General features: G+C 44.4%; 2 long non-coding RNA genes across 3 annotated transcripts; one reads left to right on the forward strand and one right to left on the reverse strand.

Annotated features, from left to right (window-relative positions):
• Positions 1-23,400: 23,400 nt before the first annotated feature.
• LOC137147044 (uncharacterized) lies at positions 23,401-54,693 on the reverse strand. 2 transcript variants are annotated; one of them, XR_010918136.1, is made up of 3 exons: positions 54,595-54,693; positions 27,740-27,890; positions 23,401-23,454 (listed from the first exon to the last, which is right to left on the reverse strand). It is a non-coding gene; the product is annotated as an uncharacterized lncRNA (long non-coding RNA). The 2 variants fall into 2 exon arrangements; XR_010918135.1 differs by lacking the exon at positions 23,401-23,454 and adding an exon at positions 24,335-26,649.
• Positions 48,803-107,127, forward strand: LOC137146961 (uncharacterized). Its single transcript, XR_010918108.1, has 3 exons — positions 48,803-48,920; positions 83,568-83,673; positions 106,795-107,127. It is a non-coding gene; the product is annotated as an uncharacterized lncRNA (long non-coding RNA).
• The last annotated feature ends 37,052 nt before the right edge of the window (positions 107,128-144,179 follow it).

The following is a 144,179-nucleotide window of genomic DNA, read 5'->3' on the forward strand; positions in this document are numbered from 1 at the left end:
AAAGGGCATTCTGGGTACTTTTTATTTGCCTCTTGGTGTTGGAGCATCCAGGGTTCACATGATCCAGTTCTTTTCAACTGCTATGAAGATGCTAAACTTACTTTTTAAAAAAAAATGAATATTGAGAAGTACCTATTCCTGTGGCTGGGGCTTCAAGAAAAACATCACCCAGCGCAAGACTCATGATAAAATTGCTGGAGTTGGCAACACATTTTATGAACCCAACTATGGAACAGATTCTGAGAGTGGGGAGAAGAGGCATGGTCCAGAAGTTATGACACTAGTTTAGGATTCGGGACACCTGTAGTAAAGTCCGTGCTCTGCTATAGACTTCCTCTGGTGCTCTTCAGAAAACCACTTAGGTGCTGCAGCGACTCACTTCTAGGCACTCTGCTGCCTAGATCAATTCTCTGCCTTGAGTTAGATGCCCAGCTTCCTCATTCAATGGGGAGACTTAGGTGCTTAAGAAGCCAGCAAGCCATAGCTAGTCAGGAGTGAAATGCACAGGAAAGGGGTGGGGCTTAGGATCCAGACCCACAACGGATTTAGGCACTTATCTCTGCTGGAGTCTCAGCCACAGACTCTCTCCTGGACGTATGGCTGAAGCCAGGTTACGCCTTATGAGAGAACAGGACCCACCTTATTATAACCAATAGCCCAGTGGTCAGGGCACTCACCTGGGAAGTGTAAGACCGAGGTTCCCGTCTCCACTCCAAATCAGGCAGAGCAGCCATTCGAAAGTGGTTCTGCCACATCCAAGCGGAGTTCCCTGACCCTGGAGATACTGCTGGGCATTTTACACACACCCACCCACACACTCCTGATCTGCTTACCCCGGGCCGTCTGGTGTGTGGTGCCAATCCAGTAGTCTGAGAATGCCAACAGGTGAGAGTGGCATGGAAATGCCTAGCCTGGGAACCCTGCCACACCTTAGGTGCTGAGCAGTTTGTGAGGCAGTTATGTGCCTAATTTGGGTGCCTCCAGGGTTAAGTGGCAGCCGAGCAGTGATACTAAGCATCTCTGTGGCTCTAGCTCTTAGACTCGCTGTGGCACAGGCCATGTCTACACCACAGAGTTAAATCAATGTAAGTTATGTTGCCAATCCTGTGTCGCTTTAATAGCATTGGTGGAGCACATCCACACACCGCTCCTTCTGTCGGCTGAGCGTGTCCACAGTCGTTGCTCTTGCATCGAAAGAGAGCGTGCTTCATTGTGGGTAGCTATCCCACTGGCAACTCGCCACCCTCTGGCACCTTGTACTGCTAGGAGCTCTGGGAACGGATCGCGGTGCACCCTGGGGACATGCTTGCCGTCCCAAGATGCAGTTCTTTCCATCCCATAATTCCATGGGCTTCTGATGTCGTTTCGTACTGTTTTTCAACAACTGTAAACTGTGTGCCCACCATCTCTGCCTGACAGCATGGATCTTGAGCTGCTGACCATTGTGATGAGGAGTGTTATGAACACAACATGGCTGGTCCTCAAGTATTTTAGGAGCTGCAAGACAGGGAGTAAATCAGTGATGCCTGCTCTGCTGTCTGCCATGGAGACAAGTCATTGAAAATTGTGCATGCCTCAGATAACGAGCACTGTCTGCAGAACTTTCGACTGCCCAAATCCACCACCCTGGAACATGTATGGAGCTTGCCCCAGCCCTGTGATGCAGACAGAGGACGAGAGCTGCCCTCACTGTGGAAAAGTGAGTGGCGATTGCTGCATGGAAGCTGGCAATGCCAGCCTGCTACCGGTCAGTCGCAAATCAGTTTGGAGTTGGAAAATCAACCATGGGGGTTGCCATGATGCAAGTGTGCAGGGCCATTAATCATCTCCTGCCACGAAGGACTGTGACTCTCAGTAATGTGCAGGAAATAATTGATGGCTCTGAGGCAATGGGATTCCCTAACTGCGGCGGGGCAATCGATGGAATGCATATCCCAGTTTTGGCTCCCGATCATCTTGCGACAGAGTCCATCAACTGAAAGAGCTACATCTCCATTGTTTTGCAGGCACTGACATCAATGCGGGATGGTCAGGGAAGGTGCATGACGCATGCCTCTTTTGGAACATTGGATTGTATAGCAAGCTGCAAGCTGGACCTTTCTTTCCAGACCAAAGTTTCCAGTGGGGGATGTGGAAATGCTCGTAGTGATCCTTGAAGATCATGTCTACCCCTTGCTGTCATCGCTCATAGGAACCTGAACATCAGCAAGGAGAGCTTCACCAACAGGGTCAGCAGGTGCCAAATGACCCTTGAATGTGCTTTTGGCCAATTGAAAGGGCGCTGGCGCTGTCTTTTTGGCCAGATAGATCTCAGTGAGGAAAATATTCCCATGGTCATCGCGGCCTGCTGCATTCTCCATAAGAGTTATGAATCAAAGGGGGAAGTTTCCCCGGGGTAGACCACTGAGGCTGATCATCTGGCTGCTTTTAAAAATGGCGATGTTTATTACCGTAGTGCCTGGGGGTTGACCAAGAATGGGCCCTCATTGTGCTAGGCGCTCTACCATTTCAACAACAGTTTTTCACAAGAAAATTTCGTGGGAAATGTGTGCTGTTCTCGGATGACACTTAGCAGTTGTTTTGAGTGACTTATATTAATACAGTTGTGAATTAGACATTGCTTTGCCCTTGATAAAAATTATTTGATTTTTACGCAAGCAAGGGCAAGAATTTGGAGGACCATCACTATTCACTCCCTTGCTCCTGAGTGCTTGTGTTTTGTAAATGATGTGATAGGTACAAGCATTGTCGTCACTCAGCATCCTTAATTGGGGTTTGAAATCAAGATTGTTGTTTTTGGACTAGTGGGTGCTCTCCTCTCAAATTAGCACAACAGAGCCAGAGCATAGAACTGGTTTTTGCATTCCACAGCTGATTAAAGAGTTACTGCTTCCACTGGGATGAGTGCCTTGAATATTAAAGGTTATAACTCACCATGTGATAACATATTGCCCACTTTGATAACGTTTTTAGTAGGTTGGTTCTAGGAACTATTATTGCTCTTAAACTAAGCCGACTTTCATTAAACCTTGATGGGGAAGATTGATTTTCAGTTAAGGGCATGGCTTGCAAAGTAATCACATTATTGAGTAGTTCAAGGAGGAAAAATAAAAGCAGGGTGCTCCTAACTATCTCAACAGAACACAAAAAGGTTTTCTTGATTCTAACTGTCCAGACCTCTGCACCTTCACAGAGCTCCAATCCCTGTGTTAGAGATGGACAAAGGAACAGATGCATGACAAATAATGATTTTCCTTTTATTCTATTAAATATATATTGGAGACAAATCTGCTTCCATACTATATCAGAGATGCAACTACAGCTGGATGATTTAGTGTTATTTTTTTTACAGAAATGCCTACAGGTCTCAATTAAGAGTAAGCCCCTCTTGTGCAGGGTGCTGCACAGACATATAGTAGGAAAGAGTCCCTGCCCCCAAAGAGCTTTCAACCCAAACAGACAAAACAGACATAGGGTGTGAGGGGAAACTGAGACATGTGACTGGCCCAAGGTCACTCAGCAGGTCAGTAGCGGAGATAGGATTAGAACTCAGATCTCCTCTTTTCTAGCTAGTTCTCATTCACTAGTCCACACTGTCACCCCGCTGAAGTTTTTGTTGCAGCTGTTGTTGCATAAAACTTCAAAGACATGAAATCCTGTTGATTTCAGTGGGAGCAGGACTAAGCTTAATTTTGGGTCTTTTTTTAACCTTATTATGTTGCATTTTCACACATTCACCATTGCAATAAATGCCTCTCTCTCTCGCGCTCTCTTTCTGTCATCGGGGAATGAGGAAGGTCAGAACCCACTCTGCAATCTTCAGGGCTTAGAATGTGGTGATCCTCCCTCTATCTGTAAAGGTGCGGGTGTGTGTTTCCGGGCTTGATTCTTTTCAGTGATTTCCATCTTTCTTCAAAAGCAAAAAGATATCCTGCCTTCTCCACAGCTCATGAGACAGCCCTGAGCCCTGGAACAGTTTCCTGGCTTTCTCCCCCACACTCCAGAATAGAAAAGCCACTCTGCTGCCAGGTCGTTATTCCACATGACTCAGTGACAACTTGATCAGGGGGTTGGAGCTATTGGCCCAGCCCTTCTCTGTCCTGTTCCACCCAACCCCAAACCTCTCCAATGGGACAGGTACATGGGGAGGCCTTGTGAAACTGTGCTCTGAAGAATGGGGCATACAACCCCCTGGCTCTGACAGCCTATATTACACCCCCACCCCAAACACAGAATAAAACCTGAGAAATTCCCCCATGGACGGCATCCTCCAGCCTTGTGAGACAGGGATCAGGCAGAAGCATCTCAGAGGGAGGTGTCGGTGGGAGCTTGGAGGGGAGGGGAAATGGTTGGTGCCCGCTCTGGTTTTCCTGTCCTGCAGCAGCTCAGCAGGACCACCAGCATCTTGGGAGCAGGTTTTACAAAACGAGAGACAAGATGCTGGGAGAGTCCAACGTGGCACCTATTATGAGCCCTGAGTGAGGAGAGCAGCCCACGGGACAGGCCTGGTTGCGGGGAGTTGCTGCTCTCCAAGGTGTCTATGCTCTCAGCCAGCCTGCTGTCAGCCTTGCCCACTCAGCTGGCTGGCAGCTCCTTCAGGGGGCTAGTACAAAAATCCCTCAGGCTCCTGCTTCCCTGGGCCACTCCTCCAGGAGACTCCCACCCTCTCCTTAAAATAACAGATGGGATTTTCAGCGGGGTCGTGCGAACGCTGAGCCTTTTGGAAAGCCCAACCCACTAGCTGCACTTCCCAGTCACTTGAATGGTTCCAGAGTGAAATTTGCAGGCTGTCCATGCTGCAGAGCCTCTCTCTTGGGGCAGGCTGTATAGTGATGGCTGCAGGGACACTTATCGGCTCGGGATATCGGATCCTGCCAGTCTCACTATCCTGCAGCAGAACACAGAATACAAGGCCTGTAGCCGACATTGTCTCCTTTAACCCATGCCCCCACCCCTTCATCCGCCAACATAATCAGGCAGCACAGATCACGCATATGGAGCCCTCATCTGTGCACAGTGGTGCTTGCTCACACAGCTGCTATCTTCACCTTTTCCCTACCAATTGCATGGGAGATTTTCAAAAGCACCGACTAAGGGATTTCAGAGCACAAGACCCACTGAAAGCCAATGGGACTTCTTCTCCTAAATTCTTTAGGGCTTTGAAAATCTCACCAGATGAGAACCTCACTTCTCAGATGGTTAAAATCCTTTTCATTTCCAGCCTAAACTTACTCATGGCCAGTTTATCCCCATTTATTTTTGTGTCAACACTGCCTTTGGCTTCAACATTTCTTCTCCCTCCCTGGTGTTTACCCCACTGATGTATCTACAAAGGACAATCATATCTCCTCTCAGCCTTTGTTTTCCAGTCTAACTAAGATACTTCTAGAATCTAGAGCAGTACTTCTTAGACAAATATTTATTAAACATCAGACTGGAAATAAGCAAAATTCTCCACAAGCATGTTCCTCTACATGCAACAATGCAGCTGGCCTTGCTTGGATCATCAGGGGATTTGAACTCAGGACCTACATGAAGCTCTGTTGTTTGAGGTAAAGGACAAGCTACAAGTAGGGCTGGATGGAAAAATAGTTTTCCTATCCTGCAAAAAGTTTTGAGACTTGAAGAAAAGCTCAATTCCAACTCAGGCTGAAACCAACACCTTCTGCCATTTTCCACATAAAAGCAGAGAGAGCTTGCATCTGCCAGTGCTGAATGCCCAACAGTGAGCGCCCTCAGCTGGGGTTTAGGAAATACAGGAAATACTGTTCAGAGCAGGGACTTGAACCTCTGTCTTCCATACTCAAGCTGATTATGGGGTCTCACTCTGATTTTGACCAGAAATTCCATTCTGGAGCTGAGGACCTTTCCTGTGAAAAGTTTTGGTTTCCATAAATGGACATTTTCTGACAAAACAAAAAAATGTCAAAAGTTCCCTACCAGCTCTAACTGTGGTTACCAAAGCAGCCTCTCAAATATCCTGGGACTGACAAAGCTACAACACCACTGCATGAAGCAGCCCAAGAGCATTAGATGCCCTTAGATGCCTTTAGAAATCCTAATGCAAATCCATTAGCTCAAAACAGGAATAGACTCATAAAACTTGATGTGGACCAGACACTAGAGGGGGACAAAGCCACATACACTTTACCAGTGTGGATTACACAAAGCAAACAATAGCACTGCTAATTAGGAATGCAAGAACCAGCACCTTAATAGCAGAACACATACAAAGAACCATGCTAACGCAAAACACTTCGAATTCCACTGCACAAGGTGAATACACCACTTCCCTGAACCAGCGTGAAAATCCCTCCCATTGGCACCCCATGAGTCAGCTTCTTTTCCCACAACATCAATATCTATGCACAGAGCGGGACAATTTGATTTGCAAAATTAAGAAGCACTTCAAAACACTTCTGAAAACCTATGTCTCTCTCTACCAGATTAGGCTCTGAACGATTATGTGTTGACTGTCTGGATTTAAATGCACAGAGGCTGGCAGATCAGTCTGGTCGAGAAAGGGAAGAGATTCTAGAGTTGGATAAGGACTGATATCAAGATGTGGGTTATGAACTCTCAAATGATGAACTGACCTTGGAAAGTCAGGTAGATGGGGGAGCATTTTGGAAAGACAAAAGTGAAAGAAAAATTTTCCTAAAATATCTGCAAGATTTTATGTGTGCATTAATTGGTCCAGGGCATTGTTCCAGTTTGGTTTGTTATATTTAGTCCCTGTTTCCAGAGGCGATTTCTTTAACAGCTGACTGGAGCAGCTGATGGGAAATGCTCTGGGCCTTCTGGGTGCAAATACCCAGCCAAAGGTTTGCTCTGGTCGGTATGACTGCCTAGCTGTTTCAGGCTGCTGGGCCTGCAGTAAAACAATGGATTCAACAGTTTGGCTCAGCAGTTCATTAAACTTTGCGTCTCTATGATAAGATGTTAACCTCCATTGTAAATAAACCCACCGCAGCTGTACAGAAATCACCACTAACGGAACAGTTAATAAAAAACAGGTGTCAGACTAGGCGGACAGAAGGACAATCAATCAGGATGCAGCGCTCCTCTTCATTACAGACCTTAGCGAGATGGGGACTGGGGAGGTAGTGGCAAGTGTCACGTTAATCACTGCACACATGTAACTTAGTGTAATCTCCCCTTTTCCTTCCAGGGTTCCTCAGCAGGCAACACTCACCTATGTGCCTGATGTTGCCCACAGTAAAGGAGATCCTGAGTTTCCCAGGGGTGATGTTGGATAGGTGGGAATCCTCTAGCCATCCCTCTCTGCTGCAGTCCTTTTATTTATAAAGCAAATTAACTTTGACAGTAACCAGAGCTGGGCCTGGCACACACTCCCTGGCCAGCCTTGGGAGCCTTCATAAATTAACCTGAGCTGATCTATAGAATGAGTCTAACTCAAAAGTACCAACAATATACACCTAAGATACACTTAGATTCAGGATTGCTGATGGGGTGGGGGTGGGGATTGCTTAGGGGTCTGGGTATTTTAAAAGAGCCTGGGCCATGGACAGCTGGGAGGCTAGCTCCCCATCCCACCTCTTCTGCCCGTGGCCATGCCCACACTGCACCCCCTCTCTGCCTCAGGCTCCACCCCCTCTCCCACTCACGCCGCATCTGTCCCTCCTCTCTTCCCTGCTTAGCCGCCCCCGACCCAGGTCACCCGTTGCTTGGGGAAGGGGAGTGTGTGTAAGAGAGGATGGGAACCAAGCAGGGTTGGGGAAGGAGGAGACGGGGCCTACAGCAAGGCTGTAAGTGGAAGAGGAGGGAGAGGGAGCTAGCCACTCATGGTCGTAAACCTCAGCCCTCCCTTTTCTAGCGGGGTGGGGGCCATTGACCGCTCTGCCCTGTGGCCTGGAATTGCTGCTGGCAGGCCTGCTTAGATTAGAGTTAACATCCCTGTGCTTAACAACTCAGAGAACCATGATAAGCAACTGAGCTGAATGAATGAGAGTTCTACGGCACCTTAAAAACTAACCAATGTATCTGGGCATAAGCTTTCGTGGGCAGAAACCCACGTCATCAGATGCGAGGAGAGGCGTTAAAATGCCACAGCCAATGGAAATCAGCAGGGGGCACTTCAATCAATTCATAAAGGCCGTTTTCAGTTGTAAACGACGCTTAGCCCACTAGTGCCATTGGGCCTTGGGTGCGCACGCCTCTGACTGCCAGGGTTCTGGATGCTTGCGTGGACACGGCTGAAGATCTTGAAGCTGGGGACAATGCACTGTTGGTCCCATAAAACTGTCCCGCCGAAGCAACCAGGGGCAGAACAATTCTAACTTGGGATCAGGCCAAGTTCCAGAGCCCTGCTGAAGACGGGAGTTGTGAGAACCAGAGGTCAGTAACCCTGCATCTTGGCTGGAGGACAAGACCCCTCCATCTCTCCGCTACCCCCCCTTCCCCTGCAAGCACTTTCTCTAGTAAACAAGGTGGGGCTTACTCACACTGCCTGCCAACTTCAACCCGCTCCACAAAGCAAGATCCTCCCCCCACTACCAGGATCTGAGCTCTCCACCAAGACGAAGCCCACACCACATTCTCCCTCCATCCCCTGGAAGGCTCGCACTCTCTTTTCCAAGGCATAATGGGTGTTGTAGCCTCCCCAGCTGGACTGCAGCACTCAGGATCTTTCCGAGTGGAACACTCACAGTTAAGTTCAGAGATCTCTCTAGTAGATGGTGCCCACATTAGCTTCTATTCCAGGACTGAAAGGAGCCACATGGCTCTCAGAGAGCTCTACAGAGTCCTGTCTAGGTGCCTCGTGGCCTGAAGTTTTAGGTAGACAACTGGTGCGTGGCTTATTACTTCACTGGGATGCTTTTCCCATCCTTCTCTCCTCTTTATGTGTAGAATTAAACCCTGATTGCTGATGGCAGAGAACTAATTGTTCTCATGCCCAATGGGGCTGGCTTCCTCCCTACAGCTTGGCATATCACAGGCACGTTTTTCACATCTAGGGCTCCATGAGCATAATGTATTGACCATTGGCAGTCACTGCTTTCCGGCGGGTGGCCATCTATTGTAGATCACACCATCAACTCATGCCTGGGGCAAGCATATCTTCCACATTCATTATGTAGCACTTAGGGAAGTCAGATTAATCCCGCCCAACATTCGGTAGCGTGGCTATAACAGGAGCCCTGCTTTCACAGCTTGTTGTTTAATAGGGGACCCTATTCCTCCACAATGCAGATTCTTCCACAGTGCGTGAAATTCAACAAAGGATCAGGTGTTTATATGAGTACTGAGACTATCCAGCAATACAAGAAAACAAGAAAAAGAAAATGAGATTTGGAAGGGCTGTAACCCCTCTGCTTCCATGGAGAAGCCAATCCTATCTGGTGGGAGTTAGAAGGAATCTGCCTTTGAAGCGGTTGGTGCTAGCCCCTGTCAAATACAGGATACTGGACTAGATCAACCATGCGTCTGAACCAGTCTGGCAATTCCCATGTTCATAACACTTTGGCCCAGGGTTTTAAAGGCATTTAGACACTGCTGTGTTCAGCATTGCAATGCCTAACTGATTTAAGAGCCTAGATCTCATCTTCAGCGATTTAGGCACTTAAGAGTCTAAATCCCATCAACCATCAATGGGATTTTTGCTCCTAAATCCCTTTTGAAAATGAGACTTAGGTTCCTAAACCAGTTAGGCATTGTAGCACTGAGCAGAGAAATGCCTGGATACCTTTAAAAATATGGGCCTTAATCTTGCTGCGTCTCACATCCTTATCTGAAACATGAGGTTGATAGGATTTTTCTCTTACTCTATTTTACCTAGTAGGTTAAGATCTCTGTGGTGATTACTGTCTCTTACTATGGGATTATACAGTGTCCTAGTATAATATGCCTTCTAGTTATTATTAATTAAGGAAGATCGGAGGCCCAGCAGGAAGAGAGTTGAGTGTTCAAGAAGGCAGGGAGAAAACAGGACTTTGAGACACAAGCAAAGAAGCACATTAAAGACACATTTAGGAATTAAAAAATCCTCCAGAAGAGGATTAAGAGTGAAATGTGCCATCTAGAACTGATGATAACCCAGGATTTATCACACCACAGCATCTTAAGAAACAACATGTTTTGCAAAGTAAGCAATTCCTCCCTTTTGAGCATTGGCAAACCATAGAAAGATCTTGTGTCTGGGAAGAGGAAGATAGCCGTAGGGTCCCAGTAGGAAGCAGCAGATTGGCACTCATTTCAGATGGAAAGGCAGAAGATAAATTGCCACCTTGAATGCAGGATGGAAGATAAAGGGGACCTCACTGAGTGAACAGTGTGGGAGTCCGGCAGTGGCCAGCAGGGAAGGTAATGGGCTGGTGGCCTCAAGTGACTATGGGGATCAGAGGCCCAACCTTTGTGAATTGTAATACTATGTACAAGTACATACATACTGGCACTAGCTGTCCTCTATTGCTGTGGAAAATGTAGGCCCCTTGGGATCTACACTTCACATAGTGGAGCCACTAGGACCCAAGCTTGGATTCTCGGCTGGCATAATTCAATTGCGGGAGGCCAGTTGGACCCCCTTGTCTCAGAGCTGGGCATGTAGGTAATGAACCATCCAGATAGAAATGCCACCGCAACCAAATTAGTTCTCCAGGTCTCCATGGTGTGTGTATATATATTCCCAAAGGCACCGAGAGTTGCTGTTAAACCACATGCGGAGTGCAGGACAGTCACCTAAGCTCTTCTTAGAGCTCCTTGCGGAAGAACTCTCTCTGGAGGAATTTGTTAATTTCTGTGGCTTGCTATGAAGATGAAAAAACTGCAGGAGTGTCAAGGATCCAGACAGTATTCCCTGGTAGGACAGGCTGTTTACGCCACTGATCCCGCCCCCAACACCGTGTGGCACTATGTCACCCTCTAGTGGCCAGACCACAGAGGTGTTTATCAATGTGCCACTGACAGAGAGGTTACAAAGTTGTGCACTCAGCTTCAGAGGTCCCTTGGTCAATCCTTCCTGCTAATAACCCATCCCGGGGTGTCACATGGACCAGAACTGGTCACATGAGTTATGTTAATTTAACCTCTCCTCCTTGCAATGACGTATCGGAAACAAGTGTGACGCACACAGCAAAATTGTACTTTGATTTCCACCTTGTCGGGCCACATTCAGCCACGGCGTCGCTCAGTTATTACCTCTGTACAGCAGAGCCCATTGTGTGCAAGAGGAGTTACAGAAATGCCAGGAGGACACTTCCTGCTCCCTGCAAGCTAAGGACACAGAGTTCAGAGGAAAGGGAATGGAAACAGCAATAGGCAAATTATGTGCAAGATATCAACTTGAGTCACTTTGGGACTTCATTGGAGCTACAGCACAGCTAAATGATTCACATTGACTCCGCTGGGGCTGCACAAGTTGGTGGGTAAGTTAGAGCAGATTTTGTCTCACAACATCAATTATGGGTTTGCATGGTGGACTTTGTCTAGATGTCATTATTACTTTTACTAACTGTAATAGAGCAGTGTTTTTACAGGAGTCAAAATGCTGGCGGCAAAAAGGGAGGGGTATGGAGAGATGGTAGAGCCACTGGCTCTGTTTCAGACGCGTTGCAAGTGGATGACAATCCACTGCTTTAAACAGAGTTGCATCTACTTACACTGGTTCTGAACTTGGCGAGTCTACACAGAGGTCCTGATTGCCCTCCACCTCTGCAGAAGAGGCTGGACGTGCTTCAGGGCAAAATGAAAGGATGGCATGCCCGCTGGCTTGGTTAAAGTCCTGGCCTCACATCATGCACGACACTACAGCCCAGGAAGTGACACACACCACAAAAATATACAGCTCTTCCACCATATTGGGAACACCCATCCTCTAACAGCTGTGAAGAGGGGCACAGCAAGCTCTAGAGTTCTTATCCAACCTCAGATCACTGCAGTTGTTATCCAACTCATCACAAAGGAGGATGGATGAGAAGATCCTAATGGTCTGAAAATCCTTGAGTCCATGAAAGTTCTATTCACCCCCTACTGACTGCTTTTAAGTGGCAGCTCCCTGGGTTTTCCTGTGGGTCTTTGTTCTTCCTGTACCAGGGAGGCAGTAGCCAATCAAGCAGCTCTTTAGCAGCCATCCGGCCTATACCAATACTGCTGATGTCTGGAATGAAAATTAATGACACGTCAGTAGCTGGTTTTACAGGAGGTTCTGCCCATTTGTCTCTAGCTAGACACTCCTGCTCATTGGATGAAGAAATTTCAGAAGCCTTTAGAAACCACTGCTCCCCGTGACCCTTTTTTATCTCATTCCACCCCATCTCTTCCTATAATAAGCACTTTTGTAGCTTTCCATTTCTCTGTCAGTTTAATCAGATCCACAGAGAATTAAGACTGAAGTATAAATGTTTAAAGTGAGATGCTGCCAATTTGGCTTTCCAAGTGAACCCTCATAGGTTTTTGGAAGCAATCTATTGCAGGCTTATCCTGTACATGTCGGATGGCATTAAATCCCAGGGGCTGCTGTTCTCTGAGTGTGTCTGCTGAAATGTCCTTTCTCTCCAGAGCCAGCATTGAGTGAGCAGACGTGCATTGTGTGCACGCATGTGGGCTTCTGTCTGTTGGGTGGGATGGATTAGAATGTAACGGAGAAATTAAAATGAACTAACAAATCTATTCCCGGCAATTCTGATTGTAGCAGGATTCAGGGACGGACTCTCCCGTTTGCAAAGTCCTCTTTGTGCCCCAGAAGCAGCGCAAAGAGGTTTTGAAGCATCCTGATATGGCCAGTGTGGAATCCTCCTTCCTGCCAGGGAACTGTCTCTTGGCACAACTCTACTTGCCTGGTGTCCCACTGGCATATCTGAGAGCTGATTCTTTGCTGCTGTCCCTTGCATGGGGGCTGGGCAACTCAGGCTCACGGGGCACGGGTTCCCTGATAGCCCCCATCTGACTGCTGGGAGTTGAGCATCTGCCTGTCGGTGAGTAGTCTGAGCAGAGCTGGATCTGGAGAAGTAAGGGCAGGTTTTAGGAGAGGCTGGTTTTGGTGTTACACCAGGGGCTCAGCCATACAAGCTGGGGCAAGACCGCTGCCTCACAAATTCTAGAGCCTCAGCATGCAATGCTGGCCTCTCCGCATGCTTAGCTAACTCCACTCGCCTGGTGCATCGCCGACTGCTAACGAAACAGGGGTACATAGAAAGAAGTGGGTAGCAAGAAACAGAGGCTAAAAAGGATTCTTCAAACCAATGCATCTCATCCACAGAGCTGGATGAATAATGAAATAAAATGTATTTGTGAAAGAAACATTTCCAAATCCCCTGGGAAAATCATTCCTAATGGACACTTCAGCCTGCTCTGTTTGTATGTCCCCCTTCTGAGGGCGGTTACCACAGGGAGTGAAATCTGAACCCAACGCCGGATCATTCCCCCAAGGTCCACGCACATCTGTCACCCCCTTGCATGGAAGAGGAAAACAGCTCCACTTGCAGCACAGGCCGTCCCTTGTGGGGACACTGCAGGAAGTTTTGGATAGGATCAAGATCTGTGAGGGCAGAGGGAGCCGTCAGAGGGTGGGAAGGGGGCATGGAGCATCTAGCCCTGCACTAGATCGGGACAGGACTAGGGGAACTGACATTGCCCACTTTTAGCTCCATGGAGCTTATCTTTCCCATACACCCCCATTCATGACACAGATTCCCCCTTTAAGAAGGGAGGGTGCCTTGGAGCAGCCATAACGGGGCTGGGACCAGGGCCTCTTCACAGAAAGCTGCAGCCTCTGGCAGATGCTCTAGGATCTGTGTTGAATGCCGGAGAGCTTGTAGATTTGTGGGCCAGCCTGCTGGCCATAGCCCATTCCAGTGGAATAACAGGGAATGAGCTCTGTGAGGAGGCACTCGTGGATATTTCTTCCTTCTTTGCCCCTTGCTATGGGTCCTACTGCAGGAGGCAATGTCAGCCCCAAGACATCTGCATCTGCTCTTTGCTAGAGTAAGCTGCCACATATTATAAGGGGTGTTTAGCCCACCCCTATAATTAAGGTTGCCCCACAATCCGATTCTGGTTTTAGTTGCTTATAAATTTGCCAAACTTTTAGCCTTTGGATGGAAATTTTCCACGCTGAGTGCCTGCCTCCGGCTGCTTTTTTGTTGTGTACAATTTCAGCGAAAACAGTTCAGCTATATTTGAGAACGAGGCTGGGCAAAACAGGCAGTCTTGCCAATGTTAACCAGTTTTTCCGACTTTTTTTTGTTTTTTTTTGAAGAGGCCTAGAAAATCGGGGGGTTGCAGCAAGGATGTGAAACTTGGCAAGGCGATAGTCCTGAGGTCAGAGAGGTGACTTTGCTGTGGTCGTGAAAATCCACCCAGATTTGATTACGTTATAAGACTTTTGAAATCATCATTTGCACGTGCTGCATTGAGCTTGTTTGAGACTCCTTGAGTTTCAAACATTCCATCTGCAATGGGCGTGCCTCAGTTAGTCTCCTGCATTGTCCTGGAGCAGCCAGACAGATGAAAACATCTGGATGAGACAGACAGAATGGGCCTATCCAACTGAAAAATTCCCTTTGTCATACGGAAAGTGCACTGGGCTGGCAGCCAGGAGAGCAGGAATTTAACTCTCTCACCTCTTGAAACTCACTGTTAATTATTCTGTGCAGTTCACAACCCTTAGTATTCAAGAAGGGCTCAAATCCATACTGTAGGAGGCAGGTAAGCATCACCCTTCCCTCTGTACAGAAATACAAACTGAAATACACAAGCTCACTCCTAGCTGAGGTGAGAGCAGGACCCAAGTCTCTAATATGACAGTTTATGGTTTCAACCACTTAGCTGCTGTGCCGCTCGGGAGGAAACTGCCAAATCTGTGTATTGGGCTATTCTGTCTTTTAATAGAGCTGCTCACCCACCGTCCGAGTGTGTTAAGTGGCTGGTCTGCAGAGGATACCAGCCTGTTGGTCCTGCCAATTTGCCTTATTTCAGTCAGTATCAGCCTGTGCTATAGTGTTCAAGCTCAAACCCAGAAGAGAAATTATACATTTATTTCAGTTGCACATGATAAAATTTGTTTTTATGGGTCCCCCGCCCCCCCCCCCCCATTTTCTTTTAAAAAACACCCAACAACTAGCAAATAATTACTCTCCTCTCTCCCGATAAGAAAATAATTTTGCGAAGTTAGAAAATGCCTGAATAAAGACTGCTTGTGCAACCTTTTCTCAACCCCCTTGTGTGCATACATTATGATACAGTCTTTAATTACATGATCACATACCTTCCCCCCCCAACATTCCTACCCTCAGGAAATCAGGTTATAAAGTCATAAGCGGTGAAGAATGGTTGCCACAATTTTCCTGTATAAAATCACTGAACAGCCACAATCAAGCTCAGTGGTTTGTAAAGTGCTTTCTGATTAGAGCTGGCTGGAAATTTTTCATCAAAATGGCTGTGAGAAAACAAAATGCTGTTTTCATTGAAATTGATGTGTTTAGAAACAGGTGTCAATTCTGATGAAATTTCATTTAGAAGCTAATGAAAATGAAGCCTTTTGAAAATGTGAAAACGTCCCATTTTGAAATTTTTGGAGTAATTTTTCCTTTCAAAATGACTTTTCTAAACCAAAATTCAATGGTTAGTATAACATTTTAAAAAAACGTTTTAAAAAGGTCAAGATCAGATTGCTATGTTTTGATTTTACCTAAAAATAACGTTTTGATCCACCAAAATGCATTTTTTATCCCGAATTTTATTTTGCAAAACATTTAAAAACTTCCTGTTTTTGTTCTGTTTCACAATAGAAAGAAAATTAAAAATTGCAGAATTTCCCATGAAACAGAAAATCCTGTTCCTGCTCTACTTCTGTTACCACTGAATATGCAAGATGTTAAGTCCTATTCTACGTGTATAGCATATATTAACATATTACAATTAACTCCTGTGTGTTTTTTATATCCTGATACTAATTAGTTCACCCACCCTCCCCTTAAAAGCCTACATCATTCCCAGAAAACTTACATCACAGAGCCAATGTCTCACCTAGAAGAAATGCACTGATCTCACTAGGTTTGATCTGGCAAATTTATTTTTTCTTTGCCTGTTAACAATGCTCCCCGTGCAAGCAGCTCACTCCATTTCAGTCCTTTTTTCAGTCTTCTTTTGTCCCCGTCACTAATTAAGTTGATGGAAAGTGAGGAGTAATTGCATTTGTAGGTGACAGGGTTGGAAGTGCACTGACTGGGAAAAACACACTTGGCAAAGGTTGCCTGTTTGGAGGTGAGTACGGTCAGCCAGCTGTGAAAGGCCTGGCAAAATTATCCTGTCAAACCAGCTTTGTTTTGTTCAGGGCAGGTGCACAAAACACATCAGAAAAAATATAGAGCAAAGTGTGCTTCCCAGGTAAGCACTTGACTAGGAGATCTGGCTCCTATTCCCACATTGTCCATGACCCTCCGTATCACCTTAAACAACCACTTGACCGCTCTATGCCTCCAGTTTCTCTGTGTATAAAATGGGGTATAACCAGGTTTACCTTCCTGACTAGAACCCTTGGGGATCTATGGATGAACAGCATTATATAAAGAGCTAAGTATTATTAACTAGCTGCATCTTTGTGGAATTATCACAAAGACATAGGGAAGCGGCTCACCAAAAAAATCACACAGCCAGTCAGTGTGGAGCTGGGAATAGGATACCAGTGCCCTGATTCCCAATCCAGTACCCTAGCCATTGGCTTATTCTTCATGCAAGCATTTTTACAATGCGTCTGTATTGTCGCCCCTTTGGCCTGAGCAGTGAGTCAATTCTAGGGACTTTGCAGAGCTGTTTTGTTAGGAGTTCAAAATCAATTATATGAGTCAGGTCTATGCTTTGGTGTCAACTTATTTACAAATAATGTACGCAGAGTCCTGTTTCTCTGAACTCAGTAGAAATAAACAACAGCAGGCAAGTTTCCTTGTTCAAAAATCCCCAAGTACGGCATTTCAGCAAGCTCTGTGCCCAAGAAGTTCTGTTTCTCTGCTTCCTCTGAGGGTTACACTCACAACGAGAACTAGCTAGAACTCCAAATTTCCAGTTCACAGGAAATTTCAACATTTGGTCTGATTCAGAATAATCTTTCCCATGATCCAGAGATTCCAACAGAAACCTGCCTGTGATTCAACTAAAGTTTGTTGGTGCTTTCTGCCTCTTACACAGATGCTGCAAAACTAATCTCCTAGCTCCTGTGTTTACAAGCAGGAAAACGCCTAAACCCACAGGGCTTCCCTCTGACCTGGCAAGTGCTTTGGACAGTCTATCCACTCTTTGTAGCTCTCTCAACTACATCAAAAGGCTTCATTGCTTCTTACATTGAGTCTGAAAGACAGCTTGTGTTCCCCATCAACTTTAGACTGTCTTTAGATCAAAAACACACCTGACGGCAGCCATCAGCTCCTTTCAACATAAGAGCATTAAATACACTAAGGACAAAATTTTCCAACCAAAGTCAGGCTCCTAAATCTATATTCAGGCTCTGAAATGGAAGGGCCTTTATTTTCTGATGTTCTGAGAGCCCACCGCTCTCATGGATGTCTGTGAGAGGAACACTAAAAATAAGGCCCCTTTTATTTAGAAACCTACACGTAGATTTAGGATCATAACTTCAGGCATTCAGGCTGTAAAATATTGGCTCAGTTTGCAGTTCACTGTGCATGAAAAATAACATCACTGTTGCTATATCACAGAGAGAGGGACAAGCTCTGCTCTCGGATGTAGTTGTGCAACATTATTAATTTGTATAGGACTTCACGAGTATGTAACAGAGCCTGGAGTTTAGCCCACACATTACAGTACAGCACATGTTCTTTTCACACAATTACATTACTGAAAGAAGACCAGTACCCACCCCTGAGATATTCACTGTAGAAGGTGTTTCATAGCAAGAGCTGTGCAAATAATGGGGAGACATATTCACACTGTTTCAATGAATTAAAAATCAAAGTTTGATTCAGGAGGTTTGTATCTTGTTTGCATTCACTTTTCATTACCATTTTTAGGAGCAAAGTTTGCTTGTATAAATGTTCGTGCAAATCAAATTTGGCAGAAACTGACCTGGGGTCCAGGACACCTCCAAAGGGTCATACTGGGGGCTAAGGTCTGACCGATGTTTTCCTTTGTGGGTTACAAATAATGTTCACCAAGCTGACCTTCAGCAGTTGTATTGGGATGCACAGATCTTTTCCTCAGGATGGTATGTGACTCTGTACTGAGAGCTCTTGGGACAGGTAAGAACAACAGATGACACTAAGCTAAATTGAGTCACCAGGATTGTTGCTGCCTGATTTCCAAAAACGTCCATGCAAAAATACACAAACAATTGCACACCTAATTTGTGCATGCAAATATCACAAACGCACACCAAATTGGGCAGCTGCACACCCAAACAACTGGTTTGATGCATAAATAACCATTTGCAAATGCTCAGTTTTCACAAAGAGCTGAGGTCACCAAAAATATAAATTACACAGGAATATTTGAAAATCAGGCTCCTGACACACAGAAGCCTTGAGCATTGTATGGAAAGTGAGGTTTGAAAGGATTGTATCACTGATTTGGTGGGCAAATCATTCACTATTTTTACCACACTTTTCTCTCAGACCATTTCCCCATTCACCAGAATATTGCCTGCTGATTGATTCCCTGGTAATATGGAGGACTGAATTATCTGAAATGATTTTCCTCTGCTAATTTTCCCACATGCACAGGTTGCATGAAGTTGCTGCATTGCAAAGAAGAAGCGAGATAGAAAAGGCCCCTTTATTTCTGCTGGTAATGCCTTGTATTCCCTACCCCCAAATGTTTGTTATTTATCCTCATCATATCGTATGTTAGGTTGCAGAAAGGGCAGAGACCTTGTAACAACACAGAAGCTGAGCCATTGTATTGCATTTGTCTGTTAAGTACCATGCACTTTTCTGGTACTGTCATAATAATAAATATAACAATTCGGCATAGAAGTGGACTGCAGAAAGGAGTCATCTCCAATTGCGTTAAGTGGCTTTCACTTTGGGAATTTCTCCATGCCCAACAGTTACACAGAAGTAGGTTCTTGTGGTGCAATTTCCTCTGAGGGCCTAGGTAGCCTGTGATTTCTAGTAAAATGAATACTTTGACTGTAATGAAGGAGTATATAAACACAGGGCCAAATTCTGCTCTCAGTTACACAAGTGCAAATTTGAACTAACTCTACTGGCTTTAATTCATACAAAGGCACTGGAATTTAAACTCTTAGAGTTTAAAAATGAGTGGTACGCATCTGCACAAAAGCATTCTGATATAGTGGTGAAAGCCATTTTCCTCCCCTTGCAATTTGGCTGAAATCAGCTAAGATTTTCTAGGAAATGAAGAAGGGATACAGAATGTGAGAGAGAAAATTAATCTAATTAGTGTGGCAGGCAGGGTAAAATGCAGTGGTACAACAGGGTTTATTCTCCTTCTACAAGAGGTATAAATACAATAAAATACGTGAAACAGCTCCTCCTTGTTCCTGTTTTGCTCCCACCCACCCTACATGAGCATCCATTAATGAGATTCCAGCACACAGCCATCCCTAGGAAAAGCTGGTCATTTTATCTTGAAACTTGACTGCTAGACCTTGCTTTTGAACAATGAGGAATATTTAATTAATTGAAGTCTTTTAAATTTAAAAAGTGTAACTTTCAACCTTTCTGACTTCCACCTGCTTTTCTGAACCCCATGGGGAAGAGGTACTAATTAAAATCACCTTGCAAAGATTAACAGTGTTTCAAAACCAGCCATAGGGAGACCTATGGTGGAAAAAAGGAGGTGGGAACTGAGCAGCCCCATTCATTAGCAGCCGTGCAGAGCTGACTGCTTCTATCTGCCCATTTAACAAATGCATCAGGAAAAAGCAATGCTTAGGATGTCGGAGAAAAGAGACCACTCATCAGTTATGCCTTATTGGAAGAAGGTTTGCTGTCTGTGGCACAATAAGATGCTCATGAGGCACAGAAAATGGGCCATTCCAGCTAACAAGACAGAATGACATTCTTCTAGGATATGGTAAGCTCTGGGGATGCCCCACCTAACTGGATCCAAAGGTTGTTATGTGCTGAATTGATTCTTTGCAATGCCAATTACTAGCTTCAGAAGCCAGACTCTCTGCCAATCAACTCACAAGCCTTCTCTTTCCCCACTGTCAGTGGTGCAGACTGCAGTAGAAAGGATTTGGCTAGAAAGGATCTAGCAATCTGGGGTGCCTCTGTTTTCAGGAGCTCAATTTGAGGCACCAGAAAGGGCCATGTTTTTTCAGAGACAGGGAAGCTCAAAACTTCTGAGTGTCAAGATAAGTCCCTCTAAGGTGTCTCCAGTTGGGCAGCCAACAGTCACTAGCCACTTTTGCAAATTTAGGGCTTTATCTCAATGCATTGCAATGAGTATCATGAATATTGGGTCTTTAGCTGATGCAAATCAGCCTACCTTCATTGGAGTCAAGGAACTAACTCTGATTAATACTGACTGCGAACCTGGCCTCTGGCATTTCAGACTACACAGGAGAAGACCCTTTATCGCTCCCTCCTGTCCAGTCATCTCTCCTCAGCAGCTCTTCCCAGCCATTACATTCAGGGAGGACCAGTTCTCTGTATGTAGAGTCCCTTATTTGCAAATATGCCTGAGCCTAAAAATGAGTTGTGGAGTAAGGTTTGTGACAGCATTTGCAATATCATTTCATAGTAACAAATTTACACTCAGTCCATGAAAGAGTCAGACAGAACCACTGTCTAAGGGACAGAACCATTGTATCAACAGTCCCAGTTTTCATGCTCTATTTATAGTCATCTGTGTGTAACCTTTCTGCCCAGTGTTGTCAGCAGCAAAAAGGGGCACATTCAATTTTCTAGGGGTTCCTTCTCAAAACTTAAACACCAGCTTCAGCCTCCACCCAGAAACCTTGGAAATCGTGTATATGAGCACCCTTGATAGGCAATACTTCCCCACTTGCAAGCACTAAAGCCAGGGTTTAAAACAAAGAGAACCTGAGTAGGGCAGAGACATTGGGGTAATAGAATAACCTTGGGAAAGACAGCACTTAATAAATTAACATTAGGTCAGACTCCCACCCTACTGAAGTATCTTAGAAACAGTCCCCTCCTTGAGCTTCCTCTTGCAGCTGTGAGTAGCTGATACATTCAAACCATTTCCCACAACCCAGCTCCCCACTCACATTTTGTTGTCCAGGGATGAAAAATTCCAAGGATTTGGGCCCCTCAATGCTGCCTGGGCAGCTCTACCACCTGACCCAGCCAGGTGATTTCAGATTTGAAGGTTAAGTAGAAGGGGGTCCACATCTACATCCTTCAGGCAGGCTCCTGCTCTCTGCAGCTTCAGCCCAAGCTACCTAAACACCCTTGTCTGCATTAGTGTGACCTCCATGCTGTCTGTGACCATGGAACAACTTCAACTCTACACCATCTACTATCTGCACTATTTGCTATCTTGGAGCTGATTCATCTCAGCTCTTCAGAGAGATCATTAGCCTGTAAGCTTCCTAACAGAGTTCTCACCACTAGAAAAGGGCTCCCACCAGACAATAGAATTTCCTACTCTACTTCCCCCTTTTTTTTCTTTAGTCTTACCCAGGCTCCTTTACCCAACTGTACCTGACTGTAGCCTTAGTCAGGGTGACCCCTCGCCCTAGGCTCATTTTCTGTAGGTCTCTTATCCTTTCGTTTCCCAATAAGGTCAATAGCATTTTATGACTCCCCAATTCAAAACTTAATTGTATTTTAACTACAATGTCCCAAACTGTCGGAGAACTGAAATGCAAATGAGGCTTGGCCCATCAGTCATTTCCCTTTGCTCACCCACAGCTGGTGATAGACAGCTCCCTCCCCTAGGGAGCCCCTGTCCATCTGGAGGTCTCAAGCAGTGGTGGGCTATTCTTCACTCTATTCACCAACAGCTCAATTGTCAATAGTGAGCTCCCTACCCTCTGGGTTTCGGGACAAATGGCTAACACAGCCATTCACTTGAACCCACCTCTACCGCTGAACTGCATTAGGTCCCAATTTGTAGTGCTGCAAGTCCTAGGGTATACTCCATGGCTTCTCCCACCTTCACTCTAATCATTTCCCTGTCATTGCACGGGCCTCAGTCACCTAGGTCCCTCCCATTCTCTGCCTGTGACACATACTAGTCTAGTCTCCTGTGGGCTGGAATACTTTAGTCTCATTTCCATTGGTGAGTTTAGTGTGTTGGGGCTTGGGAGGGGCTGGTGGCCTGCAATGTACAGAAGGTCAGACTAGATGAGCTGGTGGTCCTTTCTAGTCTTAAACTCCATGACTCTCAGCCCACACTGCCCTTGAGTTCTGCACATGGCTACTGGTGGGTGGTTATGATGAGTGATGCTAAGTGAAAGTGAGCAGTAACACTAGAGATTGTACATGCTGGATTCAGGTGAAAAATGCTGGTGGCTGCTAGGCAGGGGCTGAGACCACATTTAAGCAATTCTTTTCTCCCTGATCAATGGTTCAGGTGCTAGCACTTAGCAACCTATATTGGTCCTCAAAGCATTCTCTATCCTGGAAAGGCATGGAGCATTGGACCTTCAAGTGTGGTCCAAAACCCAGGAATTACAGAATATCTGAGCCCTGGTTACCAGAATGCTCTGGGCGGAAAGTCAGCTGTGCCAGCCCCATTCCTGGCATAGATCCCGTGCCCCTCTACCAGCACAGTTACACTAGCTGCTGCATTGAGGGGAGTGGTATCAAGGCTCGACCCACTCCCCATCCCATCCCCCCACCTGCATGGGAAGGTGAAAAGCAGCCCCATGGAAACTGCCCTTCTCCTTGTGCTATCAGCCACAATACCAGTGGCGAGATGGGGTCAACTATTGACTATCTAGCCCCAGTTAAATTTGACCAAAATATTTTATACCATTGGAGACCTGCGACTGGTGATTTTCAGCCAGCAAAACTTCTACTTATAATGGCTCCCAGAATAGTGACTATTAAAATTGACCAGCCAAATGGTAATCAGACTGATGGGACATTTAGGTCCAGCATCTCATCAGGCACCAGGGCTACAGGAAGCTGCCCAATTTCACCAGAGAGCTGTGAAAAATCATCAAGGCCACCACACACCCTAGCCACAAGTTGACCAAATGGAATCATAATTACAACAAAAGAATTCCTTGGCCGTATTCAGGAAAACATCAGCTATGTTGTTGGTGGGGTGGGGTGCTTAGAGATGTGGGAAGGGAAACAGCCATGTGGGGTAAAGCTGCTTCTTAGAACAAAGTGCAATGCAATTACAAGTCACGAGGGACCAGATGTAAAGCCCACTTGGTCTAGTCCCTACCGTTGCAGGGGCTTCGGGCACTGGTGCACCTGGGTCCCTCCCGTTCTCTGCCCGTGGCACAAAGTAGTTGAGTCCCCCGAGGACTGTAACACTTTGGTCTGATTCTGGTTGTTGGGCTGGGTGTGTGGGTGGCTGGGTGGTGATGATGGCCTGTGATATATAGGAAATCAAACTCAACATTGTAATGGTCCCATCTTGCTTTGAGCTCCATGAAAACATCCTACTGATCTTAATGGGCTTTGGCGCAGAGCCTTAACAAAAAGCACATATGGGTCTAAGCATCACAAACAGATGCACCACAAGAAAATATCTCATAATGATGTTGAGTGGCATAATAATCCATACTCCTTTGAGAATTAAAAACAAATCCTCTCTTTCTTTTCCTATTAAGACAGATTGCAGAGGGTCATCTTATAATCACAGCAAGGGACGAGTGCTTTCAGTGCGTGGCGCTGCTCATAACACACATTACCTGCTGTGTCCTATAACTGAACCAATGAATAGCAAGAGATAAGTGGTTTCGCTTTCATTTCGTCTTAGGTGTTTTAAAAGAAAATGAAAACACAATACGACAAATAAATGGAAAACATTTGTTCTTTTTGGCAGCTGGAAGCCAGGCAGATAAGTGAGAGCTGGCTACACCCCAATTTAAAGTTTTCCCCAGATGAGAGGCATCTGGGATTGAACACAGTTTTCCAGCCTAACCTCAGCAAAAACAGTGAGGTAGAACAATCCATTTGAAAGTGATGAATAGCCTCCCATTCCCCTGGGGAATTCAGTTGCGTCTCACGCTGCCATGGGGAATGGAAGAAGCAGTAGTTACATCCCAGCAAATTTCCGGTGATTTATTTTTTATTTATTGAGGTTTAATTGTTTCATTAACAAATAGATGCCTGTAAGTTGAAAGTGCCTCTGCCAAGCACATTGTAGTAAAGCTTGCAAACTTGAAATTTGTTGCAGTCTTCTGGGAATTGGTCTCTGAATTCCAGCGGCTATAAAAAAACCCCACTTCATCAACAGACAAGCCTCACCAAGCCCAATATTTATAATCTGCAGCATGTGGAGCTAGACCACAGTAGTAGCATGGGATTTCCTAGGGGCTTTAGCACAGGCCTACCTCTAGTCTCACTGAAGTGACTAGGATAGACCTCAATGGGAACAGTTAGGCCAATTCTGGGTCCTTTAGAAAACCCCAACCATAAGTCTGGATCTGGGTTTTGGACACCAGCAGAGAACATGGGGGCTCAGGTCTGGGAGCCGTGGGGTTGGTTTGGCCCATCCCCGGTATAGAAATGGATCCGGCCTGTGGTTCAAACTATTCTTTCAGACATCCCTTCAAGGTTGTTCAGATCCAGTGTTTTGATTCAGGGCTATCTCTGCATTAACGTAGGCCCTACAAAGCTTCCAACCCCTGCCTCATCTCGCTTTGCCTACGAATGCGATGCCCCCCCACCTGCACATGGGCATGTGCATCACATGAGGCTGTGGCAGAGGCTTCCCCATCTGCGAGTGGGGAGTTTGGTCTAGCCCCATGGGGCAGGGGCCTGTGGGGCAATGCGAGCTTGCAGGCCAGCCCCCTTTGCACTGAGCCAGGAATCAGTGTGCGCCCCCATCCCCCCAAGCGTACTTTCACTTGCCACCTATGGTGAGTATTTCACAATGATTGTATGAGCTTTGTCCCGTGCAACCCCCTGTAGCACCACCCAGAGGCCACAAGATATTCTGGCCTTTCTGCTTCCATGAAACTGTGCTCGCCAAGGTTGCATGTGACCGTCTCCAAACCAAGCCTCGCGCTTACCCTCTTCGACCTCAGCTCTCCCTCGCACGTGTGCTGCCGGCTGCAGTGTAATTCCTCCCCCGCCCCACCACTAAAAACTGAAAGGAAAGAAAACAACAGGAGGGCCCTGCACCCAGGCAAACCAAGCCCTGTATAAAGACTTGCTACGTGGCAACTCCAGTGTGACCACGCGCTTTACACCCTGGCTACCCGGCAGGACCGTGTGGGGCTCACTGTTCTACAGGAGCCGTGCCACATTTCTGGGGCTGACACTGACCCCCCAGCCCTGGAACAGCACAAGGACAGTGAGCCTGTGTCTCCGGAAGGATGGTATGGCCTGTTCTGGGGACCAGAGTGCCCTATATCAGCATCTATTTCCCCCTTCTCGCTCTCTGTGGCCATACGTCCTCCCCCAGCAGTACACCATAGGGCCCACCTTTGTGCTACCCCCATGCAATTCTCTCTGGCCCTTTCATGGGTGGGTGGTTAGCTGCTCTTTTCCCCCTACCATCTTGCTGGTGCCCCACATGGTCAGGGACAAGCTGACCCTTTAATGTTCAGTGCCTCCCCCTCAGGGTCTGCACACCGCTTACCTTCCCTCAGCCCTGTGCTGCTCTCGGTCTGCAGCAGCTTATCATAACCACCCCCTTTCTCCTTGCTCAACCGACTGAAGGTCACACAACAGTGCCGGCTGTGGCCTACAGGCGGAGAGGCAGGATCAAAGGGAGAGTGATTACCACTCACTGGGAAAGTGAAACACATGGTCATTTAGCCAATACAGGAGGGGAAAGGAGGGAGGATCGATTTAAAGTGCAAAAATAGGGGAGGGGGAAAAAAATCCTCTCATTCCTTTTATTCTCTAAGCTTTGCGACGGCTTGACAAGACGGGGCTCCAAAAACTGCTGAGGCTATCAAGACATCCAGCTTGGCCTCATCTCCTAGGCCTCATCTCATGCATATTACATGACCGCTGATTAGACAGGAAAGCTTCAGCTCTTCCCCCCTCCCGCACCTTCTCCTCTCTTTTTGAACCAGGGAACAACACTTCTCATTGTCAGGGTAGCCCCCGCAGAGCTGGGTGATGGAAGGGACGCCCATGGAATCCTTGAGACGAAACGCTGAGGCATCAGCAAATGCGGAAAAAGGAAGTGCGTGGATCAGCTGCACTGAAGTTAATAGAACTATACTGATTTACACCGGCTGAGGATACAGTCCTGCCCTGGTTCTTCATCTCAGCCAGTCTTTGTATTTTTCCTCTGTAGATGATTAATTTTATGCAGGATAAAATGATAACTGCCACCCTGCAGCAACCTAAGTCATTCGCCTCAGGCAAGAAAGCTGCCCCGTGTGAAACTGAAAACAAATATCTCCTTCAAAGGGTTAACGAAGGGTGAGTGGTAAGAGCAAAGGACTGAGAGCCAGCATAGCACTGAGTTCTAATCTCAGCTGAGCCTCTGTTACGTCAGGGAGATCTCCCTCTATCTCGGCCAACCCACATAGAAACAGGTGCTGATGTTTCCTGCCTTCTATCCCATTTTCTGAGCCAAGCTTTTCTCCGGAATCAGATTCTAAAACGGGAAAATGAAAGGTGCAGAGGGAGAGAGATGAATATGACTGCACGGTACATCGGGGAGACGTGTTCATGTCACAAAGGTAGCAAGAGCTCTCAGCGGTTGACTGGTTACACGGTTCCAAGAGGGAAGGGGAGTTGAGCAGCAAGAAGTCACAGGGTCTGAGCAAGCACAATTCCCAGTTTGTGGGAGCACAGAGCGTAGGCTTGCTTACTTTTTTAATCGCTTCCCTGGAAGAAGCAAAAATATGCACAACCTTACTGTGGGAGGTGTATTAGGAGCAGAGCTGGGCACATTCTGCAATGAAAGCACACGTCAACAGTTGTAGGAATAAGCTGCTCAGGGGTTTTGTGGATGTCTATGTGAGCAAGAATATCCATGGAGAGTGAAAGCCTCACGAATGTGTAGGAGGGTTTGTGCTTAATTTTAAGCACATGCTTAGAGCCCACCGGCTTCAACAGGACTGCAGCACATGCTTAAAGTTTACAGGTTGTTAAGTGCTGTGCCAGATAGGGGCCCATAAGCATCCCCTGTGATCTCCACTGGAGGATTAGCACTATTGTCAACCTCAAGAGATCAAAAAGCATGAGATTTTTTCGAAAAAGGCTACACTGTGTTTTTTAGTCTGTCTTTTGATTGTTGAACTCCCTCTGCGCACACCCAGTTTGGGAGTGACAATTAGTGCTGCCCACTCTTCCATAAGGGGAGCTTTTCATCCCCTTCTGTCCCTTCCCAGGTGGGTGCTGCAGGGGGAAGGGCGGAGGCGCCATCCTGTCCCCATTGCTCACAGGAGAGAAGGGGGAACGGAGTTGCAGTAGGCTCTTTTCTCCTTCCTCCCCTGCTGGGAGCATGGCAAGTGAAGGGCTGAACTTCGTAAGAAGGCTGGTGCCCATTGAGTCTTCACAAGATGGGCTGCAGCTCTCTGAAATCCCATCACGGTGAAAAAGTCATAAGAGTTGGCAATGCAGGATTAGGGCAAGGAGTAGTATTACTCAGCTCTCAGGAAGGAGGGGTGCACACAGTGTGGGATCTCCCTGGGCTGTGAATTCCATGCTGTGTGTCTTAGACGCTCAGCACAGAATCTCACCTGAGATCTCCATCTCTTCATGATGTTTCTGATCCACGCAGGACAAATTGCTCTTCTCTCTGGCTGAGCAGTAAAACATGGTGTCCTCTGCCCTGTGGCTTTGCACTCTTCAGTATTTCTCACTTGTGCATTTTACTCAGATGAGCATATGCTGCAAAACAAAAAACAAACAAACAAATAAGAGTGGCCTTGCATTACAGAAGGGAAACTCTCTACCAAGGGACAGTGCAATGTCAGCCTTTTACAGTTTTGAGCAGGAAATTTTTAAGCACAAGAGGAAGTGGAGGAGAGAATGAAAGATCAATGGCAGCGGCTCAGTTGGCTTCCTGGTTGGCATAGTGACGGTGTGCTGAGTCAGGGGTACCCAGGTCAAGGAGCAGAGATGTCATTCCATGCAAAGTCATGCTGCGTTTCCAAATGAGAGCAGGGGGGGCACAAACACTTGGAGAAGGAGTCTTTTCACGCCAAGAGCTCTTTAATATTCTCCATGGATGTTTAAAAAGAAGGTCATTGTCTAACATGTCAGGGAGAAATCTTTTCTTCCCCTCTCTTTTGCCAGCAGTTCAGCAATCTGTAGATAAAGTTAATATAATGCAGGAGCTGCCGGAGGGAGGAAGGCTATCGTAAGCCATTACCATTGACTTTGCCAACGTGATAATATTGTCCTTCATCAGAAAAAGGATTAGGAGCAGGAAAGACTGCTGGGTGCGGCAGATTAATGCTTTTACCTTCCAAGGTCAAAGGCAGAGTCTCTGGGCTGCAGCTGATGTCTCCGCGGGTTCCTACTCCTGATGCAGCCTCTTGAAGAAATTTAGGGGGAAATGTACTCTTTGATTTCAATCTAGCCTTCTGATGTTCCCATCCATACAAGTTGCAAGAGTCGTGGCTTCTCTCTCCTAGCTCCCCCTGACTTTTTACGTGGAGCTACAGTGTGGTGTAGCAAAGGGAATACAAGTAGAGCTGGATGGGAAATGGTGTGGTTTTTTGTGTTGTTTTTCCTGGAACTTTTTTTTTTTTTAATTGTCTTTATCAAAATGTCCAGTATTATTATTTTTAATGTCTAACAAACAAACAATTTTGAGGTTTTGGTATATTAAAAAAAATCAATTTTGATGAAAAGATTTGGTTTTGGAAAACCAAAAATGTTGACCAAAAATTGAAAGAGTTTTGCTTTCAGTTTCTGATTTTTTGTGGAAAACCAGGAAAATTCCAGATGAGAGAATTTTGCCAAAAGAAAAAAAAAATTGGTTAAAAGGCCATTTTTCATTGAAAAATGTGTTAAGGTGAAAACGTTTCCACTAGCTTTAAATACAAGGCATGCATATAACTAAATGAATCGTTCCAACTAAACTGCATTATTTAAAATTATTTAACCAGATCAGTGATTCTGGGATGGGAAAATCACAGACCCAGATAACAAACTAACATCTATCTTTTACCCTCTAAAATTATATATTACAGGTAGAGCTGGAGGAATGTTTTTTTCCAGTGAACAGTAAATTTGCCAAAAATGCATTTTTCTGTGCACAAATATGGCAAATAGTTTTGCTTCAAAAAAAGAAATTCAGCAATCAATGTTTCATTTTGATCATTTTCATTTCAAAATGGCATTTTTGTTCAGAAATGTAGCTTTAAAAAAAGTGAAACACCTGAAAATGACCTGAAACAAAACAAAAACCAGAAAAATTTTGAACAAAAACATTGTTTGTCTTGAAACTAGTTTTTTAAATTTCAACGAGAAAAAAACTGAAGAAAAATTCAGGCTTGGTTGAAACCAAACGTTTTTTTGTTTTGTTTTTAAAAAGGATTATTTGGTTCAACTCCAGTTCAGCTTCAGCTAATGGGAAACAGTTAATGGGAAACAGACAAATAAATGCTTTAAAATGAAATCCTTCTACATTTGAATCCAGAATTGTTCAGAATTTGGTTCTGTGGCCTATTTTGTATAATTCTTGTCTAGAGCTGACTGAAAAATTGAATGTTTGTTGTTGCTGTTGAAAGTTTTCATGAAATAAGTGCCCTTTTTAATTCTGAAAACATGTGACCATCATTAAGAGCTATTAAAATTCACCCATGGTCACTCAGGATGTCTGTGGGCGATAATGGTATCGAATCCGTGAAGAGCAGGTGAGTGTTTTTGCCAGTAGACCATCTGTCTTTCACACCCCTGCAAACTAATAGCGTTCCTAGATGGGTGAGCATTTTGCCACAGATATGCTTGGTTGCCTGGAAATGCATTCATCTACAGAGAAATATGCGCATGACTCCCCATACTTGCAGGACCAGGCATTCCTCCCCAAACATTTGTGAAGATAAAAGCCATTTACACAAACACTCGTGGAAAAGTGAACAGAAAGGTCACTTTCACGGTTGGATTGAATGTCGAAATCAGACTTGGCAAACATGTTTGAGTATACATATTTGTCCACTCTTCACCCAAGTGTAATCAAGCCACACACAGCAGTGCCATCTCAGCACACCCAGAATTTTAATCTTCTTGAGTTTAGACTCAGAATGTTATTTTTATAGAATTTCTTGCATGCTACTGATGTATATAAAACAACTATAACTTCAATTTATATAGCACTATTCATCCAGAAGTTCCTACAGCACTTTACAGATTTTTTATATACAGGCATCACTTCCCCCATTATATAGATTACACTTATCTTTCATAACTCTAATGGCTGAGATAAAGGAAAAGCACAGTTTGCTCACAAACGGTATTTTTCAATAATGACACTTAGCATGAAATAAAGGCCATTTTTCCTGAAATAATCTTTCATAGATTTCCAGTCTTGTTTGCTGACATACAAGGAGGCCAACACATTTATTGTTGCTTTGACAGCAGAAGTGACAATACTGCTTTGCTTTGCTACTGCCCGTCAATTGCTCTTCTAAGCAAGAATTTGGTAACATTTTGAAATGTCGGACAGTGCCTTTTTGCCTCCACCCCTCATATTGTCCCAAAGGAATGTGGGTATTTTACAGGACTGGGAGAGAGATCAGTATTGATTACCACCTGCTCAATGTTCGCTACAGTGAAATTGAAAAATAAACATGTTTCCAAAGTGAAATTTCTCCACGTTTTTGATTAATCTGTCACTCTCCTTAAAAGGAAACCACTAGGAATAAAAACAAATGATATGGAGCATCAGGGTACTTGCCAGCTTTTCCATAATCTATACATCGATTGGACCTGGTGAATCATGAGTTATTTGACCTGAAAATCATATCATTTGGATTACTACCTTCCCATTTCACTGTTCCCATTTCAGGGCCCTAAATCAATGGAGTTATGCTGGACACCATAAAACTGGTATAACCCAGTGGGGACCCGAACAACCAGGCCCTCAAGAACAACATAAACAGTGAAAACAGAGGGTCAGATTCACCAGTACACTCCGTTTTGTGCTACTCCCGCAACACAAAACTGTTATAAATGCAGCTTATCTTCATGACTGTTCTACATCTCTGGAGTGGTGTAAAGCAGCCAGAGTGTACTGGTAAATCTAGCCCATAATTTAATGGCACACTTCAAAATCAGGTCATTCTGATTACTGTCTTGCTTTTCCGCTGCACTTCAATTCCAGCATCACTTTAGCAATCAATATTCTGCCAAAGTCCAAGAGTCAGACGATGTGACTGCAAGCTTTAAATTGGCACCCAGTCCTGGTTTAGGTCCTGCGAGGCCACTAAAATCAGATGAGAACTGAAATGGGATATGATAAAGATCTATAAAATCATGAATGGTGTAGGGGGAAAAAGTGTTATTTACCCTTTCATGCAACACAAAAACCAGGGATCACCCAATGAAATTAATAGTCAGCAGGTTGAAAACAAACAAGAGGAAGTATTTTATTACACACAATGCACAATTAACCTGTGAACTTGTTACCAGAGGATGTTATGAAGGGCAAAAGTATAAGTGGGTTCAAAAAAGAACTGGATAAGTTCATGGAGGATCGGTCCTTCAGTGGCTATTAGCTAAGACGGTCAGGGATGCAACCTCATGCTCAGGGCAACCCTAAGCCTCTGACTTCCAGAAGCAATGAGGGGAAAACGGGGCAGGTCACTTCAAGTGAAGCCTGTTCTATACATTTCCCCTGAATCACTGATAGGGGTTAAGAGGTTTATGAGTTTGCAACTGTCTCCTCCGCACAGGAACAGTTCCTTTAGCTAAAGCAGGTGCAGCTCATGTTTTTTTCAGATGCAGAGGTTCCAGGTTCAAGCCTTGCCTCTGGTGGCATTACACAAGAAAGGAAAATGAGTGCCCCCTTGTAGGGTTCCTCCCATGTCATTCCATAGGAGAGCAGCATTTGCTTCCCATGGAATAAGACCTCCCAAGAAGCCTGGATCCTGTAGGTAACCAGGGACATTCCCTGGGAGACCCTGTGTCTTTATGCCAGTTGGGTATTGCTCTCCCCTGTATATGTACTCTCTGGCACACTGTCTTCAATGCACTTATGCTAGCAGGACGTCTCTTGGTTGCAGCTGACCCAGCAACCCGCACACACCTTAAAAGGGGGATCTCCACTATGGCAGGAGCTCTCAGGAAAAGGGGAAAACCCTTGGCTATGTTAGGTCTTCCAGGGGGAGGGAGGACACAAACAACATGCATCATGCTGGCTGCATGCTGGGCACAGCTCCCCACTTCCCTCCACGGCACCCCGTCCACAGATCAAGACTCTTGAAGGTGTGAGATCTGTACATAGTACCTGGGGACCTCATCTGGCTTCATTAGAAACATCCAGCGCTGATATCACACTTTACATCCACTGATCTCAAAGCACTGAACAAAGGAGGTCAGTATTGTTATCCCCATTTTACAGCTGAAGCCCAGAGGTAAAAACAGAACCCTTGTCTTTCCCCTTCTACATCAGTGCCCAGCTACTGGACCACGCCCGCCGCTAACACCAAGGGCAGGTCATCACTGGGAACTTACAGCAGCATGGCTATGTCTCTGGAGTGTGTAAAAATCCATACCCCTGAAAGAAGTAGTTAAGCCAACCTAACCCTTGGCACAGACTCCCCCTCCCGTTGTGATAGCGTCTACACTGAAGCACTGCAGCTGTGTCATGGTAGCGTTTTACGTGTAGACATAGCTTAACATTCTGCAGCCAATGCTGCTATGACAATGCTTCTGGTTTGTCCTTCATTCAATACTATCCCAGTGCTATGGTGTGGGTGAATGACCCATTCCACGCACATCACCAGTGACCAGAGACTTCTGGCTACTTCTGACAGCAACTGCATTCAAGCTAGTAATTAAGAAGTGACTCTATGTCACACAAAACTCCCTGAGCTAAGACTTAAGATGTCTTATTTTTATTTTTGAATTGAGCATACAAAAATATATTGCATTTACAAGTTATTTTTGAGACAGGAAAACAACTGGGTATATTGCAAAACTGGCTCTTTATTTATTTGAATTCTCTGTACCGCACTGTGATTTCTATATTCATGGGACCAAGAGAATCGGTATTTCAAAACACACAGTAGAAAAAAAAATATAATTGAAGTGAGGCAGCCAAGATTAATTTGTGTTATCAGGTGAGGTTACCAAAGCATTAAATCATTGTCTCAGCATAAGCACTTATCCATATTTCCATATTAAGACAGAACTCGGACAGATTATATCAGCTCTGTTTAACTGAAGGGTGTCCATGTGTCTTAGCAGGGTAGCACCTGCAGCAAGGGTGAAAGGACAGTAGGATGATCTATGGAGGGAAACAAGTGATCCATGAGGTTTCAAAACCTTTTTGTAGGATTTAGGGAGCAGAGCCAGCTGACCAGGGAGTCAGCACTTTGATAGCTGTTTTCCCCTCCTCTCTTTCACCAGGCCTAACCAGCCAAACAAAAGTGTTGGCAAAGCTGGACTGAAGCAATGCTACTGGGCCTCCCATGGTCCCTCACTTGGCGTGGTGGTAGCCAGGGAACCCCTCCTCTCCCAGACAGATACAGGTAATAGAGTGAGCCCCCCCTTCTGCACCCCAAGAGTGCACTCCTTGGAAGCTTTGGGTATGGCAGCCAGGTGCACCTCTCTCCACCTGCCCAGAAAGGCCGAGGTGGCAGCAGACTCCCCATCCACTGCAGTACTTACTCCCGTATTGGCGGAGTCTCTGATTGAGCAGAAACGTCTTGCAAAACATGATCCCCTGGTGGAGTGACACTGGCAGGCCCGCAGAGCGCCCTCTTGTGATGCCTGGGGCAGCTGGTGGAGCTATGTCTCAGGCTCTCAGCAGACTCAGGCAGGGGTTACTGCATCAGTTACACTTGACTCATGTCTTCAAGCTTTTCGTTAGAACCATTAGGACTAGAAATCTCTATTTATTTATTTACTAAAAATTAAAACGGAGATTCTGGTGTGGCCACATGACTCAAGTTGGCAGGGGCCGTAAGTACAAGCTTCTCGAGAAAATGCCCTACTCTGACCCTTAGTATTGTCTTTGGCGCAAAGCACTCAGGGGCATAGAACAGAGTCCTCATTGTTTACAGCTTTATTTGTTTGTGCTATTGCATTTCCACAGGCTGTCCATAGCGCAGCATCTCTACTGCAGCAATATACTACAGGACATGCTAGAGCAGTGGTTCCCAACCTTTTTTGGCTCGAGGCCACAAATGTAATTTTTACAACCCTGAAGGGCCAGCCATCTCCACCAGCAGCCCCCATCCCCACCACTGCACCCAGAGAGAAGGAATTCAGGGAGGAGGATCTCCCGTCCCCTTGGCTGCAGCAGGGAAACCGTGCGCTTCACCTGGGTCCCTAGGCAGTGGCTCCTTTCTGCAGCCAGGGAGATGGGAGATCAGTGCACCCCTCCCTCTGGTTTCAGCAGGGACCCAGCACCTGGTGACCCAGGCAGAGCACTTTGCTCTCTGTTGGAGCCGGGGGAGGTGGAGTGCTGATCTCCTGTCCCCTTGGCTGTAGCAAGGTGCCTGCACCAGCAATGCGCTCTGCCTGGATACTTAGACAGTGGCTCCTTTCTGCAGCCAGCAGGAGGGGAGTCGCGGGCCACTCTGAAATACCTCGTCAGCCACTTTGGGGCCCCAGGCTGGGAACCACTGTGCTAAAGAGAGTGCTCCACATCATTACAGGTAAAAAACAAAAAACTTAGCTGAGACGCAGGCGTCTCCCCCCATCCCGTCCCCTCAGAAAATATTCTAATGCCAGATTCAATGTCCTGCATTTGAGAAGATTTAAATGTATTTCTAAAGAAAGCAATTTGAAATATAACCAGCCATATCTGGTATTATTTGCTACTTAAAATACTAAATAATCCTGCACTAAAATAACTTGTCAAGCAGAAGTGTTACTTTGCTCAAATTTGCCTCTGTTTGCTTCCCTCCAGGCCCAACTCACCCAGCCCCGCAAGACACACTTCAGTCCTCCCCCTTCCTGGGTGTCAGAGCCCAAAAGAAATGAGGGGAAAAAAATACAACTCAAAACAGAGTCACCTGACAAACACCGAGCAGAACCTCCTTCTCTTCAGGGCCTGTCTCCAATAGCCAGTACTCCAGCTGGTCTCCAAGGGTTTGGTCATCCCTTCCACCTGGAGACTCATCCCCCCAGCAAGCTAGCTCAGTCTCTAGGCTATGGCCCATCTTGCCTCACAACAGAAAGTCCTAGCTTAGCCTCTGCTTTGCTTCCTGGCCAGCTTTGAATTGGACTGTCTCCTCCTTTTAACTTCCCTCTCCACACTGGATTTCTGCTGCAGGTGTAGCAGGGCAGGACCAATTGGATCCTCAAACTTTCATTACCCCTCTCCTTGCCAGCACAGAGCCCGTTTCCCCATCAGAGTCAAAAACAGGTCTGGTCAAAAATTTCCTGGCAAAACTTGGGGTTGTGGGGGAGGTTTGACAGCCAATTGTGTTCACAACTAAATGAGAATTTTCCTGGAAACCAGATGCTTTCCATGGAGAATTTAAACTTTTCATTAAAAAACAAAAACAAAACAAAAAACCACCCAAAAAACCCACAAAAACACAACCCCAAAAGCCTGAAAATTGAGATGTTTGCAGCTAAAACCAAAAAAATTTGACTATCCTTTTTTGGTTTTTATGTTTTTGGTTTTCAAATAGAAATGTAATCTTCTGTCAGTTGACGTTGGTAGCAGCAAGGGTCGGGTTCATTATCTGGGGCTTCCTCTTAGCCGTACAAAACAGAACTGGCTGTAGCCCTCACCCCAGAAATCTGGGAAAACTAACCACCACCTCTTAGGGCATGTCTACACAGACAAGAGGACCGAAGCAAGCTGGGGTGTGAATCTACCCCACACTAGCCTGCTTTGCTCTAACTCTCCATCTTAATGATCTGCATTAACAGTTTGTTAGAGCGCTCTGACCTCTTTGAAACCAGACCACTTCAAAGGACACTCACAAACTGTTAATGCAGGGTAGCAGAGTGCACACCGACAGCTACAGGGAAGCAGGCTACTGCAAGGTAGATTCACACCCCTGCTTACAGCAGTCTAATTGCTCGTGACGACAAGCCATAAAAGACAATATTTCCCCCCTCACAAGTGCTGACAAAAGACCACTTTTGTTAAGAAAAGAAGGAAACAGAATTCGTTTGGGGAAACGCTACAACACAGTCTCAAAAATATGCCAGCAGTAATTAAAACACCAGTCCCACAATATCTTGGGCTGTAGTCCTTTGCCTCAGTTTCCTACCTTGCAGTGTGAATGCCCTTTAACACACCATTCCTTTTTCCTACCCCTAACTCATGGTTTGTTGTTTGAGGTCAGTGAAGTCCCACAGTACCTGAATGCACTCTGGGATGTTCACTTCCTTCCCCAAGCATGCAGGGGATGGATAGATGAGACAATTGAATAAATGCCACTACTCATTGCTGCCATCTCTGCCTTGAACTGCAACATGAGGCTCCTCCATCTAGCCCAGACCTTCCTGATTTCACTGGGAACTGGAGAACCTCACTGCAGCTGCAACCTCTGCCTTGTCTTTCACCTCAATACTTTCCCCCCATTTCTAAGGCTCAGCTTATCAGTATTATCAGCTTGAGTGATCCCTAAAAAAGACTTTCAGTAGAATCTAGTCAGCTCTGTATTTAAAAACTAGAACAGGACAGTCACAGCTTTCAAGACCCTTTACATAACACTATGCCATCCAATAGACACACCCATCCCTTACCTTCTGATGTTCAGTTGACATCAGCATCAGTACCCTCATTTAGTGAGTGAGGTACCACTTAGGATGACCCCCTCAATTAGGGCATATTGAGTTCAGCTCTGCTGCCCTTGAGTCATATAACAAGGACATCCACATTTCATTACACCTGCATCCAAGGCTAAAGTTAATTTGAACCCAAAAGACCCAAAATTGATCACTTTAGCAAATCAGGTCTGCCTGCGGATCACCTAGGCAAAGAGGTGTGTCTATGCAAATATGCTCTGCTCCTGAGGTCTTGTCCCCAGTTCATCAATAGAGGACAGGAGAGAGCTCATTCTGACCCCAAGCTTACAGAAAGGTTCAAATTTTATGAGAAAAAATTAAATAAAAATAACTTTCTGTTTTCATCTAATATTTGGGGTCGGGGGGAGGAATTCTGACTATTGAGTCCAAACTCAAATATTTTTCATCAGTTGCATCACACGCACACATACTACATGGTACAATATATAAAAAAAATAGTGGAAGAGCCAGCACTAGCATTATTAAAGAGTCCCACGAGGTTATTCCATCTGCATATATAGGAGCTATGGACTTTTATGCCCATGAGTTTAGGCAGCCTCTCATCCACTCGTTGAGGAGTACGTTAGCAAAAGATTGTGTCCATCTTTGCTTCTGGATTCTCAGCTGGCAGCAGAGACCCGTTGTGGCTTTCCTGGTCTGTGGCTCTCCAGATATCTGCAGGCACCGTTGTCTAATGTGGACCTTGTAGAAACCATCCACACTTTTCTCATCACCATCACATTAGATTGCTGCAATGCACTGGGCTTAGGGTTACCGCTGAAATCCACCCAGCAGAACTAGCTGGGGTAGAATGCACCAACCTGCCTAGAGAAGGAGAGATGCATGAAGAATAGCCCTAGGTGGCACTGTAACTCTGAAACGTCCATGGGATTCATACCAGGAGCAGATTACACCCCCCATATAGTCACACCCTTCGCTGCTACACCCACACGTGTGGGTTTTGGCCCCCTGTCCAGCGAATAGGGTGAGGTGGGGCCCAGGCTCCATTTACCCCTTGCCTCACTCCACCACCTGCTCCAGAGAAGAAGGAAGCAAAGCATGTGCTCTGCTTACTTCTGGTGGGGCTTTTCAAGCCACAGCTCAGTTTGAGACTCAGTCAGTTGTGCAAGGGAGGAGTTATTCACAGGCCTGGTCTCATTAAAGACAGTGAGATTATGTGTGAGTAACTACATGCAAATGTGAGCCAGAGATTTACAGCCTGGCCCAATGCTCATAATTGCTGTAGGAAAAACGTCAGACGAGCATTTGGGTGTTGACTGGCCCCACCAAGTCTCTGTTTGAAATAAAGTTGACCCGGGGTGGAGATATATAACCCCTCTTTTATTTTAAGGCAGGCAGTGGAAGCTCAGACCAGAGATGACTTGGCTAAACTCTTCACACCAGAACAAACACAGCCTAATGGCCTTATCTATTTCAGAGGGGCTGGATGGAGTCCAGATACCCCGTCCCTCTACCTGCTCCTCCTCGTGCTGAATCTAATCCATCCATAACCCATTTCCTTTCCCTTTGACTCTTTTAGAATTTATTCACCTATTTCCTGCCTGAGCAGAAAAAGCAAAAGAGAAAGTTGCTGATTGATTTCACTCTTGGAAAGTCCCTGTCATCTTGTTTGATGACTTCATTGCAAAACTGAAATAGGCAAGGCAAAAGCAATGTTTTCAGAACAATTTGGAACCAGGGGAGGAGAGTGGGGGAAGGAAGAGGAGGAGGGGAACCATGGGAAGTTGATGGCCTTTATTCTTCAATTCCCATGTTGTGGCTGCTTGCTGCAGGCTACAGCCAGAAAACAAAATTGTTATGATTCTTATTAGTTTTTATTTTATAAAGCCTGAACTACACTCTGTAGGGGTTTCAAACTGGAGCTGCAAATCATCAGCATGCCAGCCTGCCTGGGCACCACATCTTTACACTAATGTACTGCCTGTCTGCAGGAAAGAAAACTTCCATCTTTTGCTAATCACAAGCCAGGAGCCTGGTTCATCCGGAGGGTTTACACAGGCATATGGTGGACTTTGTGGCTGTGTTACCGGTTCTAATCTGCCCCATTTCAGAATCAGTCTTAAGCTTGGTTCACTGACTTCTGCAAACCCTGGGGCAATTAACATTGCTAACCACAACTGGTCAAACATTACATATCAGTCTCCAAGATACCATGAGGTTGGCTTAAAAAGCATGCAATTTTAGAAGAAATAACAATTTCGGTGTTTTGGCTTGCCTGCTAGTCTCTGGGCCTTTTCAATACACGTTGATCATGTTTTCAAGCATTTCTCTGCAACCATGAGATGCTAGAAACATTTTTTTTGGAGTCAAAGGATGCCCTGAAAGCCAACAAACATTAAAGATTTTAGATTGGCTTAAAAATAATGATGAAAAGAAAAGAAAAGTTGGGTTCTTTTGCTTTGCCTTTTGCTTTTTGAGTCAATAGGTTTCATGTTTTCCAGCTACTCTTCACCACCAAGACACAGGTGTGGCTAGAAATGTACTTTTCTCTTGTTACATGAAAACCAAAAACCTCATATAATCACATGGCTCCAGGAACTGGGGATTTAAGACAAACACCAAATAGTGCGAGACTTCTAATAACATGGCAATACTGATACCTTGTATTGACACCAGGGGTGGTCAACCAGCCAGCTTATGTAATTGGTTTTGTGCTGTGAGAGGCCAACGAGATGGGGAGAGTCTTTTAAATCATTGGTTTCCTTAAACAAAATAAAGCAATACACCATCAATGGGTGCAGCAGTGAAATGGGGAAGGGGAGGGAATCGGAGTAGGAAGATGATTTTACCACTGTGCACAGCAAGGGTGAAACTGATATCGGAACTGTTCTGGTGTCCCCCTTTTTAAAGGGACTGTGAAAAATTGGAGAGGGTGCAGAAGGGAACCACAAAAACAATGAGAGGGCTGGAAAAAATGCTGTACAGTGAGAGAAGAAAGAGCTCAGCCTTATCAAAAAGTATATGGAGAGGGGTCTTGATTACAGTGTGTAAGTGCCTTCACAGGGAGAAAATACTAAAGGGATCTCATGGGAAAGGCAGAACAAGAACCAATGGCTAGAAACTGAAGCCAGACAAATTCCAATGAGAAGTAAGGCACGGTGAGGTGATTCCCTATGGGAAGACACTCCCAAAGGAAAGGGTGGCTTCTCTTGAAGTCTTCAGAGACTGGAGACCTTTCTGGAAAACATTTTTACTCCAACACACATTACTGAGCTCATTAGAGTAACCTGGCGAAGACCTGAGCTATATAGGAGGTAAGGCGAGATGATCTAAGGTTCTTTCTGGTCTTGAGATCTGTGACACAAAGTGCTCTCGTGTGGCCGAGGGATATTGCTCAGCTTTCAACAGGAATTAAAACATCCGATTTGGATGAATTCATTGGAAGCCCAAACTTTTTTAATTGGGAACATATGGGTGAACTTTGCATGGGAAGTTTTCCATCTCACTGCCCTCTGCATCACAATGCGGCTTGTCAGCAGATGGTCCCCTTGTCTTTGGCTTGATGAAAGCCCCAGCACCCTACAATTCATGAGCCAGAAGACATCCCTTCACGTGAAAGTAAAGTTATTAGTGTTAATGCCTATGTCTGGGATCTGGGTCCCACCTCCCCTCAGTGTAAACCATAAGTTTGGGCTAATAGATTCAGCACCATGTATGTGACAAGGCTGCTTACAATTTACTTGTCATACCCAGACACAGAGAAATGCATCATTAACCAAGTGTAAAACACCGAAGTCTGACCTGGTCTTTCGAAGCATTACAATATACTTTCCTTATCTACTGCTGTTGCAAGGGGCCCAGGAGTCACGGCTCTCTGTAGAAGTTGTTTGGCTTATTACAGATCTATCTGTCAACAAAATCACTACCACCCCTTATACCCCCTGATTCCACTTCCGCTCAGATATACTGTATAGCAGACTTCCCTGTGCATTGTAACCAGGATATTTTATTGATGCGAATATGTCAATTTCAAAATCGTTCCTGCATTGTTAGTCTCAGAGCTTTGCTGTTCCAGGTCAGGTTTTCTAGTTCTTGCTATTAGTGAATGATATTAAGTCACTCTTTTTTTAATTAAATATATTTATGACCTCCTAAATATTATAAGAAATCTCCCATCAAAATGCTCACCTGCCCCAAGTTATTAAGAGGAAACTGACAATTTGCCTTCTCCAAGGAGGGGGACATTGGGAATGATGATATATATTGAAGACAGATAAGGAAAAGACAATGGAAGCAAAAGGTTAGGGAACTGCTACCACTATAAAACCAAGGGTCTGATTTTTCAGAAGGTGTCCTTTTGTGTGTGCCCCCCTTTGCACACAGATGTACTAGCCACCTGTGTGCATACATATTATTTCCTGAAAAATGCCCCAGACTGGTGTTTGCACATGCAAAGTTGCTCTTCAATGGTTTCTTTACTGTGAAACTGAACTTGAAGCAGAGGTATATATACAAATGCTAGCGGACAATGAAAGACAAAATATATCATGTATGAAGGGATGTTTCATTTTAGAGGGATCTTTGGCTAAGGCCAACCTTTAAAAAAATCCCATTCATAATACCAAAAACCAGATGATTAGTTATTTATTTGGATAATATTTGGGTACAGTGGATTGGAACACCATGGTCACCTAAAAAGCCTTATTTATTCACTGCCATTGGACTGTGAATTTGACTGAGAGAAATTGAGCTGACTTTGTGGAATTTGAGATTTTCGCAGAGGAGCTGAAGCCGTTATAGATAATGCAGACACAATTCAAAATGTGAGAGATCACTGTAAGGTGAAGCAATCGTTTTCCATTTTAGGCAACATGATCTTTTACCAAGGATTTGTGTCATGGAATGGAGAGAGAAGAGCACCTTGGAGGCCACAATTAAAGAAAAATGTAAAATGGGACCAGACTTCAGCTTGTCAAGGGGCAGGACATGATTTAACATGTTTGTCTTCGCCCTTTGCCCTGACCTGTTTGATCCCGACATATCAATATTAAAAAATGCCTACGTTCCTTCGGAGTACAGTCTCAATCACCGGTGCTTTTGAACATTCCCCCCAGTCTGTAACAGATCTGCCAACTTCACAGCCCCTTTGCACTGGTGGAAATGGGTTATAATACAAAAGGGACTTGATCCCATTCTGCCTTAAGGCCACATTCTGCCACCCATCATCCCACTGTTTTTAATAAGGCCATTTGTGACATCAGACATTACTCACGATGAGTGAAAGTGGCAGGATGTGATTCTGAGTCAGCTTCCCCTGCAATATATTTGACATTACCAACGAAATAAACAAGCAAAACTAAAATCAAGCTTAAAAGAGCACATTTATCTTTGGACAAAAGGAAATAGCTTTCTCATCCTGAAGATTTTACAAATGAGCTTGCATGTAAAATTATACACAGGGCTGGACTTTTGATCATCTGCTTTCAGACCAGCGACATATGGGGAAAAATAAAATAATTCATTGCTCCTTTTCTGCTTTATTTTAGAAAAGCAAATTCACAACATTACCTAGGTCCCTTTATTGCGTGGAGCAGATACTTTAGTGATATATTATAAAATGCTAATATGTCTTATGTATTGCTCATAATACGCTCGTCCTTCCCGTTTTCAACAAAATGGATATTTCTGTACATTGGAATGTGGGGATATTTGGAATCTGGAATATTATTTTAATAACGCTTTATTCATTTGCAGTCCTGTAAATCAAAGTTGCTTTCCTGAAAGCACTGTTAAATATCCACCAATTTGTACACATACATCAAAATTCTTAGGTTTGACAATCAAAGAGGAAAGCGTATCCCTCGTGTAAAGACTATTATTAAAATGTTATCCGTAGTCAAATCCATTTTTCATCAAAAAGGTACAAAACTCCTGGCAGACTGATAGTTAAGTAAGTGCAAACTGATGGCAGTCTGATGGTAAAGTCCAGACAGGGAAGGAATCCTTCTCTCCTAAACAATGGTAAATGTGCTTCTAATTAATAAAGTCCTTGTTTGGGGCTCTGTTATGCCTTTACAGACAGACCAAGGTTAAAAGTGGCCTTCAGAGGGCAGTATTCCTCTCTGGGTTCCCAAGTGTGCACATTGCTACAGCCCTTCAGAGCATGCAGCTTTTACCTTATTTATTGATTTTATTTTACTCCTTATTACTGAACAAAATACTTCTATTGCATCCACACAGATTACTTCTGTCTGCCTCACCACACAGCACTTTACTGTTGTTCAGTGGACTGTTGTGTGCAGAATTGCTGGGGAAAGGTGAGTTGAGAAGTGGGATTCAAAAGAGGACAGAAGATTGTGTATCATGCAGGATCAGGCAGGACTTCCAGACAAAGAGGCCAGCATAGGTAAAGCTGGTCAAAATTATCCTAACAATGTTTTTTTCCATCAAGAAATGCCATTGCATCAGAATCAAAACTTTCTCCTGGCACATGTTGATTTCAATAAAATTTTGTTTGGAAAGTAAAAAAAAAAGAAACAAAACATTTAGATAAGATCATATTGGATCCTTATTGGAATGGAACATGTTGACTTTCTGTTTCAAAATATAGTCTATTATTATAACATTTTTAAAGGAGTTGAAATTGGAATAAAGCACATCAGTGTTATTGACACAGATCATTCAACTGAGCCAAAGCTTTTTGGTTTTGTTTTTTTCAAAAATTTTGCCTCACCTTTTGCAATTTTTGCTGTTCCTTCCATGTGGGAGCCAAGAGGCCACGAAGGAAGGCAGAGTTGGTGGAGTTCAGGGTCGGCATAGAAGCATAACAGGTGCCCATTAAGGAGTTTGATACTGACATGGAATGGGAAGCAGAGCCAGTGAAGGGTGTTATAAAGATGTGTGTGTGGGTGGGGGAGGTTGTTATGATGAGAGCAGCAATCAAGGAAGATGAGTTTGGTGGCAATATTGTTGATAGATTATGGATGCTTTTGCCCATTATTTTCATTTTCTTGCCCCCTCCTCCCCCTCGATCAAAGAGACTACTGTATTATCTTAGCTCTCATAGCCTGTTATGAGAGGCTATACAACTGTCTTTTTTATACCTTTTGCTTTATTGCTTCTCAAATGCTCCTCTGTACCCCTTTGTCGGCAGAATGACTACACTGTCTCTTCGCATTCCCCATGTAACATTGCACTGTAGGATTGTTGCAGCCATTCTACACAGTCTCCTATTTTGCTGTATATGTGAGAGGAACAACCCCCCTGTATTTCTTATCTATACCTGTATTAATGTCTCACCTCTGTATTGGACAGATTCCAAACTACATACGTAAAGCTTAGATTTCTTTAGTGTAAGCTGTCTCCTCAACACACCCGTTTAAAGGCTGAACAGCAGATACACTATGCAATGTCTTAATAATACCACCTCTTTCCATCAAAAGAATGGTTTTACTGATCACCAGGGCTAGACAGCCTCACAACACTGCTGCAGCATCAGGAAGAGCTGATGTTACGGTGCTACCAGCCCTCCATGTACATGCTCAATTTTGCCTTTAGGGAAAATTTCCTACTCTCCCACTTCTTGCCTTTGGAGTTATGAGTCACAACAGCTGGAGGGCAGAAATCATTAAGTAGGAAGCAAAGGACGTTATGAAAACCCCCGTCTCCTCTTCACAGTGCATCATTTATCACACTGGAATTATAAACCACTCCAGTTAATACTTCGGGTGAGATTGTAAGGAGAGAAAACAAAGGGAAGCCCTCAGCTCTGGTAGGAGCATTTGGAGAGGTGGTTGTAGAGTGTTTCTGCCTCTTGCCAGTTGTTTTGTCGAGTTCTAGTAAAACATCAAAGTCCATTATCACTGAGGCTCAACCCCCACCCCTCCCCACATCTTCTCAGTTCACAGCAGAGTGTAAAATTAATTTGGTTTATTTCAGAGCGAGCCGTAGCCGGCTATCTTCACCGACTTCCCATCTGTGAGGAAACAAATTTCCTCCTTAAGTGCTTTCCACTTGACCTGCTCTTTTCTCCACTGAGAAAATTGAGGTCAGCTGGCCTGTGTTGTGCAGAGGCAGCCATTTTCAGAGGAACCTGGGCGGCGATCGCAAATGCTACAGCAGGGCCGGGACCAGGGTTCCTGCCTTGCCTCGTGCAGCAGTTTATTAATGCACAATGCTTCTGTCCATGGCTATGCCTTGGTCCCAGGAGACATGGGGGATTAAGGGAGGAAGCAGCTATATTCCCCCTTGGTCCAATTATTTTTCAAGCCTCTTATACATGGTTTGAGAGGTTACGTCTGACAACCATGATAAATAAAGCCAAGCCAGAGAGCTGTGGGAGGGGACAGAGCAACCCTGCTAGGAAGCGCTTGAGAAAGACTGGGCCAGAGCTATTAACTCCAACCCTCCCTTTTGTGTGCGAATGAAAGGCACTGGGCTATAACCAGTCCGACAGCAGAGGAGGCAAGCACGCTGCAAACTGTTTCACGAGTTGCTCTCACTGCTTGTGCATTTTTGCTTCATAAATGATACTCAAACAGGAAAATGACCAAGCATACATGCAACCTGTACAGAATGCTTCTCCTCTGGTTGTTTTTGAACATAGAGGCTTTGACTCCTTTTCTCCACCCTTGCAGTAGGACTGAAGAGGAAGAAGAAAAAAGACTGGAAAGTATCTGTGTACGCCCTGTGTTTTGGAGCAGCCAGCATGACCCTCCAGCCACTGTTTTAAATTACAGCAACCTCAGACTACTCTGTATTTCGCCAGGCCCCCTATGGGCTATGGGAAGCAGAGAATAGCCGCATTGTAATGCACTTGGCCCCGCTGCTAGCAGGGCTGGTGTAGGGCACTGATGCTGGCTGTATGCCAGCGGGGGCAGCTTTTTGCAGGGTATATTCTAAAGCAGTCTCCAAGAGTGGCCCAAAGAAGTCTCAGGGTATGTCTAGATTGCAATCAATTAGCCACAGCAGCATGGGCTGTACAGCCCTGCTTGGGATCCTAGGTATGGCCTGAAGCTGCTAGCCTGGGCTGCTGCGACTTCTCCACTATAGCTGCTAGACTGAGTACGATCCAAGCTCACTCTGGTATGTCTAAACAAGCTGCAGTCACAGAAGGCCCCAAGGTGTAGCTGACACCTGGGCCTGTGGCACATAGTTCTGACTTTACACGCTTCCTTCCCGGCTGAAAGGTATCCTGGCACTGTTTTTGAAGTAGCAGACTACTCCACAGCCTGCCCAAGGAGTGTGTCCCAGGGCTCCTGCCAAGATGCAAAGAAGCTTGTGGGGAGAGGGTCTCATTCCCCTTCCTCCTACACTCCTGCGTCTGACAAAAGGAGAATAGAGAGAAAGAGAGAAGGGTGAGGGATGTAAAGGGACAGTATGGGTCAAACCCTCTCTCCAAAGCTTCAGTTGCGATAGATAAGTGCCCCCATAACAAAGAGGCAGGAATCCCCGAGCTCCGTTCTAAATCATTAGCGCCAGCAGGGGACAGGCTTGCACTCCAACACGTTCCTTTCTTGACCGCTCCTCTGCAATGTAAGGGGCAATCTCCCTCTTTTCTCAAGGGGGAATCTCCCTCTTTTTCCAGTCGCCTTTGCTGCTCCCAGCATCAGGTAGGGGGAAGCAGGCACACAGGAAAGACCCAGAGTGGCTGAATCCTGACTCCCTGTCTGCTGCTCTGTCCGCTAGACCACACAAGACTCTTCAGCCTTGGTAGTGCCTAGACATGCACATTTGGAAATCTCTCTTTAACGTAGCTGCAGCAGTGCTAGGGAAGGCTAGAGCTACAACTCACTAGGGGAAACATATTACAAACACTATAACTAAAAGCTGATATGTTCTGCAGAGTATGTTGTAACCTTCATTTTTTCCTACCCATATTGCAGAGCTTCCATTAATCCAAATAAACAGTCTTACTTTTGATGTACCAGAGGGATGTATTTTTCCCCTAGTCCTGTGTTTGGTTATTGACTCACAAAGAAAACTTATTGCCTAGCTAGTGTTTGGAGTAGGACTGAGTAAATAATTTACAACACACCATTTCCTTGACAAATTTAGCCTCTACCTCTGCTCATAGAATGGGCATGAGCCAACTGCAATATCCTCCAGTTTCTCTCTTATTTAGAATTGCTCAACAAATTGGCCTGCAATCTCATTACGTTTATTTGTGACGTGTGAGTTGATTTTGAGCAAATCATTAATATCAATACTTGATACTCAAAGTTGGTTACAAATAGGGGAAATGGCTGTATTATCTATCTAATACGATTCCAGGGATGCTACTCTGAAGCCTAAAATGTCTGAAGAGTCAGCGTGAAGCAATGGAAACAGCTACTAGCAAGTCTGAGAACTTTTTGTTTGGAATATTGCCATGTATCTATGCCATGCCATTGTGATATCAGAGATAGCCCCAGCAATCACCCTTAGTCTTCAGCTAATTTGCATGCAATAATTCCATTGGTTGCATGAGGGAGATTGCACAGATGGTGGGTTACTTGGCCCACCTGCAACAGTTCTTCAAAACCAGCACACGTAATAACTCCAAACTCATAGACCATCCCAGCACAAAACACAGATTTCTCAGCATAGCACAGTCCACACAAGCAACACAACCAGCAGCTCCAATAACTCTGAATAAACATAGCCTGTGACTGCAGCATACACCAACACAAATCCACACAACCCTCCCACCGCAACACAACCTGCACCCATCAATACAACCACCCACACAAAAGCACAATAAACCCAAACACATACAGCCCCTCAGTGCAGCACAACTCTTCATTCACCGGCTGCACAAATCAACACAAATCTTCCAGGATTGCCCTAAAATATAGAGGTATCTTAGGAAGTCTGTTGAGCCAGTGTGAAGCAATGGAAACAACTCCAACCCTGGCTGAAGGCTTGTTGTGTTCAGAATATCACAGTCAATCATCACTGGGCCCTAGGAGAACCAGATGGGATGTTGGAGCTGAAGGGTCTAGGTCTGTTGGATTGTGACAACTGATCTGAGAAGGTGGTGTCACCGTCATAGACAGGTGGCTGTGCCTTCCAGCTAGGGCACAGCTTAGTGCACAAACTGTGGGGAACATGTACAAACAGCAACATTGTGCACTACAACACAGGACATGGAAACAAGAATCCCAATATATGACCAACCTGCATGGCTTTACCGCCGCTTTGCAGGATTTCCTGTTCACTAATCCACACGGCTGTGTCTTGCGCTAGTTTGCTTACTGCGGCAGTGTTTTGTGAGTGCAACTCCTGCTGTGGTGTTTGATGAAATAGGACACAGGCAACTGGTGTGAAGGTCTGCCACGCATACTGAGATAATAGGATTCCAAGCCATTCAGAACTGGGCACATGTGATAATAGCTCCCACACGTACTGGCTTATGGTGGCACCATTACCAGTCCCACGCTAAGCTTTGACCTTATGCAATACCAAGGAAGCAACCTACCCTCACTGGCCACCGGGAGGCTAAAAGAAAGAGGACATTAATGGGAAACAAATCAATCAGATACTGGGCACAACTGCCACATCCATGTGACAGCACAAGCTTTCAGCTACTAGTTTCTTATTAATGTTATGCATGACCCTATTTCCCTGTTCAATTTGGTACAGTTAGCTGCCTGAATACCTAGTCAAATCAACAGAGGCTGTAAAAGAGGGGTAGTTAAAGAACCCAGAAAGAAAAAAGAATGACACAGATCAGAGCCTCACAGTTACCCACCCCATTTCAAAGGGCTTAAGGCTGGGCAGGGAGAACCTAGCTGGTTGGCATATCCAAAGTAGGATGTTTTTCTCTTCCCAAAGCTCAGGCTGAGATCAAAAGACCTTCAGGGGTTAAAAAGGTGTCCTGGCAGACAGGGGCGGAGGAAGTGGTCCGGAAGCTGCCAGACACACAGTCAGCAAGTAGGAAGGCTGACAGGCAGAGTCCGGGTCTGTAGTAAGCAAGCTGTCACATGGTGGCTGGAGAGAACAAGGCACAACATGGCTAAGTCAGGTCTACCTGGGGAATGCCAAGCACAGGTAAGACATGCTGCATATAGGTCTCTGTTATTTTTCAGTCTACTTCTCTAAACTCCAGGTAGTTTTTTGGCAAACAGATCACACTCTGTGCTGAAGAAACCGCTTCTGTGTCACTGCATTCTGTTAGTGACCACGGGCCCCAAGGAGAACTCTGGCAGGATCCAAGCCCAGTTGGCCCTGCTAGGTAACATGGTTGGCCGCCCAAGGGAGGTATAATTCAGAAAGCCACTCGGTTGGGCTGAGAGATCCCACCCCACAGAGAATAAAAGGCACAGGAATGTCAATTAACAGAGGTGCTGGAAAAGGGTCTCAGAAGGACTTGACACTATATGGGACACACGGTATTTTTTCTCCTCCCAGCCTGGCACAGTCTAGCACCTAGAAACCCCAGTCCAGCACAGCACATAAGGACATACATAACTTGAAGCACATGGTTAAATGCTCTGCTGGCTTGGGGCTGTAATCAGGAGGAGGTCTTGAAAGGAACCCACTGAAGCCCTGACTTTCTCTGCGGTCCTGATTTAGCCAAGCACTTAGGCCCTGAATCAGCAAGACATTTGAGTCCCTCTCTATCTGTAAGTGTGTAAGCACTCCTGCTGACTTCAGTAATGGAGCTACTTACATGCTTAAAGTTAAGCACTTGCTTAAGTGCTTTGCTGAACTGGGACTTAAAAAAGGTAACAGACAAACAGGCTTCTATTAGTTTAAAAAATGTTAACCTTTTTCTTTCTGGACCACATAGTTCTTGAGTGAGGCATCATCTTTACTGGAAATATGAGGCAGCAGTTGCAGCTGTATTGTCTGGGCACAGAGTTTCAATTTAACTTTGTCTCATCACATTCACGCAAAGCAATTATATAAGCGTGCACAGTGCTAGCTACAAGGAATGTGCTCTGATCACATATAAAGTGCCACAAATGCACAAAAAACTCCATCATGTCAAAACCCAGTTAAGGTTTCTAATAGAGAATAATATAGTTATTTTTCACATCGTTTACAAAATGGAAGAACTTAAAAGCAAGGGAAGGAAGAGTTGAGAATATCATAAATCTTACCTTCCACATATAAAAAACAAACATATTAACCTGGTCAAGTTTAAACGAATGTCTCTTTCATTATGCCTTAACAACCCTTAACACTGACCCATGGGATTAATGGCTGCTTTCAGTTGTTTGCTATCTTGATTTCAATACTCATGTTTCCTTTTACAAGATGCTATTAATGGGAAAATATTATTGCTAATATATTACTCAGTTGATACACATACTTTTTTGTCATTTCTTGAGGACAGTGTTGTACATGTAGTTTAATAGGCAATGTGTCTACCATCAATTCATGGCAATGTTATTAACGCATGTAGACAGATAATTAAGGCTGATTAATATGTGCCATTAATGTATACTACTATATAATATATCAAGTCTACAAGAAGGTGTAACTGGGTTGCCTAAGTGACTCCCCATTGTGGCCCACCAGGGCATGAGTCACCCAGCTACAGGTCTCTGCTGGCAAGTAACTGTCTCTGTAAAGTCTGATGTAGCAGTGCGTTGGCCCTCTGGCTAAGATACACTTCAATCCTGCTCCTTCCAGGGTGTTTATGCTCAAAAGAAATGAAGAACAACCCCACCCCCAACTCAAAACAGGGTCATCCAATGAACCTTCCATGGGGTTCTGCCCTTCTATTTAGAGCTTGTCTCCCAACAGTCCGTGATTTCTTTTGTCAATCCCCAGGGCCCGGTTGAGCCTTCTAGCCAGGGCTTATCTGGCCAGCAGATTCCTGATATGCAGCCAGGCTTCTCTTCTATCACAAGAAGCAGGGCTCTGCTCTTCCTCCTGGTCAGCCCTAAACTCAGCTAGGTCTCCTCCTTTTACTTCCCCTCTTTATGCCTGACATCTGATGCAGTTGTAGCCAGGGGGAAAGAGGGGCAATTCAGTTCACTGGCTTTTCTTAACCTTCTCATTGCCAGTGTGGGACTAATCTGCCTCATTAGCCAGCTTTATATCAGTATGAGCCTATCTGACCCATTGCATCCCCTCCAATTCAGGATCTTAGTTGGGGGTAATGCCACCTCTCCCCTCCCTCATGCCATCCACCAGTTCGCCTCCATCTCAGGAAAAAAATATCTACATTTCATTGAGCCTCGCAGCCCTATGCTGGACACGGAGTGAGAAAAGGTAGGGAGACAGATACCACCACATAAGTTATGGGTTCGTGTCCTCCATGGTGTGAAGCCATGTAAGAGGGGCATCATCTGTAGCCAGAGTGAACTTATTGCTGAGAGGGTAATATCCGAGTGCCTCCATGGCCTATTTCACAGCTAAGACCTCTTTTTCTATCATGGAGTAGCCTTTCTCTTAGGATCAATTTGTTGCTTAGGTAGAGGATGGTATATTCTTTACGCCAGTTTGGAGAGGCAGAGCCACTGCACAGGATGGAGGCAGTCATCCAGTCATGGAGGAGTCTTACCATGGTGGTAAATTTCCTTGGCCAGCCAAACTTTAACATGATTTTCCATAAAGCCCAATGGTTGATAGAGTCAAAGATCAATGAAGGCCATCTGCAGCTCTCGATGTTGTTCTTGACATTTTTCTTGGATCTGCCTGGCTGTGAAAATCAAGTTGGTCGTGTCTCGTGAAGGTCTAAAGCCACACTGGGACTCTGGGAGTACTTTCTCTGCAAGAGGAAGCAGACAATTCTAGCAAGATTCTTTCAAGCGATGTAGAAGAGGGCAATACCTTGATAGTGGCCACAGTCAGCTCTATCTCCCCTTTTAAAAATGGTAATGATTTTAGTATTGCATTAGTCATTGGGGATTTCTTCAGTGTGCCCAATTCTGAGGAACAGCAAATGGAGCTTGTTTGTCAGTGTTTCTCCCCCTGCTTTCAGTACTTAAGTTGGTATGCCATCGAGACCTGGTGTTTTATTGTTCTTCATTTGCTAATTGCTTTGCAGACCTCCTCAGATGTTGGTGGGTTGGCAAGAGAGTTTCCCAGAAGGGGTGTTGAGGGATTGAGAGTCAATGGTGTTGTCAGTCACAGTTGATTCTTGATTTCTTTTGCTTTGTCCTCCCACCATTTGTTTTTGATTTCTCAGATCCTCCTTTGAACCTCAGCTTTGAGCTGCCGGAAAGAGCTCTGCTTCTCACTGGATGATGGATGGTTTTGCCAGTCATAGAAAGCTTTTTTCTTCTGATTCAAGAGGGCTGTGATCTCAATGTTATCATCAAACTAGTCCTGATAGTGGCAGGTAGCAAGGCCAATGGATTCATCACCAGCCTCATCGCTAGTTTGTTTTAGGGCTTCCCAGTCTTCTTCGACAGTTGCGTTGTCATTGCCAGGTGTATGTGTAGTCAGTTTTCCACTAAGGTGTGCTTGGAAGTTCTCTTGGTGCATTGGGGATTGAAGTCTTTGGATGTTATATTGCCATCTGAATGATTTGGGTTGCTCTAGGTTTTGGTGCAATCCTGATAGGCATGGCTGACCTCATCAGGTGGTGGTTAGTCCAGCAATCATTGGCTTCTCTCATGACAAGGATAATTTGGACGTCTCTTAAATCCAGTGTTCTTAGAATGACATAGTCCAAGAGGTGCCATTGTTTTGAATAAGGGTATTGCTAAGTTATTTTGTACTTGTTGCTTTGTCTGAAGATTGTGTTTGTAACTACATGGTCATGCTCTGCACATTTGCTGAGTAGATTCCCTGAATACTTTGTATCCCAACTCTCCTTTTACTTGGCGCCAAAGAGGAAGATAGTAGTTGGACATATACTGAATGGAGGAATTAATGTGATGTTTTAAAGAAACCAATCTATCTTTGTTGTGGATTTTAGATGAAAAATTATCACCAAAAAAATCAGTGTTAAGGCAGGATTGAAAATTCATGTGGCTTTGCCTAGTAATTGAAGCAATCTCTTGAAGTTTTCTGTTTTATTCTGTGCTAAATTTCCCCAGTGATTTTTGAAGTGTACAGAAGTATTCCAAAGCCAAGCGATTAGCAGGAGAGGAATGGACAGACACGAAAGGAAGTTTCAGGTACAACTAACAGCTGTCAAAATATATCACTCCTTCTTTTCTTAGATATTAATGCTGTTATAGATAGATGATGGGAGCTTAAATTTAAACACTGTCAGCTAGATTCTCTGCTGGCGTAAATCCGCATAGATCCATTGAAGTCAATAGAGCTACACTGCTTTGGAGCAGCTACAGAACTGGCCTCATAAATCTCCACAAAGAGCCAAAGAGTTCGAGCAAACGTGAGAATCTTCTGGATTCAATTATTGTAAGAGAAGTTGGGAATGTGGATCTCTGTGCTGGGCTGTGACTCCTACTCTGCTATCAATGTGTCAGGAATGTAACTTATTATTGCACTCAGTATTTTCACGTAGATGAAAAAAAAAATCTTTGACCATCTCTTAAAGTGAATCAAAGGTGAACTTTCAAACGACCCATTTAGTAGTTTTGCAGTAAAATTCCAGATGAAGTAATATAGTTCTGGTTTGCTTTCTGCATGACATGGACTTACTCGGACATGCAGAAGAAGACACTATATTATATAAAGCTGAAGCAGCTGCATAGTTAAATCCCCATTCAGGAAAATATTTAAAACACATGTATAATATTAAGCACGTGTAGTCTGGGAATACTCAGATTATTGTAAGATCTTAAGTATCTTCCTGAATTGGGGCCTCTCCTCCCTCCCCAGTTCCCATTACAAGTTTGATAGTCACTTGCTCCACTTCCTGCTATCTTCCAAATGCTGTGTCTAAAACAATATTTGTGATTTGAATACATCTTCTTATTTATTCCACCAGTTCTACAGGCGGTTGAATGATATTTGGTCATTAATTCACAGCCTGTTTTTATTTTTGGTAATTTCCCAGTAAAATATCCCACAATAAACATCTTCCTTATTCAGCCAATCAAGAATTGTTTTGCAATACCCGCCCCCAAAAGCTCAGGCCAGCCTTGTGTATAATTTTGTGTGTGTGTGTGAGAGAGAGAGAGAGAAGCAGAGGGATCAAACATTGTTTGGCAAGCCCACCTAAATATGCCAAGGCCAGCTCTGAGTGATAGAAAGGGATTGAAGGTGCTTTCATTTTAAACTCTACCATACTCTGCTCAGCTGGAGGAAGCAGAGCAGCAGCCTGATCTCACTTCTCTCTCTTTGAAGTGCCTCACCCGCTGAGCTACTGCAGGAAACAGGAGAGCAGCGGGCTGGGCTTTTATTCCTCCGCTCTCATCAAAGCAGCAGACCAGAGCTCTCTCCAGACGCCACTAGCAGGAGGGAAATGAGGCTCAGTGGAGGAGCTCTAAGACCTGTGTCCCCCAGGAGCTGGGGGAAGCATTGTTTCAAAGTGTTTCTCACATTTCCTTTGGCCCCATCCCCTGGTGGAAACTCCAAAATCTAAGCAATTTATGATGGGGAGAGCCAGTGCCTCGGTGCAATGGCACCTCCTCTGGTCAGTCAGAGTGTGGCACCTGAGCTCTCAGTCTGCCGAGGCTGTCACTCAATTCCTGGTGCCCAGGGGGTCCAAAAAACCCTTAATTTCTGAGGTCCATCAGGGGGCTAGGAGGGGAACCAAGGCCCACCCCCTCTACTGGCTTCCAGCTCCGGCAAACTAGACAAGCTGAATCAGGGTTCCAGGATGCCAGCCATGCCCTGAGTGCCATCTTACCTGCCCGTGGTTTATACTGGCTCTTCAGTTGTCGGTCCGGTCATCCCTGAGCAGCTTTTCAGCAGCTTGCTGACAGGAGTTCTCTTCTCCCGCCTACTCACTCCTCTGGCATCTACCCCCCACCCCCGCTCCCCACTCCTTTTATACTCCCAGCTGCTGTGAGGCTGCCAATCAGCACTGGCCTGCATGAACCCCTTGGTTGCTGGGCCAGCGTGGGGTGCATACACACCATGGCATTGATGGCCAACAAACACACCCTTCAGGGGATTTTAAACTCAATTCTCTGCTGGTGTCAATTGACCTACACCATTATAGTCAACAGAGAGGCCTTTGGTTACAGCACCAGAGAGTTTGGCCCAAAAAAACCCAACCCCCTTTTTATTTAGCCAGTTGTTTTCATGTTTTTTTTCTGCCCCTGTGCTAAGTGAAAAGGTCTGAATGGTGCGGGATAATGACCTGACAGGGGAGGATCCGGTTTCCTCCCGACACTTGAATCTGGCGGGAGAGACTTGCGCAAAACAAAAGCCACTTCGGTCAAACGGTTTCCTTCCATCTTAACAGCAAGAGCGGCCATTTTATATCTCATCAGGCACCTGGTGAGCTGGAGAAATGCTGCCAACACGGCAGCGGTGTTTCTACAGATGGACAAAAGGACTTTTGCAGACTGTTAGCACCACCAATGGGCCTCAGCAACTTCAGCAGCCCATCAGGGATGCCAGTGTGTAAGAGCTGTAACCCTTAAGCTTGTGGCTCCAATTTGTGGGCATTTTTGGCTAACTGAGAGAAGCTGTAACAGCTGCTCGCTCTAAAGTACATGCATTAGTAGGAGCACTGACAGCAGATCATGATTTTTTCCCTCTATTTGGCCCTGGTGAGGCCACATCTGGAGTATTGTGTCCAGTTTTGGGCCACCCACCCCCCCCACTCCAGAAAGGAAGTGGATAAATTGGAGAGACTCCAGCGAAGGGCAACAAAATGGATTAGGGGGCTGGAGCACATGACTTATGAGGAGAGGCTGAGGGAACTGGGCTTGTTTAGTCTGCAGAAGAGAAGAATGAGGGGGATTTGATAGCAGCCTTCAACTACCTGAAAGGGGGTTCTGGGGAGGATGGAGCTAGGCTGTTCTCAGTGGTAGTAGATGACAGAACAAGGAGCAATGGTCTCAAGTTGCAGTGGGGGAGGTCGAGGTTGAATATTAGGAAAACATTTTTCACTAGGAGGGTGGTGAAGCACTGGAATGGGTTATCTAGGGAGATGGTGGAAACTCCATCCTTAGAAGTTTTTAAGGCCTGGCTTGACAAAGCCCTGACTGGGGTGATTTAGTTGGGTTGGTCCTGCTTTGAGCAGGGGGTTGAACTAGATGACTTCCTGAGATCCCTTCCAACCCTCATCTTCTATGATTCACATGGCTACAAGCTCCATTCGCCTCCTCAGAGCAATGTGGAAGAGGCATGATCTTGGACAGGCCTCATGAGTGGCCGGGACAAGATCTGTTGCTTTGTCAGCACTGATGGCAGGAGCTGTAAGCCTTCAGGAAAGTGGCTTAGGCAGGCTCTGTTCTCTCCAGTGTCCAGTAGCCTGACACCTCCATGAACCCTGAAATAAATGAGTACTGGGGCTCCCACGGTTACAAATACCACAGGATGATAGGCCCCGCTGGTTTATAAGCGTAGGATCTCTGTGACCCACCAGGGCCACCAAGAGATAAGCTCTATTAGTTTCCCCAATCATGTCTGCGACAGCCATGAGCCCTATACTTGAGTGTTACCCAGTACTCAGGTCCTGCCCACAGAGCTGGTAACCACCAGGAAAAGTGTGCTGCAGGGCACTGCAGGACTCCTGGGAGAAAGGTGGTCCGGCAAGTAACGCCTACGTCAGCTTACTACCATTATTATTATTATTATTGTACAACTACATCAGCTTATTACCGTTTACTAGAGAAGGGCTGAGCTTTTCGGGTTGCCAGGTCCAACCCACTCATTGTTTGGTGTTGGCTTCTCAACCACAGTGGAAAAGCTCCTTCCAAGCGCTCTGTACAGAAGGATAACAGTCGTCTCAGAAGGAATAAATATAGGCCTGTAAGGAAGAGCATGAGATTGAAATATGAATTCACAGACAGGAGGGGAAAACCAGGACAAGACGTTAACTGCACAAACACTGAGGTACAAGAGCTTAAAAGCAGCCAGCACAGGTGACCTCAGAATCATCTGAGGCATCACTAGCAGCTAAAAATAGCCCTACCGTTTTGCAATGTGACTCATAAAATGTAGGCTCCCATTCTTCTGATACTCTCTGAAGGATGCAATCTCTCGGCGCTAGTATTGACAGTCTGCCATTGCTAATACAGCTCCCACTCAGAGACGGAATAAACTGTCACAATATGGGCATATTTACCAACAGCCAATAACCCACGGCAGGTGGTGATTGCTACTGATTCGCTTTGCTACACAAATACGCTGCCGTTGTCTTTGCTGCATGCACCCTCAACCTGTAATAATGGCCCCTTGTGTGTTTTGGAGAGGTTTTTTTGTTTTTTTTAAGAACTGTAATTCTTTGACGGGAACAATCCATTTGACTGCCTGGTGATGTTCTCAAACAGCACAGCTGATGGGTTGTACACAGAGGATAGAGACTGGCCTGAGTTGGATGGCAGAGATGTCTGTGTCACTGTTCCCCTTCATGCCACATGCACAGCTTTGCCTGTGGTGCTCACCATCTGTTGATGGGTAAAATTTTCAAAAGCACCAAAGTGACTTAAAAGCCTAAGTCCCAAGTTCAAAAGTGACATTTGCTTTTCATAGACATGGGTGAAGTGAAAGGTGCAACATCAAAATGATAGGCAGCTCAAAGTGCTAGACGTTAATTTCTGATGATTCATCCTGCACCAGAGCTTGGAGAAAGGCAATTAGAAGAAATGCAGCAGCAGAGAATAATTTCACCTCTCAGGTTTAGTGAGTGGGCTGCAATGATTGCGTGTGTTCTCAAAACTAATGGGAGCACAGCGCTTGTTTGTGACCTGGACGTTTTATCCCCATAGTGAGAAGTGGTGCAGAGCTGCGGTCCATCGAATCCAGTATTCAGTCTCTGAGTGGACAATTACAGAATATCCTGCACATGGGAGTTAGAAAGAAACTTCCTCTATTAGTTTGCTCCAACCATCGGCCAAAGGCCTTCCAAAACATGCTTTAATGCTGCCGACTGTAACTGTGGACATTTTCATTCTCCACATCAATGTCCATCCCTGATGAACTCTTGGCCTCGGTGATAGCTTGTGGCAATGAGTCATTTCCTTTTATTAGTTTTATAGTTGTCTTTTAATTTCATTGTCTAGCCAATTAATCTAGTGTTATGAGACAGGATAACTAAGAGAGGCTGATCTCCCTGCTGCGTACCATTATTTTTTCTGTACACCTCTGTCATATCCTCACTTATTCATTTCCTCCCTAAATTAAGAATACCAATTTTTTTCAACCCCTCTTCATATAGACAACTTTCTCCGCCGTCGATTGTATCCACTGGACCCTCTCTCCTTCTGCTTTGTCTTCTTGAGATACTGTATTCAGTTCTGGTCACCCTATCCAAGAGGAGAGGGTACCACTGAATTCTACAATGGCATTTTAGTGGTTCTTTTTAGCCTTCTGCTTACATTGTTTGCTTTTTGCGATCATTGCTGTACATTGAGATGCAGTTTTGGGCTGTTCAGGGCGATGGCCAAGTCTTTCTCCTCAGTGCTCAGCATTTATTTACTACTCAATACGGTGTAAGTGTTGTTCCTATTGTTCCTTCCAAGGTGAATGTCTCACATATCAGCACTAGATTTCACCTATTATCCTGCCACCCATTCACCTTGCTTTGTTAGGTCCTCTGAAACTCCCCACAATCTTCTCCGGTCTTGACTAACCTAAATAATGGGTTCACCTGCAAATCTTGCTGCTTCACAGCTCACCCCATGTTCAAGCTCATTAATAAATGGATTCAATATTGGTTTTAACACAAAACATTGTGGCACCCCACTATTATCCTATTTTGTCATGCTGACAACTTATGTTTTTCCTAATTTGTGACCTTTCTAGACCCATGAGTATTTATTTTCCTTAATAGCCTCTAGAAAGAAGCTTTGGCAATGGCTTTTTGAAAGTTCAAGCAAAATATGTCAGCCAGTTCTTCTGTGTGCGGTATTGTGTTGGCATACTCAAAGAGGGCTTGATCTGTTGGGTTTTTCCTTTGTCTCCCATGGTTTTTGGATCAGTGTCAGTGTGCCAACAGATTAGAGAGGCACACCAACATTCAGCAGGACTTGTTTAAGTTACTTTGGCATTATTGAAAAAACTCAGCCAGAGCATAGTGCTGCGTTGCCAAAAAAAAAAAACCCTGCATCTTTTTAAAAGCACGTGGAGGGACATATACTTATCACCATGTTGCCCTGAAATAATTAATTGCAGCAAATGCTCTTTGTTGGTGTTGAAGGTCACACACCTGAAGCGTCAGTCTAGTATTTCCCTTGGCTTACGTGTTCAGTGACCCAATAAATCAGATCTTTTATTTTGTTTATGCCATTTTATAATTGCTCTTATCCCGAGATCCCAAAATCCCAGCAGTCCTGTGTCTCAGCAAACTGTAAAATCCTCTGTGCTTCACACTGCTTGCAGCATTTCAGCTGGATTCCCTAGGCAGACCTTTGCATTTGAGCTATATGAACAGAGCACATATCCTTAATGAGACCCACCAGGGCCTTTTGTGTCAGTACCTTGCCTGTGACCCCCATCGATCCGCTTCTACCTCTGCTCTTTAATCAGACACCTTGTAAGGGCAGAAAGGTACATTTGCTGCCACACTCTTTCTCCTCCTAGACAATCGATGGTTATTAAGTGTATCTTGCGGGGTGGTAGGCAGAGAAAGAACGAGAGATTCTCATTGCTCATCAACTCAAAGAGACTTCATTTTCCATTAGGTCTGATAAACAAGCTTAAAAAAAAAAAAAAAAAAAAAAAAAACCACTGCTGCCTGACAGGCATCACCAAAGAGTTTCACCTGCATATGCTGTACAACAGCGCACTGGCAGCTCTAGAAGTGGTTATATGGACATGATTTACAAACACATGGGAGCTTGGCTAGGTTGTAGTATCCCAGACCCACTACAGTGTTCTATGGCCCATAGGTTAGGAACAGTACAGAATTCATGCTAACACTGAGGCCAGAGAGGTTTGTGGCTCCCTCAGAAGCGGTGGCACTGGAGTAGCAACAATAACAACAATATTTCTGAAGTGCCCTTAATTGTGATAAAAACATTTGCAAGATTGATGGGCTTGTGGTTAAGTCACTGGAAAGGGACACAGGAGTTCAGGGTTCAGTTCTGCTGCTGACTTCCTGCATGACCTTGGCCAAGTCACTAAATCTCTACATAGGCACTCATTCAGCCAATCACCCCTTGTCAGAAGAACACATAAGCACTGCTTTAACTTCAAGCATAATCTAATGTGCAGTTTAGCTCAATGGGATGTAAGCATATGTTTACAGTTAAGCTTGTGCGTATGTGCTTTCCTGAAATGGAGCCTCAGACTGTAAACTCTGTGGGGGAAGAATGGTCTCTTACTGTGTGTATGCATAGTGCTTAGCACGACAGGGCCCGGACATCATTTGGGACATTTAGGTGCTACTGCAATACAAATTAACAACCACCAACACGCCATCTTAAAAATAAGGGGTGCTGACAGGATATATATGAGGGGTCAACAATGGATACTAAAAACAGTTTAGGAAAACAATTTAAGATACTTTTTAAAAATGAGAAGAGATTAACTAAGAGAGACAAAACGAATAGCATGTTCCACACCCTACGACTCACCATAGCAAAGATTTGTCAATCTGCTGATCTCAAATCGAGTCCTGAAAGGTCGGTGGTATCAGAGAGAAAATACACAGAGCCAACTCCCCCTCTCTCCAAAACCAGGTCTCAGCTATAAATAGGAACTGCATTGTTGAGGACCTTTGAAACCTGCAATGCCAATTTAAAGCCAATCTGTACTTTGAGAGTTTATTGTGTAGCAGAACACAGGATGGGAGCAAAATGAACATAGGTGATCAAACCGGTGAGCGTATGTACTCCTAAATTTGAGAACCACATACTGCTGGGAACCCTGCTGGAAGGTGATTTCAGTAGTCAATCACAAGAGCATATGCTGCTGATGAGAGACTGCCATGGGATAAATAAAGGTAGAGCCTCGGCAAATTGTACAAATGAGCAAGCACCTTTTTTCCACATCTGTCACGTGACTTTCCCTGGAATCAGCACAGTTCATAATAATGCCTAGATTTTTCACTCAGTCTCCAGATTCAAAGATGTGATACAAATCAGAGCTTCTTCATAATGCTGACCTCTACACACCAATAAAACTTATTGCCTTCCCAGAGTTGGGGAAGACATCACTGTCGTGCATCTCACTCATGATATCATCCAACCAATTCTCTAGCACCAAAATGTACAGGGTAAACAGGGCAAGAGGTGTACAAGTGTGTAGCATCAGCATATTGGTGATACACAAGTGTTAATCTCAGCCAGAAGCTTGAATAACATGGGAGCTAGGATTCTTGAGGGATTTCTCATCCTTCTGTTACAACACACAGTTATTCGTAACTTTTCATTGACTCTCATCTTCCAAGTGAGTCTTCAGCCCTGAAAGACCAATTCCAGAAATACCCATAATGCCCCTTATTCACTGAAGTAACCAATCATGGCTGGTCAATTAGAAAGCTTCTGAGTAGCCCAGTGTGACCAAAATGGCCAAATAGCCCCTGAAACTAGTGGTTCATTCATATGTGTAAATTATGCAGAGAAACAAGGAAATGCTCTCGTTACATTTAGTTTCAGTAGGAAGAGCTGACTCACCCCTGGCGCACCCCCTGGTGGCTGGAAGTGGCACAGCAGGTTCTCCGCCACTGATGCCCGCTGCCAGCAGCTGACCCTGCGCTGGTTTGCCTCTTCCTACGGCTCGGCTCTCTGGCCAGGCCATGTTCAGTTACCCTTGTGGGGCAATAGAGAGTCCCAAAAAAGGAAGTCCAATGTCCTTACAAAAGTTTTTCATCCCTGAGGTCCTCAGACCCTTCTCTCAGGTCTCTCAGTCGGCCTTATCCCCTCCTCAGGGGCCCACTCCACCTTCCCAGTGCCTGGTAGCAGAACCCAGGCCCTCCCTCTAGACTAGAATCCAGTCCAGGGAATGTATAACCAGGAGCCAAGGTCTGCTGCATAAGACACCTGGTTGCTGCCTCCCTGGACTTCTTCCTACCTTAGCCTGTCAGCAGGCCTCTCCCAGAGCCTCTCTAGCTTCACCCGTTTTTCAGGGCCAGGACCCACAGGCCTCTTCCCTGGAATTCCCACAACAAATTACCACTCTCAAATGTGTGCTGTAACCCAACTTCTGCCCTCCTTCAGCCTGACCCATCACCCCTCTTAGTTTTCCCGTTTTGTTTCTCCACTGAACACCTCCCAGAGCTCTTTCCCTGGAAATCCAGAACTTGTCCTTTTATCAGGGCTCCCCACCAGAGCTTGCTCCATACCCAATGGCTGATCCATGTGTCTCCTGGTCTTCAGCCAGATCTTGCTAATCAGGAGAGGATCCCAGGGCCAATTCTCCCCCTGAGCTTCATCCTTGACCCTGCTGGTCTCTCTACTCTCTAGTCCATGAAAATGACTGCAGAGTTTCTCCCTGCAGCCCCCTTTTGCTCCAGAATTCCTTCTCCATCCAAGATTCAGCCTTAATTAGACTAGGCCCATCCTCCAGGTGCAGCCAGATGGGGCATCGCAGGCCCACATTAATCCTCTCTGAAAGGGGGGATATATATCCCCATCACACAGACGTACACAAAAAGTTTGAGGAGGTATGATGTAATCAGAAATGAGCCTTCAAACCTCTTGTAGAGAAAGACATGGTGCTTGAAACTGTGTCAGTCCAAAATGGAAGAAATATTTAGTCAATGGTCATAAGTGTACTTCAGCCAGAATTTTGTTTAATAAGGAATTCAGGACTGGATCCTTGTCTCTAGCTTAGAATTCTGCTATGCCAAGTCATGAGGAAGATGGAGCTAGGCTGTTCTTCCTGGTGGCAGATGACAGAACAAGGAGCAATGGTCTCCAGTGGCAGTGGGGGCGGTCTAGGTTGGATATTAGGAAAAAGTTTTTCACTAGGAGGGTGGTGAAGTACTGGAATGGGTTACCTAGGGAGGTGGTGGAATCTCCATCCTTAGAGGATTTTAAGGCCCGGCTTGACAAAGCCTTGGCTGGGATGATTTAGTTGGGGTTGGTCCTGCTTTAAGCAGGGGTTGGAGTAGATGAATTCCTGAGGTCTCTTTCAACCCTAATATTCTATAATTTTATGAGAAGATAAGTCTTCAAATGTATTTGTATAAAGCAGGACAAAATAATAGATATAATAAGTAGTAGCTCTGGGCACAAGATTCAGTCATCCGGATCCATGTAGAACAAACAGAGAACCTGGTGAGTTATCTACCAAAAGGAAATCAAATCCTCTTCAATACCTCTCCCCACACAAGACATATAGGTTAATTCCCAGGCATCTTTATTCTAAACATTACAATCCAGTTATCAGTACAGAAAAAGAGACGATAAACGCTGTTAGAAAATTCATCATTTATACTAGTTGCAGTTAACTCTAATGAAGATGCAAGACCTTTCAGTTCAAGTCAATCAAATCCATTCAGAAGCCACCTTATGATCCATCAGTTCAGTCCCTCCAAAATTGATTGCAGTGTGTTTTGATTCAAATCAATTATTTTCATCTCTGTTCCATTGATTGCAATGGACTCAGATTAGTCAAGAGAGCCTACAGTTAAACTTGTGGGCTTGAACTGAGAGCGTGCATCACTGTGCAGGCTTGCAACAGGAATGGTCTGAGTGCTGAAATAGAGCTTTGTTCTAAGAGCGCTGGAGCACAAGAGGGGATAGTCATGCAGGATATCAAACAAAAGGAACCAAATAAAACACTGATATTAGCAGGTATTTGTATAAATCAGGGCTGAATTAAAGCAGTGTAAGGACCTAACACTTTTCTAGCTTTGGTTCAAAGAAACCACAATCTCTGCCAGGATCTCTGTTATAACTGAGGCTATGTCTACACTGACAGTGGCAAAGTCGCTGCCGTCAGATCAACTTACCTGGATCGACTGAGCGGTCAGTGAAGACCCGCTCAGTTGATCCAGAAGTTGACGCTATTAAACCACCCCCGCAAGTGGCGTAGCACTGCGTCAACGGGAATGCGGTTCCTGTTGGCGCAGTGCAGTGAAGATGCCGCGCAGAAGAGAAGCACAACAGTCAACGGGAGTTACGCAAGTTTTCTGCGTAGTTTGTGTAACTCCCATCAACTGCCACCGAACCGCTGGGGTAAGTGTAGATCAAGTCTGAGATCAGGGCCGCCTTGTGTTAGATACTGCATATACACATAGTGAGAGGTAGCTCCTGCCTTAAAGAGCTTGTAGTCTAAATAGACAAGACAGACAACAATGGGAGGGGAGACAGAGACACAGATTGGTGAAGTTATATGTTCAAGGTCACACAGGAGGTCAACGAAAGAGCTGAGAATAAAACACAAGTCTTTCGAATCCCAATACAGCGGTCTACCCACTGCACCACACCATCTCTCCTGAGATAGAATATATTTCCACAAAACAACTGTGGTTTCAGGTAATTAGAAGAGTCACAGACACACCTGGCACAGTTTCTAAGCTCTATAGAAACCCCATAATGGGAAAATGTATCTGTGGTTATCTGAACATTTCCTTTCTTCATCCTCAGCCTCGGCCTGTTGCATGGCATTGCTCTTGATTTTCCTGGTACATTGTGTCTGTGTTTGTCCTGAATCCAAGACACTTCAGGAACAGTATCACAAACTATTTAACAGCATTTCCCTATCAGCTGATAGCCTGATGGGAGCTGTAGTTTGGGCTCCCATTCTCTCCTGCAGGCTGGGCTCACAATAGAAGTGTATCTCCCATAATGCGGCGCTGATTTCCCACCGACCAAGCTCTGCATGATGTATTATGGGCAGGGCCAGGTCTAGGGGCCAGGGACCAGTGTGGTTGCCCTGGGTGACAACTTCCAGGGGGTGCCACATGCTGTGCCACTCTGTCCGTCTGGTTGTTTTTTGTCTCAGCCACTCTTGGGGTGGGCGGTGTGCGTGTTTGGCAGCCAAAAATGGCTTCCACCCCAACACGCAAAAGACTAGGGCCATCCCTTACTGTGGTTTGGGTCAGCGCTGCAAACAGCAACATGGCACGTTTGGGACAGTCAGTGTTTTGTTTCAATTCCAAGTGACATTTTTCAGAAATACCTGTGAAAAATTTCGGTTTCAAATTTTTGTCCCAATTTGAGATGAAAACAAATGTTGTCTGAAGGAGAGTGGGGGAAGCAGCTGTGGAGGCGGGGAACAACGGAGTCCTGGCCCATGACTAGGGTTCCTAGACACGCGGATAATACATATAATAGTAATAGTCCCTTTGCTGCCCTCTGTGAAGATGAGTAAGAAACTGGAGACTTCGGATTGGTGCCCAGACTGCAGCCCCTCAGAATTCACCAATTTCCCCTTTTTGGAATTTGTCACCATAATCCTGCTTTGCAGAAGGGAGCAGAGGTCTTCCTTCCCTGACACAGGAGCATTCTGGATCTCTCAAGGAAGGGTATGGCCTCAAGCATAGGCTACCCAGAAGCTCTGCCCCTCTCCATTGTGTGGGATCCACCTAGGCCGGAAGGATCTGTGTTTCCCCTGGCGGTCTCAGCTTGGGATGGGAGGAGGGATCCCTTCTGTTATGGAGGTGGCAGTGGGACCCGAAGGCCCCTCACTGCTGTTGCTGGCAAGGGCAGCATCCCGTGTCCTCCGTCCGTGACCTGCACGGAAGCAGTGGGGGAGGCCGAGGAGGGGTCTGAGCTCTGCAGTCAGAGGCGGGGCTGTTAGTGAAGGTGACGGGGTGGCAGACACGATGCTCCATCTGACGCGCCATCTTTCTGGCTTCAATCCCTTCCTGGAGACATTTTGGGGGTGGTGGAATCCCTTCCTAGGTAACCCATTCCAGTGCTTCACCACCCTCCTAGAAAAAAGGTTTTCCTAATATCCAATCTAGACCTCCCCCACTGCAACTTGAGACCATTGCTCCTTGTTCTGTCATCAGCGACCACTGAGAACAGCCTAGCTCCAACCTCCCTGGGACCCCATTCCTGGTAGTTGAAGGCCGCTATCAAATCCCCCTCCTTCTTCTCATCTGCAGACTAAACAAGCCCAGTTCCCTTAGCCTCTCCTCATAAGTCTTGTGCTTCAGCCCCTAATAATTTTTGTTGCCCTCTGCTGGACTCTTTCCAATTTGTCCACATCCTTCCTGTAGTGGGGGGCCCAAAACTGGACACAATACTCCAGATGTGGCCTCACCAGTGCTGAATAGAGGGGAATAATCACTTCCCTCAATCTGCAGCAATGATCCTACTAATGCAGCCCAATATGCCGTTAGCCTTCTTGGCAACAAGGACACACTGTTGACTCACATCCAGGTTCTTGACCCTGTTAACCCCCAGGTCCTGTGCTGAACTGCTGCCCAGCCAGTCGATCCCCAGTCTGTAGCTGTGCATGGTGTTCTGCACTTGTCCTTGTTGAACTTCATCAGATTTCTTTTGGCCCAATTCTCTAATTTGTCTAGGTCACTCTGTATCCTATACCTGCCCTCCAGTGTATCTACCACTCCCCCAAGCTTAGTGTCATTTGCAAACTTGCTGAGGGTCATTAATGAAGATGTTGAACAAAACTGGTCCCAGCGCTGACCCCTTAATGGACAGAGCATTCCCCTACTCCCAGTGACTGACAGATCTGATCTGATCCCACTTGGAAGCAGGCTGATGTACCATCGGAGCAAATATGTAGACCTTAGCATGAAGAACACGCAGTCACTCTGGTTAAAAAGCACAGAAGACAAGAATGCAGGAGGGGAGAAGCATGGGGCTTTGACAAGGAGTGGCTGAGCCTGCCCTTGAACTCTGTCAGGTGGAGCATGCAGATCGGATCCCCCCAGAGCAGCAGAGAAGAAGGGAAAAGAAAAAGAGTGCTTGATCCCCCTGCAGTCTAGCCAAGAGGCATTTGTCACAAGAACAATGCACCAAGAAACAGACAAAGCAGCTCATCTTAATTCAGCGGCAGGGTTGCCATCCATAATTGTTTTGGATAACCCAGCTCTGCATTCCTACCTGGAAGCTAATCTAAATTATACTGGGGTCATACTGTTGCCTGAACAACTGCTAAAGTCTGGAGCTAAACGAAATCACCTGTAGCAACTGCAGTCAGCTCTATGTTATGAAACATCTGATGGTGAAGTTTGCTAAGGGTGAAAATCACCCTGTGAGAGCATCCTCGAAGCACTAGAGTTGGTAATCAAATTCAGGGTTACTCCCCTCAAAAAGTAATTCAAATGAAATATTTTCATTCAAAATCTTTCAAATGGAAATTTTGAAGGGAAGACAATCAGATGTTGGTTCATTTTGAATAGCATTTTTCATTTCCCTCCCCCCCATTTTTCAAATACAAAAAAGCTTTTGCTTCCCTTCCCCAGGGAATGAGGGGGGGTCTTCTCCTTTCTTCTTTTGTCTACTTCCCCCTCCCACTAGAAAAAGATGGAAATAGTTTTTTAAAAGTGCGAGAGATAAAGTAAGAAAACAAGTTATTTTATTTGGTTTTGTTTCATTTAGAAATTTTCTATCAAAATATCGTGCAAAATTGCATTCTCTTCCTAAACATTTTCATTTCTGATGAAGCCCCATTTGTCCAGTCAATATATATATATATTTTAAAACCAGCTCTGCTAAGCACCACTTAAGCCCATAGGATTTGCAGCATACATGCCAAACCTTCATTCAGAGAAGATATTCATGTTGAGCATCCATCCCGATGGTGTCAGTCTCCCCCTCATACTATTGGAAGGTGTTGTTCACATTTTAGAGCCATTTCTGAAACACTGCAGGACAAAATGCGATTTCCTCTACGCAAAGGAGTTTGGGCTTGTGACAGACGGTGCCATGTGGATGAGCAAGACCTGGTCTGGGGAGGGGGAGGGGGCAGAAGCCTGAATGACTGTGTTGCTTAGCACCCCTCCTTGCTTGTTGGGAGCTATTTGGAGTAAGTTTAGCAATGAGAATGACCTTGTTGTAGTTTTGGAGGAAAGAGAACATTCACCACTACTATGCAAGGAAAGTCAGCATTTCTTAGAGGCTCCAAGGAAATCCTCAGCTCTCTCTTCCTGACTAGTAATCACAAGGTGAAGCACTGGAGTTGTTTCTGTCTATACTTACACAGGTGTAATTCCTATTGACATCCAAGTGGGGCAGAAATGGAGCTCTGGGTTACTTGTTATTTGTTAGGCCTGATCTACACTTACCAGCAAATTTGGTGGCAATTGACAGGAGATACGCAAACTACATAGAGTAGCTTGTGTATCTTCTGTCGACTTCCTAAAGTCCGTTCTGCATGCCATCTCCACTACACTGCGGCGACGGGAAATGCGTTCCTCTCGCCGCAGCATTACTCTTTTTCAGTGGGTGGATTTATTAAGTCTATTTCCGGTTCAATTGAGCGGATCTTCACTTCCACTCAATAGATCACGAGAAATTTATCTGATGGTGGCGAATTTGCCGCTGACAGTGAAGACATAACTTGAGGCAGTGCCATCTGCTTTCTGGCAGAAGAGTTTGTGCATGTCACAATGTTGGAAATTTGTCCTTGTTACAAAACATCGACGCATTGATTCCAAGACTATAAGGGACCACTGTGATCATCAAGTCTGACCTCCTGTGTAGCACAGGCCAGAGAACTTCCCCACAACAATTCCTAGAGCAGATCTTCCAGAAAAACAGCCAATCTTGATTTTAAAAATGGTCAGTGATGAAGAATCCATCATGACCCTTGGTAAATTGTTCCAATGTATGGCTCTACACCCGAGGAAAATTAAGCACATAAGTATATATTTGCTGGCCTGGAGGCTAAATAATTTTATTTAGCATTGGTTTGGCTTAGTAACTGTATCACAAGAAATAGCTTACGAGCCAATACTGGAAACGTGCAGCTACATAACATTACGCACATACACAGTTCTACTGAACTTAATGCAACTGCACACGTGCATAGTGATGCTCATACAGAAGTGTTTAGACAGTCAGGAACTAAGCAGTATAATTATTTCTTTAAAGTACCTAGTAATTCATTTATTTAATATCTAAATACTATTATTGTTTACTAGTACAGAAGTGCTTGTGGCACCAACTTAGATCCAGGTCCCACTGTGCTAGGCACTCTACAAATGCATAGTAAGAGAATATGAATTACTAAACATTTTTAGTAATTCCTTTTGTAATGAAGCAACTATAAAAAATCCTGGTGAAAATGATATGATAAAAATGACAAATGAACAATGAGTCAAGCTAACAAAATTAAGCACAATGCGACACATATGATAAACTGCATAACACTAGCTAGCGCTTATGTAGCCAATTTCATCCATGAAGCCTGGAGTGCTTACAAAAGAGGGCAGCATTATTCTCCCCATTTTACAGGTGGGGAAAACTAAGGCACAGAAAAGGGACATGACTTCCCCAAGGTCCCCTAGCAAAATAGTGGCAGAGCCAAGTTTTCATGAGTTCTAGTCCAGTGCAGTCAACTAGGCAACACTGCCACATGTGTTTCTTTTTTAAAATATAGCAATATATTATAGGGAGAGTGGTAGAGATGCATATATTCAGGTTGCCAACACTTTGTTATATATATGATTCTTTGAAAAGCTCTAGCTTCCTTCTTGGTTAGCAACAGGACTTTGAAATGTGGTAGGAAAGTAGTCCTGGAGTCAGGGAGGTGCCTTATGTAGGCATCATGAAAATCCACCCAGATTTGGCTGTCTGAAATCGACATTTCTCATCTCTGTTTTGCTTGGTAGGAGCTGGCTGCTACAACGTATGAACATTCCATTAGCACTGTGCATGCCTCATGTAACTGACCCTTTGGAGGGGACACACACAATACAGATCCTCCTCAAAATATCTTTTAGGTTAGGGGACTGTGCAGTGTGTTGGGAGCCAGGCGATCATGAGTTCTAGACTCACTGTTCTCAACTCACATTTCCCCGCCCCGACATTACAACTCTTATTATTGAGCAAGGTATCATAGCTCACTAAGAGGTTACACAATCTAAGAACAGAACTCAGCTGTCTAAGATGGGCGACCCCAACTCCAGGTCCCTTTGACACATTGACCTTCAGAAAGGGTCTTCCAAATCTATGTGCATGGCTCTGCTGTCCGTGAAATGGGTCTACTAGTGCATGTCACCCTCTACTTCGGTATCCTATGCATCTTTTAGTGGTTGGGCCAAAAGCAGTTACAGATATTAGGGCCAGTGACATAGCCCCACATGATCATTGTGCCCCTAGACCGGCCAACTCCCGTGCGGAGTCAATCAAGACAACCTTATACAGTCCAGGGCTGATCTGCACCTGGTGGTAGGTCCTCAACTAGTGGGAGCTGGAGATGAATTTCTTACTATTTGTAGAGGGTTTTCCATCCGAGGATCTCAAAACACTGTAGGCCTGACCGTTACCCCACGGATTGGTACCAAACTCGGAACAGGCCCATTTAAATCAGTGGGACTCCGTGCAGAGTTAGGCATTATTGAGCTGTAGGAAGAGTATCAGAATCTTACTCACCATTATGCCGAGAACAATGCTACAGCCAACTAGGCAGGAACACCCCTAGTTATCTACCTTTGCGAAAATACAGGGGACGGACACTCGGACAGTGTCAAGGCAGTAGAGACACACCACAAACTTGAGCAGCATTTCCCCTGCCATGGGGAAGGTTGCAGCAGGTGCAGAGCTCAGAGCCCCTTGAAAACCATGGATCCAGGGGCACGCCGTGGACTTAGGAGGGAGAAAGCATGGCTGGAGACCAGTGTGGCCTAGTGATCCTTTGGGGCCATGACCAATTGGTGCAGATTAGCACCACCCTGACTGATGAAGGCAATGACTGGCCCCGTGACAAACCACCTTTCCTCTGCTGCACCCAGTGGAAGGTGGAGAAAGCAGAGAATCTGCCCCTGATTTGTACTGTCCGAATGCATCATAAACAAGGGAGTGTGGAGGAGGTCCAGGACTACAAGCATCATCATCAGCCTGGTCACATACAGCACAACATCCAACTTCTGTGTCCTAGGAGTAGAAGACATCTTTAAATATAAATCCGTGGCAAGGCCTGAGGCACAACAGGTCAATAAAATTAGGAGAGAGGCAGGAGATGCAGTATTTTCTTCTTCTCCTTCCCTCCTCTTCTTACATTAACGATGGAAATTTCTCAATATGTTGCTAGGTCCCAGATGGAAAGAAAGGCACCCGGCTCCACGTTAGCATAAAATCTTGTTTTCAGGTGCATGAGGCTCCTGTCTTCATCCCTTTCCAAGTGGCATTAACGCTGCATCTGCTATACTGTACCTGCATGCAGCTTAAATAGGATTGATTTATGCTCCACATATGTGTGTATGCATTGGGGAATACTGTATTGTATGAATTTATATACATACTGCTTAACAAGTGTTCTATCAGACTACTTACACTCTTGTTATTTAAAAATGACTTTTCAATGACCTATAACATGCCTTCTTTTGCTTTTGTACAACACACAGCTGATAATGGATTTGTCAGAGCAATTGCCTAGCTATCAAATAATAAATCCCAACTTGGAAGGTGACATTTAGGTGAAATTCAATTCACTTCTTTGTGTTTTTTGTTCGTTTGTTTTGTTTTATGTATGATATCTTTTCCCTCTTTGATTCTCATTTTAAGGCCAGCAGAGCAAAGGAAGTAGAGCTGTTATTAAAAGGAAAAGCTTTATTTGATTTGGAATAGACTCCAGGCTGTTAAAAAGGATTTCTGACAGTACAATATAGGATCATTCCTTTAAGGCGTACTCAAAACCTCGTTCTCATAAAGGGAATGGTCAAGATCTTAAACCCAAGATTTTCCCTACCTTAAAAATTGCATCAGATTTCGGAGTATGTTCTCTGGATTCTCACTAACTTTTTTATTATGACTTACCGCTTCCTTGCCTACATTACCACATTAATTTTAGATGCACAAGAGATCCAGACATGAGCTCACCCAGCTGACTCAATTTTAATAAATAAATTATGAAGAACAAAGGAAATAAACAAAGGAGCTCTATTGTTGTGATGCAACATTTCTGTTTCAGACAGATTCTGCTATCTTCACCCATGCTGATGAGATCTTTCCTTAATCCACAAGTAGTCCGACGGGAATGCATGTAACTGTTTGAGGAATAAGGCCCTTCTCAAAAGTTAAGTAAGATTGGCAGAATCTGGCCTGAAATTGTTACACTATGTTAAGACAGTGAAAGCAGCTATGATTAGGGAATCTCCAGGTTTTGGATTAGGTCAATAATTGCCATATTAATGAATCATAAATTTCTCGAAACAAAAAGAAAAATATTAGTATTTAGAGGCATTGAGAGCCCTGTTCAATTGGACACATTGTTCTGACCCTAATGGTTCACCACTGTCCTTCTGGACACCACACTGGGGAAACGCCAATGCACTGAAACACCCATTCATCCAAAACCTCTGCCTGGTGTGTCTGGAGTCCATTCTTCATATTATGCGCCCATATTACAGATGTACCAATGAAGAAACAGAGGTGCCAGGGCAAGAAACAGAGAGAACACCAAGTCACGGCAACAAAGGCTAATGTATCCTACCTATCCTCTAAGGTGTAGGATTTAAGATTCCTGCAACATTTTCCTACTGTGTTTCAGCCCATTCTATTGCCTCTGCTCTTTTCTATCCTCCTTTTTGTGTCCTGGCTAATCAGTTCTAAACTTGGCCAGTTTGGGAATCATTTGGCTCCATTCTATCATTGTTGTGTCTGCATCACAGGATAAAAACAGTGAACAGCTGCTTTGGTGTGAAAGACAGATAGTAGAAAGAAAACAGACAATACCAGATGTTATCCCTAGCCAGAGACGTGAGATGAAAGGCAGCAACACAGTGGACTGTTGTATACCTTGCCTTGTAACACACTAGTGAAGCAAAATCTAAGACAGATGCTTCCTATGCTTTTCCATCCTTTCTCTTTTCCTCCTCTGGGTCTGCCTATACTACAGTCACTGGGTGTGATTCAGCTGGAGCTGCCATAATTAGTTTTTATCTAGTTAGCTTAAGTACTGCAGCAGCAAAGCCATTGCAGTTTGTGCTTCAGCAGAGGCTGTCCAAACCCATTCAGACCCCTGGGTCATTATTTGTGGGGCAGCGCTGAACTGCAGTGGTTTCATTGTCCCAGGACTTCAGCTAGCTGCATTCAAATAACTTGGATATGCCAATTTGTCCTAATAGAAGGATCGATCTGAAGAAAAGAGACAGTGGAACCAAAGTTCAACACTTCTTCTGTCCCCCACAACAGCCATGTTACCCAGCAGTTTTCACTTAAAACCCTGATTCAGAATTTTTATGCAAATACAAAAGAAACCAAAATTAATGTCCCCTTCACTTCTCATATAGGTATGATTTTGAAATGATGCATAACGAGTTATGAATTAAAAAAAAAGAAAGATGACTATACTGTATTGAATGCATCCACAGAGTTTTGACATTTCCCTAATGATGTAGTGCTATAGGTTTATGAAAGAATGGGGTTATGTTAGATGACAAAGAACCCTGGCAGAGGAAAATCCACCAGTGGAAGATCTTGCACCAGACTAAAGTGGCCATAAGCTCCTTATTTTTTTTTTTTTTTAAACACCATAGCCACTATTGTTAGTATTAAATTTCATAAATAAACTCTCCATGTTTATCGGCCTATGTCAAGAATCACATTTTTGCTTTATTGCAATTTTTCATGGAAATTACTTTGGGCTGGATGGATGCTTTAACTCAGCCCTGAGTACGAGGCATCATGTAGCTGGGTCATCTTAGGAGCCTTATAAGAACATCCATACTGGGTCAGACCAGTGGGACAGCTAGCCCCATCTCCTGTCTTCCAAGAGTGGCTGGTGCCAGATGCTTCAGAAGGAGAGACCAGAACTAGGCAATTTATTGAGTGATCCCAGCTCTTGCCTTCCAATCCCTGCTTCTAGCAGTCAGAGGTTTAAGGATACCCAGAGAACAGGGTTTCATCCCTGACGATCTTGGCAAATAGCCATTGATGGACCTATCCTTCATGAACTTCTCTCATTCTTTTTTGAGACCAGCCCTAGCAAAGATTGTTTCTGGGGCAAGTAAATTGTGACACTCGGTGTTCGGGTAAAGCTTACTTCCCCCCACCATGTGCCTGTCCAGGTCTGCTGGCTGACATGAAGGGGATGGAGCATGACTTCACCATCTTCCTGTCCACCTGATTGATAGGGAGAACATTGTATGCACAGCTCTTGTTTGCCCCATGTGTGACCACAGCCAGAGCACATCCTTCCTAGCTGTGGAAAACGTTAGTGGGACTTCACTCCTTGCTGCCCAGATCCAAGGTACAACCTTGCCCAAAGGTATTATGGCAATAGGTGCTATAGAAAACCAAAAGGTACAAAATGTCTCATGACTTTGCAAAAGAATAACGTACAAGCGCATTTAATACACAACAGGTTCACAAGGGAAGCTAAAGGATAAATGCTCCAGTACATTAGGGAAAGTATATCCCACATTTTCTGGAGTGAAGGTTTGAACTTTAAAGTTTGAAGACAGGTCAAGTGGATAATAGAAATGATTATGCAAACATTACGTTAAAAAGGCATAGCAGAGGAAGAAATCAGACAATTTACACAGATAATAGCATCCTTTGAATGCATTTCTTTGAGAAACAGTTTGTGAATTGATGCAATCGTAAGTTACTGCTCATTGATGGGCTGTATCCGTGTCCAAAGGGAGGGGGAAAACAGTTTATATGTATAGGGTTATGTGGTGACAAAACATTTAACATGTACATGCTTTAAGCATGGCACAGCACCTCTTTTACCTCATCATTTTCCCTTCTGACAGTAGGGGCCTGGAGTTAATCAGTCCTAGTTCAGAGGTTTTTAATTTTTTGCTTTGGTTTATTTTTTTCAATATTTACAAGGTGGGGCTCAGGATAGGCCCCAATTGTTCACTTAAGCAAAAAACCAACTAAACAAACAAAAAATAAACACAGATCCTTGCCCCTCTTCCCATTGTTTTATTACTTTGGCTTCCATTCGCCAGCTCTTCCTCCAGACAGAAGTTAAACTTGATTGCTTCCCCTACAGGGAGAACAGCTTTTCACCAGCTAGCAAAAGCCTATTCTCCCTGCTGCAGCTTGTTTTTCCTCCCTCTTGTCAGAAAAGGGTTTTTAAAAGGTCACCAGCAGCCCTTAATTGGACTCAGGTGTCTCTTAACCTGAGATAACCTCTTTACAGTTCACAAGGAACAGGGCCTTCACCATTCTAGGGTAGATATGCCTGCTTTCCACCACTCTTTTATAGCCATCAGGTCTGCCTGTGTCACGATAGTATCCAAAGTCTAAGGGCTCAGTCATATGAGCTGTGACTGCCTTCTGGAAAATGCTGGGTGCTTTCAATCACCATTATGATTTCCATTATAAAGCCCCTGCTTTTTAACGAGAGTTCTGCAGCACCTTAAAGAATAACACATTTATTTGGGCATAAGCTTTCGTGAGCATGAAACCCACTTTGTCAGATGCAATCTGCCCATGAAAGCTTATGCCCAAATAAACGTGTTAGTCTTTAAGGTACCACAGAATTCTCGTTGTTTTGCTGTAAACAGACTAACACAGCTACCCCTCTGGAATCCCTGCTTTTTGTTGCCCAACACATTGACCTCTTAGGCTGAATTTTTCTATGCTTTACTCCACTCCAAGGTGAACTTCCTTGGAAAGCCCAGCCAAAACCCTTTCAACCAGCTTTGCTGGGGCTGGAGATAAAGTTTTTCCACTGTGAAAAATGGTTCTAACTTTGAAATTGGACATTTTCACATGGAGCAGAGCTTTACTAAATCTTCAGAAGATTCAGTTCTGGCAAGGAAATTTGAAATTGTGATCACTCCCGCTGCACTGTTCACATATGGATGCCTGGCTGTTCACCTCCTGATTGAAATAGGTAACTCCCTGAAATGTTCCACCCCTGCCAGGAGCTCTTACCCATTGTTTTGAGAATTTCAGGACCTGATAAAAAGATCAGCATAATCATCTCAGGTCCACCATGCTGGGAGATGCTGAACTCAGCAGCAAAACTCATTCTTGGAACAAATAAGGTGGGATTCCACCCCAATTGATTTATACTTTTAGCTTTAATAGTACTTTGTTCTTCACAGACCATCTGCTGAAAGCAAATGTCATTCCTGTGAGGAAGTCAAATAGAAACAGCCTAATTTTACTGATGAGGTAACTGAGGCATGAAGAGGTTAAGCACCTTGCCCAGTGTCAGAGGAAATCTGTGGCAGAGTAAAGCTAAGAATCCATGTTGTTGGCCTTGAGGCTCATGAGACCATAGAATCATAGAAGATGAGGGTTGGAAGGGACCTCAGGAGGTCATCTAGTCCAACCCCCTTCTCAAAGCAGGACCAACTAAATCATCCCAGCTAGGGCTTTGTCAAACCAGGCCTTAAAAACCTTTAAGGATGGAGATTCCACCACTTCCTAGGTAACCCATGCATAGTGAAAAAGACCAGATTGCCCCCAGGCAAATGGACTCTGCTTCCAGTAGTTATCTAATTCATGCAATGGGGCTGTGGCATGGCACTTGATGGGTCATCTGCCTGGCGCCCCTGGGTCCAGTGCTTCTCTCAGCAGTCAGCCCTCACCATAATCTATATCCCCATCTGGGGCCCATGGGGTCTTCACCCCTTCCCTGGGCAGGAGCTTTGGTCATCCCAGCTGCAGCTGGTGAGGGGTGTCCAAGCCCACCCTCTATTACAGACACCAGCCCGGGGACCCTGATGGCAGTAGCCTCCCACTGCTGGCTTGCTTAACTGCTACAGTCTTTTCCCTGAGCTCCTTCCCCATTCTGCCCCTTCCCAGGCTTTAGTAGCTACCTTCCTGGTAGTGGCAACTTTCCCCTACCATGGTTCTGTCCCCTAGTCCAATCTGCTTCCATTTCCACATTCTCTCCCCCCTCCAAACTCTCCCAGCCCTCTGACTGGAGCAAGAGCTTTTAACAGGTCTTAGGTGGCCCTTAATTAGCCCCAGGTGGTCTCATTAACATAAGGTTACCCCTTCCCAGCAGGCTGGGAACAGGGCTCTGACCATCTGAGGCTTACATATCTGCCCTCAATGACTCTCTCATAGCCACTTGCCCATGCCTTATCAAAGGCTAACAATTCTTACCTTCCTTTGTACAGCAATTTGTGTTCTACGGATGAAAATAGGGCTGTGCAAGAGAGAAGCATTATGACTAGCCATCCAACAGATGAGCCAACTGAGACACAGAGCCTGAGAGGCACTGCGGTGTGGTGGAACAGCTAGACAGCTAACTAACAACTGAACTGAATTCTATACTGCATCTGACCCTTGTTTGTAGGTCACCGAGGCCCAGATCCACAAAGGTAAGTTAGCTACCTCCCTACCTTTGAGGATCTGGGCCTAAAGCCAAAGTTTTCAAAGTTTCCATTATTTCAGGGTTCCTGGTCTGGGGTGTGCAAGTCTGGACCCCATAAACTGAAGCACCTCATGTTGGCGGAGACTTTGAAAATGCTGGCCTCAAATGCTCTGTTTCCACATCTGTAAAATGAAGACTAATTCTCAGGTGCCTTCTCCCCCTCCCCTCCGCATCGTGGGACTCAAATAGTGGGGCATGAGGATTGATTATAGTGGCTAGTTAAAAGTATTCTGGCCATGGTTTTCAGTGTCCGCTGTCACAGAAAATATTTGCTTTTTCATCAGCAAACCAAAAACCTGAAGGCTGAACATTTCCAGCCCAAAACAATTTTTTTTTTTTTTTTTTTTTTTTTTGTTTTCAGCAGGTTTTGGGTGAAATTTTCCATTTTTTGGACAAAAAAAAAAACAAAACAAAAAACAACTCACATTTTTTAATTGCCAAATACTGGGAAAAAGTGGAATTCATGTTTTTGGTACTTTAACTAACAACCAAAAAAAAAAAAAAATCAGTTTCCCAAGTTTTTTTTCCCCAACTGGCTCTGTTGATTAGTAATGTGTATATGTTCTCTGGAAACACAGAGGTTGGTGTAAATAGTATAGTTTTATGGGCACATGGTAATAGAAGCAGGTAACGGTTTGGCATAGGTGAGACTGTTCATTCCTCATTGCTTCTGAAATCTGTTGTCTTCCATGGTGCTCAAGGGGGTGTGGGAAATTCTCAGAATATATGAGAGAAGATGGAGTGAAGCTGGGAATGGAGGGTTTTCTGTAACGAGAGAAGCTGATTTAAGAAGGTATTCAACGCAGCTGTGGAGCGTTGAGGGTCTGTTGGAGCAGTTTTCTAATCTAAATTTCATATATGAACTATTTAATCTCCATGGATTTACAGGTTCAAATCCAGGCAGGTTTGTCATCCTCAAGGTAGATAAATTTAGCTCCACATACAGTTTGCAGAGGGGATTTTTCAGACAAAAAAAAATCATAAAAACTGAAGCTGTTTTGCTTCTATGCGGACATTGAAGAGCTTGCAGTAGGTTTTGTATGTGGTAGATCACCCAGGTATAATTGTACAGAGTTTCCCATCCCATACTGCTGAGCAGCAGTCTATGCACTGGTTAGCTGCTACTTTCTGTCTCTGAGCCTTCTACAATTACAGGATGCTCTGTATGGTTAGGGTTAGTCGTTTGTGATGCAAAAAGCTGTGCACATTTTAAATAATTATTTCACTGCAATCTAATGGGAATGAATGGTTGATTAAAGAATACATTATTAGTATGACCGCTGGATAAATTTAACTAGTGGCAAGTAGTTTAATGGTGATTAACCAGGTGTTAAAATAGCAATGAAATTCTAAGATCTGTTTTTTTGTTTGTGTGTGTTTTTTTTTTTTTTTTTTTTTTTTTTTTTTTTTTTAAGTACATAACATGATTAAAGGCCAAGATTTTCAAAAAAAGTGACTACTGTTTCTGGGAGCCTCTATTCTGAGCCACCTTAAAGGGACCTGGTTTCCAAAGGGCAGGGGCTCAGCATTTTTGGAAAAATAAGGCCCCTTGAAATCTTAGATTGCTCATTCAGAGGCAACAGGATTTTTGTGGCTTCCGTTCAGGAGCTATCTAGTAAATACTTCCATTGACATATGGATCCAGAACCACCCACATGATCAAATGGATTTTAGATCACTGAAGCCTTTTTACCATGTCCAGAGATAGACAGGCAATGGAGCCATCCATCACACATATCCTTGAAAGGAGGATTTTACCTTTCATCTCCAGATCAATTCAGACCGGAAAGCCAGCATGGATCACTCAGAGAATCCAAGAAAAAGTATTCAGGTACCTAAAGATTTAGACAGAAGCCTAGTGGGATTTCCTAAGAAGTTCAGGTGTGTAACTCCCACAGATTACAGAATCCTACTAAGCATCTTTAGGAGCCTACATACCTACAAAACCTGGCTCACCCTCTCTTTGCCTCAGTTCCAAGAGTAGAGTGGGCATAACAGGACTTCCCTACATTAAAGATTTGAGGTGCTCGGGTTCTAGGGTAATGGGGCTACAGAACCATCTTAGACAGAAGTCTTTCCATTTACATAAGTGAGAGCTGGATTAGATCCATGTTGACCATAAGCAATTGTTACCAAGGGAAACAATTATTGGGGTTAGTTCTGCTTTGAGCAGGGGGTTGGACTACATGACTTCCTGAGGTCCCTCCCAACCCTAATCTATGATTTTATGATAACACTGGAATCTGAATGAAGTAGATAACATTTGACAAGAAAAAGCCTTCACATGCCCTCCTGCTGAAGCAAAAGACACCATAACACACACCTGCTGCGGGAGGTAGTGCTGTCTGCTGTGCTGAAGTCAGAACTCACTGACAATAGCCTTAATTAAAAATATTAATGCGGGACAACTGCTGCTGAAAAGGCCAACATTACATTCCTCTTTCTTTACAATTGCTTTGTAATTGCAATAATTCCTAGATCTTGGCGAGGATCACTCCCCAGGGCCTGTCTGGCTGGGCCTTTGCATACAAAATCCTCTATTATTTTACTCTGCCACCAAAGGTGTTATCACTTAATTAGAAAAAGAGAGAATATATATTAGAAGGATCCATGAGAAATCAGAAAGGAATCCAAACGCATGGGATGCTGTTGGCCCCTCGGTAGGATCCCTCTCAGGGCACCTCAGCCTACTGCATGCAAAGAAGAGGAGACACAGACTCATCCCCTGCAGAGTAAGGCGCTGGAGAGGAGTAGAGATGGACAGACTAGTGGCCAGGTGAGTTTCTCCCAGCAGCAGCCAGAGGAATGAGGAGCTCCACCCCTTAAAATAGTTGGGGTAGGAAGAGACCTGGAAAGAAGCATAATATTACCCAATCCCAAAAATCTAGGAGACTGTGTGGGTCCTGCAGATGAATCTACCCCCTTTCCCCTAAGAGATGTCAAATGGGGGCAGGGGGGGCAGCACTCTAAGGGAGCTTGTAACCAATTCCTGGAGCTCACTGCCCCTCCTGCTGCAGTGAGAAGAGCCAAAAGAGACCTGTCTGTTGACACGTCCTTCCTGGCAGCCTTTGGATCTACTTCAGGGAGGAAGGGCATTTGGTGGCCCGCACTGCCCCATGCCTAGGGGAGTAGGAGAGTTGTGCATTCCAGACTCAAGTGCGGAGAGAGACCTGGGGGTGTATGGAACCCTCCTTCACTGAATGCAAAACGATGATAATTGAATGGTCAGAAAATGGATATTTGGGGGGTGAGTGTGGGAGGAGGGGTCAGGGGGGGAATTTATCTTCCACTAGAACTTTCTAAACTAAAAGTCTTCATTTTCACTTGATTTTTTTCATTTAGTTTTGACTTGACATTTAGCTTCAGCTTTTGGAAATCTGGTTTACTCCCTTTCCCTTCCCCCACCCCACCCCACCAGCCTGGGAAAACAGTAAGGAAATATGAGAGTGTGTGTGTGGGTGGGGAAGAGACAGTGAAAGTGTAAAACATTTCTAGCGGGAAAAAAAGGGAAAACTCCGAAAGCCACAAATGGAAAACCAAAATGTTTTAGTTACCAAAAACAACAAAAAAGGCATTTTAAGTCAAAACAAACAAAAAAAATGGTTTCATTTCAAAACAAATACATTTTCTCATTGAAAATAAAATTAAAAAAAAAAAAAGGAAAAATGTAGATTTCAAAAGAAAAAAAAGCTGATTAAAATCACTTTTTCCAGCCAAAATTTTTTCCGCTAGTTCTAGAACTGAAGGGAATTCTGTCTCTTCCAATACACACAATACTAGATTGTATAGAGCAAATATAGGCCATTACAGTGCACACAGGTCATGTAGGGTAAGACGTACACCTGTTCCATTCATATTTCAACCTATCACATACTCCGAATGAGAAATTCCACTCCGCTTACCTATGTAGTGTGAAACCTGTTATCGTGTGCTCATGTTACTTTAAAAAGCCCTTACACTATAACCAAATTGAAATGGATTTCCACAAAAAGGTGCATCTGTGGTCAACAGGCTGTCTCCCTTGCCACATCTGAAGTTTCTCCATCTCCCACTCAAGAGGTTAAAAGGGCTCAGAAATAGGTGAATTAAGTTTTCCAGGCATTTTGCTCTTGGGATGAGAATAAATGTAGAAGATGTCAGCCCAAAAGATGAAAGTTTGAGAAATGATAAGCAAATGAAAAAGGCTTTTTAGAAAGTGCTGCTTTAACTACAGGTGCAAACACTTGCAGTTCATGTAGGATGCACAAAAGACCAAGAAGGGGTATTTATCGTAGCTGACCCTCACTTCTGAAATAATGTGAGTTAGGGAGTCCAGCGGCACTTAAAGTATCATTGGGCCGATACTACTCTCACTTAAACCAGTTTTACACTGATGAAACTCCCATACCTCCAGTGGAATTACACCAAAGTCAATAAGGAGAAAAATCAGTCCAGTGTAATAAATTCTATAATCCTGGCCTGGCATCATAGGCTGTGACATGTTTATTTTTTGAATGTAGAACTACAAGGACATTTGTTACCTAGTCATTGGCATTTAGGGTCAGATACTCAGCTGGTGTAAATTGGCAAGTTCCACTGACTTCAGTTATGTTTCATTGAAAGGCAGTGGGAGTTAGACAATTTGAAAATTTTCCTCCTGGCCTTTAGAGTGTTGTCCAATTAAGATCTGACAGAAACAAACATCCTCTTCCCCCCTACAATAAACATATAGATTCCTCCACGCAAAGGAAAGACAACCCACAACCAATTATGGGCTGAAAGAGGTTTGTTTTTGCACATCTTGGTAGCCACTGATTCCATGCCTGCTTTGTTGCTGTACCCTGGATCAGATGCTCTGCTATTATATGTTGCCCTGCTGTTTCTTTTGGGGCTGATCACGGGAAAAGCAACTTAACAAGATGGAGCTGGTTTTGGCTTGTCACTGCATTGCATTGCATTGCAAAAGAGGGCCACTGTACAAGTCTTGGCCATTCCCTCTGCCCTTATAAAATTCTGGGGCATTTTGCTGACTCAGCCTTATCCTGGCTCCACATCTGCTATTCTGCCTTCTTTTTCATGGGATTTGCACAAATCAGTTAGGGCCATTGTAGAGCCCTTCCTCACACTAGTGGGGATTTACTCATGTGACTAGCTCCATTAAAACCAACAGGATTGCCACCCTAACTGTGGAAAGGCCCCATGATAGGACTCTCAAGGTGCAATCAATAATGCATATCAGACAGCTGTGTCCTTAGCCATTCTCAGCCATTACACAGAGAGAACAAAACACTGAGATAAAAGGTAATTAAATGAACCAAAAAAAAAAAAAAGTCTACATTAACCCAGCATTGTGGTTGAGAGGCTTTACATGCAGAAAGATTAGGAAATTGTAAGTTACAGGCAGACAGGAGGGAAGAGAGTGAATTCATCAGTAGCTGACGTCTTTTAAAGGCAGCATTGTGAAAACCGGAACGAGCAGGACAAGCTTGGGGTGACAGTTTCCAATGTTATTTTTATTGGAACCCAAAGGTCAGAGAGGCCGTGAAAACATGTAGAAGCTATATAAGAATGGACTTGTCTATACAATATTTCCTACTATACCCAATCCTGGTATCTAACCTCCATTACTACCAACACCTTTTCACAGATCGTGTGCCTCTACTTAATAAGGGTTTAACTTTGCTGTTTAAAACTGGATTTTATCCGTATTCTGCAGAACCCCTTTTCTGCCTCTGCCACCTATCTCAAAATTTCCTCAGCAAACCAGACTGTTGGTTTGTGTTGGTCACAGTCAAGCAATGTGGTGAGAGGGAAAGTGCACATGTTCCAGATAACCATTAGAGTAACAAAGGAAAGATGATCTTGTGGTTAAAATATAGGTTGGGAGTCATTACATTTAAGTTCCAGTCTTGACTTTGGTCATCAGGTCACAGCAGAGGACATATGTCACAGGCAAAATGCTTATCTACCATTCCATTTCCCCATCTGTAAAAACTATATAATACTACTACCTATTTTAGGGATCTGGTCAGGATTCATTCTTTATATGTGGCTTTGAGATTCCATGAAAGAAAGTGCTATAGCTCTGAGAAGTACTATTGAATATTGTGGTGCATGTTGCCATGAAAAAGTCATGTCTTTGTTTTCTGTGTATTGCACTTTTACATTTCTGAGAGCTGCTGGCTGCGCACACACTGAGCTTTCTAAGAACGGCCATATCAGGTCAGACCAATGGTCCATCTAGCCCAGGATCCTGTCTTCGGACAGTGGCCAATGACAGGTGCGTCAGAGGGAATGAACAGAACAGGTGATCATCAAGTGATCTTCCTCACAGAGATTTTATTTTAGAATAAGGAAAAAGAGCAACAAGAACAGTAAAGACGGCTGAGACTGAAGTATGTGGCTACTCTGTGGATGGAAAAGGATGACAAAAGTGTCTCACCAACAGCCTCAGGTAAGAGATTGAAGAGTTACTCCCCCTCCTCCCCCAACAGCCCTGACAAAAGATTTTTAACCAAACAAACAAACAAACCTTTGCTTGTTACTTCTTTTAAATCACTACTATCTAGAAACACCTTTGGATTGGTCAACTGTTGCCCAAGTTTTTTTGGGTTATGAGGGAGCTTTGTTTTATGAATGAATTTATGATTCAGCGTGGTAATTTCACCCCCCTCAAGAGGGCGCGCAATATGTACATTGTCTCACTAGCTACAGCCATAGCAATCTGCTGCTGTACAGGACACAACTGAATGTGAAGTAGCCTAATGTGACCAACATATGTACCACATTATAGGAGCTCAGTATGAGTTATGCTGGGAGACAGCATTGCCTAATGGCTAACATATAAGACTGGGCATCCGATGACTTGGGTTCTAATCTGTCTTTGCCACTGATCTACTGCAGGCAAGTCACTTTGTCTTTGTTTCCCCTCTCACTCCTTGTCTGATTCTACTGTGAGCTCTTGAGAGCAGAGCCAGATCTCCCATTGCGCGTGCACGGCCAAACGCTGTGGGGCCTGATCATAGCTGGGGCGTGCAGGCATTACTGTAATATAGATTAAAATAAAGTAAAATGTCCAGTGTGGGGGTCTGGAGTTCCCCACTATTTTTCTTCACTCTGCCTCTTTCCACAAGCTCCATCCAACACCATGTCTTGATTTTTGACTCCGCTGTTCTGCCAGCACACACGCAGGGGCAGCCAAGCGGCTAGCAAAGGGAACCAACCGGCCTGCAGAGCTCAGTTTCTCATTGACATGGGTTGTCATTTTGAGCAGGGGGTCGCTGATTTGCAACAAACAAATAACTGATACCAGAAATTAATCTCAGCTACTGCATGCCACGTAGGAGCCAGGATTGAGCGTTCACTGGTGATGCAAGTTAATTACCACACTGTCACCAAATGTTATGCGATTTCTGTCAAGGTCTTATGACAGGCCCCCGTATCCCAAGTCCTCATTTCTGGAGGAAGTAAATGTCACTGAATTTCTGTGTGGTATTACTGTCATGTCATTCTATGATGAGCCTGTAATGAACGCCCCATGAGTGGTGCTGATAAAGTTATTTTATTCAAAGTAACTTTGGTCTGTTTTATTACATTTACATATTCCAATGAGACATGCCAGGAAATCTGAAGTGAATAGTTGCCATATGCAAGTATATATATCCCTGGATGCAAATTGATTAGGGTGTACATTGCATGTGTGTACAGTTGCACTACAGCCTTTGGTAAAATCTGCTCCAATTTAAAAAAACCAACAACTATATGTGATGGTAGCATTAGGTATGAGAAATCTGTCCCTCTACCCTGGCACTTATATTTAGAGCTAGTCAGGAAGTGATTTCCCCCCTCCCACCCCCACACTTTTTTTGGACCAAAAGAAAAAGGGGGGGAAAACTTTCATCTTTCTGTAATTTTTTCTTCCAATCTTTTTAACTGATGAAAAAAATCAACACCCCCCCCCCCCCCAAAAAAAAAAAAAAAAAAAAAAAAAAACCCACAATAAAAACCAACAGTTTGGGTTTTCTGCAACCACCACCAAAACCTTGGGAGTTTTTCCATTTTGAAATAAAAACTTGTCAATTTTCAATGAAAAATGGAGATTTTCCATAAGAATTTCCATTTAACTGAAAAGCTATTTTCCATGGAACAAAAGTTAGACAGAAATTTTTTGACTGGCTCTACTTCTATGTCCCTCATCACTGAAGTGTGAGTACCTCCCCCAAAGTAAAGAGATGACTATGTTCTGTCTTATTTCCCTGCCATCAAGTGTCAAACTGAGGAGTTTGGGGGGATTTTTAAAATGAATCTGCAAGAAGCTTGCCCAAAGAGGTGGGTTTTACATGAAGCTCTGGAAGCAGCAGTGAAGTCTGTGGTCTCTCATCTCTTGTGCAAGCAAGTTCCATAATTCTGGTCCAGTCCCAGTGGCAGTTCTGGCACAAAACTCTCCCTAATGGATAATAGTTCCATTGTTCTGGGGGAACGCAGCGATACTGGCACACTGGTGTTGTAGAGGGACAAATGCAACCTCTCAAGTATCCAGGACTGATTCCAAGCAAGGCTATGGAAAAAAAAATCAGGACAGCAACCTTGTGTCCAATAGCATCTGACGAAGTGGGTTCCTACCCACAACAGCTTGTGCCCAAATAAATTCGTTAGTCTTTAAGGTGCCACAGAACTCCCACTGTTTTGCTAAAAACAGACTAACATGGCTACCTCACTGGAACTTGTGTCCAATATATTCTGAAGTAGAGTTACATACAGCTACAGAGAGGTTTTTAACTTTTTCCATCCCATGTCCTCAAGTTACAATAGAAAAAAAAATCAAGATACCTCTCTCATCTAGCCATGAAGAAAGAGAAGCTAGTTATGACCCTCTTGGAGCTGTTTGTAACCCTCAGGGCTGGTGACCCCCAGGACCAACAATCCATGATATAGAACATACGACCTGGCGAGTCTATAACATATGTTTTAGCTCTGCTCAGTGTACTGTTTATGATAAATAAAAACCACAACATTCTAGGACACGGTTAAATACTTTCTAATTTGCTTTTATATTTCTTATTTCCATGGATTGTACTACTGTCTAAGATGCTAGAAAACTGTTATTCTTCCTTACCGATCTGCTTTGTCCATTAAGCCACCTTTCCATCACATTATGTTTCCAGTGGAACAGAAAATCACTATAGCTCCATTATATTTACATTCTGGCCCTGCATCAGCATCTTTTTTTGACTAGATCCAAGAATATTTGGAATCACTTACGCACTAGATCAGTTGAGAGAATTTATAGGTCATGCTAAAATGGCAGCCATTTCACTTCAGACCCTTCTTTTCTTGCACAAAAGGGTCGGTTTAAAAAATTGATAGTATACACGAGGGATATTTTTCTCTATATTATACTTATTTTTGTATATCAAAATTTTGCCCCTAAACATGTATTTTTTCAGTATAGTAACCATGATGCAGAACACAGACATAGAGGAGTAAAACATCCCATGTGTCTGCTAAACAAAGTGGTCAGGAGGAAGAGGGACCATCTATCTTAACAACAAAAGGACGTGCTACAACTCTTCCTAATGAAAGAGACTCTTTAAACATCACTGTTATAACTCTGAAGGCTTTGCTGACCCTATGATTAGTTATTGGACTAACATTCCTGAGACAGAGTGCCACACAGCAGTTCCTGAGGCCAGTCAAGAGCAACCCACGAGATGAATGTGCAAATCACCCGTCACTGACAATTTGAATAAGCTAATTAGCTCTTTAAATTATTTCATGCCTTTAAAAACAAACATATGTGATCAGAAAGAGATGTTTTGCCTGTGGACCAGCTGGCCTGCAGATAGCAGCTTGATTCCTTCAAGTCAATGCAGTCTTTCCTTGGATGACATTTGTCTTACCTGACGCCCATATTAAGCCAAACGGGTGAGGCAGTTGCCTTCCTTTGGAAGAATCTTAACATCACCCAGGTGAGAATGATATCAACTGTTGCTGCCTCTAGCCTCCTCAAACCGTTTCTGCGGCCTAAGCAACGGGATGTTAAAACAGAGTGTGAGGGAGGCAAGACTGGGGGCTTGTCATATGCCCCAACCCGAGCAGTAATAAAGGAAGAGACATCTTGATTCCTTATGGGGATCACATTATTCCTCAGAGAGCTCTTTAACACAAAGCAGCTTGTAATCCATACCTCTTGGCACTGAGCTGTGAAAAAACACTGAACTAGTATTCTTCCTCATCCTTGGTAGAGGCGGTTCCTGATGTACACAAGGGAGGTTACTACATTGCCTCAACCACATCTCATCTGCCTCACCCAACAGAATGGCTCCTACACAGAAACTGCTCCAAAGCATACAAGCCAGGCCTGGATGGAGGATCGAACTCCAGGGACAAGGATGAAGTTTGTTGCCAGCTACGGGGAGATGGAGAGAAGTCTGGCTTTAAAAAAGGCTGGGCAGGGGGAGAAACAATCAAACAGAAATCTGAGGCTGATGGGAATTGGCAGATTCCCTAATTACTATGATAAATCCTTGTGAGCTGTGCCAAAAAGAGAGACAGTCCGCTCTCCTGTGATTGCCCTCTGACTCTATATAATGGGAAAGGGGCTGACCCAGCCACAACATTCAAAGCCATTCTGTTAAAACTGTTCTATAGGGGGCAGGCCATGCTGTATTCCAGGAGTCAGCTGTATCTTGTAGAGATTAATGGAAGTGTCAGTCAAGACACAGTCAAGAGGTGAACCACACTGATGGCGCATGAGACGTATGCTTTGAGCAAATGTTGCCTGGCAAACATGGATTGCAAAACACTGCCTAGCCTTATGTCCCATATAAAAAAACCAAAACCATATTTAAGGATGGAAGAGGAGTCTAGAATGTGGAAGAGTCAAAAAAAGTACATGCAAGTGTGTGTGAAGGCAGCGCATCCCATTGTTTTCTGGCAAACACAACAGAAATACTCTTAGCAGCCATCTAGCAGGCTGTAATCAGAGATCAGAACAGACAGCCCTAAAACCAAACTGTTGTGTGGAGGGAAACAAGACCATCCATAGTGAGGAGAAGAATGGATTAGAAAATTGCATTAGGGTTCCCTTAGTGCATCACCTAATTTGCCAGTGCACCATACATAATGCTAGAGTCTGGAGCAAAAAAGGATAAAGAAATGTCATTCCCAGTCCTGCAAGATGTTGAGCAGTTCAGTGCCAGAAAATTTTGAATCTTTTTCCTGTTTTCCCCTTTCAAATTAAATAGTTGACGGAAAATGTCAAGTGGTTTCACTCAGTACTACTGACATAAATGGAGTCCTGGGTTCTCATCACCTGACAGAACCATGTACAAAACCCACAGAATCTCTTCCTACATAAATTCTCCCTCTCCCCCAGCCCCAGATAAATCAGACCTCTCAGCGAACAGCCCAATCACCAGAACCTTCTCCTCTTCCTCTTCCAATCTTTCAAACCACAACCAGAGCATCGTGGATGTGTACAAAGGGTGCCCTGAATGAGCACTTCATAGACCTGGAGATTTTAAGGCCAGAAGCAGCCATTAAGATCTTCTAGCCTGACCTTCTCCATAGCACAAGCCATAGAATTTCACACAAGAATTCCTGCATCAAGCCCATAATTTCCAAATGAGCTCTGCAGTGTATCTTTTAGATAGACATCTAGTCTTGATTTAAAGACTTCAGAGGTTGGAGAATTCACCCTATCCCTTCATAAATTGTTCCAATGTTTAATTGCCATCCCTGTTAAAAGGTGCACCTTATTTCTACTCTGAATTTGTACAGCCTCAGCTTCCAGCCAGAGAGTCTTGCTACACCTGGGTATCATTGATTACAGAGACTTCTACTACCAGCAATCTTCACTAGAGATAGTAGGTGACTTGATCATGGAAGTACCTAACAGCATTAAGACTAAAAAATGATTGAAAGGGACACCCCAGGGCTCCCTGAATTAAGTGGCAAAACCCCTATTGACCTCAATGGAGACAAGATTCCACCACGTGTCTCCATGAGATCTGCCCCATTGTTCCAGACTGAGGTTAAGAACAGTCAGCTGTTTCATCCATCATTGACTTTCCTACCTGACAGGGATGTGGCAAGAGAAAAATCCATTAATGATTGTGAGGTACTCAAATACAAATAAATAGATTTGTTTGTGTAGGGTGAATTTTCAAACTTTTCTTTTTCAATTCTTTATAAAACAAATGTAAAACTAATCCGTAGATGAATGAGCCCTAATTTCCTTTTAGAGCTAGCTCTAGTGATATCTTTGCTGTCCCAGAATGATGCGACATATCAAAGATGTTTTTATTAAAGCTGAATTTAAATGTGTTTATCCGCTGAAAGCCTGGTTAGTGCACATAGCACACAGGGTCTGACCCAAACCCCACGGAAGTCAATAGCCAACTAACTCAATGGACTTTGGATCAGGCCCATATTCCTGTGGTTCTCTTAAATTCTAGCTTTCATTTGCAGATCCCAGTCATATTCAGAGCAACTGCACCAGTATTTCTCTCTGTGGTCACTCAAAGACATCCACTGTAGGCTCCTGGTTCCTCAGCCTTCACCTCTTTTGGGAAGAGCTCTTTTTCTCTTTCTCACTGGTCTGGGGACTTTTCAGCCTGCATGGCTTCCTGCCTTCATTGGGATGTCCCCAGCAAACCTTTGCTTTCTCTCCAGAGGTTATGAACAATGTAATTGCCAGCAGCTACAAGTTATCCGACAGCACTTTCTGAGCAAGCACGTTTATTGTTAAGGTGAAAGCGTTACAGAGAAAACATTAAAGAGCCTACAGACATGATAACAAACTTAACAGTCAAACTCCAGCTTTGGGCTGTGGTATCAGTTCTTCAAAACCCACAACTTGGTTTTCCCTGTGGTTACAAGTTCATAACGGTCTCAGAATCAGAACAGGAACACTGGATTGGCAGTTCAGTTGTTTGTACTGCTCAGGCCTTTGATCCTGTCTCTGGAAACAGGTAATCTGCAGATAATGACCCTCTCCTCAGGGCATAGATTCGAAAGGCTGGGTTTTTGCATAACTGGAGTTGGGGAATCTGCAATAATCTCTCCCTAGGGATACCCCAGGAAATTCTCTTCATGTTTTGCCCCAAAAGGCCATTCTTGTGTGACACGTTTTCAATAGAGTCCTTTGAACTCTCAAGCCTCCCATCCCATATCCCCAGAGAGGCTATGTACGGTCCCAGCCCACTAGAATACATAAACTTTGGATTTAATAATATGGAGCTGAAAGATGCTTGGACTTAATTCAATGAGGTATCCCAAGGATATTACAGGAAATTGCCAGATCAGTCACAGTCCCCTGCAAACCCATCTTCCCTTTGTATTTTTCTCGTTCCTTCCCTCCCTTTTCAGTCCAGCTCCTTTTTCAGATTGACTCCCCCTCCAGCGCCCACTCTCCTATCCCCCCACCCTCTTGCACTTTCAGTGTCAGGACCAAATTCTGCTCTCTGATGCGTGCCCTCCATTGACTTTAAACAGGCACATCCAGGGAATAAATTTGCCCATAAGGGTTGTACATCACAGCGAGACAAATCGAGGCCTCCTTCAGCTCAAGACAAATGAGAGGAACTTCATTAGGACTTCTGAGCCCAGCAGACCTGGAGTTTGACAGGAGGAAAAAATAAAAAATGAACCGGTTCTCTATGGCCAGCTGGAAAGAGAGCCTGGCACCCTGAGCTGTGTTCAGCATTGAATCTCCACTGAATAATATGTCTGTGCAAGGAGCCTTGACTGCAGACGTCTTCGCTTTAGGCAAAAAAATATGGACTTTTAAAAACCAAAATAAACACCCTCTTCAAGTAAACTCTGGTGAAGCGAAATTCTGATTATAACCTCATCACCCTGCTGGCTGCAGTCTCCTTCTCTGTTCAATTCAATAGTCTGTCATGCTTGTTACCGAGAAATGAATTCCCTTCACACTGACATTTCATATACTTACTGATATGGCATATAATGAACACTTCGCCCAACCTGTCAGCTTCTTGCAAAACTAACTTTTTTTATTACTTCTTTTTTGGGGGGGCATTATTTTATTTAAATTTTCTTTTTTTCCCTTTTTCTTTTTTAAGAGCAATTTAGGATTACGGATCTCGTTGTCAGGTCTGCCCCTATGGCACATGCTTAGCGCTTTGTAAATGCAAAGATTATACCAGATCAGCAGCCAGCGTTGTCGTTCATCCCTCCTGGAATCTCCCCAGAGCCACCTCGGCATTGTCTCCTGTGGTCAGACAGTAGAAAACCCAACACAAGCTGCAGCACACATGGCACCAATATTGTCAGTGAGTTGGAGATACTTAATTATATGGCTCTGATTCAGCAATGTAATTAAGCACGTGTCTAACTTCATGCACACAGTAGTCCCATGGATTGTGAGTGCCTTTGTCCTATTTGTAGTGGGATGAAATAGGAATGATATTACCTTAGTATTCCCATCTTCTCACAGGTTCATTCCAGGAGTACACACTCCTTTGCTGTCATTGTCTGTTTTCTTGTATAGCGCTGACACCATGGGATCCTGGTCCATGAGTGAGTCTCCCAGGTGTTACCACAAAATAAAATAATAATAATTAGGAGTATTACTGTAGCACCTAGGCACCATAGTCATATACCAGGACCCCAGAATGCTAGGCGCTGTACAAACAAAGGATTACGAACCCATGGAATCACATCGACTGCACCTATATTTATGGGTTTAATCTCTCAACTTGTTGCCTGTGACAAAGTACTGAACGCATTCAACTCCCACGGACTATGGTTTGGTCTGAGGGCAGTTAGCACCTCTGATCCTAGAGCATTATATTTAGTGCTGGGTGGGAACTGGTTTTAGGAGAGGGCAAATCTTTTATTTACAATGGCACTGATTAAGAACAAACTGAACTTGTCACTCCATCCGGGACTATAGACCACTCAATAAGATCTCACATTCTTGTACTCTATCATCTATTCTTTTTTTGGCAAAACCATCAATCAAACTGACCAAACTTTTTAAAATGCCAAGAAATTAATACAAGACACCTCAAATAACTGCAGGCTGACATGCAAAATGAAAAAAAAAATAAATAGATAGATAAGTTCTCCCAGGAGCATTTTTCTCTTTTCCCCTGTATGACACTCCACCATTCCACTTTTGTATTGTGGTCTGAGGCCTTTAATCATTGCATAATAACTCTTAAAAAGGGAGGCAGGAAGCTCTTTAAAACACCATGAACACCTGTGATTCTGTATGAATAACTAATATATGGATGAGGATTAGGAGTTGGTAGCTGGTATCAAGTGGAGTGCCCCATAGGTCGATCCTGGAACCAGTTTTGTTCAAAATCTTCATTAATGATCTGGAGGATGGGATGAATTACACCCTCAGCAAGTTTGCAGATGACACTAAACTGAGGGAAGTGGTAGATACACTGGAGGGTAGGGATAGGATACAGAGTGACCTCGACAAATTGGCGGATTGGTCCAAAAAATCTGATGAGGTTCAACAAGGACAAGTACAGATTCTTGCCCTTAGGACAGAAGAATTCCATGCACTGCTACAGACTTGGGTTTGACTGGATAGGCAGCAGTTCTGCAGAAAAGGACCTGGGGATTGCAGAGGAAAAGAGGCTGGATATGAGTGTTCCCTTGTTGCCAAGAAGGCTAATGACATATTGGGCTGCATTAGTAGGAGCAATGCCAGCAGATCAAGGGAAGTGATTATTCCCCTCTGTTCAGCATTGGTGAGGCCACATTTGGAGTATTGTGTCCAGTTTTGGGCCCCTCACTACAGAAAGGATTGGACAAATTGGAGAGAGTCCAGCAGAGGGCAACAAAAATGATTAGGGCGCTGAAGCACATGACTTATGAGGAGAGGCTGAGGGAACTGGGCTTGTTTAGTCTGCAGAAGAGAAGAATGAGGGTGATTTGATGGTGTCTTTTAACTACCTAAAGGAGGGTTTTAGGGAGGATGGAGCTAGGCTGTTCTCAGTGGTGGCAGATGACAGAACAAGGAGCAATGGTCTCCAGTTGCAGTGCGGGAATTCTAGGTTGGAGATTAGGAAAAACTTTTTCACTAGGAGGGTGGTGAAGGACTGGAATGGGTTACCTAGGGAGGTGGTGGAATCTCCATCTTTAGAGGTTAAGGTGCTGCTTGACAAAGCCCTGACTGGAATGATTTAGTTGGGGTTGGTCCTGTTTGGAGCAGGGGGTTGGACTAGATGACCTCCTGCAGTCCCTTCCAACCCTCATCTTGTATGATAATGAATATAGCACACTAGTCTGTAGCTAGTTTGATTGCTAGGGTAGCTGCAGGAAGTTGCTGTATTAAAAGGGAAGCCACCAACTTGGAAAATAACCAAATAAACAAACAGATTTTGGTATAAAATATTCCATCTGTTCTCCCAGTCTGCAACAGTTCCAAGGAGCCCCCCCAGATAACTTCCCGGGAGCCGAAGAGGAGTTTCATGGAGTTCACTTCACTCCAGAAGAAGTGAAGTTGTCACAGCTCAGGGCATCTGCACCTGTGTTCCCCCTTCATGGTCCAGCACGGCCACCCGCGCTAGAGTTTCTGGTGACCCAGCCCACACCACTCCTGGGCAGAGGCACGCTTCTCTCCTCTGCTTCACCCGGGTGTTTCCAGGCTGCACAGCTCCCTGCCTGCACTGTGAATTCCCCAACAAAATCCCCTAAGCAGGTCTGCTTAGATTTTCTCTTCAGAGACTACAAACAGCACAAGCAGTTCATTCCAAGCAAGCACATTAATTCTTACAGTAAAAGCATTACAGAGAAAATCATATTGAAAACAAACTTTACTCGCATGCTACTAAGCTTATTAGAGGTCATCCCCAGCCTCCCCATTCCACAAGGTCTCTCGTTGGTGTCCATGCTTTCAACCCATCCCTAAGGGGTGAGGCCCCCCTTGGACAGAAGGCCCTGTCCATTTGCTGGGTCCAAAATAAGACCCTGAATCAATTTAAACTCAGCCTCTGTATCCAAAAGTTCTTTCTTTGCTGATCTCTAGAAAATCCACTTTGAACAAGGATAGGCAAGTCTCTCCAGGTGGCGGTGGCGAGCCAAGTTGTTACAACCTGTGTGAATTTGCAAGACCATTCCCTAATGTTCTTAGCTCCTGGAGGACTGTATTCCGCTTCCACCATGGGATTACATGCAATCCTTGGCCCACAGTGATACCTAAACTCAGGACAGCAAGATTCAACTTAATTCAGTAAGGTGCATTAAGGACATTGTCATATCTGTCACAAGGGTATTTAGTAGATCTTTTTTTCCATAGGGCTACTAGTTAAAATGGCATGTTAGTGTGATGACTGCAATCTTGGCTGACACTGGAGACTAAACCGGAGAAATTCGAGCTAAAAAGATGAGTCTTTATAGATTGAGCTAAGCAGGGCTCTCTAGCTAGGGTTGTAACAGACACCTAGTCTCCAAGGATCAGGCACAGAGGAGAACCTGTAACACACACACTTACCAGGGGTTGTAGTAGCCACGCGGGGGGGAAGTAGGGTGTGCAGAAGTCTGTGAGAGCACAAAGGAGTTACTTAGCCAGAACTTGCATGTCTGATATATGCCACTTTGGAAAAGTTAAAGTAATCATCTCTGAAAGCCCCACAGGAAGCGAAGAGATCTCAAAGCCAAAGCCAGGACATGGCAAGCACAACATGGCACATAGAGGGAGACTAGTTTCATACGCAATGACATGGTCACCTTCTTTGTAGCAGTTGCCATTAAAATTGACAGGACTTGCTAACAGCAATCACCTGGCCGCATGCAGCTCTGTGTTTATCTCCTGCTCCTGAAGATCGGGGAGGGAACGGCAGCTCTTCCAGACAGCACTGTTGGCAAACGTTGTCATATTAATGGTGACGACTGTACTTTCTCTTTAAACACAGTGTAAGCCATGGTAAGCATGGCAGCCTAGGGGAATTCTGTCTCAATAACTGTCATTGCAGACTATTCTCCTGGCTCCTATAGGAAAGTCCAGCATTTTTGCAGCTCTGGGAGCAGCTCGTTATGTTCTGGGCTCAGCAGAGCAGGTTTCCATGGAAACAGACAGGCATTCGGTATCTGTTGACAGCTTTGGATACTTTTGCTCTAAAATGCTCGGACATGTAACAGGTGTAGCCAACCTAGCTGGCAACTGACAGCACAAATTTAGAGTGGTTAGATAATGAAACCAGTGTTTCATCTAGGGGGGACATTTTGCCTGAGAGGAAGAGGAATACAGCAGCATGATCAGCGTTAATACTAATGGGGGACCTCTTGCAAGCCTCCTGTCACCTCTCACCATCCACAGGAGAAGAGGAGCCATCTGCTTGGCCACGCAGTATGTATCGTGAGCAGGCTAACTGCTTCCTGTGCTTGCTGCTCACCATGGAACTATATTTCCTGCATGCCTCAAAGATACATCAAGGATCTGGACAACGCCACTACTAAGGATTGTGTTGCCAGGACTCTTCCACTAAGCACCCTCCCATCCCCCCACGTGGATCTCTCCAGCTCAGCTGTAAGCAGTGATCCCTTTGTTATGCAGCAGCAAATAATCTGATGTTAATTTCTATTCCTATGGGGATGTGGAACTGGGAGGGGGAGCAGTTTAAAATTAAGTAGGGGATAAGAGAATAGGACAATAGAGGATTCTTCCCCTATTTTAGCTTCTAATTAAGCCTGTGATTTTCCCCCCTAATGAAACAAATCTCTTCTGTTTTGGTTCTTAACACAGCGCAAATTACTATATGTGAGTGCCATCCAGAATAAAGAGAAATACTGAATAATTCTGCAAGAGCAGGGGTCCCATGGAAAAACACAGTATGTGATCACGTAATTAAAGATTATATGCATATGCCCAAGGAAGCCAAACTAAAGTTGCATGAATGCCAGAGAGCAGTACCGGACAACTCCCCATTTGGGCCACCCAATAAATGTGTAGGAGATACACCCTTTGACAGTAAATTTCATGCCCGTTTGCTAACAGCAGAGAAACAGAGACTTGGGACGCCTGGGTTCATTTCCAGGTTCTTGAAGAGAGTGTTCTCTATTGGCTATAAACCTTTCTGCCCTTGTGTTCCCAGTATCCACCCTGCCCCATCCTAGTTCCTATTCCTCTCTCCTCCAAGCCATTCCCAGGCCACCTTGCTTTTGCCTTCCTTGTCCTCTCCTATCCAGCCCCACCCCATGCCTATAACACTCAGCCCCCTCCCTCTCTCCCTTCTGCTCCATTCCACCTGCTGGATCCTGAAGTCCCCCTTCTATTTCTCACCCCTCTTCTTTGCAATCAGACTGTTTTCTCCCTGCTGCCTGAACGCCAGCTGCAGTAGCATTGGGAGCACAGGAGACAGGCATGCCCCGCCCCCCATTCTCATGCCCATTGCCAGAGGAGACTCTGGCATCTAGGAGGAGCAACTGCAGTGAAAATTCTGCTCAGCCACTGCATCCTGGGAGCTCAGTCGCTCTGTGGGAATGGCACATGCACAGTCTGGTCACCCATAGGAGTTCTGAGGGGCTGGAGTCTGCTCAGTTCACATGGAGTCACCAGAGACTTTATATGTCCAGCTCTAACCAATCTCTATAGAATATGTGTAGAGCACATAACTGGTAGCAGATCTCCCCCAGGGACAAAAGGCACATCCAACACCAGGGGTGAACTCCCTACCATATGCCAAGTCTTTTCTCCAAAGCATGGAGGCCCTAGAGCTTCCCAATTGAACTTTTTTTTTTAAATCCCCATATCTCATTCTTGGGAAACAGCAGAACAACTTTAGCTGAAACTTTCAAACAAATGTGTGTGTTGTAGGCAGATGCCCAGCATGGAAAACTTCAGTCTAAAGAGTTGAAGTGTGACACAGTAATAGGCAAATGGAAACAGGATTTTATCAAACGAAAAGCCATTGGCAATCTTAACTATGGGTTACCGGCTCCACCTATAGCATGTGCATGAATTTGAAAGGCACAGTTAAATTTCCCCATGAAAGCATTAGATACGACATCTTCCTGCTATATTTAAGTTAGGATTGATCTGAATGGCATTAATACAGGACCCATTGCCCTACAAACCTGATTTTCCTGTGGTCCCACTGAACATTTTATGGCTGGCTGCAGGTTGGAGAAATATGTTTTCACTGTAGATGTAATGCTCATAAAACTGAGGACAGCAGGGACTTAAATGGAGCATGTGCAGAAGGTGGTGTGTTGATAGGGAGTTTCCAGAGGTTTCCATCCCAGTCCGACAGGAATACTTCCCCCATCCCAGTACAATGTGAACCGGGAAAGGATGATCCATTGGCGAGAGCAGTACCCTGGAGCTTGGGAGACCTGCATTCAGTGTTTTGCCTGCAACAGACTTGCTGCGTGACCTTGCGCAAGTCCCTTAATTTGGTCCATAATCTGCTCTGGCAAATCCTATGTGCCCTTTTTGTGCTGATATTCAGCATGTTGCAATAGCCAAGAAAGAACCCAATGACTGGGAGGTGGCACTTGGGCTGTGGAAGGTGGTTTGGAACCAAATTTCTGTTTTTTAGGTGTGATGGACTGTGCCGTAGAGGTTTCATTGGAGTTTTCCTGTGAGTTTTTTCTATTCTTATTGAGAATATATTACTTGCTTTGAGTGTATATCTCATAGGCAGCATGACAGAGAAAAATGCAGTGAGATTAAAAAAAGGAAAACATTTCAAAAGGACTGAAAATTAAGAAAAAAACCCACAGAAAACAGTGAAAAAGATTAAAAAAAAAAAAAAGATGGATCAAGATGTTGCTAGGAAGAAAAAGGAAAGAAGGGAAACGACCAAGAGATATAATAAACTATTAGCCTCTCTTATGACGTTTGCTTTGTTCAGATTTTGGACTGTATAATTTAATGGCAGGTCTGGCTCTTTCTAGTTAAAAAGAATATTTTCCCAGTTTTTGTCCAGGGAGTATGGGGGTTTGCTTCCCGAATCTGAGCTCCTTTGGCTGCTCTAGATCGCCCAGCCACACTATATCCTGGGAAAAAACAATCACATTAAAAACACAGAAAAAACCTGCCCCTCTCTCTGCACCATCTCTCTTGTGCTGGGCACTCCTCATTGTCCTGCTCCCTTTTTGGTCCTCAATACAGAGGTCTACCAATGAGCCTTCTCCAAATTTTCTCTTGGGGCCATTATCAATCTATCCCTGCTTTCCACCATGCCGATCTTCAGTCCTTTTCTACAACATCCTCCGTTGGTCTAGTCCTAAATTTGGGCACATATAACGAATGCACCTCAAACTAGACCCACAGTACTAATCTCCATTCTAATCATTAATGTCTGCATGGCTCTGCTAGTCCAACTTGACATTGAGCTGACTCTTCTGTTCTAGTTCTGGGACTCTTAAAGAGACATTTATAATCATTGCTCTGGTTTGTACTGCTAGAGACTAGGGGATTAGGGCACTTTTAAAAATCCCACCCTAGACTATGACTATCCATCCACTCCAGTTGGTTTCAGGCCATGCAGCTGAGAACCCAAGAGATATGAACTATTGAGCATTAATGAGCCCACTGCATTCTCGCACGCGAGCCTCCAAACGCTGGATTGTGTCACTAACAGTGTTCACAATCCTCCTGTTGAGACCCAAAATGGATAACAAGCCGTGCCTTCTCCCCAGGAATCAGAGCTATTGAACCCTTTCCAAAAGGAGATTAAAAAATATTCATGGTTTATTAGGTGGATTCCTTTTTTGCTCATTTTATTATTCAGCTCAGCTCCAGTTAAACCAATTTAAGCTCCACAACATCAGAGTTATTAAAAAAGAACTATGCCTGTCAACTTTTCATTACATTACTGCTCGACTTTCACCTTGGAAAAGAAAAAAAGACTTTAAACTGTGTTAAAGTGTAAACCAGGCATGGAAGAGAAGAGAATTAAAACACTATCACTACAATGCAGCCTCTGTGCATCCCCCACCGCTCCTCGCCTGGCTGAGCCTGAAGGCATCAAGGAGTAATTCAAAGGAACAACACCTTTGCACTCCATTTTGTTATTTATGTTTCACTTTGACACCGCTATGGTTGCTGAAGCCATTTTTGTCCTCCTGGAGGGGGTCAGTTTCTCACTGTAGTAAACTCAGCGGGACTAAGCACCTGTTTGCTAAAAACAAGTACACTCCAGTTGCACAACCTGTGGCTATTTGCTTTCAGGGGAAACAAATCAGAACAATACATTTGCAGCTTCCTTCGCTATTTTTTTCTTCCTTGCCATCATGGGCTGCAGAAGAGTAAAGCATCAACATTCCATGCCCCAAAGGATTTGCTTTAGAAACAAGCAACTGCAACCTCTAAAGCACAGCACTTTATGTTTCAGACAATGTTTATTGTCTCACGGAGCATCACAGTTAAAACTACTCTATACATCCTGTTTTCAAGGCATTTCATTTCCTGTTTTACTGGAGGAGTTGCCCAAGAAACAGGACAAAGGAATGAAAGAACTTTTATTGTTACTGATCTGATGTAGCACCCATTGGAAGCTAGGCACTTGCTCAAGAGCTAATAAGGGATGGTGCCTGTACACCGACACTCAAACTATGGAATTTGGGTCTATTTAGGTACTTATCCTAATTGTTTACAGTTGGGGAACTGGAGATACAAAGATACTAAGTGACTGTCCCAAGGTCACATAGGAAGTTTGTGGGACATCAGGGAGCTGAACCCATGTCTTAAGCTAGGTCCCTGTCCACTGGATGCATCTTTCTCCATCATAAGACAGCAACTATTGCTTTTGACCAATGGCTCACCTAATGAGCTGCCACTCTCCAATGCAGCTATGCAGCAGTAGACCAAATGACAATGGACCTGGTAAGGATTCACCCCGTCTCACCCACCATTCAAGCATGAAAACCACCCAACCCTGACCAAGTGTGAGCAACAGTAACCTAGGTCAGCATTGTGGCAGATGTGAGACCTTGGAAATGTGGACGTTTCAAAAGGACAACGGGATAGAGATGTGACACGACAGGAGCACTGGGAACATTCATAAACTTATATACCTATAAATGTTCCATGCATCTTTGTGAGCTAGAGATTGTATTCTACTTCATGAGGGAGAGTAGGAACTTACCCCCAGGAACGTAAAAAAAAAAATCAGTAGGACACATAAATAACTCTAGAGAAGTACTACATGTTGGGGGAATTGCATGTTGGTTCAAACCAAGTTCAGTATATCTAAACAACAAAGAAAAGACATTTGGTATAAAGGGTCACCCAGAACAAGCTAAGCGAGCCTCATTTTGATCCAGACCCGATACGAAACTGTAACCAAGAGGGCAAAACCCTGCTGGAAAGATATGAAGGACTCGGGAACCGACCAGGGTCCCCCTGTGGATGATGGGTGATGCCTGGTAAGCTTAGAGAGACAAGCTAGGGGAGGTAAGATCTTTTACTGGACCCACCTTGTCTTTCTAATATCCTGAGACCGACACAGCTAAAACTATAGTACATACCTGGTAAATTTAGCATAGAATCACAGAAGTATAAAACTGCAAAGTACCTTGAGAGGTCATCTAGTCCAGCCCCCTGCGCTGAGGCAGGACCAAGTAAACCTAGACCATCCCTCACAGGTGTTTGTTCAACCTGTTCTTAAAAACCTCCAAAATAGGAGGATTCCACAATCTCCTTTGGAAGCCTATTGCAGGGCTTAACCACCCTTAGAGTTAGAAAGTTTTTCCTAATATCTAATCTAAATCTCCCTTGCTGCAGATTAAGCCCATTGCTTCTTGTCCTGCCTTCAGAGAACATTTGATCCCTGTCCTCGTTGAGACAACCCTTAACATATCTGAAGACTTATCAGCTCTTCCCTCAGTCTTCCTTTCTCAGCCACTCCTTCCTTTCCCCTCCACCTCCTTTCCACCAGTCCAGCAAGCCATGCCAGGTTTCAAGGGCAAGGCATGGATTATTTGCCTGGATTTGATAGTGGATAGTATGAAGCCCAACATCTAGATTCTCTCTCAATACCCATGCCCACGTCAGCCACCTGACATGTGTGAGGTGTGCAGACTGCACTCTGTCACCAAAGAAGCAAAAGAAAGGCAGTGAGATATGAATATTTCAGTTATTATTTGTTTCACTTGAATGAAGCTACAAAATTGGGTGGTAGCAGGGGGCAATTACTTTAAGCAAACATTTTTTGACATGCTCACAAATATATATAATACACTGGTGGAGAATTACCCAACCTGCAGGGAAAGAAAATGGTCAGATGCTCCCAATTATAAGAAAGGAGACAGAGCAGGAAAAAATAAAGACTGAGAACTAAGATCTGAATCAGATCAGATCACCTGACTGGGCTGAACAATTCAAACCTAACTTCAGTCACAGATTGTTCCATGCAATTGTTTCCACTGAAAAACTGTGGAAGGTTTTCACATGCCCAATAATGAAATCTTTCCTGGTGGAATCTTTCCCTTCTCCTGGACTCTCTGGCTGGTAGTCTGTTACTGTTAGATTGCTCAGGAGTGCTGTGTTACAGGAACTTGTATTTTTAAGGGAGTCAAGAGAAAAATAAAGCATTTATTGTGAAAGACAATTACACATTCGGGATCAGATTCTACAACCCTTCTTCAAACACAGAGCCTTGACACTTATAGGTTGTCATGGTAGCCATAAAAGAGCTAGAGTCTATATTCTCCCACCCCTCTTCCAAACTTTAGATTCTGGGGTACAAGATTTTTCTGGAGGTTGCCAAAGTACTTATTTACCAAATATGACCCCATCTGGCCCCCAGCTGCTGTCAAATGAAACATTTAACAAACGTTCTTCACAAGGCTTTCCTGTTTCCAAATGTGTTGAACTCCAGACCTACATATCTAGCAGGTTTTGCCTGCTAGAGACTCAGATGCATTGCAGGCTGACCAAAGGAACGAGTGGTCTTAGCACAGGCCAGTCAATCCATGTACTCTGTCTGAAAACTGCTTAATGGCAGTTAGCTTCAGAGACTGTGTTCTATCCTCAGTCTGCCTGTGGCAGTTGCATTCATGGGGTGGAGATTGTGCAAAGCTTGAGAATAGAATACAGCTCGTGCAACAGTGTTGCCAGCCCTTGTGATTTCATCAAGTGTCCTGAGATATCTAGGGTTTTTTTTTTTCTTAAATCCCCAGCTCCTGGTGTTGTGTAAATATGTGAAAAATCTCATAGTTCAGGTTTTAAAAAGCAAGTTTAGTCCTTTGGTAGTGGAGAAAGCTTCAAACTCAAGGCAAATAAAGAGCTCTCAGCATTTATTGTCTCATGATTTTGGGGTATCTGATTCATGATTTTAGTATGCTTGGGACCAGCAAGACTTCAAGCATAGCTGAGCCATGTTCTAAAGTGCTTCTGATAAACCACAGAAGACCTTTATAGGAACATCATCTTTGGAGAAAGAAGCTTGCTTGTTCATTTTTAGGAGGGCCACCTCAGAATAATGCCATGGTACATGGACTCACACTACATCTTAAAAAAATAAATAAATCAGCATTAAGAAAGAAAAGATGTACAAACTATAGTCACAAACAGTCTTCCACGCAACTTGAGTCCCAGCTTTCTCTGTTGTTTACTAGGACCTACACCTTGTCTACACACCACACAGAGACATCTAGTGGCTACAAATAAACGTTGTTGCAGTCCATCGAAATGAACACCACCTCTTTGAGCTGTTCTCTCAAAACAAATACCCCTCAAACACCCACTACCCCAAAAAATACATACAACTTTGACTACCCCTTCTGGAAGGGAAGGTTTGTTCCCTCCAGAGTAACAGCTTTTTCTGGGGAACCAATGGTTTTATATATGCCATACTGCCAACCCTAACCAGTCAACTTGTCTCAGAGAGGAACCAAAGAGTCTTCCAAGCTCTGTAGAGCAGGACAGGACCCAGACCAATGACCTGCAGGTGACAGACTCTATCAGAGCTGGGAAAAGTTTTCTGGACAAATAGTTTGACAAAAAAATTCAATTTCAGTTGACCCAAAATGTCATTATTTTGACATGACTATTTCAGCCATTCATAAAGTGACTGGATGAAGAAGAGATGATGCCGCCACTGCCACCTAACAGCTTGTATCCCAGTGGATAGGGCACTCACCCGGGTTGAAGACCCCAGGTTCAAATCCCCACTCAGCTGTGGAACAGACCAGGAATGGACTGGAAGGTTACCAGAGGTTACCCATGAAGATTTTGAAGCGTACAGTAGGTGCCTGCCATTATTGTGTCAGTTAATAGTTTGTCCTTAGCATTCCATGAATCCGCTGTTCTGGTAACATTAGCAAGTACATGGGAAAATGTAAATTCTCTTGGGTTATAGGGGTGACACCACACCTGGTTTTTTTCCCTCCCCCACAACCAAGTAATCTTTTATAAGTAATTTTATCATTTCAAGTACGGAAGGTTTGTGAGGTGCATTAGAGCTGGAGACAAAAGGGAAATCCCTTCTCTCTAAAAAATTCATGTTTTTTTTGGGGGAAAAAAAAGTGTTCATCCCAACCAGTAGGAAATATCAAAAGTGTGATTCCCCCCCCACTTCCCTGGGGAAAATTATCGGGAAATCTCTCCCAAAACTGAATTTTTCAACTTCCCAGCTGCCAACCTTGGAAGCAGCTATTAACAGGAAATATACAGAAAGCCTGAACTCAGAACTCAGCAAGTAAATGAACGGGGAATGATTTCCCAAGGTTTTGCTTCATGGTGGAAAGTGTGTATCTGTGATTTTTAAGTGTGACATAATTGCTCTAGGATCTTAGATTATTACATATTTGTTTTAAATGTTATCTAACGTCTCCATGTGTCAGCTCAAATTAAAAGAGTTTCCCTGGAGAGAAGTTCTTTCTGGAAATGGTGAAACTTCTCCATTTCACACCCTCCACACCAACAACCTGACAGAGGTTTTTGGGCTATATTTCTTGGTTCTCGTAATTCAAGGTAAATGGAGTACACTCCCGAGGCACTAGCCATATTTTATCCCAAGTGACTAATAATAGCCAAGGTCAAAATTAAACAGCTGACCCGGATCCAACATCTCTTGTATCTCTCTGCCTCATTGACTCTCCATCTCTTTCCAACTCTCATCGGAAAATATATCTTTTCTCCCTTGACCACAGCTGTTAATTTCTCTCTCTTATTTATTATTCAGCTTTGCAGTACATCTTTGGATGCTGTGTGCCTCAAAAGGTGCTTTATAAAAGGAAGTTGTTTTTGATTTTAGAAAGCTCAATATTCTGGTTTCAATATTGCCAACCCCAAGTTTTCAAATACCCAGTCAGTCAATCTCCAAAATGTCAGGAAAATATTTTTAAAAATAAGAAATTCAGGAGTTCTTTTATTCTAGGTTTTTTAACCTTTAGGATTTGCATTTTCAGAGTTCTCTGCACCTGTGAGAGCTAAAACTTGAAATAAATAAATAAATATATAAATAAAAAGCAAGCTGAGATTCTCACATGCTGAGGAACTGGGGCTTCCAGGAGAAAAAAAAACCCATCAAATATTGGGAAAGTTGTGATAACATTGCAAGAACAGATATCCCTGTGGCTTCTTAGCCCAGATACCTCTAACAAGGTACTCTCCTTGCTACCTCTTTTCCCCTATCAAGATCACAGTTCTCTTCAATTGTTTCTTTTCAAATGTCTCATATAAAATTAGGGAGACCTCCTGCGTTCAGAGCCACAGGTGGGCCTGGATATTGTAAGCTGACCCTTTGAACCCATGTGGAGCCCTAGGGACATTGACTAGAGTTGTGCTGGGTGTCTCTAGAGCTCAAATGTCAAGATTTTGATCATTATTTAAAACGGCAATCTACACAAAAGAACAGCCAGCCAGGTAGGTAGCAAATCCCACACGCAACCAAAACCTCAGCCAGCCAGGAATTCCAAATACTGGTGTACAGATATCCTATTTCCCCAAAGACCCCTTCCCTGGGCCAGAGCAAACCAAAAACCATTTCAGCACGCCCTGAAGTTTAGCAGGGCGGGCTAATTCAGACCAGTCTGGAAAGGGAGTTCTACAGTCAGAGTCCCTCATGGAGGAATGTCCTGCCAGAAACACCTACTGGCTGTCATGTTCATGGCACACCAATGGAGAAGTCATCAAATACTCTTGCGGGAAGGTTGCAGCTAAAGACTTTATTTCTTATATTTCAGAGCATTATTATGCCCAGATCCCATGCTTCCCTACAGAGCCGTCAGCCTGCAAGTAGGACCCAGGGAACCTCAGAGAATTTAAAGCGGTAGAACACAAATTTCAATAGACCACACGTCTATAATGAATTGGAGGGCAGTATCGTTTTTCCATTTTAACCTGGGGAAACCAAGGCAAGGAGAAAGGACTTGCCCAAGGTCAGCCAGCAGGCCAATGGAGGTTTCCTGGTCCAGTGCTTCTATCCACTAGGCAATATTGCTTATCCCTGACTTCAGCATAATGGTAAAATTCAGAAAATGTATCTGTTTTAGCTGTCTCTTTAACGTAAATGAGCAGCTGAAAATGAGGAGGAGGCACCAGCGCTATACATGACCAAACAGTTCTCTGCAGACCACAGTCTGAACACTCTTAAGAACAACAGGTATTTTTGCTGTAAAAGATGTGTGGAATGCCACACTTACCTTCTTGGACTCTTGCTGATCTAAAATTTCCTCTGAGCCAAACTACAAGTAGCTAAGATGTATTTACTCTGTTAATTAGATAAGCCTTTTCAGGAGATACTTAGCACACAGGGAACTGCAGTTTACTACTACCCATATGTTTACAAAACAAAGAAAAAGGAAGGTGTTCTTCAGACACTTTTCCCTATTGAAAAAAATGAAATAGAAAAATGGTCTTTACCAAATGTCAAAATGCATCAGATTATGCTAAAATTATTATTGGTGAATGCCAGAAGGAAGTAGTTCACAAGTCCCTAGAACGATATCAGACCACCATCTCTTTCCAAATGCAAGCATCAACCTAACCAAAAAAGTAGTGAAGAAAGATACAGCAAACACACATTTTTCAAGGAAGAAAAAGCAATTTCAGTCACAAATTGGTGGAAAAGCCACATAAGTGGCTGCAGTACATATCTGCCCATTACATTTGAGAATCCAAATAGTGCTAAAGCCTAAGTGGTAATTGTGTTAACTCAGTAGATAATGTAAGAAATAATGCCTCCTCAGCTGTATATAATGAAGGTGCAATTCCACAGAGGGATTCTAGGGACACCATAGCCCATGAGTCACTCTGTCCTAGAACCACAGACTTACATTATGTGCACTGCGGGGCAGGAGGTGACACACATTGCACTGAGAAAGGAAGACAAAAGAAACTGAAAAATATTTTTTTAATCTAACCATTCTGTAATTTTGCTCCTTCTCCATGGATTTCGAGTCTTTTCCTGCTTCTTCCTGTGAGCTTGACATTCTTATTTTCTTTTATATCTTTAAAAAGGTGTCATCAGCTGTTTTGGGCACAGAAGGGAAGATGAAAATTTAAAATCTTAATCTTAGGGGGCTTTATACTTTTGCCCTTCACCATAATATCTGAGCAGAAAACAGCATTGTTCTCAGGTTATTTTAAAATCCCTTAAAACATTTGTTTGTTTGTTTTTCTGTTTTTGTATTTCAGCATCCCTGCAGTGTTGGAAACCCACACATGAGAACTGTGCATGCAAAACCAGGAAGTGAAACTGATCAATAGTGTTCCGTTGTCTAAATGCAAAAAGTAAATTCACAGCCCAAGTGGTGAACCATAAATTAGATTTTACGCATCCATTCTGCATTAATAGCCTAAGGGCTTATTACTAACATAGATAAGGAAATAAAAACACTCAGTCATAAGCCTCACATGCCAGCTGAGGTTTACTTTGAATTTCAAAAGTCTGGTGGCTTGTGTTTAGATATTTAACCCATTAAACCATCTAAAAAGCATGTCAAAAATATTGTATGTTCTCTACCATAATAGCAAGAAAAGCTTGGGACATGCTCTAAGACCAAGTTAAGCAAAGGCTACAGAATCTGTGGCCTTGCTTTATAACAAAGGTATAGAAAGAAGAGAGGGTTTCAGAGGGCAATTTCTGCTATAACTGTTTTGAGATGGCCTGGCCAGGTGAAGTAGTACCATTTATATAGTGGCATTAAAGCCCTTTCAGTATGATTCTGTCCTTCATTGGACTGTCTTTTGTTTCTCTGTTTGCTCTGTGCCTAGCACAGCAGGGTTTTAGTCCACACCATGGGTGTTGTCTCTAGGTACTGGCAGAACAAATAATATTCCTTGTACACCCTGATGTTTTTTGTTTGCTTTTCTGTTTGTCCCTGTTTAGTTAGTTGATGTTTTCAGTGAGTTGCTCACAATAACCCTTAGGTCTTCTTCCTGAGCAGATACAGTTAATTTAAAACCCAGCAACATGTCAGAGTTGGTCAAATTATTCTTTCCAATACACAGTAACTTGCATTTGTCAACACTTAATTATAGCTGCCATTGGGTTGCCTGTTCACCTCGCTTGGTTAAAGCTGCCCAGCAGTTCTTTGCCAACTGAAACAATCGTGTTATCTGCACATTTTTCCAACCCACTGTTCCCTCCCTTTTCCTAGATCATTACTGATTAGATCAAATACCCATTTTAGCAGAGATCCTTGAGTCATTCCACTGTTTACCTTTTGCTAGGTTGAACATTCATTCTTATTCTTTGTTGTTCAAGTCTGATAAATTACTGGCATGGGTTAGAAAGTGCCTTAGTTTGGTCCAGTACCTCCTCTTTTGACTCTTTACAGGTCATAAAGATAAGGCACTGTTACCTGATCTTTTAAGGGTAATAACAATCATATTGAAAAGTTCCATATGGGTAGCCATATTAGTCTGTATACAGCAAAAACAATGAGAGCCCTGTAGCACCTTAAAGACTAACAAATTTCTGTGGGCATAAGCTTTCGTGGGCTGCAACCCACTTCGTCAGATGCATGAAGTGGATATCACAGATAGGAGGTGTATATATATACACATCCAAGGGTAAGAAACATAACAACGGGGAGGGCAAGTGCTAACAAAGTCAATTCAGTTAGGGTAGATGAGACCTGTTCACAACCATTGATTAGAAGATGAGAATGTGTGAACAGTGACAATTACTTCTTGTAATGAGATAACCATTCCAAGTCCCTATTCAGACCCAGTCTGATTGTGTCAAGTTTATCATATTGATTGCCAATTGATCTCACTAATAAGCTGAGGTTAGGGGGCTTCTTGTCCCAGAATCATAGGATTTAGAAGGGACTGCAAGGGTCATTTAGTCTAACCCCCGGCCAAGATGCAGGATTTGTTGTGTCTAAACCATCCAAGACACATGGCTATCCAGCCTCCTTTTGTAAACCTCCAGTAAAGGAGTTTCCACAATCTCACTAGGCAGTCTGTTCCATTGCCCTAGTGTTCTTAAAGTTAGCATGTTTTTCCTGAGGTTTAATCTAAATCTGCTATATTGGAGTTTGAACCCATTGCCTCTTGCCCTGCCTCTATGACAAAAGAAAACAACTTTTCTCCATCTTTTATCAAGGGTCTGAAAACCTTTCAAGACCTTTCAAGTGTCTGAAAACCACTATCATATCCCCCCTTAATCTCTTTTTTCCCCCCAAACTAAACATACCCAGTTCCTTCAGCCATTGGTCATGTGGCTTTCATTCCCTCCCTTTGATCATCTTTGTCGCTCGCCTCTGGATCCTTTCCAGTTTCTCTATGGCCTTTCTAAACATTGGTGACCAAAACTGGATACAGTACTCCAGCTGAGGCCTAATTAGTGCCAAGTAAAGCAGTATCATCGCCTCCCAGGACTTGCATGCTATGCCTCTGTTAATGCAGCCTAACACTGAATTTGCTTTTTTTGCAACCGCATCACATTGCTGACTCATGTTGAGGTTGTGATCCACCACAACTCCCAGATCCTTCTCAGCTCTGCTGCTGCCAAGCCAATTATCCCCTATTCTGTATTCTTGCTTTTGGTTTTTCTTCCCTAAGTGTAGCACCTTATATTTCTTTTTGTTGAATTGCATTTTGTCGTCTATAATACAGTTCTCCAATTTATCAAGATCCCTCTGAATTTTAGCTCTATCCTCCAAAGCAGTGGTTCTGAACCTATTTACCATTGTGGGCTGCATATACAGCTCTCTGTGGTATGTGGGACACATTCACAATAATATACAATTACCTGTATGTGGATGTCACATGGGCTGCCAAGTGGCCCTTGGGCAGCAGGCGGAGAACCACTGCTCCAAAGTAGCAGCTGCCCACCCCTCAGCTTTGTGTCATCTGCAGACTGGGTCAGTATTCTTTCTCCACTTGCATCCAGGTCATTAATAAAAGATGTTAAACAATACCAGACCCATAACATATGCCCTGTGGCACTCCACTTGAGACCTCCCTCCCATCTGACATCGTTCCATTAATAGTTACTCTTTGTTTATGGTTATTTAGCCAATTACGTATCAACTTAATGATAGTTCTGCCGAGCCTGCATTTCTCCAGTTTACTTATCAGAAAGTCATGTGGAACTGTGTCAAAAGCCTTGCTGACATCCAGATATATTATGTCCACTGCATTCCCCCTATTCACCAAACCAGTTACCCTATCAAAGAAGAAAATCAAGCTAGTGATCACCCTGTCATCCTCCAGGTATTTGCAAACAATGGTTTATACATCGCTCTAGAAGCTTCTCAGGAATGAGGCAACACAGAACTAAAAGCAACTAGTTCAATATCTTGTAGGGACCTGGAAGTTTATGGCAAGGATGCTCACACTGAGGGCAAAGCAAAGCCTTAGACATTTACTAAAATCAGGGGAAAAGCCAGAAAAGCTCCAAACCACATACACAAATAGGAATAATACAACACTGGGGATATCTGTGGTATCATTTTTTGCATATGTTCTTAGATTTGCAGAGTTACACCCTTCTTTGAGAACCTATTGGTCAGAGACCAAGGACCAGCTCTGTCTCTGGCATGCCAAAGGAGTCTGATGGTCTAAGTTCCTCAATGCCCAAGATTGATGATAGAGAACAATATAGCGGAAGGACCAAATGATGGAAAGTTAACCCCCTCCCCATGGGGGTTTGCCCTATTATAGAGCCTGAGCACTATCATGAATATTCATTCTAATGTTCAGCCTTCCATGTCCAAATCTAGCTTCCTCGACCTCATAATATTGGGGTTTACTTACCCTCTAGGTTAACATATTAACACACATTAACACCGTTTTAAACTCATTATCATATCTGTCATCATCTCTTGCTCAAGTGGATTTGTGGTTATCACTTCTATGCTCCTGCAGTTGCCGTTTACCATTAGGCTTCAACTCCTGCTCTGAAGCAAGCAATTCCTAATTCTCCAAAAGCTAAGGCTAATTGTCAGGCCATTTATCTGTGCCAAGGGTCACAGGCCTACTTTATTGGACACTATACTTACGCTAACTTGCTTAAGCTAATGAAGGCTAAGCTAGCCATATAAGCGACAGTACAATCAGCCCTGGACTTGGTCTGACATCTCCCCACAATTCTTTTTGGAGAAGGCCGATGCAAAGAAGTCATCTGCAATGCCCTTTACCGACCTCATTGCTCACTTCGTCCCCTGGTAGCCTACGTATTCACTCATAGGTTTCCTGGTTCTGATCAACGAACAGTTTCTTGTTAGTTTTTTAAATGATTTTGGCTCTTTGTTCTTCTCATCCCCTCTTAACCCTCCATATTTTCATAGTACACTTTATGTTCCTTTCTACTGGTCCCACTGAGGTGGTATTTCCATTTTTTGAAGGACCCCTTTTTGGCTCAAATAATCTCTTGACTTGTGCCATTTAAACCTAGTTGGATTTTTCTTGCCATTCTGACCCCTTTTTTCCATTTGGGGATATCATATCTACCGTGACTTACTGCCTGTGCAGGTAGCTTCCATGCCAAGTGCAAGGATTTTAATGTTCTCCCCGTTGATTTGAGGATCTGTAGCTCAGATCCTCAAAAGTAATTAGGCACCTCACTCCTTCTCACATCACTCCCTTTGAAGAACTGGGAATTTTTAATTAGCTTCAACATTTCTTTTTTGACCATGCCCCATCCCTAAAATGGGGAAGTTAAACTTTTTTGTTTCAAACAGTTCCACCCTTGGATACATTGAACTTAATTATATTTAGATCTGGAAGGATTTGATTTTTACCAGTAAACGTCAGTTTCGCCATACACCCGCAAACCAATGAAATACATTTTCATCAACAACAACTGAAGTTTACAGATAGGCAAAGTAAGTAAAATGCTGCTTGAGTACTAATTAGTGGCTGTCATTAGATAATGGTTCTCTGACCCACCTCCCTGTAATTTCCCATAACTTTGAAAATTTAAAAAAAAATCAATAAAAATAAACAAAATGCTTAAACACACACATGGATAATATCAATCAAAATTATAAAAATAAGCATCTCCCACACCTGACTGACTGTGTTGTGTGGTGACTTCAGAATGGTCACTACTGAACATTTCATGTATATTACTTAGGATTAAGCTGAAAATAACATCTTTCTCGTATGCTCTGGAACCGGATGGTCCAAGAAGTGATAATTTCAGATGTGGAGAAGTGGGCTGAAGCTTCTCTGGTGGCTGTTTCCCAAGTCCCCTGCATCATATACTGTTCCTGTACAAGCAGAGCAAAGCCATAACAGGCAATGTAATAAAGGAGTCACTTAGTAACTGGATACAAGTCACTGAAGAAGTCTGTGCTATTCCTTTACAATGCTACAGCAGAGCTGCTGTTTTCCCATACACCTTTCCATGAGTAACTCTTATAACACTTTACACAGGAAGTCAGTATCATTATCCAGGACTGGAACTCAAGTGTCCTGAACAGAACTGGTAGGAACATTTTTGACAAAGCAGTTTTCCTGTGGGAAACACCATTTCAACTAAACTGATTTTTTTTTTTTTTTTGGCAAAATTGTATTGATTCCTACAAATATTTCCTTTAAAAAAAATGGAAATAAGTATTGGGACAAAAAGGTTTGGTTTGAAAAAAGTGACTTCTGACATTTGTTATATATTTTTTTAAAATGCAATCAAAGTGAAATGTTCTGATCGACCTGAAACTTTTTTTTAAATTTTGACTTCTTCCAATTCAGGGCAATTTTTCCCCTCAGAAAAGTTTGTGGGATGGAAAAATCTCTTTTCCTACCAGCTGTACTCCTGTGTCACAGCCCAGTTCAGAGTTCATTAGGCCATACTGCCTCAAATAAGTGAATGGATTTAGGGAACACACTTGAGAATGGGACTATTGCAAAGAAAATGAGGCATCCATCTTTTTATCCCTTAAGGAAATGCACCAGCCCATTTGCATGGGAATTCCAGACCCAGTGCACTTCATAGCATAGATAATGGTATCTGTCTAATGAGAACTGGTGATCTATCACATGTTGTGCTTCTCTGACCTTGCCTTCTCTAATTAAAAACTCTGATTGAAATTGACACGGTAATTCTTCATATTTCTTACACAATTTGCCAGCTGAGGAGAAGGAATAAAGAGCAAACTACCTGTGACAGATGTTAGCCACATCTCTTAATGCACTTGTAGAGGGTCAGATACCAGAATGATGGGTGCAGTAGCAGAACATGAGAAGACTAAAATGGAACATATTTGGCCATACTTTATGTTCCACCACTCCTCCTTTATACAAAAAAATTCAAGAACATGGAGTCCTTGAGGATTTACTGTACATCCGTGCCTGGATTACAGTCCCATACTTAAATTAAGGAGAAAAACCCAAATCCAATACTTCATATAATCCAACCTGGGAGGGGAAGGGGAAAAATCAACATCATGATTCCGCAATATCATTATTACTAATAGCAATATTTAATTTTTCACTGTCCGATTTCTTCTGAACAATGTGGTGCTAAATGTCTTCGTTTGCAAACTCTCACTTTTGAGGTATGCAAGCTCTCTTGAAGGGATACCACATTTTAAAGAAAATAGTCTTTGAAGTTGAAGCCGCGGGCAAGGGCTGATAGCACCAAATTGAACGTGGCATGGTACCTCACAGCTCTGCCCATTCACATTAAATCTGTCCTGCCTCACCCCTGCAATTCCCACAGGGAGCTGTCACATGGCACCTCAATTCTGACCAGCACCAGTCCTTACTAATAAAGTCTGAGCCTCAAAATTACCAGTTGTCCTGTGGTTGTTATTCGCCAGAGATTCACTCAGCTGTGTTGACTAGTACATGCTGGGCTTACCACATCTATTAATATGCATAAAGTACACAATATCATTGCAGCATTACTTTGTATACATATTTCTAGCAGTTACTTGACCTGCATTGGCCTATGTCTTTCTATAATCCTGTTCACTTATGCGAAGCATCCCATGAAACTTTGCAAAACTATCATCCGCGTTGGCATTAGAAAATAGAAAACTTGTCAAAGGCAAATACTTTAATGGTCTTCCCTGGTAAAAGCTGGGAAGATACCATCACAGACCACTACATGGGATGCTGGTATCCAAAACAAAGCTAGGGAGGGTATAGAATGCCACGTTAAGGAACTAGTGCAGACTGATGGGCTGGATGTTAGTGACATGTAAAGAGTTTTGTAACTTCTGAAATCATCCTGTAAATGCCCCTCTCTGAAACAGGTCACTTTGGAAACACACGTTTGGTTTACAATGAATTTAACAAAGCTGCACAAGATGGCTTCCCTAAAAGTGGTATCACATTGAGCCTTTTCCCCATAATATACGATTATAACTTTGCAATAAACCTGATATTGGTCATTTGGTCTCTTCAGTAGATTTCATAACAAACCAAAGTGTGGTCAAGCAATTGAGCATATAATTCACCAGCTAACTATTAAACACATTTCACTTTTGACTTCAGTCAGGATTTAAATACAGGTTAGTAGCCAGTGGGGTTAGGGTACTAACCTTGCATTTAGGAGATCTAGGTTTGAGTCCCTGCTTCAGACTCACCTTGGTAAGTCATGTAGCTCTGTGCCTCAGTTTCCCCTCTATTAGGTGGGGATAATAGCCCTGCTCTGCTCTGAGGGGTGTTGTGAGAATAAATACAATAGAGACTGTAGAATCTGGGCACATTACAGTGACAGGGGCCATGTAAGGATCATAGACAGGTCATAAGTCAACTACACACAGTCACAAGAACTGCAGACCTGAGGAAGAGCTTTCTAGAGCCCAAAGGCATGTCTTTTTCACCAAGAGAAGCCAGTCCACTGAGACGTATTGCCTCATCCACCTTGTCTCTCAAACATACAGATAAGGTGTTTTTTTTCCCCCTAACCCAGATTCTGTATTGACAGCAAAGTCCACACTTAAATGAACAGTCAGAGGGCCACCATCTTGCAGCACCCCCTCTTGGCTGGGAGCAGCATTGCACACACCCCACTCTCAGGACTTCTCAATAATACTTCCCCAGCCCTCCCTTAGCCTAGTATCACCCACACCACAGGATAACATTAACCTGGTCACCTCTGCTCACAAAATAAAGCTCAATACCACAATCCAAAAGGCTCCGGTTTTGCCGCCTGCTGCAATTCCAGGCACTTCGCCAGACTCTCAATCTTCCTTCAGGCTGGAGGGCTCTCAGGCAGCCAGGCTCCCCCACACAGTCCTCTAGCAGAGTTCAAATGGCCCCAACAGAGCACCCATACAAACATCCACCCACTCGGCTTTGTTGAAAGTACTGCAGCCCTTCCAGTTTCTCCCCCAGTTCCCTGCCCTTTTTGCAGGGAACTCCCCTGCAATCTTTTCACTGCTCCAGGGACAGTTACAGAAGAATGGTCCTTCCCATTGCTTCTCTCCACAAAGGACACCCCCCCACACACACACCCTTTCTCTGCTGCTCTTTAGATCACCACCCCACGCCTCCCCAGCTGCACTCTTTGATTAGGCCTGGCCCGCCCTCCTGGCACACCCGGGTGGGTTAGCTGGCCGAGTGCCCAAGTTAACCCTTTCACCGCCTGACTGGGTTAAAAAAAAACCAAACCCCAATCACAACCCATTCTGCAGCAATGGATTTATGGAGCCCAGTTGTGCCCATGGTGGGAAGTGTTTATTCACATGAGCAAATGCACTGACCTCCATGTGGCTATACCTACGCTAAGTGCTCCCCAGTGTGACTGCAGGGGGGAGGGAAACAACCTCACTCTCACCCTGATCCAGCAAAGCCCCTGCTTAACTTGAAACAAGCGGGGAGACCTTTTGACTTCAGTGCTGAAAGATCAGCATGTGCTAAAATGGTTTTCTGGTGAGGGTGCCAGGAGTAGACGATCTTGCCGGCTGGTCATCTCACAGATAAATTCAGGGATGCAAGCCCTTTGTATCTGCCAAGATTTCTGACTAGACAAACCCTGCTTTTCATGCTGCCTCTGGACATCGCTCTAAGACTCACTAACAGGAAGAAAGCTGAACCCTGGTTCAGCTTCCCCTGAGACAGAAGTGGCTTCTGTCACCCTCATCAGGCAGGGCCAGCTGTTATCAGCATTGAGGGAAACTGACCTGACAAAATCATGGCTGTTTTTAGAGTAGAAATCACACACTTTTCAGTACTAACCAGATTATTAGAGAGCTAATGGCTCTCTCTGATGGGATAGTTGGAATTAACGGATTGTGATTTAATTGGGTTGCAAATTGCTAAAGTGAGCCTGTGAAGACGACCAAAAAAACCCAAACATTTAGTTAAAGAGATAGAGATGATAGATGGCGTGTATTCAAATAATTTGCAACAGGGATTTTTTGGATCTCTTCTTGATTGTTTATTTTAAGCAGAGATAGCAGAGGTAAAGAGAAGAAAAGTATCTATCAGATCGACAACAAGGTAAGGAAAACCAAATTTCTTCATTCTTAAGGGAAACATAACAAAGACAATTGGGGACATTTTTAAAAGCCGACTGCCCTGCATTTACTCTAATGGTTTTGCGGTGGCACCAAGCCTCAGACCCCGAGTCAGCTGGCTTAGGTCTGCAGGACTTAGGCTGTGGGGCTAAAAAGGGCAGTGTCGACATTTGGGCTCGAGCCCAGGCTCTGGGATCTTCCCCTCCCACAGGTTCTCAGACGCCAGGATCCAGCCTGAGCCTCTGCAGTGCAGTTTTCTAGCCCCATGAGTTTGAGGCTTTGTCTACACCAGAAAGATCAGTCGACATAAAATAGGTCGACTTTTGGCCACTGCTATAATTGTGGCAGTGGCTGATGTCCACACCGCTCTCCTTGAGTTGATGGAGTGCATCCTCACCAGGACCACGTCCACTGACCTAAGGGGCAGTGTGGTAGACTGAGAGACTCTTAGTTCCCTGCTGGAAGCCCACAGGCTATTGGGTTCACAGCCAGGTGCCAGGCAACAGCTGCCTATGTCCCACCCCGGAGCCAAGAGCCATGCGACAGCCCTCCGCATCCTGGGGAGCCAGGCGGCAGCTACGAACATCTCGGCTGGCAGTGGGTGGCAGCCACTGTGTCCCATGCAACCCTGGCTAGAGCCAAGCTGTAGCTGCCCACAGCTTGCCCAGTCCTAGCTCGCAGCCAGGAGTGGGAACCAGCCACCACAGCTTTCTTTTCAATTTCACCACTCCAGCAGTGAAGAATGACAGCCCCTCCATGGTTGCAAAGGGACACAGTGTCTACACTGACACAGCGTGGCCCTAGCTCTGCCAACAAAAGCCCTGTACCTCTGGGCAAGGTGGTTTTATTTTGTCAAAAAAACAGGGCAGTTTTTTGACGGGGTGTGTGGGACTGTAGTGTGTACACCAGCGCTGACTTTTGTCGACAAAACTCTCTAGTGTAGACCAGGCCTGAATCAGCTGATCTGAACCAGGCGTGGGTCTTTTATCGCCATGTAGACAAACCCAGCATTACTGGTTGATGCTACGCCACCCTGTGGTGAGGAGGTGCAGTGAAAAGGGACCAAAGAAGTGTCACCAGAAGAGTGCTTGTCTCCAAACAGGCCCACAAACAGCCAAGGAAAGGTAGGTGGGTAGGAGGTTAAACAAACCACACACACAACTGAGGGCAATTTGGGAATTCTTACTCCGAATACTTCCCTAGATTTTAAGGCCAGAATGGGCCATTATGTTCATCTAGTCTGACCTGCTACATAAAGCACAGGTTGGAGAAATTCACCTAGAGGTTCTTGCTTCTAGTTGAGCTGGACCTTACTGTTTAGAAAAACACCAAAGTGATGGAGAACCCACCACATTCCTTAGTAAGTTGCTCCAAGAGTTGATTGCCCTGTTATCTCTGAAATACCCCCATGCAGGCATTTTAGAAAATGCTAAGACATTTCCAAGGCAGGGGTTTTAAGATGGAAAGCTGCAGGGGAATGGTTGACAGAACACCCACCAGTTAATGAAACTTGGCTGCACTGCCTGCTCCTGCAGTGAGCTGGTGACTGGCCCCTGGATTCGGTTTCCCCCTTTCCTTTTCTTTTGCTGTGAAACTGATGCAAATGCAAATAGAGCCGAACCAGTCACACATTCCAGGGGGAGGAAATATGCTCAGAACGCTTTGTTAGGGCTTATTGCCTACAAACGAAACCGCCTAGTTCATCTGCTGTGAAGCCTTTCCCGCAATTCCCGTGCAGTGGGGGGAGGTTGAAGATGTTATGGGCATCAATTGCTCCCTTTGGATCCGTGTGCAGAGAGGCCATGCACCTGTAGATCTCATACCTCACTCCACAGCTGTGCTTGGAATCTGCCAAGACATTTATGCAGCCAGGCGCATTAGGTCACACCACCCTTGTGCGTTACAGCAGCTCACCTGAACCACTGCAATTCTCCAAGGTAGAAAATCTGTGTCACCACACCCTTTCAAAACACTTGCCAGGCAGTGCAGGTGTCCCAGTAACAGTTTCTAAGGGAGGATCTGCTCAAAGGACTGCAGAGCAAAGGTGGAGGCAGTTGCTTCAGCTCTGAAGGAGTCGGTCCATCCCTTGCCACTGTCAATCTCCAGCTGCAGCCAGGCCAGCAGGAGGCCAGGGGATTGCCTGGCTAACAGTTGATTGCAGCACATTGTATGGATTAGCTTTCCTTTTGAACTTTTAACGACTTTATTATGTCTTCTACAGAAAGAGGCAAGCAAAAGGCACAAAAGAAAAGGGAATTTTAAAAAACGTCAATTCTTCGCTATTTTTAAGCATTGAAAGGAAATTTGTAATCCTCCCTACCACTGACAGAAATCCCTGGCCACACTTAAAAGGCGGAGTTGATAACTGAGGGAGTTTGGAAGTTCCACAAACCCTGTCGGACGTGCTCCAATTTGCCTTAGATATTTGCCTTTGGGGAAGGAGCCCGGCTAGATTTGATCATGCCTTGGAAGTGCACGCTCTGGCAAAAAGAAAACAGCACGGGGCTGTGTGATGGGGATGAGTTTCCTTCTGAAAGGGGTTGATTTTGGTAGATGGTGGGGAGCTGAGGTGTGGTTTGGAGGGGTGTATTCATGTTTCAATGGTTTTTAAAATTGGAGAAGCCAACATTTCCAAGTAGAGCACGCAATGCAGATGAGTGGTGAGTAAAGGTCCTCCTCTGAGGCTTTGCCTGCACACAGAAATTTGGTCGAGTCTCTCCTCATGTAGATTCAGGGTAAGCCCAGTCATGAGTCAACAAAGACAAAGCAGGATAGATTGATCCATATCAGCCTCAGCTGCGAGGTTTGTATCGCCCCAGGAGAAACTCAGGGAAGGGGTGGGAACACAAAGGGGCACAGGTCCTTCTCTACCCCCCCCCCCCCATTTCAATTGGGGACCAAGTTATTTCAGCCCTTTATCTATCCACCCTGCCCGCTACTCTGCAGTCCAGTAGGGGGATAGGACCACTTTTTGCTCCTCCACACTCACTTGCTTATGAGGTAGGGGGTCTCTGGAGAGCTGCTCCTGCCCCCAAGACTGGAGCCAGTGTGAGCAGAGAGGAGTGGGAGGAGGCGGGCTTTCTGCCCTGCACAGCTGGGTAGGAGCTGTGAATAGCGAGCACAGAGTCATCCATGCTGGGCCCTACCAGCCACACCCCGGCTGTTCCAGCGCTAGGTTCTTCCCGGGTAAAACTGCTCCTCACCCTCCTCTACCCCTTGGAAGGATGCACAGAACAGACAGTGGATTTGATTCAGCTTTCAACTTCCCAGGCAGAATTCCCCTGCCCATCAGAGCACAGGACTCAGCTCCAGGCAGAAGGCTCCCTGCTGTCTTCCCTTTTGACTGGAGTTCTGATGCGTGTAGTTGAGTTAATGCAGGCCAAGCCCGCAGTGACTTCCCACATGAGTTTTATTAATGGGGCAGTTTTTCTTTGCCTTGCTCAGAGGTAGCTGGAACAGACAGAAGTTGCTCCCTCTGCCACAAGGACTGTTTTCAGGATCCTGCTTCACTGACAAGAGGATCAGATGCTTCATTTATCTAAGCACCTTTAACAAAAGGAGGCACATTCTGCTGAGTCAAAAACATGCTTTAATCCTCCCCCACAAACTACATCCATCAGGAACGGGGAGATCACGCAACTCATTGCACCGGTGAACTAAGCTCCATGAGTTGACAAGCTAGGAGCTCACCATGGTACATCACCAAGTCCCATCAGGAAATATTTTTTTTTATCATGTAGGATCATGCTCACCTTATAACAGAATCAACAAAGATAGAGCTGGGAATGAGCTGACCGCATCCACCTCTGTGCAAAAGCAGGCTATTTTCCTGTCAACGGAGTTTGGAGTAAGCCATGCCTGGTGGGGAGGTTCTGTTACCAGAACTTCAAGTTGGACAATGTTCTAGTCACATATAAGTAGTCAATAAGGCTGCATACATCTGTTATGCTGAACTATGTACAATCCTATTTACTTATTAAAATTGCCTTTATGTTTTCATTTCAGGTAAAAGAATTAACCTTGCTGTTTTGCCTGAAAAAGCAATGATCATGAAGAAATCCATATAATTTGTCACTTTCCAAGCCTCCGTCTTACCTGCAGGCAGTTATCCAATTGTGGGGCAGAAAAGCACCTGCACTTGGGGTGTCATCGATATACCCTGTTGGGCCGGTACTAAATTACTATAAATCATGGCGGTTGACATGAGACCGGTAAAGTTTGGTAAATCCAAGATTATATGGCAAGTCACTAAGAATACAGAATTTGCACTTGGCACTGACATAAGCCATGAATGTTTATCCAGCTGTGCTGATGCTTGACCATGATCATTGGTCTGTCACAATGGCGAGTTCTAGTGTGTACACATGGGTGTGTGTAATGGTGAATCTGGAACTAAGTGACCTGGGTCAACTGACCCTGTGGAACAGCACGACATCAGGTGCCCAGGTGAACAATTGAAAAATACAATGCACCTTACAACATGAGCGGCGGAATGCTCTTACGATTTCTTTCACGAAGGAAACACAGCCACATGTTCTCCGGGCTCAGTAGGCATTGTCTGGAGTTAATGTTTAGGGCACTGGAGAAACAGCATTATTAGTCAATGAAACGTCTGCTGAAAGAACACAATGCTATAGGCATTTGGATTAACGGTGAGGGTAAGCAGTTCAGTCTTTTGTGAAAGAGAGGAAGAAATATACGCCATTCTTTTCTAACCTTCAGATGAAAAGAACTCCCTCCTTTCCCTGCCATCCTTGTCCTTGTCAAATAGCTCTCCATCTGAACACAAATGGGACATATCTGCTGTCCTCCAATTAAAGGACTGCAAGGGAGGGAGTCAATTGATTTTTCTCAGAATGCTCCTGCAAACACAGAATGGAGGTACGTGGAGCATGTCCTTCACAGAACAACAGCTTTATTGTGCCGCTTCCTTTACTGCTTTCAGGAAGATGCAGGGGGAGGAGAGGGCTCTGGCATGAAAGGCACATGGCTGCTTCTGGGGGAGAAAGCCGCTTCCCACCCCTTGTAAGACAGTCAGAAGGAGGGATGCAGGCCCAAGAAAGGAGAAAGACTTAATCTTCCCAGCTTTTTAGCTCTGCCTCTACTGAAGCAGGCTGCATGGAGCAGAAGCTGCTGTAAGAATTTGCAATGAGTGTTAGACGGTGACTGGAGGAAGTGACAGAGGGGAAGAAGGTGGTGGTCCCGTCAAGACACACACTATATGCTGGGGCCTAGCTCCGTTGATCCTTCTCAAGAGGGCTGTTGTCGGTTTCAGAAAGCTAGGCCTTCCCATTTTCCATCCTACCACTTGGCAGAGTCCAGCAGGCAGGATGAAAAGCCTTCCAGAAATTCAAAGCTTATGTATGTAGTTCCAGGCCAATGCCTTAGCCTTCCGGTCCAAAATCTCCAGGCATGAAAGATGGTGAGCGGTGGCCTTAGTTGTAACAAACAGATTCCTGGGCAAGTAATAGCTCCTCCCCACCCTCCCTGCCCCACCATTGTGCCATGCAGCAACACACAACACAAAGTAGAAATAGACGGACACTGAGAACACGCCTTGTTCCTCAAGTGGCGTGCACAGGGAAACAACAGCACAAAGACCAGCAGTGGGGTGAGACTCACCTGCCTGATGCTTGGCAGTGGCTATTGGAGACAGAAACCCCGGGGTGCCGATGCTATGTTCACTGCCAATGCCAGCGAAGTTAACGTGGCATACTAACAGCGCACCTTGCTCTAGAGCAGTGTTTCTCAAATAGTGTTCCGCGGAAACCTGGGGTTCTATGGGCTGAGTAGAAGGGTTCCACGAAAAAGCGGAACCGTGCTGCTGAAATTAACAGAAATTGCGCGCCGCCGAACAGCTGTCAGCGCGCTGCTGAAAAGCCGCGAGCGCGCCGCTGAAAAGCTGATGGCGCTGCGGAACAGCTGTGATCGCACCGCGGAACAGCTGATGGCGCTGCGGAAAACAGCTTAGAGAGCGTGCCGCCGAAACCAGCCTACACCGCTCCGCCGAAAAGGGGAAGATTTCCTGGACTTGTCGGCGGAGGGCATGGCATGGCCGCGCAAGGGTGCTGCGGCGAAATATAATTGAGAAACACTGCTCTAGAGCCTGGCTCTGACTGCATCACTCTGACCTTTGGGCCAGCGGGCCATGGACAGAGAGCACACTGCAGGGATTGGGTTCAGACAGAGACCGCATAAAATACGAATTCTTGTGAGACCTAAGGAATGATGAGATAGCAGGATGGGAGAGTTGCAAAGTAACACCCTATTGTCAGGTGCACACCTGCTTCCCTCGGAGTCACTGAACAACTGATACACACATTAGTGTTCCTCTGGATACATCTAGGGTCATTAATGTCTCAGACCCACACAACTTCCATTTTAAGCCTGCAGAGAGATTTTAGCTCTGTCAAAACCAGAAAATCTCCAGCACAACACACAACTCAGGGAGCTTCAATGCCCTTAAAAGAACTTCACAAGTTAGGTCCATCACAGGGCCTCAGATTATTCCAGAGCTGATGGAGAATAACGCAACCTGTGCAGCTTTCACTGATGGGGAGCCAGTCAGGAGTGGATTTGCCAACAGCTGTTGTAGAAATCAAGTTGTCATCCCAAGATAAACATATGCACCCTCAACCCTCCAGGAGGGTTTGGATGCACTTTGAACAAATGTATATGCCCAAAAAGCTTAAACAGAATAACCCATTTCCTACTATTTGCAGCAGTGTCTTGCAGCCAGGTTGTCCAATAAAGCAACAAGACCCAGTTCCAAAGGTTTTTAAAAAATAATACCAAGATGTATTTTAAATAAAAAAAATAGAGAAAATACCCAGCAAGTAATGCCTTCCGTAACAAGGCTCCAACAAGCCCACATTCTTCCATGTGACTCCTCCTTCAACTCTGACTCCCAGTTGGAAGTCAGGGAGTTTTATAGAGGGCTTCCCTACCAGAATCCTTTGTGAGGAAGGGAAGTCCTGCCTTTTTTTCTTTGGGTGACTGACAGGCCATCCAGCCAATCAATTTTCTTTCCCTCACTCCTGGCTTTATGAGAGCTTCTCCGCATCCCATTATTATTACTGCTAAATATTCATATTACTGCAGTACAAAAGGCATCAACTGAGATCAGGGATCTACTGTGATTGGTACTGGCCATATACTTGATGAGACAGAATCTCAAAGAGCTTACAGTCTAAATATGCAATGCAGACACAGAGTGGGAAAGGAAACAGAAAGATGAAGTGATTTACCCAACATTGCACAGGCAGGCATAAAACCATAAACTCTTGTAGCCTAAGACTGTAGCCAATCCACTAGACCACACAGTCTCTCAGCTGAGGGGTCTTTTCATACTATTTCATAGGAAAACTTTCCCTGTTATTTGTTTCAAATCATCCATCCGGCAGCTCAGCAGACACGACCCACCATTTAGTATCAGCAGACTCCAACAATTACAAGCAAAATCACGTGGGACCATGCTTTTGAAATTTCCTATGTTCACACTATGTGACCAGCATATAAATTGCCTACCCAAAATGCACGAGAGGGCCTGAAGTATCATGTCATGTCACATGACTTTAAAGAAAGGCATGGCGGACACTTGGGTTGAAGCCTAGCATGCTACCAGCGAGCAGTGAGTCGGCGTGGGGTGCATCCTCAAAGCGAAAGGTGGGCCTGTCGCTCCAGCAGCATGCCTGGCATGAAAGCTTGCTAATGCTGGCGCTTTGCTTTGGAATATAACCTCTGGGTGACAGCAGACATAAGCTGGTAGGATGTCCAGCACCAGGAATTCAGGCTGTTTGACATGATGGGGTGTGACGTTTTGCTTTGCAAATATTTTCTATGTCTGTGGAAAAGCCTTTCCGATTTTCCATCGTAACCCTGGTCATTCAGCAGAAATATGAATGTGTGACAGATAATAAAATTCCAAGGCTGGCAGGTCACAGCACTATCATTGCAGGCAAGGAAATGAGCAATAATATTTCCCCTCCGTCTCCCAGGGTGGAGACAAATTCAGCGGAAGCCCTGGCCAGTGTGCAAGCAGGATGTGGATGGCTGGGTTAGGATAAAGCTCACCATTCTCTGTCCTCCGGAAGCGCTTTCACAGGCATGTTGTGGTGGGGTTTTGTGGGTTTCTGGAGACAGGGTTCAGAGTGTGAGGGGCTGAGGAAAAAAAGGTGATGCTCTCTGTAGCATGCTGCCTTGCAGAAACTGCAAACTCCCAAACAGCAAGCTGGGCCAGGTATCAGCATCGCTTGGGGTGCCCTAGCAATATGAGCCCCACAGACCAACGCTGCTTGCTCCTTCACCTTAATCTGGAGAAAACATTGAGTTTTGCACACCAGTTCCGGCTAGGAGAATAGGGAGAACAGGACCTAAATGTAAAATATGCTTTAATAACACCTCCACCCCTACATCCATCTGGAACTGGGCTGAGACCATCCAGCTCACTTCATTTGTGCATGAGAACACAGAAGAGAAAGGACCAATTCGATTCCCCCCCCAAGTCACGTGTTTAAGCATAGCCCCTCACACAGGGCCGGCTGTTGGGCATGTCCCTTCCCATTTCTTTCAGAAGTGCTGATGTGCAAGCCACCCCCAAAGCACTTGGGGGCCGTACGTGTGTGATACGGAGAAACGCATTGCCAGGTTTGCGACGCTGCGTGCGCCCAGAGAGCTTGCCAAACATCAACAGCAAATTCCAGAAGTGTCCCTGACAGCTCAATTTTGCTATTACGTTCAAATTGAACCTGACCCTCTTACGAAAACATTACAGGGCCAGATTCCCAGTTGCTGTAAATTGGCACTAAAGCCGCATAAACAATATCCACTGAAATTGACGGAACTATGCTGATTTACCCCTGCCAAGGATCTGGCCCCGTATACAGAATAGCTTTCTTTAAAAGCTGGGGTTTCTGTTAAATATAAATTTGAATATGCTTTCCCTCGTGGCTTTATATCAAGGGCAGCCATTGACTTTGAAACATTTCTGATAGACTCAAAATGGCACTTTGGTGTTTTTTATACATGGCTATTCATGCAGCATTTGCTTTAGCATTTAATCTGATGGGGTGATGAGAAGAGAAGGAAGATGCTGGTGTGGAATAGAATAGTGGGTACATATTTACCCTCATTGTCTTTAAATTTGAAGTGGGAGGCTATATGACAAATGTATGGGTGCTCTCCAGCAATTATTAATACTGTACCTGCTTCAGGCACAACTGAGGTGTGTCTATATTATAAATGGGGGGAGATACTTCATCCACGGGTGCTCTCCAACCTTGGCCTTTTCTAACAGTCACTTAACAGTAGAGCTGTGCAAACATCTGATTTTTCAGGTCAGTGGCCAAATAAAAACAAAACGTTGTTTCATGTTGACCTGAAATAATATTTTCTTTTTAACTTTTTTGGTAAAACAAAAAGTTTAATAAAAAAAATCAGTTAAATGCTTCGTTTCATTTTGAGGACTTTTTTTTTTAACCTTTCTTTTAACTAAAATTCAAAACAAAACGTCGTAGCTTGTCGTGAAGTGTAAGATTAGATAAGGCTCAATAGGAGGCTGTGGGGTTTTTTATTTGTTTTTTACATCTTTTCTTTGGTGTTTTGACACAACTCCTAGAGAAACTGTTGGTCACAGATTCCCCAAGGAAGGAAACACTGGTGCCCGGAAGCCAACAATAAGTGGCTGGTCCATGGGGCTGATCCATGGGGCAGGTCCAGGTCTGAAAGTGGAAGAACGGCAAGGTTCCACTCCAAGAGAAGTAAGGGCTCATGGCTGGATGTGGGAGGAAATGCACTCAGAGAGAGCAGAAAGGAAGCAGAGATGCTGTCCTGTAACCTTGACAAGGTAATAACTAGTTCTTAAATATAATTAATAAAGAGGATTTTATTTGCTGCTGCCATTGAAAACAACACAGTAAAGGGAAGCAACTGCAAATCAAGAGCAACTTTGAACAACAGCAGAAGAATAAAGGAGGCCTGACTCAGAAAGTTAATGGTCAGTATCGTTGGCGATCCCTCGGAGTTCGAAGACGATTGTCTTCCAATAAAATAATAGATGGTTATCGCTGGCAGGTCTGCAGGTGACTAATGAGATCCATAGACCTTGGCACAGTTGGGGCAGGCATTTCCCAATGGACGGGGCAGATCTAGATTGTTAAACTGGGCTGCGGCCCTTTCTTTCCTCCTTTCCTGTTTCTCCTCTTCCTTTTGTCTCTGTTGGATCTCAAAATACTGCCACAAAATCCTTTTCCATTTTGGTCATTCAAGAGTTTGGGTTTCTGTCAATATTGCATTTCTTCATGTCGACTTTGAAGGTGTTTTTGAAGTGTTTTGTTTTGTTTTTTGTCTGCTCCTCATCCTTTGGCCACAATGGCTCAATTGTGAGAACATGATCTGCTTCGGGATTTGACTTTCTGGCATTTGAAGAACATGACCAGCCCAACGAAGTTGGGGGCAGATGACCATGGCCACTCATCAGGGCACTGTGTCCTCTCTCCAGCCAGCACCATGTGTCTCTTCCATACCTCTCAACCCTCCAATGTGACAGTCTGCAGCACTGGCGGTGGACATGTGTGACAAATGACCAAAATGTGGAACACCTCCATTTTGTAGCGTGTTGCACCGTAACGGGCAGAGTCTAATTTTCAGTACAAAACCTGCTTTGAAAGGCTGTTTTCTCTCTGTGTGAATTAAATAATAGAGTTAAAAAACCTGGAAAGACAAGTTGTGTGACATTTGCCTCATCAGCAGGGTGTGAACGATCAACCTTCAGATCCCTAGTACCATTTGTACAGTTAGAACTACTACAGTAATTTTTAGTCTAGGTTGTATATTAGGAAAAATTTCCTGACTGTCAGGGTAGTTAAGCACTGCTGAACAAATCGCCTAGGCAGTGAGTGTTGAGTCTGCCCATAGTTCTCTTTCCAGTGCTGCCTGAACTGACCTTATGTAATTGCTCTGTTGAGTTATTTGTAAGAAGAGGGTGGATGTCATGAAATATTACGTTGCCTTATAGGGAAGGAATACAGGACTTGGTCGGTAATAACAGCTATGAAGTGCATGGAAACACAAACAGCAGCAATGAGATTTAACCCATGGAGGTATGACTCTCAACTCAACTTTCCCATAAACTCTAGGGTATTTAGCAAAGCCCGTTCTCTTCCTCATCTCAGCAGTGCAACAGAGCAGGTAGCCTGAGTTACCAACATGGGATGCTTTGCGTAATCTGGTACACTTGTGAGATCCGATCTACTTCTCTTTCCACACCCCGAGTTGGGTTTGCAGGTGTCACCAACATCTGCCATGCTCTCTGGGTTATATATGCACACACACTTCCCCACACACGTATATGGACGTGTGCATGAATGCGCACAGACTTCTGTGCAACACTCCTTCAAAAAAACCAGAGCAAAGGCTAGTCCTGTGCAGTAGAACATATTCCCTTGAAGAATCCCCAGTTTATTCACCTGTGCCCATACACTCATACATAATGTATTTACAGTGACTCATGAACGTAGCATGTCACTGACATCTGAACCGTTAGAGTGGGACTCAGGTTACAGGAGCTCTCCATTGGAGGTACTTCATTATTCCACTGCTGCAGATTGGTTGGTTTTCGATACCTCAAGGTTAAAATGTTTCTGTTTGAAATGCTCATCTGCATTCCATGCTGCAGTGTGTGCTGTCACTACTCCCTATGTCCTCCCTGCTGGCTTGTGCACTCTGCTCCGTCCTGCCGGTTATGGCCGCCCTTCTCAATACTTTGATTTTAATTCATTGCCAAAAGCACAGACCTAATGCACTCCGTTGCTGCGGGTGGAGGGGAGGAGAGGGAGAGAATCCGTCAGCAGCACAAACTCATTTCTCTTTCTTTCTAACATTAGACCCTGTAGCCCACGAAAAGATTCCCTCATCAGCATGGGGGCGGGGACCCGGCTTTCTTTGCTCTTTCTGCACGCTGTTCTAGCAACCCATCAGGGGAGAGGCAATCATTTTCTATTACCGGGATGTTGTTATGAGCAGGCGTTGAGCTGCTGATGGAGATAGGGTGTGCTCTCATTTAGGTGAGGGAGATAAATCCAAGCCCTAATGTGGAGATTAGCTGTTCAATGCATGATTCCTCTGGGACATCTACGGAGGCTGCACAGCTTTCCTTGCAGGGAATCTGCACCTCTCCCACGCTGCCTTAGTGCTGGAAGAAAGTATTTTGTCTTTGGATTAAAGACTTGAGTGACACCCCTCGCTCTTCCAACACTTTCAGTTATGCCAGGCATGACTAGCACAGTGACATGATACACATCAACACCTGCTTTGGTATCCCTAAATTCTCCCACTCCCACACAAAGCCCAGATTAAGACAGTCTAGCGCCCCAGAGAGTTATGTACCTTTCACACCCAACATGTGATGAAATACTGGACTGTAACCGTAAGGATTCATCAAACAGTTTCCTGAGTACCAGGGCATTTGTTATTCTCAGGCATGCAGAAGTCTTTAGGCCCCGGGCAGACTACGCCAGACAGACACACACACACACACACAAGTTGCAATGTTTTAAAACTATGCTGGCCTTACCTCAATTCCCCCGGCAGTTTCACTTCAGTGAACTCTGGGACCCTCCCACCTCACACAGTCCTAAAGCCCCAGTTCCAGCTCGAGTCTGGAAGTTTACACAGCAGTGAAACAGCCCCTTAACCTTAGTCAGCTGACACGAGCGAGCAGCGGGTTTTTCTTTGCTGTGTAGACAGACCCTCACAGGCCAGCTCTGTGAGCTTGGAGGCAGTAACAGACTCATAAAATAGGAAGTTAGCGGGTAATGAGTTGCTGGGAGTGATTTCCTGCCGCTTTGTACTGGAGCAGCATGTGGCCCAGCTACTGACAGGGGCCAGATGGAGGACTGGTTTCCCCTCCGTAGCGTGATTCACGATCCTTTGTGTAGAACTGGCCGGTACGTGGGCACTTCTGGGACCACCGCTACTGCAATAGCTTGGGGACTGGTGTAATTGAAGAGCAATTCTGGGCGAGGACATTTCCAGGCAGAGTGGCTGGACATCTTCATCAGAAGAACTGTACCGCAGCTAACGATAAGTATTTCCCGAGGATTTAACAGTCTACTCCTAACCAAAATATGTCATTAAAAAAGAGTTAAGGCGGAAAGTGAGTTTCAGTGGATTCCAGGTAACACCCCCTTGCCCTTTCACACAATTTACGCTTTCTTGATAAAAAATGCTACATTTTATAAGAAGTCTAAATCTATGAACAATCTTGCCCAAAGTTCTGAACAGGGAAATAAGGAGTCAAGAGACACATCCACTATCCCACTGCCGTATAATCCCTTAGATCACCTTACTACTCTTAGGACACAACCTAAGCTTGCCTTAGAGTCCACCTTGACTAGCTAGTGTGTTTTAAATACAACATCCCGTACCCAAAGGAGTTTTTTTTATTCTTGTTTTCCGCCAAGCCTCTTAGTCAACGCATTAGCAAAAATATTAAAACAAACAAAGTCAATGTATGTCCTAATCTAGACATGCCCAAAGAGGTTACATTCCAGCTGTCCCACCAAAGCCCACTGAGAAGATGTCGCCCATCTTTATAGGCCAGCCAGCCAGGCTGGGAAGATGCTGCACTCTTGGAGCTGCAAGGAGGCAAAGCAAACTGGTTTTGCAGGCTGGCTGACTCCTCTGTGGTGTACTGGAGAGCTTGCTCAGCAGAGTCCTCAGCTACCTTGTTCAATCTGGCAACTTTCCTCATCCCAGCATTCACTCGCAAAGCCAACCAACAGAAGTACATGTCTGCATGAGCAATGTAACTCCCTCCACTGGGATTTGGTATGACCCCCATATCCGCTGGAGTGCATCACACCTTATCTGAGCAGGGCAAGTGAATGTGAACCAAACAAGATCCTTTCCCCACCCCCCAGCACAGTGCCAGGGGAAGGTGTATGGTGGGGAGAAGGGCCATAAACATGTGTTTACCACCACTACGATTAACCCATCAATCATTATCATCCTCATCACATAATCCTGATCCCATACATTCAAAACAGTCTATATCTCTTTCTGATTTCTATAAAAGCCTGGAAATCCAAATCTTGTCTCTTTAACCAACAGAAGTTCGTTCAATAAAATATATTCCTTCACCCACTTTCATCTCTGGGAATCAAAAGTCTAATTAGCCCATAGATTAGAAGGCCAGAAGGGACGAGTATGACCATCTAGTCTGAGCTGGCTTACTATCAGAACAAAAGGAGCCAAAATCCTTTCCAAAGCATTAGAGACAGGGAACCAATTTTCTGCCAAGAAAGCAACTTGCACAATAGAACCAGAAATAACTCAAATCGGCATCAACTCGGTGAATCTGGCCAGCCAAGCTGTGGCAGGGATAGAGGAAATAAAACTTCCTACAATAAACTAATAAAAGAGATTTCTATGAGCAATCACTGATTTGACAGGATGTCAGATACATCCATCCATCACCGCTGACATGTGTGGTCAACTATCCAAACCAAATAGTGGCTAAAGAGGGAAATGGAGAAAGCTGCCCACAGTATTTCAAATGCTACATAAAGATGACCGTAATTGGACTTCTCAGTCATAGTCTTCGTCTTTCATTTGGGTCTGTGTCCCCTGAGGATTACTAAAACCTACTACCAACAGGAAAGGAGTACCCTCGCTGTCACACATGCTGCTTTCACACATCTCACAGCCACCACATATTTTCCATCTATAACAGAGCTGGACAAAAACTAGCCATAAGTAACTGATTTGATCAATTACACCTATTTTTCTGTCCACAAATAGATAATTCTTGATTTTCTCAAGTGCCTTTTTTATCGGCCCTTAATTGCAGCAAACAATTTCTGGCTCTAGTTGGTTCTTTGCTAATATTAGAGATGTGAACTCTTCTGACTGAATCCTGAAAGCACATGGGAGTGACGTTATGCTTAATCATGGACCAGCACCCCAGTGCACTACGTGCTGTACAAACACAGAACAAAAAGCCAGTCCCTGCCCCAAAGAACATGATGCAGAGGGTGTCTCTTAAACATCAATCCTGCACATGCTTAGCTTTACTCAGGTGATTAATCCCATGGACCAAGCTCATGTGCATCAAGTTATACTGAAGTCTGTGGTTCTACTCACAAGAATAAAGCTAAGTCTCTCTTGGTCCATCCTCCTTCAGGGCTGGGACACACAGGGCTCTCCCCTGGAATCCTCCAACAAACCCCCAGCCACATCAACTTCTGCCCTCCTCGGACTTGACCTGTCATCCCTTGTAAGTCTCCCCTGTTCTGTTCTTCAGCTGAACACCTCTCAGGGCTTCTCCAGGGAAGTCCAGACTGTGCCCTTTTATTAGGATTCAGAGCTTGCTGAGCCCCAGAGGCTGTTCTTTGTCTGTCCTGGCCTCCTGCCAGAGTTCTCAACTCAGTCAAGGATCTGGGGACCAACTCTCCCCAGGCTTCCTCCTTGAACTCTGGGTCTCTCCTCTCTCTAACACTAAGAGAAGGACTGCTGAGTTCCTTCCCTTTCTCACTACAGACCCTTTCTACTACAGACTTCCTTTCTTTCTAGCATCGCTCAGCTCCTCCCCCGCTGGGCTTCATCTTTAATGAAGCCTGGCCAACCCCTCAGGTGCAACCAGGTGGGTTACTTGGCCTCTCAGGCTCCTGTTAACCCTTACATCACTTGTGCGGGGGTAGAACCCATAACACAGCAGAGCATTGAGCCATCACTGTCTATTCCTCCTGGACACTGAATGACACAAGAGTCTTTCGGAGAAAAATAGCTGGTGATCATGTCGTTAAAGAATGTATCATGATGTGTATGCACCAGCGGGATAAATTAAGGATGGACAAACATGTTTGTCTTGGCAACCTTCATGTTACCTTAACCGAGTGTGTAATATGTATTCAGTATAGGCCAGTAATGCCTAGATGCAGAGGCATGTTTGCCAGGCCTATCCCACAGGAGCTACAAGTCATGGACTCTGATCTTTGACTCCGTGCAAGACTGAGGTGGTGAGGAGATGTGGCTTTATACCACTTTGTGCTCCCCTAATCCCTGGGGTTACTGGGGCCAGAAATTACTGTGGCTTCAAGGGTGCTCAGATAACTGGCTTCCTGGGAAAGTTCCCCAAAGGCTGTTGGAGCAGATGGGAATTGGCCCTTCGTTACCCCTCCCCCACACAAGCCCCAGGCATTTCTGCTGACCTGGGGGCTGTGAAAGTGGACGGGGTGTGCCCCACTGGGATTCTCCTGTGCTGGGGGAGTCTTCAGGTGCTCATTTAGGCCAGCTGGAAAGCGGGCGGTGGAGGCAGGTGGGTGGGACAAGGCCACATAAATCATAGGAAAGTCAAACTCCTTCTAGCAGAAGGTGATATGCAATATGAAGCCCATTTCACCCCCTTCATCATCTGGTTGCATTGGCCTGGGTTTCTCAGTGGGGTTCTGCTCAGACTTTGCTGGAGAAATGTCGCTTCCGTATCGGCATCTGGCCATAGAGACTGACTTCATCAATGTTTCCAGCCTTTCATAGCTCCATCACAGGACAGGGGTGAACTAGCCCTAATAGATTCATAGATGTGAAGGCCAGACAGGGACCATTAAGGTCATCTAGTCCGACCACCTGCATAGCACAGAGCAGAGAATTTCACCCAGAAACTCCTGTGTCAAGCCCAGAACTTCTGTCTGAGCTATAGCACAGTTACTTCAATTATGCTGCTTCAGCAAACACTTCTGCCACTCTGCTGGCTTGGTAGGCTATTCCTGGAAAGCAATCACAAAAGGGGTATATGGAGACAACGTGAATTCAGATGTGCAGATGAATATTCACAGAGGAGTCTGTGTGGCATGGGCTGAGCTCCAACCTGCTCAAACACAAACACAACCGGAGTCTTTCATCACAACCAAGTCACACACTCCATGCAGTGCTAGCTACTGTAGTCAGGTGCATCTGTGCTTCCAGCACAAACAACTCCCAACTAGGATGATCAGATAGCAAGTGTGACAAATCAGGACGGGGGCGGAGAGTAATAGGCACCTGTATAAGAAAAAGCCACAAATGTTGGGACTGTCCTTATAAAATCGGGACATCTGGTCACCCTGTTTCCAACCGATGCTACACACACGGATCCACAGGACTTTTACACTGACTTGAAGCATCCTGTAGAAGTTTGAAAGCTAAATGATGCTTCTAGTTATTCCCATGACGTTCTGTTGAAGCATATAGGCCTGCTACGCTGCCATTAATAAGAGCAGGTTTTATTTGTTTTGATTTTATGTTTTATTTATGATTAAAAAAGTGGTGCTTGTCCTCGAGTCCTAAGAGTGTAGCCAGACATTTAAAATACACTCAATATAATCAAAGTCCAGCATGTCACTTTCCCAGCAAGCATCCTGCTGCCAGAGCTCCCCACCTTTAAATTATGACTGGTTGGAAATGTTTTTGGCTTTTTTTTTTTTTGCAATAACAAATGGATTTTCAATTAAGTAGAACCGTTCACCAATGCAATTTCCTTTCCCATCAGAAATGTTTGGGTTTTGATCAAAACTTTGAAAACCAACCATTTTTTTTTCAGTTTTCAGCAACTGACAACCCCAAAGTTATACTTTTAAGCAAAAAACATTTTGTTTCCAGTCGCCAAAAGAAAACAAACATTTTTCAGATTTTATTGTTTTTAATGAAAACCCAAATAATTTCAGACAAATTTTTTGTGAGGAGAAAAAGAAAAACACACATTCTGGCCAGTTGCACTAGGAAGCTGTTCACAGAAGTGCTTCTCCTGATCTCGATTACAGAGAGAAGGCAGTAGTGCTATTAAAACTTTCAGCTTCCATGTCCCCTATTTCACACCACCCTGGTCCAGCTGGTCACTGGAGAGCCATTCAAACTGCCCTGGGTTTCCTTAAGGGAATTAATTTAGGAATGGAATTAGTGCAAATTTACATCTCTTGTAGTTTGAAGAGAGAATCAGGGCAAAATGTTGAGCCCAGAAGAGTAAAGGAAGGATTTAAAGCTTCCTTTGGAAAATGTGCTTATACTGGTCATTTGGAGGATGGAATAGAAGGGGCTTGCAATCTAAGGTCCTTCTATTTCCTCTGCATCCCCATTTCATTCCCCCTTCTCCATGCCCTTTACATCAGCCCACAGAAGAGAATTCCTTCATGTGAGCCCATAAAGACAACCTCATAAGCAAAATAGGGACATGGGGTCTAAATGAAATTACTCCAAGGTGGGGGCACAACTGGAGAAAGACAGTACTCAAAGAGTAGTTATCAGTGGTTTGCTGTCAAACTGGGAGGCGTATCTAGTGGAGGCCCACAAGGTCAGTCCTGGGCCTGGTACTATTAATATTTTCATTAACAATTTGGATAACGGAGAGTATGCTTGTCACAAACCTCCTGCACTGATTTTATGAGTAGAAAAAAAGAATCCCATTTTTAACGGAATCAGTTCAACAGATGGGCTATCATCATGCCTCAGCAGAAAAGCCTAATGAGAATCATAGAATCATAGAATTTTAGGGTTGGAAGGGACCTCAGAAGGTCATCTAGTCCAACCCCCTGCTCAAAGCAGGACTAACCTCAGCTAAATATGGACACTCTAAATTGCTGCTATAGGGATGAGCAGTATATTCCAATGAAACTTTATCCAGGATATTAGAGTCCAGTATCTGAACAATGTCCAAATAAACCAATTACCTGTCACTGTCAAGAAGAGCTCACAGACTACACATGCAGATACATTGTTTTAATAAAGTTCTGTGTTAAATACATGGCCAGCTAAATATGGAGTTAGTCAGGAACAAGGCCTTATCTTGCTAGTTAGCATGAACAACTCCCCTAGGGTGTAAGCAGCACAGTTCCAGGCAAGTATTGTCATTAGGATCCCTAGGTTAAAAGAACCACCCATGCATGATGTGCATGAAAGCCTTAGATAAGGAGCAAGTGAGTTTGCCAGATATAGGTAAAGATAGTGAAGAATCAGTAATAGTTTGGCCAATCAACGACTTGTTTGCACCAACAAAACTATGGAAAATGCCATCACTCCTATGATGGCAAGTTCATTTTGATTGTTCTGAGATGAAAATGTTCTGGGATGAGTAGATGCACAATCAACACAGCCAGAAATGAGTGACTCTGCACTGCATGGCCTCAGTGAAAGCAAACTTCATCATTAAGGCTTTCCACTTAACTTTAAGTACTATTAGCAATCACCTTTAGTCTTCAGTGCCCTCTTTTGACAAAACCAGATGACACAGCAAGCCAGCCTCAGTTTCCTGCCTTCTCTGATAAACTCCTCACTGTCTCATTGTTCCTTTCCTGCGTCCTCATCTCTCCCACACCTTCACTGTTTTTCTGACCTGCTTCCGACTGTGTCTAGCCTGGGGGCCATTCCTCTGTTTCACACCTTGTGGTTCTCTGCTCCAGAGGACCTGGTTTCCCTGGCGGTTGCCCGGCTTTGAGGGAAGAGGCAGCATTTATGCTCCTCCCCTTCTTAAAGCTCCTCCCAATTGGCTGGGGGAGAGGGCAACCTTGCCCCGCCAATGTTGCAAGGTTTCTGGCTGCAGGCCCTTAAAGAGACAGTAATGGAATACCTCCCAAACACTCCTTATTCCTGGGACCTTTTCCTCTCTGCCAGTATCTCCTTGCTCTTTATATATCAGACTTCCCAAATTCTTAAAGAAGCCATTCCACTTGACTGAAAAGAGGCTGACCCATAAGCACCACTAAAGTCATCCAATCACAGTGACCCATGGGTTACGAGGAGAATTTATAATGGATTTCAGTTTAAATTTTGAGAACTCCACAACATTTTTAGGTTAATAATACTGACATGTCTTATCAGCTCCTTGCCATCAGAGCTCTAATGGGAAAAGATATTGTTAAGGCTTTTAAAACTGCCTTGACAACTGTTAAGGGAGATAAACTATCTTTAAATCAGAAAATAGCTTCCTTCCTGCTATCCTATTGAAAAGCAAATAATTCTACAAAAAGTGTATTTGCCTAACAACTAGTGGAAAGCTGTATTTGTACCAGACTGGAAGGTATGAGCCCTCTCAGAAGAAGTGGGTCTTCAGGATCTGAAGGAGGCGAGGATGGTGGATTTAGAAAAGGATGGTGGAGCTATTCCAGAGCGAACAGGGCTTTGGAAACAAGGAATTGAATCTGTCAGCAACCCTACTTCACTGCTGTAGATTAATGCAGCACTGCTGAGAATGCAAGGAAATACCACCTTCATTCAGGATGCCATCTTCAAATGCAGCTGCAATGATTCCAGAAGTGATGATCTCAAAACAGTTCTGGACACAGATGCACTGGAACTAATGCCTAATCTGGGGACATTTTTATCATGCTCATTGCTACGTTTGGCGACCGCAGTAGTTGCTGGTATAAACTCCTGATGTGGATGTTGCTAGCAGGAAGACTGTGCAAGCAAGAGATTTTTTTGGTTCGCTGGCAATTTGGAAAAATTATTTTTGAAAATTTTCATTTTGGGTTGAACTGCAAATCAAATTTTCAGAGAATCAAAAAGCTGAAAAAAATTTGAATTTTGGGCAGATTCAGATCTTTGATTTTTTAAAAATAAAATCAAAGGGACTTTTGAATGAAAAGTTGTTTCGGGCCAAAAAAATCAAAATGTCTCTTTTCAAAAATGTTTAAACAAAACATTTTGGTTTTTTGGATTTTTTATTAAAATGGAATAATTAGTCAAAACCAATGCAAATTCACCAAAGGTTTTGAATGTCACAGAATCTGCATTTTTGCCCCTCTGCTCCCTCTCCTCCCCCCCGCTCCTCCAAATTAAGCCAAAACATTTCACTCAGCCCTCATTGGAAGCCATGATATCCAGTCTAGTGAAGTACATGAATGATGATTCTGCAGAAGTGAGTGATGAAGGTGAGTTTTGCCTTGGATGAGAAGAGGCAAGTGAATAACATAGGAGAACAGCGCACAGAGGGTCAAAATCTCCAGTCACTGGAGTGGTAAATATTCAGGACTTGATTCTAAATCCATCAAAGTCTTTGGTAATCCCTGGGAGACTTCAGTTGGCTTTTATCAGACCCGTGGTACATTTGGCTGGTTAGAATGAGTGGGATATTCCCTCTTGTTGCCTACTATATATGTTACCTATTTGCTGTATCATTTCTACCAACTGCATCTGAGGAAGTGAGCTGAAGCTCACGAAAGCTTATGCCTGCTGAAATTAAATTTGTTAGTCTTTAAAGTGCTACAGAACTCTCGTTGTTTTTGCTGTATACAGACTAACACAGCTACCCCTCGGGACCTCTTGTTGCTAGTTATTCAGAAGGTGCCAGTGCATTTGTTCATCACACTGGAAACACCAAGACCTAGTTTTCAACTTCCATTCTGTGTATTTCCTTTCCGAGAGCCAGACACTCACATAGCCTTTTGTCCTCCAGCTCCATCTGCATCCTTTGAACCTCAGTATAAAGTTTCAGGTCTAAATGTCATGCTCTCTTCTTCCCCCGTCGGCTGTTGAGAGGCTCCGAAGTGGCTTTTTTGTTCTGTCTCAACAAAACATTGCTGAGTGATGGTGGATGCATCATTATTTCCATGGATGCCTTGGTTCACAATCCTATTGCATTTGCAGAGGGACAAGGTGTGGGAAAAGGAAACAAAAAAACCCTAATTTTGTTACGTAGTTCATTGTGTCTGTGCAGCTGTGACTTTATGAGTTTTGAGACACGAGATTCCATTGTGTAACTTGAAGACCTGAACAGAAAAAAATTGTTTCCCATCGAAAATGTTGAGGAAAATTTAAAAAAAAATCATTTCCCTTTCAACGTTTCATTAAAAATACTGAATTCTGAAATATTTCATCCAAAAGCCAAAATGCTGCCTTAGTGCCTCATGGGAGATTTAGTTTGGCTGTCATGCTCCCATTCTCCTCTTTATGCCAGACTCCTTGGTTTGACTACATTTCCCATATTGCACTAGGGTTTTCTCTTTTGGTAAATTACATGGCCAGTGTGCATCATGGGACATACATCCAGTTGGGGAATCCAGCCCACCCAGGAGAATAGGTACATAAAGAAACCAAACTACATCTTCCATGTATGGCAGCCAGGTACCTAAATAAAAATATTTCAGTTTTCAGGCATTCATTTTTTCGATGAAAAATCAAAATTTTCTGCAGAAAGCAAACACTTTATAAACACATTTGTTTAGTCAAAAACCCAATTTTCTGTCAAAAACAATTTTCTGAAGGACTCTGGAAATATTTTTCACTATGAAGAGAGCAACCTTCATTTTCTCTTGGCTCCTGTGCACATTGTACAGGAACTCACATGGCAAATGCTACATTAGTTCCCAGTCTATATGTGTGCCCATTTATACTCTGGCACACACTATTGTTGGCCCTTGGAATCATCCTATTGCATTTATGGATGTTCCCCTTCATGTCCAGGAGGCGATTTATGCTTGAGTCTAAGGCCACTCAAGTAAATTTGATCTTGAACTGTTGCAAGCAGTGAGATAACTTTGTCCTGTGGCAAGTGGTGGTGAATTTGTTGGTGATGAATAAAAAAAAAAGGCTCTTCTTTGTAATTTGGGGCTGTAGGACGAGGCAGTGGATAAAGCCTCAAGGTTCACTGGGAATTACCAGCTGGAGCTCTGGGCATCATGTCTGCTACCGTTCCTCAGAGGGGACCACGACTTTCCTCCCTGGGGTATATCCATGCTCCAGTCTCGCTCTGTGGAATGGTACAGGGAAGGGGTGAAGACGTGCTCCTGCCTCTTTCCCACCATGCAAATAGGGATGGAGAGCTGAGGTGCAGCTGGCATGCTCCCCAGCATCTTAAGAAAGGAACGTGAGCAGGGGACAGCTGCCTGAGAAATGGAGTATTACAAATGGAGATGGCTGGAGAGAGATGAACTCTTATCTGCCTTAAATCTCTGTTCTGATTGCACCTGCGGCAGAGAGAGCTGCAACACAGTGGCTTGTTTGGTTAATGACTGGGCAACATATAGAATTTAGCAGCAGACTGAAGCACAGAGCTTTTTATTATTGTTTAGTCCCTTCAGTGAGAAGTGCTTGAGCTGGCAGGGGTCTCTCACCCTCACAGTATTAACAGTTCCTCTAGGTACTTACATGGCCCCTCATACCATAGTATTGGAGTACAACACAATCTCTAATGTATTTATCTTCTTAAAACCCCTGTGAGGTAGGTTTTATTATCCTCATTTTACAGATGGGAAGCAGAGGCTCAGAGAGACTGGTTCAAGGCCCCAAAGGAAGTTTGCGGTCAAGCCAGAAATTGAGCCCGGGTCATAGGTTAGTGCCCTAACCACTGGACCATCCTTCCTCTCAGAGGCAGTGAATTTCCAGATCTTTTACCAACTTGAGGCTGGCCTGTGCCAAACCTGCCATTCCAGGAGATTGGCCAGTTTATTGTTTTGTTATTAGGGACAAACATTGGTTAGGTACAAGGCTAAGACTCCTAAATTCAGCACCCAAAATTTCACTAGCACCCAAAGTCTCACGGGCAAATATATCCACCCACTGCACCAAGTCCCAACATTAAAACCGTAGTTGATGTTTTATAAGCTCTTTTTTAACATCTGCTTGTGGCCAGGCAACCTGCAAGTTGGGACTCAGGAGACAGGCTGACTTGGAAGCATTTGAGGTCTGCTGTGAGGGGGATCCAAATTTAAATGTCCCCCCACAGAGCATTAGCTCCAAATCTCAATTTCTGGTGTGTTTTCGGCTGTTTCTTTCCTGCAAATCACTCATCAGACAAATCTTCCTCAGGATACTTATCTCCATGGGTAGGTAACATTCACAAGCAAATGATAATGACAATCAAAGTGGCAATGCTGGAGGTCTGCACTTCCAGCTCTCATTGTCATGGGGCAGTATTGAGCTGAGAGTTGTGACAGACTTCACGCTCATTCACTGGCTGGCGCAGGAGGGCAGGGTGGGGGGGCACTGTTTTAAAATAGATATTTCCGGGGGACATTGGCATTTGGCAAGTCCCAATTTCCGTACAGTGGGGAAGGAACTAAGAATTTAATCTCACATCCTCCTCCCCTACATGCCAATTAGGGACACATTCTGCTAGCCTTATTTCATGTGGAGTAATAATTCACCCTGGGTGTAATCCCATTGATTTCAATTGGCTGGATCCCAACACCCTCTGTCACGTTGAATAGTGCTTTATTTCATGAGTAATTTCACTGAGTCCCAGTGGGATCAAGAACCACCCAGTACAAGGAAGGGTGACAAAATCTGGTCCAATGGGACTAAGTGCAGGATATGGTTTGATTCAATGTCAGCATGGTAGAATCTGGCCCTTGAAATAAATTAACAACTGACTTGAGGGAATCAACCCACTGACATTAATACGAACTGCTGTTGGCAAATGTCTCTCAGGGTAGTCATGAGGAAATCCCAGACTGAGTTTTTAGCCTTTCTCGAATGGCTTTTCTCTACTTTCTTGGTAATAAACGGCTGCCTGTGGATGTTGGACCAGACAGCAGAACACAGCCTACCCACCTCAGGACCCCATAGATTTAGTTAAACCAGTTTAAAAATATTCCACTTCGACCCCTATCCACCTGACATCCAGCCACGGAAATGATTACTGTGATAGGGAGTTGAAAATTAGGGCCTAAAGGTTCAATATCTAAATAGGAAGATACCTCAGGCAGGAACTGTCCCTTGTCTCTCTTTCCATTTAAGACAATCCCTAAAATATTTGCAATTATTTCTTCCCAGTCTGCAGTCACCTGCTGCTGCCCCACTTTCCATCGCTGTAATCAGCTTGCGTCAGAAGTATTGAACTAGGAATCACAAAGCGCTGGATAATCTTCAGCAGCCGCTAAACAAAAGGCTGTCGATTTGTCAGCATCTGAGGTTTTCCACCCTGCTCCGTGTTTGTTGCTAACTATTCAGCCCAAGCACAAAGCAGTTCAGTTTTCCCCCAGCTGGGAAGAGGGGTCACAGAAGGGGAGAGATGCTGGCCCTCCTTTTAGGGCCATTTTTGGGACTCAAACATTTTGTGTGTAATTCTAAGGGTGTTTATAATAGATGTCCGTGAAGCTGGGAACCTTAGTACAGAAGCTTTATGGCAAGAGTAACCAGAAAGTGGAGTCCAGTTGGTAGCTAGTATCAAGTGGAGTGCCCCAGGGTTGAGTCCTGGGACCGGTTTTCTCCAGCATCTTCATTAATGATCTAGATGATGGGATGGACTGCACCCGCAACAAGCTTGCGGATGACACTAAACTGGGGGAAGTGGTAGATACCCTGGAGAGTAGGCATACAGAGTGACCAAGACAAATTGGAGGCTTGAGACAAAAGAAATCTGATGAGGTTCAACAAGGGTAAGTGCACAGTCCTGCACTTAGGATGGAAGCATCCCATGCACAGCTACAAACTGGGAACTGACTGGCTAGGCAGCAGTTCTGCAGAAAAAGACCTGGGGGTTACAGTGGATAAGAAGCTGGATATGCATCAACAGTGTGGCTTGGTTGCCAAGAAGGCTAATAGCATATTGGGCTGCATTAGTAGGAGCATTGCCAGCACATCGACTGAAGTTATTATTCCCCTCTATTTGGCACTGGAGAGGCCGTATTTGGAGTATTGTGTCCAGTTTTGGGCCCCCCACTACAGAAAGGATGTGTACAAATTGGAAAGAGTCCAGCAGAGGGCAACAAAATGATTAGGGGGCTGGAGTACAAGACTTATGAGGAGAGGCTGAGGGAACTAGGCTTGTTTAGTCTGCAAAAGAGAAGAGTGAGGGGGGGATTTGATAGCAGTCTTTAACTACCTGAAAGGGGGTTCCACGGAGGATGGAGCTAGGTTGTTCTCAATGGTAGTAGATGACAGAACAAGGAACAATGGTCTCAAGTTGCAGTGGGGGAGGTCTAGGTTGGAGATTAAGAAAAAGTTTTTCACTAGGAGGGTGGTGAAGCATTGGAATGGGTTACCTAGGGAGGTGGTGGAATCTCCATCTTTAGAGGTTTTTAAGCTGCGGCTTCACAAAATCCTGGCTGGATGATTTAGCTGAGGTTAGTCTCGCTTTGAGCAGGGGGTTGTAATAGATGACCTCCTGCGGTCCCTTCCAACGCCAATCTTCTATGATTCTATTATTCTAATGCCTCCCAGCTTAGTGTCTGTGACACTAATGAGCCAAGTGCCAGCTCTGGCCAAGCCCGCAGACATTAGCTAAGAACTGCCAGAATCATAACTGGAAATGAAACCAGCTCACCTGTATGTTAGTTTTGTTCAAAACAGTTGTTAATCTTGTTGTATTTAGTGTTTAGACTCTATGAAATGCTTGTTAAATTGCTGCACATATTAGTCTCACTGGTAATATCTGTATTCCAAGCTACAAGGTAAAATATAAGTTGTTTTTATAATCGTAAATATGCCTGTTCTGAGATGGTGAACTCAGATGGGAGGAATGGTTCCCCCGACCCATCCAGGAGGACCGTCAAAAATTAAGTGGGCTATTGTAGGAGAAAAGTTTTGTTGATTGCCCCAGTCACCCTTGGAGTAGTATGTGAAGATGGCCTCATCTCATCAGTTTGAAAGCTGGAAGAGGAAAATAAAAATAGCTAACATGAAGATATTTCATCTCTTTGCTGTTTGGATTCTCACAAGGGGTGTAGCTAAGAAAAAAGAAGTAGAGATCCCCAGGGTTGACCTGAGTTAAGCCCTATGAAGACATTCAGTGCTGACAGATTACTACATCTCTGTCACCTTTTCAAGCGCTGACTGAAACTCATCTGTGTATATATGCTTGCTTGCTTTAACCTGAAAAACAATTCATTTTTTTCCTAGTTGATAAACCTTTAGTTAGTTTATTACAAGATTGCCTACAGGCATTATCTTTGGTGTGAGATCTAAGGTACCAGTTGATCTGGGGTAAGTGACTGGTCCGTTGGGACTGGATGCAACCTGAATATTGCATGCTCTTTGGTGCAAGTGACCATTTATCACTAAGTCCAGCTTGCGTGGGTGACAAGATAGACTGGAGAGCCCAAGGGGGCTGTGTGTGACTCCATGGTAGGACTGTTACAGTGATCTAGGAGTTCACATTTGTTATGGGGGTTGGTGAAATCTAATTATAGAACACACCACCAGTTTGGGGTGTCTGCCCTGTTTTTGACAGAGTTCCCTGAGATTGGCACTCTAGGTTGTAAGCCTCTCCAGGCATTGGGACAGTGTCATCTTCAAATTTTATAAACATATTCTCTACTCCATTATCCAAGCCATTAATACAAATATTGAATAGAACCGGACCCAGGATATACCCCTGCAGGATGCTACTAGATACCTCCCCTGGTTTGACAATGAACCACTGACAACGACTCTTTGAATCTATTCTTTCAATGAGTTGCGTACCCACCTCATAGCAATTTTATCTAGACCACTTTCCCCAATCTGTGTATGAGAATGCCATTTGGGACTGTGTCACAAGCCTTTTTAAAATTGAGAGATATCACATCTACTGCTTCCCCTCCCCCTCTACCACCAGTAACATGTTTTCCCCTCCTCCTTGCTCCAGAGTGACGTAGTTTACTGCTGGTCCATTACTTATCACAGAAAGAAAGGATGGTCTGGTGAACTGGACCCCAGACTTGCACTCAGGAGGGCTGGTTCTTTTCCTGGCTCACCAGTAGATTTCCTCAGTGTTCTTAGGCAAGTCACTTAATCCACCCTGTTCTGTAGTGCCCTTGGTGTAATACGGGGCTAACTCTTCACTACCACAAAGGGTTTTGGTAAGGCTAAACTCCACTAGTGCTTCCTTGCTGCTCAGATACTATGGTGAAAGTATTAAATAGCCAGAGTCCATGCAAAGTGAAAGATAAAGAAGTATGCATGAAGCTCAAAGGATTAAATACTTGACTGGTCTGATAACAGATAAAGCTGACAGCAACCCCCCCAAAAGCCAGAAACAATAACTTGACTCAGTGATATAAGAATCAGCATTCTAGAGAATTTGCTTACTTCTGGCTGTGATTAATAGTAAGAGCAAGGTAAGCTGAAAGGGGAAGGTTAATAATAAGTTTACTGGTGTTATTTATCATTGTTTTGTTTCAAAAGCATTTGAAAATAATTTTGAAATGATAAAGCATGTATATTAGAGGTTCCCAATGTGGCACTGGTAGGGATTTTAATGCCATGGGA

This window comes from Emydura macquarii, unplaced genomic scaffold (genome assembly GCF_026122565.2).
Source record: "Emydura macquarii macquarii isolate MOO-44397 ecotype Brisbane River unplaced genomic scaffold, CSIRO-AGI_Emac_v2 contig_499, whole genome shotgun sequence".
Taxonomy (NCBI): Eukaryota; Metazoa; Chordata; order Testudines; family Chelidae; genus Emydura; species Emydura macquarii.